The sequence below is a fragment of the Homarus americanus genome, unplaced genomic scaffold (genome assembly GCF_018991925.1).
Source record: "Homarus americanus isolate GMGI-L3 unplaced genomic scaffold, GMGI_Hamer_2.0 scaffold46625, whole genome shotgun sequence".
Taxonomy (NCBI): domain Eukaryota; kingdom Metazoa; phylum Arthropoda; class Malacostraca; order Decapoda; family Nephropidae; genus Homarus; species Homarus americanus.
In genome coordinates this window covers 7,234-151,412 of record NW_024751849.1, presented here as the reverse complement: position 1 = coordinate 151,412, position 144,179 = coordinate 7,234, and the positions used below count along the sequence as shown (strand labels likewise).

The 144,179-nt window shown below is 45.5% G+C and overlaps 1 protein-coding gene and 1 long non-coding RNA gene across 2 annotated transcripts; both read left to right on the top strand.

Moving 5' to 3' along the window:
- Positions 1 to 35,586: 35,586 nt before the first annotated feature.
- On the top strand, positions 35,587 to 135,565 carry LOC121854859 (histone deacetylase 4-like; the record flags this gene model as incomplete). The annotated part of the gene is made up of 7 exons (XM_042349663.1): positions 35,587 to 36,005; positions 42,698 to 42,700; positions 99,840 to 99,898; positions 101,588 to 101,751; positions 103,325 to 103,432; positions 115,815 to 115,904; positions 135,371 to 135,565. Coding segments are annotated over exons 1-7 (639 nt in total), but the record flags the coding sequence as incomplete, so codon positions are not given.
- LOC121854856 lies at positions 122,630 to 123,481 on the top strand. Its single transcript, XR_006086653.1, has 3 exons — positions 122,630 to 122,652; positions 122,737 to 122,786; positions 123,388 to 123,481. It is a non-coding gene; the product is annotated as an uncharacterized LOC121854856 (long non-coding RNA).
- Positions 135,566 to 144,179: the final 8,614 nt, after the last annotated feature.

Here is a 144,179-nt window from a genome sequence, read left to right as displayed (position 1 = left end):
TGAGAGGCAGCTGCCTGACCCAACTACCGGGTGTGTGACTAAACACGGTGTTTATTACGTCTTCAAGGGAAACTAGAAGTGTGTGTGTCCCATCTATACCCACTCCCTATATCACCCATGTCCAGTGCCCTTATACCTTGTGTTTAGTGTCCTTGTTCTTTCTGTCAATTGCCCATGTCCTTCTGTCCATTGCCCGTGTCCCATATGTCCAGTGCCCGTGTTCCCTTCAGCCTTCATAGTAAAGGGGTTGAAGTCCCTCTTGACTCCGATACGCCGTCTAGCGCGACTAAATTGTCGTTTTATATGTTAGGACCTCGCCCCACCGCACCCCGCCCCACCCCACCCCGCCCCGCCCCACCCCACCCCACCCCACCCCACCCAGCCCCTCTTCCTGTCCATGTCGTTCTTGTCGTCGTCTGCTGGTAAATGAAGGTGTGAGGGATATACTTAACTATATGATGGTATAAGTATTTTTTTTACATATAAGTGTGAGTTAACATGTAAGGCAAAGTTAATTACAACAGGTAACGATAAATCTTGTAGTTACTAATATTTATAAGCGTTGGCGGCGGGAACAGTAGGCCGTGGGTGCTCAGCACTTATGGCGATTCCTGGGATGAATGTTAACTTTTAAGTGTTTACTTTTGTATAGAAGAACTCTGTGGTGAATGTTCATTGTGGTAAAGTGTTTGTCAGTAACTTAGGCACACGTGTTAGGTTCAGTCGTAATGTTTACACTGACACATGGCCACCAGCCTTCGTCCCGCACCACAAATAATAATGTACAAAATCCAGGATGGAATTTGTTGTTGTTGGTATTAATGTCGTGTTGCTGACACCAGTGAGTTGTGGGAACACTTGTATGGTTTGGTGTTTATCTTTTACGCCGCCGCTAAAAATATGAACTGTGTTGGTTATTTTATGACGGTGTTCCCCCCCCCAGGACAGACGGCCGACCTGTTAACGTTCTTATTGATACAAGATAATACTAAGTCTTGGGTATACGTGCAAGGTTATACTGTAGTCAGCTCCTACACTGTAATGTTGGATACACCTTTACAGAGGGCCGGAAACCCTAGGAGAGGAGGCGAGCTGAGTGTAACTTAAGACTTCTCAGACCCGCTGTTGACGCTGCTATAATGTCCCTGGGTAATAAAGGTTGTGCCACATTCATACGTCATTCAAGATGGCCGCCCTTACTAAAAATATAAAACTCCTCAAACATTTCCCTGTGTGAATCTATTTGACGGATTTAGCTGTTATTTGTTGGAAACTTTCTTTACATTACATTCTTTGATGCCGCGCGACACACAACAATGAACCGTGATGGTCGCTGTACACTGTTGACAACCTCACTGACGTAAGAACAGTTCAAGATACAACATTAACTTAGGGAATATTTCCTGACTTACGAGAAATAATGTGAATAGAGGAAAACACCAACAGATAGTGATGTTGTGTTGACTCCCAGGCTGGCCGTTACCCGCTCGTTATCTGTAATCTTATCGTATATTTCTCTCATAAACAAGTGTTGAGTTAACTTGATATACTAATGACAAGACCTTGTTCTCAGAGATGAGTTGTTGAAGTAATGCAGGATGTCCCACCATGTCCACAGTGTGTTCTTACCCCTGCCAGGACATAGTGGACACCCTGTATAAGACATAGTGGTAACAGGACATAGTGGACACCCCGTATAAGACATAGTGGTAACAGGACATAGTGGACACCCCGTATAAGACATAGTGGTAACAGGACATAGTGGACACCTCGTATAAGACATAGTGGACACCCTGTATAAGACATAGTGGTAACAGGACATAGTGGACACCCTGTATAAGACATAGTGGTAACAGGACATAGTGGACACCCTGTATAAGACATAGTGGACACCCATATAAGTGTGGTAACAGGACAGTGGACACCCTGTATAAAGACATAGTGGTAACAGGACGTAGTGGACACCCTGTATAAGACATAGTGGTAACAGGACATAGTGGACACCCTGTATAAGACATAGTGGACACCCCCGTATGAACATAGTGGTAACAGGACATAGTGGACACCCCGTATAAGACATAGTGGACACCCTGTATAAGACATAGTGGTAACAGGACATAGTGGACACCCTGTATAAGACATAGTGGTAACAGGACATAGTGGACACCCTGTATAAGACATAGTGGTAACAGGACGTAGTGGACACCCTGTATAAGACATAGTGGTAACAGGGCACAGTGGACACCCTGTATAAGACATAGTGGTAACAGGACGTAGTGGACACCCTGTATAAGACATAGTGGTAACAGGACGTAGTGGACACCCTGTATAAGACATAGTGGACATACTGTACGTACAAAATGTTCAGAAACTATTATATATTTTTTGGAATATAGATGAAGTTAAATGTAATATTTTCCTAAACTAAAGTAATGCAGTAGTGGTTTAAGGAGATCACCTGAAGATTAATCACCCTACCTGGTGGAGTTAGGTTAGGTAAGCCTCACGGTGATTAATCTTCAGGTGAAATAAGCTGGGGTGTGTAGTCTTCAGGTGAAATAAGCTGGGGTGTCTAATCTTCAGGTGAAATAAGCAGGGGCGTCTAATCTTCAGGTGAAATAAGCTGGGGCGTCTAATCTTCAGGTGAAATAAGCTGGGGTGTGTAGTCTTCAGGTGAAATAAGCTGGGGTGTCTAATCTTCAGGTGAAATAAGCAGGGGCGTCTAATCTTCAGGTGAAATAAGCTGGGGCGTCTAATCTTCAGGTGAAATAAGCTGGGGGTGTCTAATCTTCAGGTGATCCATTAATACTAGGAAATTAAAATACGGATGTGTGACGTCATCGCTCTACAAACGTTCACAACACTATGAAACAGAATAGAAAGGGAAAAAAAAAACCTTTATATCTATTTCTTTTTATTTTATTTTTTCTCCCATGTAGGTGCTGGGGGATGTAGAGCACTGTACGTATTTATAAAGCAGAATATTCATTTCCTCCCCAGGCAAAATATAAATAGAAAGACAGGAATGATTGATAATAAAATAGTGTCGATGTTGAAGCGTGATTAGTCCTGACATCTAGAGGGTGGCGGCTGAACCTTTACTCAGGTGATTCTTTTATGACGAGTCCGGTGTGTGTGATGAAGCTTTAATAATTACTGGTAAGAAATTATATGATAATATTTACATATATAAGAGAATTATAATTAAGAAGGTACAGATAAATTAACCCGTTTAATGTTGGCAACAGACAACAGGGAATAACTTGTAATCGATCTTCAAACTCTAACCCAACCTAACCTAACATAAACCAACCTTTCTTAACCTTACCTTACCTTACCTTACTCTACCTTACCTTACTCTACCTTACCTTACTCTACCTTGCCTTACCTTACTCTACCTTACCTTACCTTACCTTACTCTACCTTGCCTTACCTTACCTTACTCTACCTTGCCTTACCTTACCTAGGATCCAACTTTTAATAATTTTTTTTTAACAACTCGACGTCACGCGAAGATTGGCAGCTGTGTGATGTCTGTTGGGGTGTGAGGAGGTGCAGGGAGGTGGCAGTGTTGAGAGACTTAGAGGCATAAAGGGGAACAGTGGTGTCAGGGGCAGCTGGGGAGGGCAGCAGTGTTGGAAATGGGGCATTACAGTGGTGAAATGGTGGTAGGGAAGGCAGCATCAGTGCCAGTGGAATAGAGAATGGTGGCAGGGAGGGTGTCAATGGTGGCAGGCAGGGAGGGTGACACTGGTGTCAATGGTGGCAGGGAGGGTACACAGGTCGAGCAGTTTGGATTATTTAAGCGTTGACATTTTGCTGTGCTTGGCTGACCTGACTAACATTTCCAACCACTTCCTCCTTCACCACGCTGTTGGGCCTGGCCTGGCCTGGCCGGGCCGGGCGGTGATGGCATCAAACATTTCATATCATCCCCCCCCGTTTCTACCTCCAGTACAGTACATGTTCTCGAAGTGTTATGAAAAAGGGTGAGGCATCTCTCTCTCTCTCTCTCTCTCTCTCTCGAGGCAGGAAACATTTTCTCAGTTTCCAGTTAATATTAAACATTATTTTTAGGCCTGAATTTTAATACAGTAAGAAACGTTTCAATCGTTCACAACACCAGGCTTAGCTTCGTCAGGCGTAACTTTCCATGTGCCAGCGCTACTGTTGGCACCTGGCTGGCGAACGTCCGTGTGGTGTTCGCCTCCGCAAGCGTGCCATTGATGAAGTTTGAAGGAAGTTTGCCAGGCGCTTATACCGTTATACTCCTAATTATTAGTTATACTCAACATTCTGTAAGTTTTAATCATCATAATTAGTACACACATATACAGTACAGTATATAGTTATACCTCATAATTATTATATAGTTATACTCATCCAGTATATTACCGTATATAGTCATACTCGCGTTGTTATAAAGGTCTACCTACTGTAAAAAAACTCTTGAAGTATATTAGAATAAAATATTAATGTTAAAATTATTACAAGTGCTGAATGTTGTAAATTGTTAACAATATTGATATGTTGTATGTAAGGTCGTGCCGATGTGTTGTACAATAATCTACTGTTGTAAGAATTGTTAAAAAAGTTCTCAGGTGTTGTAAAAGTAACTTACAAAAAAGGTTTAGTCGCAAAAAATAAATCAAGTTTTAACGAGGTGTATTATGATATAGTGCAGAAAATATGTTGAAAAAACTATAAAAATAATTGGTTCTTAAAATTCTTAGAAATTTTGTTGAAGTTTTGTAAATAATTATGTAGTTGTCTTAAAAAATGGTAAAACAATGATGTAAACAAATTAATCTGATCAGTTAGAGGCTGTAAAAAATATTAAAAACAACTGCTGAAGTGTTGCAATAATATAATTGTAAAAAAATAACAGTTGAAGTGATACAAAAATCTTCGGTGTAAATATTAAAAAAAATGATGTAAAATTGGTTAAGTGAATCTTCTTAAATATGTGTAATAAAACTGACAAATTGTTGAAAATTTTATAAAAAATGAATGTTGTAAAAGTGTTGAAAAATGGTTATTGTATATATATATATTTTTATAAACTACTGAAATATAAAAATTGTAAAAAAAATCGTGTTTAAAAACCATCGTAAAATGATTGTGAAAGAAGTTGTTGTTCTCGTAAATATGGTGACAATTATTGTTGTTATATAAATTATTAAATTGACAAATGTTTAAAAATAATAATATTAAAACTTGTAAAATTAGTAAAAAAAAGAAGTTAAATCTTGTTGAAATATTCTCCAATTATTATGACGAGTTTTATGTAATGTTGGGGAAAAGGTCTCTCTCTCTCTCTCTCTCTCTCTCTCTCTCTCTCTCTCTCTCTCTCTCTCTCTCTCTCTCTCTCTCTCTCTCTCTCTCTCTCTCTCTGTATGGCAGCGTTTACACGCAATAAGAGAAAACGCATTTAGTTCCCGTTTTCTGTGTGTACCAAAATAGTTCCTGCATACACACGCACACAGTATCCCTCATACGTACACCCTCCTACGAACGCGCGGACACACACACACGCACACTTTATCCATCATTAGCATCTCACACATCACATCCAAGTCCACCCTCAAATATCAAATCCCACTCCCACCCCACACCCCACCTTCTCCCCTCAACCACTCCCCACCCACAGCATGGAGATGGGATGGCGACCCAGCAGGTGGTCCCTCCCCCAACCTCCGTGTGTTAATTTTAAACCCTTCCCTCCACCCTGCCCCCCACCCTCCATCTTTCCCTCCCTCCTCCCTCATTCCCCCCTTCCCTCCCTCCTCCTCCCCCAGGGCAGTGAACACGAGCTACCATTTTACACGTCAGGCCCCACACCGTCTCCCCAGCCTCCTCCTCCCACACTGTAGTCTGCATGGCGGGGGGGAAAGAGGGAGGAAGGAGAGGGGTGAAGGTGGGGAGGGGAAGGGAAGAAGGGGTGTGGGAAGGAAAGGAAGGAAGAAGGGAAGGGGTGTGAGAGGGGGAAGAAAAGGAGGGAAGAAGGAAGGGTACAAGGGAGAGGGGAGAAAGGAGGAAGAAGGAAGGGGTGTGGGGGAGAAGGGAGAAAGGAGGGAAAGAAGAAGGGGTGTGGGGGGAGAGGGAGAAAGGAGAGGGGAAGAAGGGAAGAATTAGAGGGAGGAAAGGAGGGAAGAAGGGAAGAGGGGGTGTGGGGGAGAAGGAGGAAGAAGGGGAAGGAGTACGAGGAGAGGGGGAGGGGAAAGGAGGGGAAGAAGGAAGGGGTGTGGGGGAAAGGAGGAAAGGGAGGGAAGAGGAAGAGGGTGTGGGGAGAAAGGAGGGGAGGGGGAAGAAGAGGAAGGTACGAGGAGAGGGGAGAAAGGAGGGAAGAAGGGAAGGGGTGTACGAGGAGAGGGAGGAAAGGAGGGGGGAAGGGGGGGAAGGGGTGTGGGGGGGAGGAAAAGGAAGGAAGAGGGGGAGGGAAGGAGGGGAGAAGAAGGAGGGGTGTGGGAAGAGGGGGAGGAAAGGAGGGAAGGGGGGAAGAATTTTTGTGAGGAGGGGGGGGGAGAAGGGAAGGTGTGAGGGAGAGGGAGAAAGGAGGGAAAGAAGAGGAAGAAGGGAGAGGAGAAAGGGTGAAGGGAGTGAGGGAGAGGGAGGAAGGAGGGAAGGGTGCGAAGAAGGGAAGGGGTGTGTGAGGAGAGGGGAGGAAGGAGGGGGGGAAGAAAAGGGGAAGGGGGTGTGAGGGGGAGGGGGAGGAAAGGAGGAAGAGGGAGGGGTGGAAGAAGGGAAGGGGGGTGTGAGGGGAGAGGGAGGGGGAAAGGAGGGGAAGAGGGAAGGGGGTTGCAGGGAGGGGAGGAAAGGGAGGGGGAGAAGGGGAAGGGTGTGAGGGAGGGGGAAAGGAAGGGGGGAAGGGGTGTGAGGAGGGGGAGGGGGGTAGAGAGGGGGGAGGAAAGGAGGGGGTGTTGCTGAAGAGAGGGAAGGGGAAGGGGGTGTGGGGAGGGAGGGAGGGGAAGGGTAGAAGGGTGTGGGGAAGGAGGAAGGAGGGTGTGAGAGGGGGGGGAAAGGAGGGGGAAGGTGTGAGGGAGAGGGGAGGAGGGGGAAGAAAGGAGGGGAGGGAAGAAGGGGAGAAGAAGGGAAGGGGTGTGAGGGGAGAGGGGGGAAAGAAGGGAAAGGAGGGGGAAGAAGGGAAGGGGTGTGAGGAGAGGGGAGGAAAAGGAGGGAAGAAGGGAAGGGGTACGAGGGAGAGAGAGAGGGAAAGAGGAGGGGAGAAGAAAGAGGGAAAGGGTGGGGAGGGGTGTGGGGGAGGGGAGGGGAGAAGAAAGGGGTGTGAGGGAGGAGGGAGGAAAGGAGGGAAAGAAGGGGAAGGGTGTGAGGGAGAGGGAGGAATTACGGGGAGAGAAAGGAGGGAAGGGTGTGAGGGAGAGGGGAGGAGGAAAGGAGGGGAAGGGGTGTTACGAGGGAGAGGGGGGAAAGGAGGGGAAGAAGGGAAGGGTGTGGGGAGAGGGAAAGGAGGGGGAAGGGGTGTGAGAGGGGGAGGGGGGGGGGAAGGGAAGGGGTGTGGGGAGAGGGAGGAAAGGAGGGAAGAAGGGAAGGGTGGTGGGGGAGAGGGAGGGAGGGGGAAGAAGGGAAGGGGTGTGAGGAGAGGGGGAGGAAAGGAGGGGGGAAGGGAGGGGAGGGGGAGAGGGGGGGAAAGGGAAGGGGAGGGTTACGAGGAGGGGAGGAAAGGAGGGGAAGAGGGGAAGGGGTGTGAGGGAGAGGGGGGAAGGAGGAAGGGAGGAAAGGGAGAGAGATTCTCAGAATTTATTCCCTAAGTTGTGACGAAGAATAAGTGATGGAGGAGGGAAGGTGGAGAGGGGGAAGGACAAATCAGGTTAAAGATAGGAGAGATATATATAGTGTAATAGAAAAGAAAGAAGAATAGAAGTGATGAAGGGAGGGAAGGTGGAGGGAGAGGAGGAAGAACTCAAATAAAAGTTAGAATATATATATAATGTGTGTGTTTACTTACGTACAGATGTTTAGTTATTTCCTCAACCTTCAGACAGAATCTCATCATAGCACCCTTACATAACAATTACCTTTATACACCTCCTCACCCCACCACCACACATCATTACGGCACGTTTTTTTTTTGGTCTCCCACCATGTTTTTGGGGTTTGGGGGGCCACTTTGTACACATTTAGCCATATATATACATCCCCGCCCACCCACCCATTCCACCACTGCCCTTCCACCACCATGCCCCCGCCCACCACTTACATAACATATTATACATACACATATGCCCCCGTTAATCTATTCATACCACTGCCCCATTTACACCTGGTGACAAGATAGACCAGTTGCATTGATATGGGAGACTATGTTTGTTTTGATTATCACCCTCCCTTCTTTGATCCACATTCCCTCCTCTTTCTCCTTCTTTTCTCATACCCTTATTCCTAAAATTCCTTCCTTCCCTCAATTTCTCTCCCTTCCCTTAAACCCTCTGTCATCTCTCCATCTCCTCATCGTCTCTTCCTCGTTATCTGGTGAACATCTTTAGACCAAATTATATGCAAATAATTGTATGCAAATAAGTCTAGTAGATCTTTTGTTAGAAAATTACCAGCATTAGGTGTTGTGAGAGAAAATTCATTCTAATCTTTTCTTGGTAAATATGTTTTTTTTTTGTGTATTAGTTATTTTGAGATTATTTTATGTCTTTGCGGTTAATTGTTTTGTTTATTTGTTTTAGTCTTGATTTTTATTGTTTATTTCATTGTTTTCTCTTTAAGGTTGATTTTTTTTTATTGTTTTATTTTAGTTTTTGTTAATTTATTTTTTAGTTAATTTTGAATCTCGTGTTTTTTTTTAAGTTACTGTATTTATGGTTTAATTTCAATCTAATATTTGTATTAAATCTGTGGGTGACTTCTGTATTTTTTTATTATTATTTAACTTGAGGTTGAGTCGTTCTAATTGTGTCAATAGTTATTCGGTCTGTCAGTTAGTCGGTCTGTCAGTTCGTTCGTCCGTCCGTTCATCAGTTCGTCCGTCTGTCTGTCAGTTCGTTCGGTCACTATCACATGTTTGTAATAATTCTTATTATATTAATTATTTGTTCACAATATTTTAATAATTTCTGTATCATTTAATTGTGTATTTTTTTTTATCATTTCCTCGTTTGTTTTTTTGTTTCTTAATATTTTTTTTGTTTCTGTTGTTATAATATGGTGTCATGTACCGGGTGTTGGGAAGGTTACGTAACGCAGATTAATTCAGTGGCGTCTATAGTCGTAAATAGAATAACAAAAAGGTTGTTATGGACTGCTGCTGATGACGCGTGCTGGGCCGTCTCCATGACAACCAGAGTTTCTTCCCCGTGTTACCAGATGGCTCTAGCTACCATCTGTTTACCTCACTTTCCCGCCAAAACTTAATTTGTTTGTACATTTTATTTTCTGACGCAAGTTAATAAGTACGGGATCTTACTATAAGGCGGATTATCCATTTTATTGTTTTATGGTAACACGACTATTGGGATTTTATATAATATCAAATACTGTTTATTAGGATTTTCTTAACGGTTCAACATCCGATCAGAATTTACCCCAGTACTCTGTTGTTTGTTGCGCCTCACTGCCGCCAGGATGAGTTGCACGGCTCAGCTGTGCCATACATCCGTAAGTGGGTGTTTACATAGCCCGCCTCACTAAGGTTGTTAGCGGGATTATGTGAGAAATATCCAGCTTACAACATAGCTATTTATTAGGCTTCTCTTTTAAACCTTCTGTTACCGGACTATTTTTAAAGAGTTTTTACTTTGTTTTCATTATTCCAGGACCAGTGAAGCTATACAGTAAATGTTTATTAACACAACTGTAGTTTATATTGTTATTTTATTTAGTACATATTGTTGACAACTGCTCATTAGAATTATTTTACTGAATATTGGTAATGAATGATGTGTTAATTGTAGTTCTTTAAGTTTGATTATGAAGTTAGTGCAGCTCAGTCGATGGCATGGTGTTGACGGTCATCTGGTGATGTGGGGCGAGCATTGACAGGTTAGGTTAGGTTGGTGACACCTATAGTTTTAGCTCCACACACACACACCGTCCACCGACCCTAGCATTATTTTCACTAACAATAAACAAAGATAAAAAATAACTATAGATGAAAATAATAAAGGTAAGTGAGTCGTTTACGTAATAAACAATGTTATCCCCTGTAACATCTTACTGTATTCTGCCTAAACTGTAACACAAAATATATTAATTAATGTTATACCTGAAAATAACTAAAGTTGAAAGATGGTAAATGAAAAAGGTAATACAGTATACATTAAGTTAATTTAGTGTACAAGCAGGTAGAAAAGACGGCGGGCGGGCCAGGGAGTTGTGTGGTGGAGTAGCGGTAACTTTTTAAAGGTCTCTGCCGTCTTGTAGGTAACCTTGACCCGCTGCCCGAGTTGGGAGCTTTTATTTATAGATGAGGTTCCTGTCTTCCTAAACTCACGTATATGTATACAACTCTGAGGTACTCCTGCCCTTTGTCCCTCCCTCCTGCTCTCTGTTCCTCCCTCCCTCCCTCCCTCCTGCTCTCTGTTCCTCCCTCCCTCCCTCCCTCCTGCCCTCTGTTCCTCCCTCCCCCCCACCGCCCCCCTCCCCACCCCTACAGCAGGGTGAGGCTATGGTTAGGTTGCCTTTAGTTAAGAATCATCTCACGGTCATCACAGAGTCATGCTGTAGTTTTAAGGTCAGCGGCAGTTTGTATGGTCACGCAATTCGACCATGAGGTAATTTTAAGGCCATTAACTTTAATAAGGAAAAGGGCAGCGATGGCCGAGAGGATATAGTGCACGTCTCTAATCCTCAGGGTCGTTGGTTCGCGCCCAAGGTAACCCTCATTTCTCCCAACTGAGTCATTGCGTAATATTAAGAACATAAAAAAATAAGGAGGCTGCAATAGGCAGGTTGGCCTGTGCATGGCAGCTCCTGTCGAGAGTTACTACCACTCTCTATCATCCATGAATCTATCTAGCCTCCTTTTAAAACTTCCCAGCGTTTCAGCACTTACTACAAAGTTGCTATGCTTGTTCCACTTGTCCACCACCCTGTGTGCCGAGAGGCTGAGAGTACTATACAGTGTGCTATATCCGCGCTGCCCCTCACACCTACAGCACCAACCTTCACTTTTATCTTTCAGTGAATTAATTACGTGACCAATGACGTGTATTAAACCTTCGTCCAACATGAGCCATCACTCCGTCACCAGCCTTAACCTGTTTATTTATTTCATTTCCTTTTATTAAACTTTGATCTTATCTAAAGTTCACGTTGACTTTTTTTTTAACTTTGATCGATTAATAGATAACTCGTGTGTGTGTGTGTGTGTGTGTGTGTGTGTGTGTGTGTGTGTAAGAGGGGAGTTAAAGGGGGCAGGTATGTAGGGGGTGTGAGAGTGTGTCAGGAGGGAATATTTCAGCTGTGGTATATTGCTGACAGTACTGCCCACACCCTTCCCCCTCCACCCTCACGCCACGTACCCGACCCCCTCTCCTCCTCCCTTAGCCCCCCACGACACCTACCCGAAGCAAGAAGAGAGCTGAGAATACTATACCGCTTTAAAGCGCTTCCTCACAAAATAAAACTCCGCCTGGTGACATCATTTATCACACCGATATTAACTTACCCAGCAGTACCTCTTCATACTATGAGCACCAATCAAATATTAAAATTACAGGTGGTCCAAAATGAGGCCCTAAGATTCGTCACAGGTGAAAGATACCCCTTCACCAGAACCACAGCCGAGATACATAGAGACCTGAGAATAAAACCCATCAACCAGCAGCTGCACACCCTGGCCAGCAGAGTCTGGCAAAAGATAGAACGATCAGAGCAAGAACTCCTTCAAAGACTCCCACCAGCTAACGACAACAACCATACATGGTTCCCAAAAAGTTACCAAATTTCAAAAGTCCGTTACCACCCCCGATCTACACGGCCAGGCAATAGACAACCTCCCTAGACCAGCATCCGCCAGTAGGGTCGGCAGCATATGAAATAAGGCCCTTAAAACACCCATATATGGGATAGTGTAGGCTGTCTAGTGCCTGTACCGACAGACAATAACTAACCCATGACACAACCCTAACACACTATTAGCTTAGCTAGGCGGTCAGCCCGCCCTCTCTTATCTCCTAAGTTTCTTCAATTTCCCAACTATAACTTCCTTCCCCCACCTCTAATCTTCCTTCATTCCTCCTTTCTCTACAAAAAAAACCCCCCCGACGCTCCTCCCCCTCCCTAAGCCCCCCACCATACGTACCCTCCCCCCACTATAGCCCCCCACTATACGTACCCTCCCCCCCACTACACATACTCCCGCCTTATATAAGATGTTACTAATATAGTTATTTTTTGTCCCTTAGGTATGTTGTGCCCGGTATACTGAGAGCCTTGTGAGTACCTCGTGTGAGTACTTCCTGTTCTTGTGAGTACTTCCTGTTCTGTGAGTACCTCGTGTGAGTACTTCCTGTTCTGTGAGTACATATTGTTATGTGAGCACCTCATGCCTTGTGAGTATTTCGCGTGAGTACCTTAGTAGACATAACTTATAGACCAATATTAATGAGACCGGAGATACAGGTGTGTCTCAGGTGAGTAGTGATCTCTCTCTCTCTCTCTCTCTCTCTCTCTCTCTCTCTCTCTCTCTCTCTCTCTCTCTCTCTCCCTTTTTTGGTGCTTTATTGTGTCTGTCTGTTAGTCTTTTTTCCTTTGTGTCCTTCCGTCTGTCTGTCTCTTTGTGACTTATTCTGTCTGTCTTTTAGCCTACCTGTCTGTCTGTGTCTGTTAACCTGTCTGTCGCTGTCTCTCTGTTTGTCTGTCTTTTCATTTAATTAGTGATGAGAGGATGCATCCCATTAAGGTAGGAGCTTCGGTGTAACTGTAGCGCCATCACAGGTCAGGTCAGGTCAGGTAGTTATTTGCATCGTCACGTCCTCAGAATCTGTCTCTGTGAAGTAGAGAAATTAAATTCCTTCACATCTATACATTTAAGGGAAAAAAATACCTTTGAGAATTCATATTATTTTTAACGTAAGTGAATCATTTTAACTTAAGGTTTTTATTTGATCACCTGTGAGAGAAATTGAACTTAGGAACTTTTGAGAATCCATCATTATATCTTGTTAGTTGTGTCGTCACGTCTCGTTGACAACAAAATAAAATAAAACAAAAGTGTACGAACTTGTGATCCTGGGAGTGTGGTGCTGAGATATTGGTTTGTGTTTATTTTGGGTGTTGGCCTTGTTAAGTGAGGTGGTTAATTTACGTGTTGCCCCACCTATAGCACTCTAGAGAAGTCGACTTGTGAAAGAGACTTAGGGGGTACTTGTAAACCCGGACCTACGGCCTAGAAAACAGTGCGTTAATGTTCGAAGTAAGGCAAACAGAGTATTGGGTTTTATATCTAGAAGTGTAAGTAACAAGAGTGCAGAGGTCTTATTGCAACTATATCTTGCGTTAGTCAGGCCGCACCTCGATTATGCGGTTCAGTTCTGGTGCCCTTATTATAGAATGGATATCAATTCACTAGAGTCGGTGGAGCGAAGAATGACGAAAATGATTCCGGGACTTAGAAACCTTCCATATCAAGATAGATTAAAGAAACTAAACTTGCATTCCCTAGAAAGACGAAGAGTGCGGGGAGATATGATCGAAGTATTTAAGTGGGTGAAAGGAATCAATAAAGGAGATATAGATAAAGTTCTTATAATATCCGAGCAGGATAGGACTCGTACCAACGGATTTAAGTTGGATGAGTTTAGGTTTAGGAGGGAGATAGGAAGAAACTGGTTCACAAATAGGGTGGTGGACGAGTGGAACAAGCTTAGCAACTTTGTAGTAAGTGCTGGAACGCTAGAAAGTTTTGAAAGGAGGCTGGATAGATTCATGGATGATAGAGAGTGGTAGTATCTCTCGACAGGAGCTGCCATGCACAGACCAACCGGCCTATTGCAGACTCCTTATGTTCTTATGTTCTTATGTGTGGTGTTTAGTGCCCAGGGCAGTTGTATGTGGGTACATTTAGGGGATTTCATGTATTTTATTATTTATCTAATTACTTTTTATTCTACAATTCAATTTATTTCTTTATTCCACAATGATATATAGTTATTAATTCTGTAATAAGACAGTTTTTAAATTCAGAATTATTGTTGACTTCTTTGAATTTTACAGTGTAGAAATTTATTAAGTTTACAGTGAGTTAGTGAGAGACATGAGTGCCTCACCACGCAGCTGAGACACACTACCTCACATAACACTTCTCTCACCTTAACCTTCTTGATACAACGTTTAAACTGAGTTATTTCTCAACCACCATCACTCACCACCATTACCATCACCACCGCTACCATCACTACTATCACCATCACCACCACCATCATCATCATCATCTCCATCACCACTATCACTACCACCATCACTATTGGGACTCACTACCACCAGGTGTTGACCATGAGGGCTCCTGATGCAGGTGTTGGCCGCCAAGTATTACACGACTCTTATGTCTTTCTCGTACTGAAGGTCATCACCTGTGACCTCTAACATATGGGGTCAATTGTTCTATTAGTCAACACAACATAAAGTTTGACCTTCTTGTCTCATAAATAAATGTATATGTGTGAATAATTTATATATTGTTCATTAAAGTTTATATATTTGATGATTTATATTACAATAAGTTTTAACCTCGTTCATTGGTCGGTTTCTTTATCTGACATCTGCCATCCGACCTGTGATTGGTGGAGGCGGAGGTGGTCACGCGTCCGAACACCTGCAATTGGCAAGGATCTGGCCGGGTGTTTAAGATAACATATTCTATTTAAAACATTTGCCGTGATACACCGGCCGTTTGTTGCGACACACACGGGGCCAGACAGCCTCCGACAGTAAACTACTTTAGACATAAATGTTAAATAAACTTCACTTGCAACTTTCGTCCCTAAGTTAACTGTCATTAGATTGGAACCGTTGAATAAAGTCGTGTTTACAGTCTCCCGCTTCTATTGACATCGCTGATTGGCTGCTGGTGTTTTGTTTACAGTATAAGATGACATGATTGGCTGTTGTTGTTTACAGTATAAGACGACATGGTTGGCTGTTGTTTTGTTTACAGTATAAGACGACATGATTGGCTGTTGTTTACAAGACATGATTGGCTGTTGTTGTTTACAGTATAAGACATGAAAGACGTCATTTAATGTTATACAGTTCTCGACCAGCGGGAAGTATAGTGTGTCTCTTGATAACTGGCCACTGTGGTCACGCTGTTACTTGTATAAGACTCGAATCAAACATTGTCACAGTTATTATCATCACCAATAGTTCACCTTAACGACAGGTATCAGCGTGAGGGGTATTCTTATTACCTGTCCTCTCGCCCCGACAACCTGCCGCCTTTACCTCAACTTATTACCCATAATGGTGAGGTGTGTTGCGTCACCTAATAAGTTGAGACATAATTATGATGTTTGTGTTACAGTGCGATGTTTGTGTTACAGTGTGTGTGTGTTACAGTGTGATGTTTGTGTTACAGTGTGTGTGTGTGTTACAGTGTGATGTTTGTGTTACAGTGCGTGTGTTACAGTGTGATGTTTGTGTTACAGTGTGTGTGTTACAGTGTGATGTTTGTGTTACAGTGTGTGTGTTACAGTGTGATGTTTGTGTTACAGTGTGATGTTTGTGTTACAGTGTGTGTGTTACAGTGTGATGTTTGTGTTACAGTGTGAACAACATAAACAATGGCGGACATGAGTGATTTATGTCACCATTGTATTTGTTTTATTTTAATGTTATTCCAGTTTACATTATGATTAAATATGGTGTTATAGTGTAGTGTTGATGGTGTACTGTAGAGTGACACGACACCACAAGAAGGTTTGGGATCACCTGGAGATTATAGCCCGTCCAGCTTATTTTACCTGGTGATTAAACACCGTAACGTGTGCTGGGGGGTTAGCGTTAGGTTAGGTTAGGTTAGGTTGACTTAGGTTCCGTTAGGTTAGGTTGACTTAGGTTCCGTTAGGTTAGGTTGACTTAGGCTAGGTTAGGTTAGGATGAGTTAGGTTAGCGTTAGCACCAATGAGGTTAAATTAGTCGCAAGGTAAAATAAGCTGAGCGGCTAATCTTTATATGACCCAAAATTCCCATCACATAGATCAACACAAGACAGGTGTAGCCCCTCATGACCCGTGGGCCGTGGGCGTGTTGAGCTCAAGTAAACCCACGTTGACAGATGAGAGCCCTCGTTGGCACCACTACTGTGCAGCCTGATGATCAACAGACGGCGGTGTTATATCCTCTTGGTGTGGCGGCTGGGTGGCACCATCAGTCATCTGGGTGTGTCAGAGACCCTGTGTTCACCCTTGTAGCTTGTAATGAAATTTTTAGATTTGTTATAAAATTCTTGAATATTACTTTATTTATTTATTTTTTTTTTTTGGTGTAGTGTCCACCATCGCACTATATCATGAAAAAAAAGTCTCTACCGTCGACATTTGGGGTTAGGTTAGGTTAACTTTCGTCAGTTTACACTGTACTGGGTCAGGTGAGGTAGGGTAGTGCAGGTCAGCTACAGGGACGATTTTTTCAACGCTAAGCTAGCCTCCTCCCGGGCACTCTAAAAAAAAACTTTCCTTTGGCAACTATTCGTGTTACTATCTTAACTTTTATAATTATTATCCTACCAATCCTTGTTAACTACCAACCTGTCTATCCCTGGTAACGAGTTATTTAACGACCAGTTAATGACCATCACGTGACGGTACGCCCGCCTCCCCATCAACCATCTTAATGACTATCCTCCCCATCCCCGGTAATGATTATCTTAACTATCCCCGTTGATTAATATCAAGAGGCGGGACAATTTGGCAGTGTGTTTATTTTAGCGTGTACGGGGGTGCGTGCGCTAAAAAACGAATTCCTGGCGCTGCTGGCGTAGGAGTGACGTCACGGGGCGGTGGAGGGTTGCCAAATGTCTCCCGTTAAGAGGAACCTTCGTCTGATCTATTTTCTCCTGGTGTATGGTCCTTAACCTTACCCCCCCCCTGTTAGATGGTATATGATCCTTCAACTCGGACTTCCCACCAACATTGAAAAGTTGCATTGCAACTTTCTTGGCGGCAGAAATGCCAGACTGAGGGTAGGACAACACACAGGAGAAACCTTCCCACTCATGAGCGGAGTCCCTCAGGGGAGCGTCCTCTCCCCCACCTTATATATTATCTGCACAAGTGACACCCCGCCTCCCACTAGAATAGGTAACGAAGATATTATGTATGCAGATGACATCACTCAAATAACAACACATCAAGGAAAATCGCGAGCGTTACAGGTCGACAACACCAGGCGGGAATTAGAAAGGGTAAATAATTACGAAAAACTATGGAAAATCCAAACCAGTCTCCCGAAATTCACAGTGATACCCTTATGCAGAAAGAAAACCCATCCATTAGTAACCAATAATGTCCAGATAGAATACAAAAGCAGAGGCACCCTCCTGGGCCTGCATATATCCACGACAGGTTACTCCCATCATGTCCACAGCAGGAAGGAAAAGGCAAGAAGAGAGCTGAGAAAACTATACCGCTTTAAAGCGCTTCCTGAGAAATTAAAACTCCGCCTGGTGATCATTTATCAAATATCAAATATCATTTATCACACCGATATTAACTTACCCAGCAATACCTCTTCATACCATGAGCACTACTCAAATACCCCTTCACTAAAACCACAGCCGAGATACATAGAGACCTGACAACAAAACCCATCAACCGGCAGCTGCACACCCTGCCCAGCAGAATCTGGCAAAAGATAGAACGATCAGAGCAAGAACTCCTTCAAAGACTCCCACCAGATAACAACAACCATACATGGTTCCCAAAAAGTTATCAAATCTCAAAAGGTCCGTTACCACCCCCGATCTACACGGCCAGGCAATAGACAACCTCCCTAGACCAGCATCCGCCAGTAGGGTCGGCTGAATATGAAGTAAGGCCCTTAAAACACCCATATATGGGATAGTGTAGGCTGTCTAGTGCCTGTACCGACAGACAATAACTAACCCATGACACAACCCTAACACACCATTAGCTTAGCTAGGCGGTCAGCCTGCCCTCTCTTACCTCCTCCTAAATTTCTTCAATTTCCCAACTATAACTTCCTTCCCCACCTCTAATCTTCTTTCACCCTCCTTTCTCAAAAAAAAAAAAAAAGCTTATTTGACCTGTTATCGTGGGACAGCTTAGGAGGACCAATGGACTCTTGTGTGTCCCGGGGTCGTCTGTTGTGGCCAATCACGAGTGTCAGTGCGTGACGTCATGTAGCCTGGACGTGAATTTCCCGCCATACTCATATATTTAGACACGTTATAAAAAAAAATTATTACTCAAATTCAGAATCGTTGCTCACTAAAATAATAATAATAATAATATTTCAGAATCACACGTTAATAATAAACAAAGTCAGTAATATAAAATAATTTAATAAAAAGTATATATAGAAATTGCGAGAAAAAATATGATGGTCGAGATGTAAATAGACGAAAAGGCGTGACTGACATTCTTTCAAGGTACTGTTACGTAACGTGTGTGGGAGGACGTGGAGGCGACTCGGGGGTTACCTGAAGATTAGACACCCTAGCTACTTCACCCTGTAATAATGTGAGGGATGGTAAATGATTCTTGTACGATAATTTGTCTATAGGTACAATAATTTATCTTGATGGATAGAATAATTTTTCCTTGTATGCTACGATAATTGATTGTTGTAGGTATGACAATTTATCTTTGTGGGTGCGGTAACTTGTCCTTGTGGGTACGGAAGACAGGGTGAGCGCTTTGACTGAACTAACAAGACTATAATTACCTTGTGTAGTGAATGATAACTTGTGAGCACCATATGATGTCTTTGTTGTATGGCAGCTTCTTTTGGTGAGTGCGGTACTTTATAATACTGTATGATAACTTGTTCCTATAGATACGATAATATGTACTTGTACGTACGATAGTGTGTATACGATTATGATACTGTGGATAATAATAATAATGAATACATAAGCGGATAAATAACTTGTGTATTTTTTTTTTAATAACAAAATTAACAATACCGTAACAAATGAGTATTAAGTAGTTGAGCCTTAAGATCAGTTGAGAAAGATTTGTTCATTATTTTGACTCATTAAAAGAAGCGTCGTGTGAGGCACCTAGATACATTCTGTCTCACGTCAGTACTTGGAGGGAGAATCTTGACGCAGTTAAGACACTAACTTAAATGACCTTCAGTGAGTGTGTGTTAGGTTATCCCCCGAGGGAGTTAATTACCTGCTGCTGTGACCTCAAGGTAGTGGTGTACCAAGATGATGTGTTATGGTAGTTAATGTGGTGATAGTTACGTGGTTATTACGTCACGCCTGCCACACCCTACCACGCCACACCCTATATCACACACTGCAACACATCCATAACCACACCTTACCACGCCACACCCTATACCACACACTGCAACACATCCATAACCACACCCTATCACGCCACACCCTATATCACACACTGCATCCATAACCACATATACCATAACACATCACCTTACCACACACACACAACCACACACTATACCACACCAACACATCCATAACCACACCCTATCACGCCACTATATCACACACTGCAACACATCCATAACCACCTTACCACGCCACCCTATACCACACACTGCAACACATCCACCTTACCACCCACCCTATCACACACTGCAACACATCCATAACCACACCACACACACCCTATACACACACATCCATAACCACACCCTATCACGCGCCACACCCTATACCACACACTGCAACACATCCATAACCACACCCTATCACGCCACGCCACACCCTATACCACACATTGCAAGGCACCCACCACCACACGCCATTACTTCATTACTTATCTTACCACACACCACACCATACATCTCACCACACACCACACCATACTCCACCACAACCCCCATTTGAGTCACAGTAGTCTCTCTCTCTCTCTCCCTCTCTCTCTCTCTCGCTCTCGCTCTCAGCAGGGTGAGGTCAGAGGGTCACCACGCCTGCCACTCTCTGCTCCCAAACAGTGGCTATAGTCGTACAAACGTTTACAGGTGGTTGTTACATGGTTAGGTAGTTACTGGTGAGAAATAGTGATGTACTTGTCATATATGGCCAACCCTTTAATGGCCAGATATTATATTATTGTGGCGTGGCCAATGGCCATGAGCAAGTGGCTGTCAGTAGATGCGTCCGTGTTGAGGAAGGAGGAGGGGGGAGGGGAGGAGGAGAGGGGGGGTCATGGGGAGGGGAGGAGGAGAGGAGGTCATGGGGGAGGAGGAGGGGGGGGGGTCATGGGGAGGGGAGGAGGAGAGGAGGGGGTCATGGGGAGAGTATTACTTGGGTATCATGGTCACTACGTCTCACACTTGTACTTATAATAAGTATTTAAGTGGGTGAAAGGAATCAATAAAGGGGATATAGATAAAGTTCTTATAATATCCGAGCAGGATAGGACTCGTACCAACGGATTTAAGTTGGATAAGTTTAGGTTTAGGAGGGAGATAGGAAGGAACTGGTTCACAAATAGGGTGGTGGACGAGTGGAACAAGCTTAGCAACTTTGTAGTAAGTGCTGGAACGCTGGAAAGTTTTAAAAGGAGGCTAGATAGATTCATGGATGATAGAGAGTGGTAGTAACTCGACAGGAGATGCCATGCACAGGCCAACCGGCCTATTGCAGACTCCTTATTTTCTTATGTTCTTATGTGCTTATGTGTTGTGTGGTGTACTCAGTGAACTACAGTAGTGTCTGCGCCTCTCCTCTGCCACCAGTGATGAGGCGGCTGTGTAATACATCCAGGGCGAGTCACTGTGTGGATGGTGATGGTGTGGATAATGATGGTGTTGGTGTTGATGATGTGGATGGTGATGGTGTGGATAATGATGGTGTTGGTGTTGATGATGTGGATGGTGATGATGGCGTGGTTGGTGATGGTGTGGATAATGATGGTGTTGATGTTAATGGTGTTGATGATGTGAATGGTGATGATGGTGTGCATGATGATGGTGGTGTGGATGATGTTGATGTGGATGATGCTGGTGTGGATGGTGATAATGTTGATGTGGATGATGATGCTGGTGTGGATGGTGATAATGTTGATGTGGATGGTGATAAGGTGTGTGTGTGTGTGATGGATAAGGTGTGTGTGTGGTGGATAAGGTGTGTGTGTGATGGATAAGGTGTGTGTGTATGGTGGATAAAGGTGTGTGTGTGTGTGTGTGTGTGTGTGTGGATAGGGTGTGTGTGTGTGTGATGGATAAGGTGTGTGTGTGTGTATGGATAAGGTGTGTGTGTGTGGTGGATAAGGTGTGTGTGTGTGGTGGATAGGGTGTGTGATGGATAAGGTGTGTGTGTGTGTGGTGGATAAGGTGTGTGTGTGTGTGTGTGTGTGTGGATGGATAGGGTGTGTGGTGTGGTGGATAAGGTGTGTGGTGTGGTGGATAGGTGTGTGTGTGGTGGATAAGGTGTGTGTGTGGTGGATAGTTTGTGTGTATGGTGGATAAAGTGTGTGTGGTGGACAAAGGTATTTGTGTGTGTGTGATGGAGTGGATCTATGATAGTGAGGAAGTGAGTCACTATAGGGTGGGAGAGGTGGAGGTGAGGTGGAAGTGGGTGAGGGTGGTGGGAAGGTGGTGGGTGGGTGAGGTGGAGGCGGGTGAGGTGGTGGGAAGGTGGGGTGGTGGGTGGGTGAGGTGGTGGGAAGGTGAGGTGGAGTGGGTGAGGTGGTGGAGGTGAGGTGGAAGTGGGTGGTGGTGGGTGGGTGAGGAGTGGGTGAGGTGAAGGTGAGGTGGTGGGAAGGTGAGGTGAAGTGGGTGAGAGTGGGAAGGTAGAGGTGGTGGGAAGGTGAGGGTGGAAGTGGGTGAGGGTGGTGGGAAGGTGAGGTGGTGGGTGGGTGAGGGAGGTGAGTGGGTGAGGGTGGTGGGTGGGTGAGGGAGGAGAGTGGTGGGTGTGGTTTATTTTGGTGGCTTAACCATTTAATGAACTACCTCAGAACCTAAACCACATGTCTCTACTGGCTGTAATAATAATAATAACAATTATTAACGGTTTATTGAAACAGCATGGCAGCCGGAAGGCTGAAAATATACAGTTACATAATTGGGGAATGGGTCTCTTGATTGACAAATAAAATACAAGTAACATAAGTGATATAAATATGATATATAAGAACTAGGTGGGGAGAAACTCAAACTACAGGGCATTTCAACAGTGACAGTGCAAAAAGTAAGATTAACTGGGAGTGAATACACTGGTTGATTACAAGTTATTGATAATTTTTACAATGATTGGGACTGGACTGTTCTTATAGCGACCAGTTCGTGCTTGTATGGGCTGGATGCTGTTGTGGTGTCGAATAGCAATTCTCAGGCGAGGGATCTCAGGTGGTAGTAGGAGCCGGTGTCGAGGATGGTGCAGAAGCTTCTCACCAAATTTGCAGATTAGGTCGTGGTGATGGTCAGTGAGAGCCGAGAGGGTCAGTGTGTTGAGCGCTTCTTAATATGTGGAGTAGGAAGGGGAGAGAATAATCTTGCATGCCTTCTTTTGCACTTTTTCTAGGTGTGTGTGTGTGTGTGTGTGCGTGCGCGCGCGCGCGCTCTTTTGAGTTATCCCTCCACATGTGCAACATCTGTAGATGACCCTACCGGTCCCGTATCGGTCTCTCTAGTCACCTCAGAGCTCACCAGCGAAGGTGACATCCTTAATAACTCATATCATTGTATCATAGCTGGATGATCGTCATACTCGATTCCGAGTGACAGCAAAGTAGTAGTAGTAGTAGTGTGTGTGTGTGTGTTTTAGGTACACAGAGTAAGTATAAAGTAGGTTGTAGGTAGACAGCATATAGTGGGTTGTAGGTAGACACTTAGTGTAGAGTAGGTTGTAGGTAGACAGCATATAGTGGGTTGTAGGTAGACACTTAGTGTAGAGTAGGTTGTAGGTAGACAGTATATAGTGGGTTGTAGGTAGACACTTAGTGTAGAGTAGGTTGTAGGTAGACAGTATATAGTGGGTTGTAGGTAGACACTTAGTGTAGAGTAGGTTGTAGGTAGACAGTATATAGTGGGTTGTAGGTAGACACTTAGTGTAGAGTAGGTTGTAGGTAGACAGTATATAGTGGGTTGTAGGTAGACACTTAGTGTAGAGTAGGTATGGAGACAGTGTAGAGTAGGTTGTAGTAGACAGTATATAGTGGGTTGTGGTAGACACTTAAGTAGAGTAGGTTGTGGGTAGACAGTATATAGTGGGTTGTAGGTAGACACTTAGTGTAGAGTAGGTTGTAGGTAGACAGTATATAGTGGGTTGTAGGTAGACACTTAGTGTAGAGTAGGTTGTAGGTAGACAGTATATAGTGGGTTGTAGGTAGACACTTAGTGTAGAGTAGGTTGTAGGTAGACAGTATATAGTGGGTTGTAGGTAGACACTTAGTGTAGAGTAGGTTGGAGGTAGACAGGTTGTAGTTAGACAGTAAGGGCGTCTACTTAGAGAAGCTGTGTCCCTCACTTGGTATATATATATTTATAATATCCATAACGTCATCGTTGCTATAGCGACATGCCCACCGCCTCCCGCTTTGTAATAATAATAATAATAATAATAATAATAATAATAATAATAAACGGTTTATTAATAGAGTTGCAGCCGGTGGCTGAAAATAAACAAACTTACATTTGATTTAGACATAATGATATGCGTTGAATATATTTACAGGGCTATACAGTACATAAATCAGGAGTTGTTTATTATTTTAACAATAGATGGGCTGGTGCTATCCTTATATCTGTCAGTGCGGGCTCTTATGGGCTGAATTTTGTTGTAGTGGAGGACTGCGCGAGGTGGGCGGGGGACTGCCGGTGTGTGTGTGTGTTTCATGACGCAGCAGAATACATCACTTTCTCACTATCACTGTAACGTAACAGACAACACCTCACTATCACTGTAACGTAACAAACAACACCTCACTATCACTACAATACAGCAGACACCACCACTACCTCACTATCATTCACTATCTGCTCATCAGCGTCTCACACAGGCATGTTATCGTTGCTCAGCGGTAGAGAGAGAGAGAATAGTGGAATGGTGAAGAGAGATGAGAGAGAGAGAGATGTTACGGCAAACAAATCAGTCGTTATTGCATGTATTTTGTATATATTTATTATATTTATTATATGTTTATGTTTTTCAAGTATTTGTGGTTTATCTTTACCTCTGTTTAATCTTTAATTATTGAAGTGATTATTTTGTGTCGTGATCAAAATATTGGAACAGTTTGAATCACACGACCATAATGTTCTTAGCTACGTTATAATATTTCTTACCTACAGCTGCCACTAACTGTAATAGACCAAACCACAAGATCTATTGATGTATTTTGTAGTCCTTGGAAACCCAACCAATACAGTATACTATATGTTGTATTTTTTGTTCGTGTTTTTTTTCTCTGGTTGAGTTGTGGATGTACTGACGTCACATGTTTGTTTTTTTTTAACCTTGCGGCTTTTAAATTGATATGTGTAATTCTGTAGGTGCACACACACATGATCACACACACACACACAAACACACGCACATGATCATGCACAGACACATCCACACATGAGGACACATACACACATGATCATGCACAGACACATCCACGCATGAGCACACACACACACACACACACACACACACACATCAGCACCATGACAAAATATAAACAAGAACAATTGGACCAATCATCACTCAGCCACATCCGGGTAACACGACACCCGCTAACTTGTCATTAACAACTTGCTGGAATTTCTTTAACGCTCGACTGTTCATTTTATAGATAGAAATATTTATACTAATCTATCTTATAAGTAAAATCTCTACCTTCAATTTATGGTTTTAGAAGTTACTACGAGATACAAATGTCAACAGTGTTGTGTGTATGAGTGTATAAAAAATCGTTCTGTTGACCTTTTGTTGGTGTATAGTTTATAGTGAAGTTTTACAAGAGAGGAATCGTCTGTCAAGCTTAAATTTATTCTTAATGGACTTCCGGTTGGCCGTGAATCAGAGTAGAGCGCGGGTCAGCAACACGCAAGGGTCGTATAGTTAACACGCCAGCCAAGAACAAACAAAGCATCTGTCCTCATCCAATTCCTTATTTATTATCTTAATATTAATCCTTTATATAACCATCAATTAATATTTTGCTTATATTCATTCATCAAAGGTTATTTTAAAAAACATCTTAGTAATATATTATAAAAACATCAATGTTGTTTAAATAGTCCCGTCAATATTGATGAACTCAAGTCGCAGCCGGTGTCCGAACACTCAAGGAATCCACGTGTTTTGAGCAACATTGATAAAATTCTCTGGCGCACAAAATAACAAAATCATTCAAGGGAAGAATTTGGTTGTAATGGAGCATCTGAGTCAGTATTTCTCAGAAGAAATTGTCATTTAATTCACCAGACTTGGCGACATTGGACTTCGCCTGAAGATAATTTACCTTTGGTCTAATCTGTTGACTGTTGGGCTGGACTGGACTGGTCATTAGTGGTCCTAGCGGGGTGTGGGCGACGATATTGTGTTCTGGTGTTATACTTTCATTCATGCCAACACATTGTTATTCAGGTACTTCATTGTGCTTCTATTATGAATGGACATGTTTGAATCACGTTGTAGTAGTAAGTTATTGATGTGAATGAGACTGCTCTACGTTGCAGGGGTTGTCAATGACATTTGGATCGCTTATAACTTTTTTACATTGTTTGGTGTTATAAATGGAATGATTCAGTTCATTTTGTATTTTATATTTTCCCATTTGAAATTATTCTTACACTTAAAATCGAATAACAAATTAAACTATATAGGCCTCCCAACTACACTGTACCGTTTTAGAATTATTAAATCTATTAAATAATTACCTATAGTTAATATTATTCATGATAAAATCGAGTCTGAGAAAAAAATATTTGGTGAATAAACGCTCAAGCAATGACGTCATTAGGTAAACCCGTGCATAACACACTGAGGTTTACCATTGATTTTTATAGGTAAAATTACTATGACTGAGGATACTGCCGCCAGCCACGCTCTCAGACACCCAGTCAATATATTATTAAAATTGCATTCATACATATGAGAAAAAAGAGGAGGATAGACCTTTAAACATTAACGTGTTCCAAATATCCGAGTGTTAATACAATTAACTGTTTTGTTTGTTTCGGGTCTGTGGATATCAACCAAAATAGTTGTGTATCTTGAGAAATTTACCTTCATTACCTTCACTTATGACCTGAAGAATATACTGATAGTATTTGGCTTGTCATAACAGAGTGTTGGCGGGAAAGAGATAAAGAAACATTGGGTGGAGTGTAAGTTTAAAGAGCGGGGTATAGTAGTGGCGGGCCGGGCGGCCTCTGCAGATGTGTTTACTGCGCATGCGCCGCCCCAAGTGTAAACAAAAACATTGCTTGTGTCAGCAAGCAGTTAATTTCGCTTCCTCAAACATACGCTGCAGCTGATGCTTACACGCGAGCACACTGGGTTGAGGACAACAGTTTACTGTATTCCTGTTAACTGTTTTAGTTGTGTACTGTACCTTCTGGTTCTCTACAAAATGCGAATTTAATAGAAAGAAACAGTGTACGTTTATATATATATATATATATATAAGAAGGGCTGATTTATTGTGTCGACTTGTAGTAAGTCAAAATTATAATGCGCACGACTTAGTGGCGTGCAGTAGAGTACAGTGCAGGGCAGTACAGTGCAGTACAATCGGTTTATGCGTAGTTTTTTAAGACTTGTGAGCCTCAGTAGTTGACAGCTGTACAAGTAAGAGTTCTGTCTGACTCCTAATATTAATTTCATTCAGTAGTACGGGTAAGAGAGCGCTCTGTGTACACCAACAGTCTTGCCTTGTCGGATACCTCTCACTGGCGTTCTTGTGACGTCACCACCGTCAAGGTAAATACTGTACGTGCGGGATAAAAGGTGAATAAATAAGTGAGAAAAAATTAACTAAAATAATAATAGCTTAACGGACTGACGTTAGAGTATACTCTTTGATATTTTAATATTAGTGTTTATATTATGAATTGTTTTGCGGGCGTGCTCACACACACACACACACTCAGACTTTAAACAGAGTGGCTCCCAGGTTATGATTTTGTCGATATAAGAAGTGAGGAGTTGCGTGAGGCAGAGGTATAAAGAGGGGTGAGTGACGTGAGACGCACCAGTATCGGGTCAGTATTCACTGGGTGAAGGCTGTCCCGGCCATTAATCATAAACTAAAACAAAATGGTATTACCCACAAGAACGATTTGACCTTGACCTTTGACCCTCGACCACGTTTAGTAGCCCCCGCGTCGCGTGAGGGGCAACTGAACCTTCTTTTGGTTCTGACCTTTGACCTACAACACCGTCTTGACCCCCCAGTCGTGACCTTGATGTTGATACAGTGATAATCGACTTAAGATGTAAGGGTAAGTCACCTTCCTCTGTGACCCGTGTATACTGCTCCCGGTCCCTTTGTCCCAGACTGCCACCCCGTGATGGTAGAAGCCGCTCTCCAAACACCCCCTGACTGTGGTGCATACTGTACACCTGGTGATGACGGCTCGGTATGGCACGAATTCTAAAAGGCTCAGACGTCAAATTTCCCATAACGGATGTAAAAATGGTGGTAGCTGACTGACGTGACGCACAGCACAGCAGGAACAAGGTCGTGTTGACAATATCCTTCAGTGTTTCCCGGACACTGACTGTCAGTTGTCCTCCACTCTACTCTACTCTACTCTACTTTACTCTGCTCTACTTTACTCTACTCTACTTTACTCTACTCTATACGCCTTATTACGTGTTCATTAAAGTTTAAGTGGACTCAAAGTCTAAGAATCTGATGAAAAATAGATGTGGTATCTACTGGAAGGTGTATTGATGTAAAGCAAATGGCATTTTATTAAGTAATGGGTACTAATGGCGCGCGTACTACACCTCAGTGTCGCCAACATTCGTAATGTACCAAACTGCTGCTGTAATATTAAATACTTGTCAGGTAAACACAAGAACATCCAGATGGTTTTAACGTTAATGTCAGCTACATGTTGTTGATGTCAGCTACATGTTGTTGATGTCAGCTACATGTTGTTGATGTCAGCTACATGTTGTTGTTGTCAGCTACATGTTGTTGTCAGCTACATGTTGTTGATGTCAGCTACATGTTGTTGATATCAGCTACATGTTGTTAATGTCAGCTACATATTGTTGTCAGCTACATGTTGTTGATGTCAGCTACATGTTGTTGATGTCAGCTACATGTTGTTGATGTCAGCTACATGTTGTTGATGTCAGCTACATGTTGTTGATGTCAGCTACATGTTGTTGATGTCAGCTACATGTTGTTGTTGTCAGCTACATGTTGTTGTCAGCTACATGTTGTTGATGTCAGCTACATGTTGTTGTCAGCTACATGTTGTTGTTGTCAGCTACATGTTGTTGATGTCAGCTACATGTTGTTGTTGTCAGCTACATGTTGTTGATGTCAGCTACATGTTGTTGTTGTCAGCTACATGTTGTTGTTGTCAGCTACATGTTGTTGATGTCAGCTACATGTTGTTGTTGTCAGCTACATGTTGTTGTCAGCTACATGTTGTTGTTGTCAGCTACATGTTGTTGTCAGCTACATGTTGTTGTTGTCAGCTACATGTTTGTTGTTGTCCTTCCATGTTGTTGATGTCAGCTACATATTGTTGATGTCAGCTACATGTTGTTGTTGTCAAACTACATGTTGTTGTTGTCAGCTACATGTTCTTTGATCTCAGCTACATGTTGTTGTCAGCTACATGTTGTTGTTGTCAGCTACATGTTGTTGTTGTCAGCTGCATGTTGTTGTCAGCTGCATGTTGTTGTCAACTTCATGTTGTTGTTGTCAGCTACATGTTGTTATCAGCTACATGTTGTTGTTATAATGCATGTTGTTGTCAGCTACATGTTGTTGTTCAGCCATGTTGTTGATGTCAACTACATGTTGTTATCAGCTACATGTTATTTGTTATCGCTACATGTTGTTGATATCAGCTACATGTTGTTGATGTCAGCTACATGTTGTTGATGTCAGCTACATGTTGTTGTTGTCAGCTACATGTTGTTGTCAGCTACATGTTGTTGATGTCAGCTACATGTTGTTGATATCAGCTACATGTTGTTAATGTCAGCTACATATTGTTGTCAGCTACATGTTGTTGATGTCAGCTACATGTTGTTACATGTTTACACAATCACCGTAAGACACAACACTAAGTGAAGGTTGTTTACCTCCCGGGCTGAGACGTCACACCACTACCATCCCTTACTGCAGCACAGGAAGAAAATCAACTTTTATCAGTGTTAAAAACATGACGACAAGTTCGTAATACTAGACTAGACAATAAATAAATTGCATCTCTTGTGTGTAGTACATTCCGCAGCTTTACTTTTTCATGTGATTAAAAAAACATTCGCGTTTGGGAGACTGATGTATTGTGGTGTTTCCGGGTTATACAAGTGTTAGTTAGCTGTTGGTCCTGTCCACAGCTCACGTCAATAGTCTCACTGTACGTCAGGGAGTTTGTTGTCCTCCGGCATACACAACACGTTCATGGCCCAAATTTCCCGCCCAAATTGGTAAAAAATATTGAAGTTGTGTTGCTGAGTGTTGTGACGTGTTATTGAGTATTGTGACGTGTTATTGAGTGTTGTGACGTGTTATTGAGTGCTGTGACGTGTTATTGAGTGTTGTGACGTGTTATTGAGTGTTGTGACGTGTTATTGAGTGTTGTGACGTGTTATTGAGTGTTGTGACGTGTTATTGAGTGTTGTGACGTGTTATTGAGTGTTGTGACGTGTTATTGAGTATTGTGACGTGTTATTGAGTGTTGTGACGTGTTATTGAGTGTTGTGACGTAGTGTTGTGACGTGTTATTGAGTGTTGTGACGTGTTATTGAGTATTGTGACGTGTTATTGAATATTGTGACGTGTTATTGAGTGTTGTGACGTGTTATTGAGTGTTGTGACGTGTTATTGAATATTGTGACGTGTTATTGAGTGTTGTGACGTGTTATTGAGTGTTGTGACGTGTTGGTGAATATTGTGACGTGTTATTGAGTGTTGTGACGTGTTATTGAGTATTGTGACGTGTTATTGAATATTGTGACGTGTTATTGAGTGTTGTGACGTGTTATTGAGTATTGTGACGTGTTATTGAATATTGTGACGTGTTATTGAGTGTTGTGACGTGTTATTGAGTGTTGTGACGTGTTATTGAGTGTTGTGACGTGTTATTGAATATTGTGACGTGTTATTGAGTGTTGTGACGTGTTATTGAGTGTTGTGACGTGTTATTGAGTGTTGTGACGTGTTATTGAGTACAAAATGTGCGGGACCACTTGTTAACACCGAGTCTTTCCTGGTCACTTTCCTCGCCAACACCTCCTCCATTACAACCTCCTCCTATTCCTGCCCTCCCTCCCTCCCTCCCTCCTCCCTCCTCCTCCCTCCCTCCTCCTCCTCCTCCCTCCCTCCCTCCCTCCACCTCGCCGTTACCTGGAAATGTTTACCTGAGTATCTATTAATAGTCTCCGCGTCTCTCTCCAGGTGCGCCGATGACTACGTGGGGTGATGGTGAGGATGGTGATAGTGGTGCTGGAGGGGTTAATGATGGTGAGGATGGTGATAGTGGTGCTGGAGGGGTTAATGATGGTGATAGTAGTGGTGCTGGAGGGGTTAATGATGGTGATAGTAGTGGTGCTAGAGGGGTTAATGATGGTGAGGATGGTGATGCTGGAGGGGTTAATGATGGTGATAGTAGTGGTGCTGGAGGGGTTAATGATGGTGAGGATGGAGGGTTAATGATGGTGATAGTAGTGGTGCTGGAGGGGTTAATGATGGTGATAGTGGTGCTGGAGGGGTTAATGATGGTGATAGTAGTGGTGCTGGAGGGTTAATGATGGTGGTGATAGTGATGATGGTGACGATGTTGAGTAATATTGATTGATAAAAGTGTTTATGGTATAATAATGACAATGGTAATGTGATGATGATGATAATGACCTTCCAACAGCAGGCCACCGGCCCTGCCTCCCTCACCTCTACCCCACCACCCCTCTACCACCACCACCCCCACCTCTACCCACCCCACCTCCACCACCACCCTCACCTACCACCACTACCCCCACACCCACCTCTACCCACCCCACCTCTACCACCACCACCACTCTACCACCACTACCCCCACCTCTACCCACCACCACCCCACCTCTACCACCATCACACCACCATCACACTCCCACCACCCACCTCCTTCCTCCCACCTCCTACCATCACCCCACCATCACCCCTCCCACCCACCACCACCACCCCCACCTCTACCACCATCACCACCACCATCACCCCATCACCCCCACCTCTACCACCATCACCACCACCACCACCCCATCACCACCACCTATTTTAAGAAACACCCTGATGAAACCAGTCTTTTTCGCGTCATAATAACGGGAGAGACGCAATTAACTTAACCAGGATGTTGTTCACTAAATATCTTTTACCGGTGATCTGCCAGGAAGTAAAAGAGCCTGTGATTGTAAAATACCTGAGTTATTAATTACAGGTACACTTACAAGTACAGGTACACTAACAAGTACAGGTACACTTACAAGTATAGGTACACTTATAAGTACAGGTACACTTACAAGTACAGGTACACTAACAAGTACAGGTACACTTACAAGTACAGGTACACTTACCAGTACAGCTACACTTACCAGTACAGGTACACTAACAAGTACAGGTACATTTACAAGTACAGGTACACTTACAAGTATAGGTACACTTACAAGTACAGGTACACTTACAAGTACAGGTACACTTACCAGTACAGGTACACTTACCAGTACAGGTACACTTACCAGTACAGGTATATATAAATTTTTAATTAAATCACAACACTTTCAGGTGCAGATAATTTTAAATGACAAGTTACAGAGAAATACAGAAACAAATACTTATGCAAGGTTGGGTTGGGTTGGGTTAGGTTAGGTTAGGTTGGGTTAGGTTAGGTTAACATCCATCAAGAGAGACAGATCTTTGAATCTGTCTACAGTGACGTAACAAAAGACGATGTTCGTGACGTAGCGGTACGTGTCTGACAGTAAGTAATGTATGACGTCACTTCATTGTTTGGTTCACTGCCAATATAAACAAGAAAGGATAAACTGCCTCAGGCGTAGATGGTGTTAAATCTGAGTGGGGCCGTGTAACCAGTGGGGTTCCCCAGGGGTCAGTACTAGGCCCACTCTTGTTCATAATATATATAAACGATCTAGATACTGGGATCAGCAGTGACATAAGCAAGTTTGCGGATGACACCAAAATAGGGCGGCAGATTAATTCAGGGCAGGATGCAAATGCACTTCAGAAGGATTTAAATAAACTGCAGGAATGGTCAGAAAAATGGCAAATGAAATTCAACACCAGTAAGTGCAGCGTACTTAATATTGGAAGAACAAATAATGTCAATGTATACAGCCTTAACATCAACCTAGAGAAGTCGACTTGTGAAAGAGACTTAGGGGGTACTTGTAAGCCCGGACCTACGGCCTAGAAAACAGTGCGTTAATGTTCGAAATAAAGCAAACAGAGTATTAGGTTTTATATCTAGAAGTGTAAGTAATACGAGTGCAGAGGTCTTATTGCAACTATATCTTGCGTTAGTCAGGCCGCACCTCGATTAAGCGGTTCAGTTCTGGTGACCTTATTATAGAATGGATATCAATTCACTAGAGTCGGTGCAGCGAAGAATGACGAAAATGATTCCGGGACTTAGAAACCTTCCATATCAGGATAGATTAAAGAAACTAAACTTGCATTCCCTAAAAAGACGAAGAGTGCGGGGAGATATGATAGGTAGTTACTGGTGAGAAATAGTGATGTACTTGTCATATATGGCCAACCCTTTAATGGCCAGATATTATATTATTGTGGCGTGGCCAATGGCCATGAGCAAGTGGCTGTCAGTAGATGCGTCCGTGTTGAGGAAGGAGGAGGTCATGGGGAGGGGAGGAGGAGAGGAGGGGGTCATGGGGAGAGTATTACTTGGGTATCATGGTCACTACGTCTCACACTTGTACTTATAATAAGTATTTAAGTTGGTGAAAGGAATCAATAAAGGGGATATAGATAAAGTTCTTATAATATCTGAGCAGGATAGGACTCGTACCAACGGATATAAGTTGGATAAGTTTAGGTTTAGGATGGAGATAGGAAGGAACTGGTTCACAAATAGGGTGGTGGACGAGTGGAACAAGCTTAGCAACTTTGTAGTAAGTGCTGGAACGCTGGAAAGTTTTAAAAGGAGGCTAGATAGATTCATGGATGATAGAGTGGTAGTAACTCGACAGGAGCTGCTATGCACAGGCCAACCGGCCTATTGCAGACTCCTTATTTTCTTATGTAATCAAATGCTGAATTAATACCGATCATTAATAACCTAACCTAACATTTACCTCGTCTGGGTGTGTGTGTGTGTGTGTTTGTGTGTGTGAATGTATGTGTCCATCGCCTAACATCCACACAGCTTCACAAAATCCCATCATAGACATTAAAAAATATTCAAGTCTATTATAGTAACGTACACCCCAGTGAGAGGTCATGTTGGTGACGTATTTAACCTACATATGGTAAGAATGAACCACGCTTCCTCGCCCCATCCCAGTAAAGAACAGGTCGTGGCGTGTTTTACTCCGTCGCGGTGCAGGAGTGAGTCGGATTTTTTGATATTATGATTTTGAAGTATTATTTTTATTATTATTATTATTATTATTATTATTACTGGTTATTATTATTATTATTATTCGTTATATTTCTGTTCTATGTGTATGATATTTCACCATATTATGTAAATCACTGCGTCTATTTTATATTGAAACTCGTATTTGTGTCAATGTTTCTAAATATATATATTTTTTGCACTACTGTGAATCCAAATAGACGAGGATAAATATGTCTTTAATTGGCTTCAGGGTTAGGCTTGTTGAGAGGTGGGGGCGGGGGAAGTCCGTCAATAGGTGAGGGTAGGGGAGGGAATGGAGGGGTGAGGGAGGTATATTCATCTTATAGCAGGATCCGAGGATCATGTGGGGGCGTCTCCTCATAGCTTTACTAACAACACTTTTTGCCTCCTGGACCGGGACCATTGCCATCACCAAGATGCCCGATAACTTATTACAGCTAAGTGTTGTTTTCCTGGCGGCCACGACAAGATTTCTCTGGGTGGAATTATATCTAACAGACTCCCATAATACACACTTGAGAACATCCCCACTCTATATTAATAAAGCGAATATCCCACGTTACAGCCTATTCTGTACCCTACTGGATTCAGATAGGTTGGGTACTGTACTATGTTCCTTGGTGCAGTCCGTCTGTGGTGTGAATATCTTCTCGTCTAGAGTAACGCGTTAAGTCGGTGGATTACCCTCAAGTTGGGGTAATCCTGCCTTTACGTAATCCAAGACCTTTTACCACACTATAACCTTTACATTAGACCACATACTAATACGTGGTCTTACGTAATTTTCTGTATAATTTATAGCAGAATTTTTTTATTTTATTGGTGGACTCTACTGATATATGTAACTCATCTTAATTTGTATTTATAAGGAGTAAGTCAAATTCATTTATTACATAACTCGTATCAAGGGATCACTCACAACGGCCCAAATGAAAAATGCATTTCTTTCACAACAGATATCTGATTGTTTTCCGATATCTGATAAGAGTACACCTTCCTGTTTGGCAGATGTTGTTGATCTGACGTGTTTGTATTTGTGTAAATAACCTGCTTCATCTCTTATCTATTGGGTGTAAGAGTTATGAATAAGTATATTAGTTTAGGTTTGTTTACATTGGGGCTGGGTTCCCATAATAGCAACTCTGTGGAGGTAGACGGTGGTGCCACATCGCTGCTCTTATCCTGATTCTCCTCACCATTTAAGATACTCATCAGTGTACACTTGCGTTCTCACAGCTGTATTAGATTTTTAATAATTTACCACAGTTTCTCGAAAAAAATTATATATTATATTATTAAAATGGTGAGTAATGACATTGTCGTATTGTATGACTTATAATTGAGTTTGTAAAAAAAAAAAGCGCGTGGCTGTGGGTTGGGGGAGACATGGCATCACTGGAACCTTGGTGTTCCTCGGCTCGGGATTGGCCCTGGCTGGTCACGTGGTACACAGCACACTGGCCCGGCCTTATCGATAACTTGAATCATTTTCCTTGAATTATAGGTGCAAATTTAATTGTATTTACACATTGTTATCACCTTAGAAGATGATCCTAGTCATGTAGTAATTTACACCAGGTTATGTCGTGTAATAACAAGGAGACAAGCGGGAGCGAGAAAGACGGGGCAGAAAGAGGGATGTGGCACCTATCCTCGCGAGTGGATTCACATGCGTAAGCGATGATAAGTTAACGGTGGACCGTATAACTAGGATGTGCGGTCTTCTCTCAGCCGTTCTGCACTGTTTTCTGTCTATTTCAAAAGTCCCTTAAATATTTATAACAGCCAGATCCGTGAATGGGATAAAAACGAGTGGTTGACGAAAGCCAATACCGTCTTTGTGTGCATTTTCTGGCGAGTGTTGGGTCGTGTTGTTATAACCAAGTGATCTTGAAAACAACTTGGAAGTGGAGGGTATTTATATATGTGTGCCTGTACAACGGTGTAAAACCAGTAGTGTGAGTGTCATAACCTTTAGTGATACTTAGACCACCAGCATCCTGTTTTCTGAAGTGGATGTGAAGGGAGGATGGTGATGTGTTGTAGAGAGTTGGTGGATTTACTTGTGCCCCCAAGATGCCCCAGAATCTAGGTAAGTTGATGTATTTTGTCTAGTTTGATGTTTCAAGATGCACAGTTATGGATGTCCTTTATTTAAACATGCCAACATTATGGTAATAAGTGTGAGTGAGTGCCTAGGTACCCAGAGAACGTCTTGCCATAGCGAAATAACAGTTGTGATCAGAAGTAGTTGTCAATAGCATGGCTGCTAGCAAATAGTTTAATCGGACAGGAAATGGGTTATAAATGTCACAGAATGGCTGCCCAAGGTTGGAAAGGGGTTTAGCGATGCCCTTGGTACATAAAACTAAAAAAATGAATCAACCGGATGGTAAAAATGTCGTAACGTTAGGAGATGGGTGTGTGGATGGTGTTGGCTGTGTGAACGGATGCAGCGTGAGTGTCATCATCATAGTGGCACTAAGAAGAAATGTCATCAAAATTAAAGTGGTGTAATTCATTCACGCTTAGATAACTTAACCTAACTTTTACTGGATGTAGACCAATTCACATAGGTTCATCCTGCACATGAACATTGCAGGTATACAACCAGTGATAAGCAATTAAATACAGTCAATCAAGAACAGACCAAGAAAGCCATTAACAGCTTTCCTCTTAAGCCATTATGTGGGGCTGGTCCTTAATCAGACCCAGGTTAACCAAATTAAACTTTTCCTAGTTAAACTAATTCATCCTAACTAAAGCTATCAATTTTAACCCAGCAAAATGAACTTAAACCAAAGTAACTTAACCTTAACCCAGCCAAAGCAAATCTAACCAACCCTTACCTAACATAAACTACGAATATTCTAACCAAACCAACTATAGCTAAACCTAACAGCGTAACGTAACCAAATAACTTACCAGTGTGGTTATAATGACGGGAATCTGTATACGCTCAGGTTATTTGGATTTTGTTCTGTGAGATTCTGTATATAACGGTTGGGTTAAGTTGAAGTTATCTGATGGTGAAGAGGGAGAATACGTCTTGATGGTGAAGAAGAGTAGCGTTGTGGATGGGAGGGTGTAGTGTAGTGTAGTGTGCTTACAGGATGTGATGAAACGAGTCTTTGTGAATGGATGGAGGGATCTAAAAGGGTAGGTTTTGGGGAGCTGTGTTTGTGAATGTCTGTCCTGTTGTGCAGTGTAGGAGGTAGGCATTACAGCTTTAATTAGTGCGTGTGTTATGACCAAATTACAAAATGTTAGGTAAATACCTCAGTCATTGTTGTCGTAAGTGCACGATTCCTTTGATGGTTTAGGACTTATATTCTTAACGGTTATGAATGATTATTGTGACGTCACGGTAGTCTCAACATATTCATTGGGTTTTAACAAATTCAATAATAGTTTATTTTATTGTATTTTTGTTGTAACTTTTTATATTTATTTATTCGGGTGTAGTGTATTTTCTGTTTATATATATACAGTATTTTTCTACAGGATTTCTACGACCAAATAAAACTTTAAAGCTGAATTAAAAAAAAACAATCTGAAATGTAACAATGTGTTGGGTGATCTAGTTTATGACTCCTTCTAGAGATTAATATATGTCTGGGGGGGATATACAAATATATATATATATATATATATATACTGTATATGACACGAGAGATTAGTGTAAATCTGGAGAATATATATGACTCACACCAGTATATATAATATTATATATGTGATTGTTGTGGCGTCATTTAGAGTTCTGCTGTGACTCACTGATACATAACACATGACGTCATCTGCTTGACATCTTGATACGTGCCCAGGGCGTCATGCACCTCCTGACTCACTCACTGTGTTTACTGATGGATGGAACTTGAATTCGATTGATGAAGTGAAACGGAATGTATAGGGAATGAGACTGGAATGAAAGAAGAGGAGACAGACTGGACTGAGAGAGAAGAGACGGGAGTGAGACAGAGAAGAGACAAAGTAAGAGAAGTGACGGGAGTGAGACAGAGAAGAGATAGAGGTTTTGATAGTCACAAGAAACACACACACACACACACGTGGGCAATCTATAAATCTCGCACACACACACACACATGGCTTTATTTATTTAAGTCGTACATGTCATGGGCCGTGTGTTATTAGGCTCAAGGCTCTGTAGGATTGCTACTGTATCATGTCATGCCCTGTTGTGTTGTGGGGTCATGGGTTGGTGGTTATTACGTGTTGTGGGTTGTTAACTTGTCATGGGTGTTATGGTATGACATGTCACATTGTCATGATAATGTAATGATAGTGTGTGTGTGTGTGTGTGTGCGAATAATTGGATTTGAAGATGTAGCTGCTTATGTATGTTTGTGTGCGTCTTTGGTGCTGGCTGGCTTACGTGTGTATTGACTTGCGCAGTGGCGTACGTGTGTGTGTGTGTGTGTGGGGCGCATGTAACCTGTGACGCGCCCTTGTAGTCCAGGCATTGTGAAGAGAAATGGTCAGTAATTGTCTGAAGGAGTCCCTCCCTCCCTCCCTCCTCCTCCTCCTTTTTGTTTTTTTTTTTTTTTTTTTTTTCATCTCATCCATCCATCCATCCATCCGTCAATTTATCCTCCCTCCCTCCCTCCCTCCCATCCATCCATCCATCCGTCAATTTATCCCTCCCTCCCTCCTCCCTCATCCCTCCCTCCTACACCGAGAACAGTGGACCAGACGGACAATCGGGACCTGATTCTCCACCACTCAATATCCCGACACGTTCTGATTGGCTCTGTTCATTATATATTTTTAGTAAACAAAATCTTAGGCTGGTGTAGAAGTGTATGGTGTTAGGTTAGGTTAAATCGTCTTTGGAGGGTTATGGTGTTAGGTTAGGTTAGGTTAAATCGTCTTTGGTGGGTTATGGTGTTAGGTTAGGTTAAATCGTCTTTGGGGCGGGGGGTATGGTGTTAGGTTGCCAGTAATGGTGCAGGTGGCCCCCAGACTCTATAGCTACTCGGGATGGTCCATTGTGCGACACACTGTGATAAGCTCTGTCCTACCAGCTCTCCTGACGATTGTGGTGAGGACGTGACGTTGAGGTGGTGGCAGGCTGGGAGATAACGATGGGTGAGATTATCAGTGATAAGGCTGATAAGATTGTGTCATGTGCGTTACCATGTATGGTGCTGTATTGACCACCGCATAACACCGTTGAGTCTGATTCTACCTGCTAATTAATTTTTGAGTCTTATTACACCTCAAAATATTTAGGGAAATGTTTTTGTTTTAATATCATTGACCTTAAATCTTTCCTTCGAGATTATTGGCTACAGGTAGGTGTGTGTGTGTGTGTGTGTGTGTGTGTGTCTCGTGTACTACTTAAGGTCACTTGAGGATTTACCTCCAGCTTATTTCGCCTTAAGGTCAACCAACCAAACCGTCCATTACGCTAACCTAACCAAACCACCCTTAACGCTAACCTAACCTAACCAAACCACCTAACGCTAACCTAACCTAACCACATAACGCTAACCTAACACCCCTTAACGCTAACAAACCACCCTTAACGCTAACCTAACCAACCACATAACGCTAACCTAACCAAACCACCCTTAACGCTAACCTAACCTAACCACCCTTAACGCTAACCTAACCTAACCACACCAACGCTAACCTAACAAACCACCTAACGCTAACCTAACAACCACCCCCAACGCCTAACAAACCACCTTAACGCTAACCTAACAACCATACTTGCTAACACAACACAACCATACGCTCCTAACTAACCACCCTTAACGCTACCTAACCAAACCACTTAACGCTAACCCCTGCAACCGCTTACCTAACCTAACCACCCTTAACGCTAACCTAACAAACCACCCTTCAACGCTAACCTAACCTAACCACCCTTAACGCTTCTAACCCACCCTTAGCTAACCTAACCTAACACCCTTAACGCTACTTCTTAAGCCACCCTTTAACCTAACCTACCCCTTAGCATCCTAACAAACCACTTAACGCTAACCCTAACCAAACTACCACTTAACCTAACCCTACCTTTACCGCCAACATTAACCCTAACCAAACCACTCTAGCAACTAACCTAACTAACCACCTTAACGCTAACCTATAAACCACCCTTAGCTAACCTAACTTGCCCTTAGCGTTCCTTAACTTAACCACTTCCTTAGCTAACCTAACCAAACCACCCTTAGCTAACCTAACCTAACCACCCTTAACGCTAACCTAACCAAACCACCCTTAACGCTAACCTAACCTAACCTAATTTCAACCTTATCTAATCTACTCCCCAGATAAGGGTAGTATTTTGAGGTGATCCAGTTCGTTTACAGTACATACCTCTATTACACCTGGCAGGTAATGGTTAGGTTAGGTTAGGTTAGGTTAGGTTAGGTTAGGTTAGGTTAGGTTAGGTTAGGTAAGGTAAGGTAAGGTTAGGTAAGGTAAGGTAAGGTAAGGTAAGGTAAGGTAAGGTAAGGTAAGGTAAGGTAAGGTTAGGTTAGGCTAGGTTAGGTTAGGTTAGGTTAGGTTGTTAGGTAAGGCAAGGCAAGGTAAGGTAAGGCAAGGTAAGGTAAGGTTAGGGTTAGGTTAGGTTAGGTTAGGGCTAGGTTGAAGAAGTATAGGGTTAGGTTGGGTTAGGGTAAGGTAAGGCAAGGTAAGGTAAGGTTAGGTAAGGTAAGGTAAGGTAAGGTTAGGTTAGGTTAGGTTAGGTTAGGTTAGGTTAGGTAAGGTAAGGTAAGGTAAGGTAAGGTAAGGTAAGGTTAGGTTAGGTTAGGTTAGGTTAGGTTAGGTTAGGTAAGGTAAGGTAAGTACTGTTGATAGTGACTTACATTTTGGTAGTATTATCATCGACGTAATTTTCAGTGAGTCGTAGTTTTATCCGAGGCTGCTGTAGTAAGTGTTCCAACAGTGAGTGACGCAACTAGAGGAAATGTCACGAGGCTCTGGCGGTCTGCACTTGTTCCTGTTAATGTGAAAGAATCCTGCTGTTTAAGGGGGGGGGGGGCTTGTTAATATTAGCATTGACTCGCGTTTTGTGTGATTTAACTTTAGGTGTCTGTAATATAACATTGTTTCTCGTTAACCTTCTGTTTTAACATTGGGTCTCTTATATAGTATTAACTTATTGCTTTGTTAACATTAACTTTGTTGTTAATATTGTAGTTGATTAATTATAACTCATCTATTCTAGTTGACTTAGACCATGTTAATACATTATACGTTGTTTGTTAATATTATATAAATAAGTTTAATGTCGAATATTATGTTTATTATATTATTTTGTTACTTTACGCTTGATAACTTGTCATGAGTAATTTTAATTAGTGTAATTACCTTAATGTTATGAGGTAAGGCAGCAGGTGTGACGGGCTTATGGGGTAACAACTGTGTTACTTAAGCTGTCACGCCTGTACTTACCTGGTATATATTCAACACACTTATAAACTGACTCAAATGTCTTCTTGATAATTACTAACTATATGAGTTATTTTATTATATATATATTAACTGTCTGACCCTGATTTAGTGCTTGTAAAAATAAATACTAATTGCTTATATAAATAGTGCTCGCTCGTGACTAAAAATGACGTTACTTAAAATACAACTTGGTTAAAATAGCTGGCGGCTGTTTGTAAGGAGGCTACTGTAGTCTCCTTACAAGAAGTCTTCATACAGGGTGAGTGGCCACCTGCTGGGAAATGAGTGAATCACCTATGCCGAGAACTTTGGTCAGGTGAGGCTGGCGACAGTTGGGAAATACTGTAGTTAAAACCTGGGAAATAATAGATATATAATACGGGGATGAGAGATATTACTTGGAAATGGGAAATAATAGCAGCAGAGGTAAGCAAGCACCAGGTATAAAGTTCTGGGATGGTGAGGTATTGTTCAGCCGGTGACGTGGGTGGTGACGTGGGTGGTGACGTATTATTTTTTTTCTTCAGATTTTCGCGCCAATATTTACGGTTTGTTTACTCCGATTTTCGCGCTTTTTTTTTGTCTCATTTTTTTCGGACTTGTTTGCTTTCATTCTCTTTATATTCAGATTTTCGCGATATTTGATTGATTTACACGTGTGTTGATTAATGTGTAGATGTATGTATGTAGAACTATTTATGTATATGTATGTATGTATGTGTAGATTTATGTATATATATGTGTGTGTGTGTAGAGGTATGTATGTAGATGTGTGTGTGTGTGTGTGTGTGTTTTAACCTCCGGCCACTCGTCAATAAACAACTTGCCTTTACAGTTTTAAGTTGAATCAATTACAAACCCCAGTACAGTAAGGTGATCACCCGTGTTACTCTCACCTGTCTGTCTGTCTGTCACCAGTGTCCACCCCCACCCCCTCCCCACTCCCCCCACCCACTCCCCCCACCCAATCCCCAATCGTCTCCCCACAAGTCTCGGCCAATTGTAGAGTGAGCGAGACGTTAGTTGGTTGTTTTGGGCGTGTGTGTTGTTTAGTGGAGACCGCAAGTGCTTGTTCTCATCGGGGTGGGTGAGGCGTAATAGTGTATCTCTACTAACCACTGGTGTGTGTGTGTGTGTGTGTGTGTGTTCTGGGTATATGCGTTTATGTGAACATGTACGTATACGAAATAATTCATGTGTGTATATTGAGTACGTTACGTAAAGAGTGTGAGTTTGGGTACATGGCTCTGTTTGAGTGTGTATAAATTTATGTGTTGTGAGGGTGTATGAGTATATGTATCGTGTATATTTAGGGTTAAGTATATATGATATCGGTATGTATGAAGGACTATCGGTATGTATGAAGACTATCGGTATGTATGAAGGACTATCGGTATGTATGAAGGACTATCGGTATGTATGTAATGTAGGGTGAGGATAGCAGGTGTACACAGTCGTCATGACACGTGTCGATATACAGATGTGTGGAACCTAACCCTGAACACCTGTGTCCCGCCTCACCTAGTGGCTCACCCGTCACCTAGTGCCTCACCCCCTCACCTAGTGCTTCACCCCTCACCTAGTGCCACACCTAGTGCCGCATCCTTCACCTAGTGTCTCACCGCCTCCCTAGAGTTAATTTATGTAGTTGATTTAACAGGTGGAAGCTGAGAGGAATGGCCAGCTATATTAATAAAAAATCATAAATTTATAAATGATAATAATTATAACTTGTATTCTGTCAAGTTAACCATATATGTGTGTGTGTGTGTGTGTGTCTGTTTATGTCGTGTTTAACATATATCAATGTAACACTTATTAAACTTTACCTGGGATAAATATTAAGTGTTTATTAAGTTATGATTGATGTGTAAGAACTGCACGGTGGACGGGGTGAGGGTAGTAGGCCCCCCCGTGTTGTGAGAGGGGTGGACGAGTGGTTGATGCCGGGGGTGGGGGTAGTAGCCCCCCTGTTGTGAGAGGGTGGACGAGTGGTTGATGCCGGGGTGGGAGTAGTAGTCCCCCGTGTTGTGAGAGAGGGGTGGACGAGTGGTTGATGCCGGGGTGGGGAGTAGTAGGCCCCCCGTTGTGAGAGGGTGGACGAGTGGTTGATGCCGGGGTGGGAGTAGTAGCCCCCGTGTTGTGAGAGGGTGGACGAGTGGTTGATGTAGCCCCGTGTTGTGAGAGGGGTGGACGAGTGTTGATGTAGCCCCCGTGTTGTGAGGGGTGGACGAGTGGTTGATGTAGGCCCCGTGTTGTGAGAGGGGTGGACGGTTGATGTAGGCCCCCGTGTTGTGAGAGAGGGGTGGACGAGTGGTTGATGTAGGCCCCGTGTTGTGAGAGGGTGGACGAGTGGTTGATGTGGCCCCCCATGTTGTGAGAGGGTGGACGAGTGGTTGATGTAGGCCCCCGTGTTGTGAGAGGGTGGTTGATGTAGGCCCCCGTGTTGTGAGAGGGGTGGACGAGTGGTTGATGTAGGCCCCGTGTTGTGAGAGGGGTGGACGAGTGGTTGGATGTAGGCCCCCCGTGTTGTGAGAGGGTGGTTGATGTAGGCCCCGTGTTGTGGGAGAGGGGTGGACGAGTGGTTGATGTAGGCCCCCGTGGTTGAGAGGGGTGGACGAGTGGTGGATGTAGGCCCGTGTTGTGAGAGGTGGACGAGTGGTTGATGTAGGCCCCCCTGTGTTGTGAGAGGGGTGGGACGAGTGGTTGATGCCGGGTGGGAGGTAGTAGCCCCCTGCAGGTGTGAGAGAGGGTGGACGAGTGGTTGATGCCGGGTGGAGTAGTAGCCCCCGTGTTGTGAGAGGGGTGGACGAGTGGTTGATGCCGGGTGGGAGGTAGGCCCCGTGTTGTGAGAGGGGTGGACGAGTGGTTGATGCCGGGGTGGGGAGTAGTAGGCCCCCGTGTTGTGAGAGGGGTGGACGAGGAGCTGATGTAGCCCCCGTGTTGTGAGAGGGTGGACGAGTGGTTGATGAAGCCCCCGTGTTGTGAGAGGGGTGGACGAGTGGTTGATGGAATTCCCCCGTTGTGAGAGGGGTGGACGAGTGGTTGATGCCCGGGGCTACCTGGCCACACGGTCCCTTAACTATTATTATTATTATTATTGTTGTTATTATTGTTTTTATTGTTACTATTACATTTATTATATTTATCATTACTTTCATTATTAATGTTATTGTTATAATTATTATTATTAGTAGTAGTAATAGTAGTATTGGTATTATTATTAATGTTCTTATTTATTGTTAACATTTATAATTAGTTGCAGTATTTGTTTTTATTATTAATTATTACTATTACCAATATCCAGTTGGGCAGCGTGGGTGTGGTGGGCCCAGCAGGTAAACTTTACCACGTGGTGAAGTGGGTGGTGGTGGGCCCAGCAGGTAAACTTTACCACGTGGTGAAGTGGGTGGTGGTGGGCCCAGCAGGTAAACTTTACCACGTGGTGAAGTGGGTGGTGGTGGTGCCCAGCAGGTAAACTTTACCACGGTGAAGTGGGGTGCGGTGGGCCCAACAGGTAACCATTACCACGTGGTGAAGTGGGGTGGTGGTGTGGGCCCAGCAGGTAAACTACCACGTGGTGTAGTGGGTGGTGGTGTGTAGCCCAGCAGGTAAACTTTTTACCACGTGGTGTAGTGGGTGGTGGTAAATTCAGCAGGTAAACCTCTACCACGTGGTGTAGTGGTGGTGGTGTAGCCCAGCAGGTGGTAAACTTTTTACCACGTGGTAGTGGTGGAACCCAGCAGGTAAACTTTATCACGTGGTGTAGTGGGTGGTGGTGGGCCCAGCAGGTAATTTTACCAGTGGTGAAGTGGGTGGTGGTGCAGCCCAGCAGGTGCAAACTCGTCAATGGTGTAGTGGGTGTGGCAGCCCAGCAGGTAAACTTTACCACGTGTGGTGTAGTGGGTGGTGTGGGCCCAGCAGGTAAACTTTACCACGTGGTGTAGTGGGTAGGAAAATCTGTAGCAGGTAAACTTACGAGGTGGTGTAGTGGGTGGTGGTGGGCCCAGCAGGTAAACTTTACCACGTGGTGTAGTGGGTGGTGGTGGGCCCAGCAGGTAAACTTTACCACGTGGTGTAGTGGGTGGTGGTGGGCCCAACTTTACCACGTGGTGTAGTGGGTGGTGGTGGGCCCAACTTTACCACGTGGTGTAGTGGGTGGTGGTGGGCCCAACTTTACCACGTGGTGTAGTGGGTGGTGGTGGGCCCAGCAGGTAAACTTTACGAGGTGGTGGTGTATATATATAGACTGGTTGTGGTCAGGTATGACTTAATCTTTCTGCTGCGTTAATTACAAATGGCTATATTTAGTATGGCGGCCACACGACGCACCTGGTCACGGCACTACTTTCTGCTCCATTGAGTAAGGTGAGGCTCCACTACAGTACAGTCATCTTAGCTGATTATGTCACGGCTATTTGTACACTCTTGAGACATCTCCCTTGTGGAAGAAATGGCTCCTGGGTAGATAATATCAAGTTGTTGCTTTGTTTACGTGTGTGTGTGTGGACCTGAGAAAGATGGAAGCTTGGAGTGACAACAAATATGGTAGTGCTTGTACCATGTGGTGTTGAGAGAGAGAGAGAGAGAGACATTCTTACACATTTCCGGGAAAGAATCAGTCTTCCTTTGGACGTCGGCGGCACCTTGTAAGTTGCCTGTTCAACACACTCCCAGCCCCCGGTACCCACACTCCCAGCCCCCGGTACCCACACTCCCAGCCCCGGTACCATTCACACCCAGCCCCCGGCACTTCTTCTAGTCCCCTGCACACACCCAGCCCCTGCACTCCACACTCCCAGCCCCTGGTACCCACACTCCCAGCCCCTGGTACCCCTCTTCTAGTCCCTGTACCCACACACCCAGCCCCGGTACCCACACCCCAGCCCCGGCACCACACTCCCAGCCCCCGGTACCCCCTCTTCTAGTCCCCGGTACCCCTCACTCTCCCAGTCTCCAGTAATGCTCAACTAACTGCGACTGGAAAATTTTAGATCTCGATACTGGGATCCTGTAGCACGCACGCACACACACACACAGAGAGACAGACAGACAGACAGACACACACACACACACACACACACACACACACACACACACACACACACACACACACACACAGAGCATACAGACAGACACACACACACACACACACACACACACACACACACACACACACACACACACACACACACACACACACGAGGTTGTTGGTCTCTTGTCATTCATCAGGACGGTGGCTAACGTGACGTGAGTCCATTCTTGAGTTTAGTGTTGGTGGTAGCCGTCCATTGGTGCTGAGAGACAGTTACTTATATATTGGTGTGTCGTAAAAATATTCTGATAATCTTTATAATAACTTTTTAGGATCTTATAAATTCTTTTAACCTGTAATGTGTGTGTGTGACCTGATCAGTTCAGTGGTGTGACTTATGACTTTCGGTATCGTCTGAACTGTTACTAATTATATGTGTTTATGAGTCAGTCTAGTGCTGAGTTGATGTGTTCCTTAGTGATCAGTGTTGTGTAGGAGTGAGTGTAGCGTGACGGTAAAGCTGATGAACCAACCAGGGGTGAGTGTAGCGTCACGGTAAAGCTGATGAACCAACCAGGAGTGAGTGTAGCGTCACGGTAAAGCTGATGAACCAACCAGGAGTGAGTGTAGCGTCACGGTAAAGCTGATGAACCAACCAGGAGTGAGTGTAGCGTCACGGTAAAGCTGATGAACCAACCAGGAGTGAGTGTAGCGTCACGGTAAAGCTGATGAACCAACCAGGAGTGAGTGTAGCGTCACGGTAAAGCTGATGAACCAACCAGGAGTGAGTGTAGCGTCACGGTAAAGCTGATGAACCAACCAGGAGTGAGTGTAGCGTCACGGTAAAGCTGATGAACCAACCAGGGTGAGTGTAGCGTCACGGTAAAGCTGATGAACCAACCGGGGGGTAGCGTGTAAAAAGCTGATGAATTTGAGTGTGGCGTGACGGTAAAGCTGATGAACCAACCAGGGTGAGAGTGTAGCGTCACGGTAAAGCTGATGAACCAACCAGGGGTGAGTGTAGCGTCACGGTAAAGCTGATGAACCAACCAGGAGTGAGTGTAGCGTCACGGTAAAGCTGATGAACCAACCAGGTGAGTGTAGGCGTCACGGTAAAGCTGATGAACCAACCAGGGTGAGTGTAGCGTCACGGTAAAGCTGATGAACCAACCAGGAGTGAGTGTAGCGTGACGGTAAAGCTGATGAACCAACCAGGGGTGAGTGTGGGTCACGGTAAAGCTGATGAACCAACCAGGGTGAGTGTAGCGTCACAAAGCTGATGAACCAACCAGGAGTGAGTGTAGCGTCACGGTAAAGCTGATGAACCAACCAGGAGTGAGTGTAGCGTCACGGTAAAGCTGATGCGCCAACCAGGAGTGAGTGTAGCGTCACGGTAAAGCTGATGAACCAACCGAGAGTGAGTGTAGCGTCACGGTTAAGCTGATGAACCAACCAGGAGTGAGTGTAGCGTCACGGTAATGCTGATGAACCAACCAGGAGTGAGTGTAGCGTCACGGTAAAGCTGATGAATCAACCAGGGGTGAGTGTAGCGTGACGGTAAAGCTGATGAACCAACCAGGAGTGAGTGTAGCGTCACGGTAAAGCTGATATACCAACCAGGAGTGAGTGTAGCGTCACGGTAAAGCTGATGAACCAACCAGGGTGAGTGTAGCGTCACGGTAAAGCTGATGAACCAACCAGGGGTGAGTGTAGCGTGACGGTAAAGCTGATGCGCCAACCAGGGTGAGTGTAGCGTCACGGTAAAGCTGATGAACCAACTAGGGAGTGAGTGTAGCGTCATGGTAAAGATGATGAACCAACCAGGAGTGATTGTAGCGTCACGGTAAAGCTGATGAACCAACCAGGGTGAGTGTAGCGTGACGGTAAAGCTGATGAACCAACCAGGGGTGAGTGTAGCGTCACGGTAAAGCTGATGAACCAACCAGGGGTGAGTGTAGCGTCACGGTAAAGCTGATGAACCAACCAGGGGTGAGTGTAGCGTCACGGTAAAGCTGATGAACCAACCAGGAGTGAGGTGTAGCGTCACGGTAAAGCTGATGAACCAACCAGGTGAGTGTAGCGTGACGGTAAAGCGTGCCAACCGGGTGAGTAGCGTAAATGATGAACCAACCAGGGGTGAGTGTAGCGTCACGGTAAGCTGATGAACCAACCAGGGATGAGCGGGGTGGATGATGTTTGCATTTGACATCACAGTTTTGTAAAACCCATATATCGAGTAACACACACACTCTCTCTCTATCCCTTCTGCGTCAATCCCCTCTGTTTTTTATTTCCCTCTCTCCCTCCCTCCTTGTTTTCCTCACGCCCTCAGCTAGCCACCGTAGATGCCATCAGTGTCTCTCAGGAGGTTGAGTCGTCTCGGGCTATAAGCGGAGAAAGGAGGGTGAATGAAGATTAGAGGTGGGGAAGGAAGTTATAGTTCAGAAATTGAAGAAATTTAGGAGGTAAGAGAGGGCGGGCTGACTAAGCTAATAGTGTGTTAGGGTTGTGTCATGGGTTAGTTATTGTCTGTCGGTACGGGCACTGGAGCCTACCCTGCCCCATATATGGGTGTTTAAGGGCCCTATTTCATATTCCGCCGACCCTACTGGCGGATGCTGGTCTGGGAGGTTGTCTATTGCCTGGCCGTGTAGATCGGGGGTGGTAATGGACCTTTTGAGATTTGGTAACTTTGGGAACCATGTATGGTTGTTGTCGTTAGCTGGTGGGAGTCTTTAAGGAGTTCTTGCTCTGATCGTTCTATCTTTTGCCAGATTCTGCTGGCCAGGGTGTGCAGCTGCTGTTTGATGGGTTTTATTCTCAGGTCTCTATGTATCTCGGCTGTGGTTCTGGGAAGGGTATTTTCACCTGTGACGAATCTTAGGGCCTCATTTTGGACCACCTGTAATTTTAATATTTGATTGGTGCTCATAGTATGAAGAGGTACTGCTGGGTAAGTTAATATCGGTGTGATAAATGATGTCACCAGGAGTTTTATTTTTCAGGAAGCGCTTTAAAGCGGTATAGTTTCTCAGCTCTCTTCTTGCCTTTTTCCTTCCTGGTGTGGACATGATGGGAGTAACCTGTCGTGATATATGCAGGCCAGGAGGGTGCCTCTGCTTTTGTATTCTATCTGGGCATTATTGGTTACAAATGGATGGGTTTTCCTTCTGCATAAGGGTATCACTGAATTTCGGGAGACTGGTTTGGAGTTTCCACTGTTTTAAGTAATTATTTACCTTTTCTAATTCCCGACTGGTGTTGTCGACCTGTAACGCTCGCGATTTTCCTTGTTTCCACTTAACCCTCCCGCAATCTTATGTCGGTTTACGATGATTTACCTGTCTCTGTCAGGTGTTGAGTGGACTGACTGGTTGATTGTTTCTCCTCTTCCTTCCTGCCTCCTCTTTTCCTCCTCCTTCCTGCCTCCTCTTCCTCCTCCTTTCTGCCTCCTCTTCCTCCTCCCTCCTGCTCCTCCTCCTCCTGCTCCCCTCCTCCTCCTGCTCCTTCCTCCTTCCTGCCTCCCTCCCTCCCTCCTGCCTCCCCCTCCTCCCTCCTGCCTCCTCTCCTCCCTCCCTCCTCCTTCCTGCCGCCTCTTCCTCCTCCCCCTCCTCCCTCCCTCCCTTCCTGCCTCCTCTTCCTCCTCCTTCCTGCTCCTCCTCTCCTCCTCCTTCCTCGCCTCTCCTCCTTCCTGCCTCCTCTTCCTCCCTCCTTCCTGCCCTCCTCTCCCTCCTCTTCCTGCCTCCTCCTCCTCCGTCCCTCCCTCCTCCTTTCTCTCCTCCTCCTCCTCCCTCCCCCTTCCCTCCCCTCGGTAACACTAATATTTATATTATAACGTAACAGATAAGATGTAACGAGGAAGGTATAACATGTATTCTGGAAACAAGGAGAGAGAGAAGGGAGGGTAAGTAATGAGAGTGTGGAGTCATGGTGAAGGTAGTGGTGGTGGGGGTAATAAGGAAGTAGGGTAGGAGTGGTGAGTGGTGGTGGTAGTAGGGGGGTGGTGGTGGTGGTGGTAGTAGTAGGGGTGGTGGTGGTGGTAGTAGTAGTAGGGGTGGTGGTGGTGGTGGTGGTGAGTAGTAGGGGTGAGGTGGTAGTAGTAGGGTGGTGGTGGTAGGTAGTAGTAGTAGTAGGGTGGTGGTGGTAGTAGTAGTAGGGGTGGTGGTGGTAGTAGGGGTGGTGGTGGTGGTGGTAGTAGTAGTAGGGTGGTGGTGGTAGTAGGGGTGGTGGTGGTGGGGTATAAGGAAGGGTAGGGAGTGGTGGTGGTGGTGGTAGTAGGGTGTGGGTGGGTAGTAGTAGGGGTGGTGGTGGTGGTTGTAGTAGTAGGGTGTGGTGGTGGAGGGGTGTGGTGGTGGTGGTGGTGGGTAGGTAGTAAAGTGGTGGTGGTGGTGGTAGTAGGGTGGTAGTGGTGGTGGTGGTAGTAGTAAAGTGGTGGTGGTGGTGGTAGTAGGGTGTGGTGGTGGTGGTGGTGGTAGTAGTAGTAAAGTGGTGGTGGTGGTGGTAGTAGGGTGGTGGTGGTGGTGGTAGTAGTAGTAGTAAAGTGGTGGTGGTGGTAGTAGTAGGGTTAGTGGTAATAGTAGGGGTGGTGGTGGTTGTGGTGGTGACCTTGAAGCAGTGCCAGCGGAGGGGCCAGGCCGGCTACCGTGTGTGGAATGTATTGACGACACTACCTACCTACACCTACCTACCTACGGTAGTATGGTACGCCTTCGGCATTTGTTCCTACAGTGTTGTGTTTACTACTAATAATAGCTACTACTAGTACTGGACACCATAACCGCTACCGGTGTTACACACACACACACACACACACACACACACACACACACACACACAGAGGCTTTAGGTAAGTCAACCGTGTCAACGCCCATATAAAAATGATGGAGATTTGGAGTAGAATTGGACAACAAAAATTCAGTCTCACAAAACAAATATTGTATGTAGGTATTATATATATATATATATATATATATTTATATATATATTGCCATTCGTGACCTGACATTGTGGATTTTGAAAGCACCAAATGTTTTGAAGGATCACCTGAGGTTTAGACACCCCAGCTTCTTTCATCTTAATCACTTGAAGATTTACCGCCGTAGCCTAGTTGTGCCCCCCCCCCAGGTACCGTTAGGGTGGCGAGTGTTCAGTTTAAGGTTGAGGATGTCTGGTGCTGAGGAGACCCTTGTTCACTATGATGCCGGTGTGATGTAGAGCTCTCTCTCTCTGTGACTTGTCTCAGAGGCGGACAGACAGACGTGTTGACCTTCTAGCACCCGTAAGAGGTCACCAGGTAATTTATTGACCTTTATCATGAAGGTTGTGGCTGAATGGATGGTTAATTGAGATGTACCGGGAAGAGTGTGTGTGTGTCATAAAGGAGTACGGTATTTTGCAGTATATATAATAGAAGGAAGCATTGTTGTCGTGTTGGTATTTGTGTCCCGGGTGGGGTGTATGTGTAGTGACTGACCTGACCTGACCTGACCTGACCCTTCCCGTCACCAGCTTCATACTCCTTGTTATTCCACCTCATGGATTCTCTATGTCTGTTTTTGTTCTATCTATGTGTGTGTGTTACTAAATTTGTTAATTTTTTTATTTCCGAAGGCCAGTGTGGTGTGTGGGATTGGTGGTGGTGGTGTGAAGGGGTGGTGGTGGTGTGTGGGATTGGTGGTGGTGGTGTGTGGGAGGGGTGATGGTGGTGTGTGGAAGGGGTGATGGTGGTGTGAAGGGGTGATGGTGGTGTGAAGGGGTGGTGGTGGTGTGTGGGAGGGGTGATGGTGGTGTGTGGGATTGGTGGTGGTGGTGTGTGGGGAGGGGGTGATGGTGGTGTGAAGGGGTGATGGTGTGGGGAGGGTGATGGTGGTGTGAAGGGGTGGTGGTGGTGTGTGGGAGGGTGATGGTGGTGGTGTAGAAGGGGTGATGGTGGTGTGAAGGGGTGGTGGTGGTGTGGGAGGTGATGGTAATTGGTGTGTAGAGGGGTGATGGTGGTGTGAAGGGGGTGGTGGTGGTGTGTGGGGAGGGGGGGGTGATGGTGTAGAAGGGGTGATGGTGGTGTGAGGGGTGGTGGTGGTGGTGTGTGGGGAGATTGGTGGTGGTTGCTTGTGGAGGGGTGGTGGTGGTGTGTGGAGGGGTGGTGGTGGTGTGGTAGTGGTGTGTGGAAGGGGTGATGGTGGTGTGTGTGTGTGTGTGTGGGGAAGAGGGGTGATGGCGGTGGTGTGTGGGAGGGTGGTGGTGGTGGGGAGTGGTGGTGTGTGGGAGAATTGGTGGTGGTGTGTGTGTGTGTGTGTGTGTGCAGAAGGGTGATGGCAGTGGTGTGTGGGAGGGTGGTGGTGGTGTGTGGGAGGGTGGTGGTGGTGTGTGGAGGGTGGTGGTGGTGTGTGGAGTGGTGGTGGTGTGTGGAAGGGTGGTGGTGGTTGTGGTATGATGGAAGGTGGAGGGGGGAGATCCAAGCTTATGTATTAAAAATTTTATTGTCACGTTTACTTCTAAGCTGTGTGTGTCGCTGGCGGGTGTGGTGGGTGGAGGGGGAAGAAGATGAGGGAGGGGAGGTGGGTGATGGTGGGGGGGAGCCATGCCTGAAGGAAGAACTTGCACATCATGACACTGTTGGGCGCCGGTGCAAGGTTACCCGCTATTGATTCCTAGTGCCTGCCTCTGTGTGTGTGTGTGTGTGTGTGTGTGTGCCAGCCATACTTACCATGTGTTTTTGTTTGACTCATTACCTAGGCTACCTAATGTCTGTCTGTCTGTCTCAATAACTTTCTTCTTACCTGTCTCTGTCTGTCAGTCTGTCAGTCAGTCTTTCAATGCTTGCCTCTGTCTGTTTTCACTCCCTTGCCTGTGTCTGCCTTTAGCTGTCATTCTTACCCACTGTCTGTCTGTCTGTTTGAGTGTTCCTGTTTACCTCGCTGTTTGCATGTCTAATTCTATGACTTTTCGTCTATCTGTCTTCCCATTTGTTTTATTGTGATAAAGAATTATGTTATAACTCTTTATTATTATCAGTATTTTCATTCTTTTTAATATAGTTATTTTTTAATATTTTTCCACACCACACAACACTACACCACACCACGCTACACCACACCACACAACACTACACCACGCTACACTACACAACACTATACTACACACTGCACCACACTACACTACACAACACTATACTACACACTGCACTACACTACACCACACCACACACTGCACCACACACTACACTACACACCACACTACAATCTGCACCACACACTACACACCACACTACACCACACACTTCGCACCACACCACACACACTGCACCACTCTACACACCACACTACACCAAACACTATACACTACACTACACCAAACACTATACACTACACTGCACCACACACCACTACACTACACCACACACTACGCTACACCACACACTACGTTAACACTACACTACACCACACACCACACCACACACTACACACCACACCACACACTACGTTAACACTACACTACACCACACACTACGCTACACACCACACCACACACTACACTACACACTTACACTACATGGTTTACACCACACTACACCACACTACACCACACTACACTACACCACACTACACTACACTGTGTTATAGTCTGCCGTGGCCACGTTAAAGCCAAGGTGAGGATGCGTCAGGACACGTTCTCACCTCACCGAGAGTTAACGTGAGGACCTCTGGTAAGTCGAGGCATCAACAGGAGAGGGAAGGAAAGGTCAAGATGGATGGAAGGGGTGACATGGTTGGAAGGGGTGACAGGTGGATGGAAGGGGTGACAGGTGGATGGAAGGGGTGGCAGGTGGATGGAAGGGGTGACAGGTGGATGCAAGGGGTGACAAATGGACGGAAGGGGTGACACATGGACGGAAGGGGTGACACATGGACGGAAGGGGTGGCAGGTGGATGGAAAGGGTGACATACACTGGCAGGTGGATGGAAAGGGGGACATACACTGGCAGATGGATGGAAGGTGTGACAGGTAGATGGAAGGGGTGACACATGGACGGAAGGGGTGACAGGTACACTGGCAGATGGATGGAAGGGGTGACATACACTCTAGCAGACTAGTGTATTACTCTGTCTTAGCGAGTTGTTGTTAGTGCTGAGTCACGGCCTGATCCAGTGAGTAATACTCTTGAACACGTCCCGGGAGAGTACAGAGGCGGAGGTTCTTCTTCTCCTTCTCCTCTTTCATCATCATCTTCTCCACAGTATATACCATGTTTGTCTTATGGGTGTCCAGTACACAGCCGCCTCAGTGTTCTTACCTCCCGCTGACCTGACATTAGCTACATCTCTTCTTGCTACCCGTTCTTTCTCCTCCTCTTCTATCTCATCTTTCCCTTTCCTTCTTCCTCTTCTGGCCCTCCCCTTTGTGATAAACCTTTAAAGCATACACTTGAACACTATATTATTGAATGTGACACTGTCAAAGACTTCAGGCCATGTGGATTATTGTATCATGAACTTTGTAATTACTACATTGAATCGGGGGTGCTTGAGGACATTCTTGCTGTTTATCCCAAATTAGCTAGCCCACACTGATTAGTCTTCAATTAGAATATGACGTCCAATGTATATGAACCAATGTCTTGCATGGCAGCGTACAGTGACATCACCTACATGACTCTGACCTATATACACTGCTAATGAATATGTATTTCTTTGTGTATGAACCTCTGTCCTGCGTGGCAGTGAGAAGTGATACCACCCTCAGTGTCAAGACCTGACTGAATTACTCACAATAGGCAAACTGTACTCCAAGTTTTGTCAATAAATTTGTTAAACTAAAAACTAAACTTCCTCCCCCCCTCCCCCCCCCTCTTACCCTCATCCCCCTACTCGTGTTCGCTCCTTCCCTCCCTTCTTCCATTTCCTGGAGGAACAGAGCCACCATTGATGGCTCCCTCTCCCCCCTCCTCCTCTCCCCTGGTTGAACAGTGATGCTCTCTCTGGCTTCTAGTTATTATGATCTCACTTATGTACTGTCTTATTAATTATGGTCAGCTCTGTGTGTCAGGAAGTGTCGGTGTTAACTCGAACTGCTCTGCTAAACCTAAGCCATTCCTTCCTTCCTTCCTTCCTAGTGTAGACGTTATTAATATTAACCATTGTACAGGTGTCTGTGATCTGAATAAAACCATCTGCCGTTAGCCAAATAAAATATTAAAGTATCGTCCCGGTAGTGAAGGGTTAAGGTCTTCCTGCTAACCTAATCCAGCCTCACCTAACCTAACCTAACCCAGCCTAACCTAACCTAACCCAGCCTCACCTAACCTAACCCCACCCAACCTATATTATAACTTCCTGGAACTAGTATTCTTATTTTTGTGTATTTATTGTTGTGTTCTGCGTCAGGTATCTGTGTTAACTCCGGGTACTATACTGGAGCTCTGTGGAACCCCAGTTGTGACCTAATATACCACACGGTTATATACTGTACGTAGTTGAACTTATACCACACGGCTATATACGTGGTTGAATTTCGATACCCCAACTATTAACTATGCCAGGTAATGAATGTTGGTGTAGTTGACGTGTGGTCGTGGCCAGAGATGAGTGAACTATGTGATGAGCTGTTAGTTACACAGCCTTGGGTCACCTCACCTCACCTCGCTTGCTGGCCAGAGGAACACAGCGTCACGTTTTGAAGGTTTTAGGATCATGTTCACTCATCTGGCTTCCTCTCCAAGTTTAACGCGCAGCTTTTATGAATATTTATGGTAAAGTTAACAGCAGCAGTGGTGACGTGTGTGTGTGTGTGTGTGTGTGTGTGTGTGCGTGCGAGAGTGAATGAGCTAGAGTGAATGAGCCAGTGAGGGAGGACCACCTGGGGTCTCAGAGGCAGATGTAAACACCAGCTGAGTTGTGAGAGCTGGTTCACGGTGCACCAGATGGCCTCAGCTGGTTCACGGTGCACCAGATGGCCTCAGCTGGTTCACGGTGCACCAGATGGCCTCAGCTGGTTTACGGTGCACCAGATGGCCTCAGCTGGTTCACGGTTCCTTCCTTTCTCTAATTGTTTCTGTCGGCTTGATTAGTTGGGAGGGTTGAGTGATTAAGTGGCCGTCTAGTTAACTAATAAATTAACCTGTGTGTTTGTTTGGGTAGCTGCCTTGCGTGTGTGTGTGTGTGTGTGTGTGTGTGTGTGTGTGTGTGTGTGTGCGCCTACTTGTTTGGTTAGCTGCCCGGCTCATGAAAGAACGACCTGTCCTCTCCTCCATCCTCACACACCATCACACCTAAACAGCAGGTGGTTATACAAGACAGAAAAGATTGAAGAAGAAGAAGAAGTAAGAGAGAGAGAGAGAGAGAGATGGATAATATAAAGTGAATGATGGATAAAAACGATAGTACCCATAGTTTGTCCTAGAGAATGTGTGTGTGTGTGTGTGTGTTTGAGATAGTGTAGAGGGAGAAAGTTTTTAGGGGGGTGTCTGTGTGTGTGTGTGTGGGGGGAGTTGTATTGGTTAGCAGAGATGATATATTTTTTCTAGTGTGATGTCATGCCGTTGACTCTCTCTCGACAAACTGCAGTGAGAACAATAAATTAAAAAAAGTTATTTGTCAGTCAGTGTTTACAGGTGTGTGCATGTTATGTTATTGTTGCTGTTAATTAGCTACGTCGGCCTTATTACTGTTACTCCCATTGTTTGCTGATCTGTTATGGTTGTTAATGAGGTTGTTTACTTGTTTTGTTTATAGTGTTTGCTTTTGTGTGTTTTGTTATATTCTTGTTTGGGTTTATTGTTCATTGGTAGGTGTTTTTTGTCTTGTTTATGTTGACACACACATACACACACACACATACACACACACACACACAGACACACACACACACACACACACATAGACACACACACACACACACACACACACACACACACACACACACACATCCCAACTATTGTAAAGTTATCAACATCTGGTAGTTAACTTGTGTGTTCAATTCTTGCTAATCACACGTTTGTACTTTTTATTGTGCCGAAATTTCTTGTTAAATGACTCCCCGTCACTATCCTACTACCCGCCGTGGCTCGGGTTGGATCTACTCCGTATAACCATGACTGAGTGTGTTCTCCCTGACAGCTCCCACAGTCGTCGTGTTGATATATTTCAGTCGGGGAAGATTTTTGGGTCTTGCTCTGACCACCCGGGGGTCCCTGGTCAACCTGGGTCTCCCATGTAATATATATTTGTAAACTTTCAGGTCTTCAGTCGCTTCTGTTGACTGGAACAGATATACATGTCCCTTTGTTATTATTGAGAGCTATGTACCACTTATATCATCTGTATAGTGTCATGTTATGGCTGCTGTAATTGTTAATAAACCTTTAATATTATTGTTGTTGTTACACGCGCCGCCGTCAAACAATAACAAAGACACAAGAAGGCTCCGAGGATCTTCGCCAAATTCCAGCTAGGTTACCGAAAGCATAAGCAGCGCTGGTGTGGGTCCAGATGGTCGTCAGACCCGTTGTGGCCTTACTGGAGCTTCGACCTTACGAAGCCTCTATATCGACGCTCTATTGATCGCTTCACTACCCAGGCTCCAGTGCGCCATTTTCCCGCCGCTTTCAGAAGTTTTTATTCCCGTTTCGTTGTTTTGGGCGGGAAATTTTCGCGCGCTTTTTCTGTTTGGGGTAGATTCTCGCAGTTTTTTGTATTATTATTGGAAAGGAAGTCTTTTAAGGATTAGTTTTACTTGATGATGTGTTCACAAAGGTAGTTATAGAGAGGTGAGGAGAAGTAGGTGGAGGGGTTTGGTTGATGAGAAGGAGGGGGAACGATGAATAAGACCCTGGTTGGTTCCTGATACTCCTTCCTTCCCGCCACTCCCAAGGTTACGACGCCGCTTGGGATAAAAATACCCAGCCCCGATCTACCGCTGCCCCGCACAGGTGTTCTGCGGTTGACAAGACACCGCCCGCTGCCCCGCACAGATGTTGCTGTGGTTGACACCGCCCGCTACCCTGCACAGGTGTCACTGCGGTTAACAAGACACCGCCCGCTGCCCCGCACAGATGTTGCTGTGGTTGACACCGCCCTTTACCCCGCACAGGTGTCACTGCGGTTAACAAGACTCCGCCTGCGGTCGCACTGGTGGTGTTGCTATGGTTGACAGCCGCAGGTACTCGTGTGGTTAATAAACGCTTCCCTGCGGTAACAGACGCTTGATCATGGTTCATAACTGCCGCCGTGGTTATCACACGTACTGTAGCGGTTAACATACTGGATTGTAGCGGTTCACAGACAAGGATCTATAGTGGTTTAACAGACACCAACAGTAACGACAGTATGTTGGTGTGATAATGTAGTTAACAGACATTCTCGGGGTTGACAGAGAGACAAGCATTTATCAGAAGCAGACACTGGTTTGTACAGACATGGAGAATATTAACAATGGCTGAATACTGAATTTAAGAAAAACAGTTGTATTTCTACCAGACACGGGGTGTATCAACCGTACTACCAGCACGGGGTGTATCAACGGTACTACCAGACACGGGGTGTATCAGCGGTACTAACAGGTGTAGCTCGTCACAGTCACGGGGTGTATCAGCGGGTGTATGCGGCATTAGTTAAGAGAGAAGGTGTGGCATGACCTACAGTATACACAGGTACAAAGTGAAGCCAGTGTAGTGTGGTGTAACGTGCAGGGTAGTGTGTGGTGTATAGTGTGCAATGTAGTGTGTGGTGTAGTATAGTGTGGTGTGTAGAGCCCTAGTATACAGGTGGTTAAGAACTGACCTATACCTGTGGTGGCATAACACGACTAATGCGATTATTATAAAGAACCCCACTACTACATTACTCTACCCTGCTCTACTACGACTACTAACATTACTACTCCTCGTACCAGTACTTTTACTACTGCCACTGAATACTACTACTACTACTACTAATAATAATAATAATGATAATAATAATAATAATACACTCAAGGTAACATGAATATAATACAAGGAATCACACACGAGGTCAGACAACAGCAGAGACACACAGGTATAGGGATTAATTAATTAACTGGAAGAACATGATTGGTCTTATGTAAATTAGGTTTAATAACATAATTAGAGCGTGATTATCCCATGAAGGAACGAGGCGGTATTTGTGTATTATGCTAATTAGTCTTGTAGTGTTTTATATATGTGTGTGGTGATTAATCTTGGGTTTAATATTATAATGTATGGGACTGGTTTATGTTTCGGCTGCCTCACACATTTGGTCCTCTGGTTTATTGGTTTATTTTGTGGATAAGTTTTATTAGTGGTGGCAGCGTCTCTGGTGTTACCTCATAATTATTATTACCTTTGATCCATGATAACTGCCCACCACCGACCTTGACCCGTCTCTTGTGACCTTGACCCGTCCCCTGTGACCTTTGACTCCAGGGCCAAGAGGTCAAGTATGATACATGTATTCAGTGTTTGTGTAGTGAACGAGTAGGATTCAAAATACAATCAACGTTTTGTGTATTTAAATAACTTTTTGTTTTTAATTTACTGGAAACTCTCTCATATATGGTAAAAAAAAATGGCTGTTTCATTTACTATTATAAACAAACAAACACACACACACACACACACACACACACACACACACACACACACACACGCACACACGCACACACACGCACACACACACGCACACGGTGAGTAAAGGCGAGTCAGGGGGGACTGTGCCTGATGTCAAGGTTGTTTGTGGCACGTTGGAGCCGCACAAACAATGGCACTGGGATTACACTGGGTCTATTTATATAACAGGAAGCTGAGTGGGGGATGGAGAGGAGAGAGAGAAAGTGGGGGGATGAGGAGAGAGAAAGTGGGGATGAGGGAGAGAGTAGCGGGGGATGAGAGGGGGAGAGAGAAAGTGGGGGGATGAGAGGAGAGAGAGGGGGGATGAGAGGGAGAGAGAAAGGGGGGATGAGAGGGGAGAGAGAAAGTGGGGGGATGAGAGGAGAGAGAAAGTGGGGGATGAGAGGGAGAGAGAAAGGGGGGGATGAGAGGGAGAAAGTGGGGGGATGGGAGGAGAGTGTGGGGGAGGAGAGAGAGAAAGTGGGGGGATGAGAGGGGAGAGGAGTGGGGGAGAATTGGATTGGGGGAGGGTGTGAAGTTAGGGAGGAAGAGGAAAATAAGGTTAGTGGAGAGTGTGGAAGAAGAGGAGGAAGGAGGGAAGAAGAGGAGGAGGAGGGGAAGAAGAGGAGGAGGGAGGGAGAGGAGGCGGGAGGAAGGGAAAGAGAGGAGGAGGGAGAGAAGAGGAGCAGGGAGGGAAGGAAGAAGAAAGAGGGAGGGAAGAAGAAGAAGAGAGAGGGGAGGAAATGGAGGAGGGAGGGGAAGGAGTGTTGGGTAACGGTCTCTTATTTTAGTTGTGACACAGGAAGTAGACAGATAATATGAGATATATTTAGCTGCTGGGCGTATCCTGTCCATCTGTTGGGGGGTGGGGGGGGGTTATAACCTTTGACCCACGCTTCCTCTGTGCTACTGTATATTTTTAGCCCGAGTTATACTGTTCTATAAACTTGGTTATACTCCGTTATGTTGTGTTTGTTTGTGGTGTTTGTGATGTGTGGATCTTATGCTCACCAACCTCCCCTACCACCACCGATAACCCTATTCAAATCCTTCCCCTTCCCCCACACCCCTTCCCCTACCCCTTCACTCTTCCCCCAGCCACACCCTCTCTTACCCCTCCCTCGTGTTAAGATAGAGTGAAGGTAGAGAATTGGTGGTGTCACTCACTGGTCGCTGTGATCCAAGGTGTGGGTCTCCCGTCACTGGATACTGTATTGACCCTTGTGGTGTGTGTGGTGTTAGATAATGTGTGTATGTGTGGTGTTAGTGGTTGTATGTGTGTATAAATCTGTTTGTGTATGTATTTTTGTGTTCCCGTGATTTCCTTGCCGTAAACCGTAATCTTACCGCCATTATGACAAGCTCAGGTGTACAGAGTCTCAGATGGTGGTACAGGTATTAGTTGAACGGCGGAGTGTTGCCTTCACCTGACCCCAGCCACGAGCAGATTGACTTACGAATATTTGAGATTGTAACCCAGACGAGGCTCCATGATTCATACCTTGTTATATTTTTTTATACTCGTAACTAATATAAATCGACGTTATTTTAAAGTTTTTATAACGTAATATCGAGCCAATCACACACCTCCACGAGTCAGTCTTCCACGAGTCAGTCTTCCACGAGTCAGTCCTCCACTAGTCAGTCCTCCACTAGTCAGTCTTCCACGAGTCAATCCTCCACTAGTCAGTCTTCCACGAGTCAGTCCTCCACTAGTCAGTCTTCCACGAGTCAATCCTCCTCAGTGTTGTAGCTGTGAGAGTCAAAGATGTGTTCACTCAGGTTAGGTGAACTAGTGAGCGTTTTGAGAATCACTCTTTTGTCGTAGCTTCACTTGGGGGCATTCTATGTGACGTAGTGAGTGAGTGTGAGGAGGGAGGAAACAGCCCTTACTTGTGTCGTGGTGGAGAAGTTAACGTTTTGGGTATCGGGTAGAGAGAGGGAGGGAGTTTTCAAGTGGGTTGGTCCCTTTCCAGCAGTTTAGAACATTAGGCGATGCGGGTGGTGGTGGTAGTGGTAGTAGTGGCAGTGGTGGTAGTGGTGATGGTGGTAGTGGTGATGGTAGTGGTGGTGGTGGTGGTAGTGGTGGTGATGGTGGTAGCAGTAGTGGTGATGGTGGTAGTGGTGGTGAGTGGGTGGTGGTATGGTGGTGGTGAGTGGTGGTGGTGGTGGTGGTATGGTGGTGGTGGTGATATGGTGGTGGTTGTGTGGTGATGGTGATGGTGGTAGTGGTGTAGTGGTGGTGTGGGTGATGGTTGTGGTGGTGGTGATGGTGGTGGTGTGATGGTGGTGGTAGTGGTGATGGTGGTAGTGGTGGTGATGAAGTGGTGGTTGGTGGTGAGTTGTATGGTGATGGTGAGGTAGTGGTGTGGTGGTGGTGATGGTGGTAGTGGTGGTGATGGTGGTGGTTGTAGTGGTGGTGTGGTGTTGGTGGTGGTAGTAGTGGTGGTGGTGATGGTGGTAGTGGTTGTAGTGGTGATGGTGGTAGTGGTTGGTGGTGGTGATAGTATGGTGGTAGTGGTGATGGTGGTAGTGGTGGTGATGGTTGTAGTGGTTGTAGTGGTGGTGATGTTGGTGGTGGTAGTAGTGGTGGTGGTGATGGTGGTAGTGGTTGTAGTGGTGATGGTGTACTCCGTGTGAAGGGGGTCGTCGTCTTCTGAGCTCCTCCACTTAAATAAAATATTTTATAAGGGGTTTAGTTAAGGCTGGTTGAGGTGAGGGAGGGGGGGTTGAGGTGAGTGAGGTGAGAGGTGAGGAGGGTTGAGGTGAGGGGGTTGTGTGTGTGTGTTAGCTAGACATCAGGCAGGAAATGATTGGCTGTGTTTGTTGGTGAAGAATTAGATACAATTGTGTCAAGTGTTTGTTGATGAGAAAATTAAAAGAATGTTGAAATTTGTGAATGTGTGTTTGTGAGGACTTAAAGACGTAGCGTGTGAGTGTGTGAGGAGGACCAAAACGTCTGAGTGTTTGTTTAGTTATATGAGTGTGACTCTTAGGGCCACCTGCCTCTTACAAGTGGCCGAGAGAGAGAGAGACCTCCATATGCTTTTGTTTGTGTGTGTGTGTGTTGTGTGTGTGTGTGTGTGTGTGTGTGTGTGTGTTCGTCAGTGTCAAGGTCAGTCTCTCCTCACCCCCCTCCCATCACCCCCCCTCCTTAACCTTGCCTTGGCTGCTAGTTAAAGATCAATTAACCTTCTTGAGTACACCTGTCTTGTCTCCCCCCCTCTCCGTCCCTCCTTCCACTGTCCCTCCCATTCCTCCTCTCCTCCTTCCTACCCCCTCTTCTCTTATCTTCCTCACTAACCCCTCCGTCTCTCACCTCCCCCACCCTCACCTCTTCCTCCCCTTCCCACACCCTCCTTCCTCCTACCCCCCACCTCCCCCCCTCCCTCCCTCCCTCACCCTCGTGTTCAAGGACTTTGTTGACCGCTGTGGTACTTCTAAACTCACTTTATTTATTTTATACACATCCTCTCTGGCCTACTTATAATGACTGCTACTACAGTACTTATAATCTGTTACTTGTGACTGTACACTTATATCAGAGTTACGACGCACACACACACCGTATACATGAACGCTAACACGTACACAAGACAGGTTTTAACGCCTCACCACGCACACTAAGTTTGACGTGTAAGCTGAATAAGTTGCGTAGTTACTTGAGGTCCTTTTATAAACCACGTCCCTAACACCCAACATAATACTCGGCTAAACCACGTACCATTAAACCCAGCCGATCCCCGTAGGTTAAAACTCAACAACTAAACCACACATGTTAAAACACAACTAAACCACATATGTTAAAACACAACCAAACCACACATGTTAAAACTCCACAACTAAACCACACATGTTAAAACACAACTAAACCACACATGTTAAAACACAACCAAACCACACATGTTAAAACGCAACTAAACCACACATGTTAAAACACAACTAAACCACATATGTTAAAACACAACCAAACCACACATTTTAAAACTCCACAACCAAACCACACATGTTAAAACTCCACAACCAAACCACACATGTTAAAACTCCACAACTAAACCACACATGTTAAAACGCAGCTAAACCACACATGTTAAAACGCAGCTAAACCACACATGTTAAAACGCAGCTAAACCACACATGTTAAAACGCAACTAAACACATGTTAAAAACACAACCAACCACACATGTTAAACAGAACTAAACCACACATGTTAAACACAACTAACACACATGTTAACACAACCCCCACACACACACACACACACACACAAACACACACTTGTTACCCATAATCCCCAAACACCAAGTTTGGCCTTGACTAATTGGTAGAAATCTGTCTGTGTTTAATACTGCAGATGTGTGTGATGATGGTGTGATGGAGTGTGTGTGTGTGTGTGTGTGTGTGTGTGTGTGTGTGTGTGTGTGTGTGTGTGTGTGTGTGTGTGTGTGTGACAAATGGATGGACCAAATTTGTAATGTTGTGGAGGCTGGCTGTATTAAAGTGGTGTTTTATTTTGGTGGAGGTAGGTGTGTGTGTGTGTGTGTGTGTGTGTGTGTGTGTGTGTGTGTGTGTGTTGTAATAATTGTGGTAGATGTTGTTAATAGTAAAAATAATGATAGTAAGAATAATAATGATGATAATAATAATGATGATGATGATAATAATAATAATAATAATAATAATAATAATAATAATAATAATACACAAAAAGTCTCATTTGTTAACTTAAATAATAAATAACTGTTACTGTGCTATATTATATTCAGGTGTACCACTAATGTTGTTAACCTTGGCTTTAGAAACAGGACCCCGGTCAGTGTGTTGGAACGAGTACACTAAGTGGGTTTCAACACACGAGTACATATAGTGAACATTGATATAACACAGAGTACATATAGTGAGCATTTATATAACAGAATACATATAGTGAGCATTGATATAACCCGTTAATATAGAATAATAGTTCGTGTTAATGTTACTACTTACATATGAGGGAATTTCCTAGGTTATATTTTAATTCAGGTAAAGTATATAATAATATAGCCAAGAGTCGCTATATCTTACTGACTATAGGCAAATGGACCCCCTCTCTTCCCCCAGTCCTATTAGGCTCAAATTAACCCTTAAGAGATTAGGGTCATTGATGGTTGGTGGTGAAGTCAGTTAGGTGGGAAACATGGGTTTGGTACTTGGTGGTATGTGTGGTACTTGGGTACTTGAGTAGATGGTACCGTACGTGATTTTGGTACTTTGTTGTAATTATTTTTGTCATTATTATCAATCATCATTATTATCATTATTAGCGTATTGTAATTATTGTTACCAGTCATCGTCATTATTATAATCGTCACCAGCCATCGTGTGTGTGTGTGTGACCCTGACCGTGTGTGTGTGTGTGTGTGTGTGTGTGTGTGTGTGTGTGTGTGTGACCCTGACCCGTGTGTGTGTGTGTGTGCGTGTGTGACCCTGACGTGTGTGTGTGTGTGTGACCCTGACCGTGTGTGTGTGTGACCCTGACCGTGTGTGTGTGTGTGTGACCCTGACTGTGTGTGTGTGTGTGACCATGACCGTGTGTGTGTGTGTGACCCTGACCGTGTGTGTGTGTGTGGGCCCTGACCGTGTGTGTGTGTGTGTGTGACCCTGACCGTGCGTGTGTGCGTGAGTGTGTGACTCACTGTTAATATTATCGTGTTTGATACAGTTACTCCCGAAAGGTGAGTCATCCCTTGACCCTCCTCCCTCCCTCCCTCACCTCTCTCACCCTCCCTCTCTCCCTCCCTATCGTGTCACCCGTGACACTGCCTGGTGGTAGCGTGTGGCCTTGTGACCTTTGTGGCACTCTTCCTCCCTAGTTCACTTGATGTGCTACAAGCATTACTTCCTCTTATTAGCACTGCACCTCAACCTATAATCGTCGCTGCTAATGTGTGTAGTTATCACACGACAAATACAGTAGTTGGTGGCACTGCTGCTGTCTTCATTACTGAGCAGCGTAGTTAACTCTAGTGGCCGTTACTATTATTGTTGGTGTTATGGATAGTAGTGACGGTGATGGGCTGTGTGTTGTACTTACTGAACACACACACACACACACGGCTCGTCACGGCTGTGGTTCTGGCAGGCGACCGCGGGTCAAATCACACATCGCAGTAGGAATTCCAGGAAAGTGTGTGTGTGTGTGTGTGTGACAGTGAATCCTAGAGCCGCGGAAAGTTCCCAAGACGACGCTCCTCCCCACCACTTCCTGTCCCCGCCTGGACAGAGTGTGGAGACCTGTACGAAGATATGAATTGAAAGAACCCAACCTGACCTAACCTAACCCAACCCAACCCAATCTAACCTAACCCAACCCAATTTAACCTAACCCAACCTAACCTGACTTAACTTAACCTAACTTAACTTAACCAATCCAAACAACTTAACGAAACAAAACTTAACCCAACCGACCGTAACCTAACCTAACCAAACGTAACCTAACCAAGTATAAAAGTGGCATCTATTATCAGTAGTGACTTATATGGTATATGTTGTAGAATAAAGAGCCTCGATTCTATAGGTGTTTCGATACATGAATTGAAATATTTCCTCCAGACACAGCGTATAACTTACACCCCCCAACAAGTATCTTCACGGAGGGGGGTCGATGGTTGCCACAATGAACACTACGACTCCTGTTGTCTCGGTAGTGTTGTCAAAATCCTTCTTCCGTTGTGTCATATTGAAAGAGTTGGGAATTAAGTTTATTTTCGAATATTGTTTGATGTGCTACTACTCTGTGTGTGTGTGTGTGTGTGTGTGTTTCTGTGTTTTTGTGTGTGTCAGGAGTTATTTGTTACAGAGGAACAGTGAGACTAGTTGACCGCTGCTCTGTAACAATGTCATTACACAGTAGCGGGGGACCGGTGGTAGAAGCGGTACCGTTCTTGCCTCGCAAGCGAGATGTCACGGGTTCGGTTCCCGGGCCGGTGGAAGTTGTTTGGACATAATTCCTAGCCCCCATTAGTCCCTGTTCACCTAGCAGTAAAGTAGGTACCTGCTGTAAGTCGAAAGTTGCGAATTCGTATTCAGGGACAAGTTGTTGGAGCTTCCAATAACTTGATGACATAAACCATTGACTCTTCAGGCTTCTACGCCCTTAACTCATGAGACATAAAGGTTAGCATGAACTTAGCATGCTTCCCTGTTGGGCCATTGCTAATGAGTTGCTGCTATTCTGTAGTATAATGATCTGGGCAACAGTAGTAGTGTGTTAGTGGATACAACTACTGCTGAAGATGTTGTACGTCGTGTAGCACCAGGTATTATAGTTGTAGAAACAGTAACGTGTGTTGAAGGAGCAGCAGTAACAGAAGCAGTAGTAACAACAGCAGTAGTAACAGCAGTAGGAACAGCAACAGTAACAACAGCAGTAACAGCAGCAGTAACAGCACAGGCAGCTGAGAGCCATCAGGGCGAGGAAGGTAAAGGTCAGAGGTTTTAGCTACCAGTGGGTCCGCCTGCACGAGGGGGAGGCTGTGGCCCCCCCCCCTGTTTTGTTACCTCTCCCCTATTCCCCATTTACCTGCCCCCCCCCCCTCTTCGGTCTCTAAGCTATCAGCCTCTATCACCTCCTAGTTTTTCTCATTGCCTCTACCCTCCCCCCCCTCCTAGATACTAACCCCTTTCACCTTCCTCCCTCAACGCCCCCTCCAAACCCCCTTCACTCCTGCCTCCCAACCCCTTCACTCCTGCCCTCCTCAACGCCCCCTCCCCAACCCCTCACTCCTGCCCTCCCAACCCCTTCACTCCTACTCCCCCTCAACGCCCTCCCAACCCCTTCACTCGCCCTCCTTCCCTCCCTACCCTCCCACCCCCAACCTCACCACCTATCGGAAAACTTGGAATCGTCACGTAGGAATTCCAGGAAACGTAGGCCAATTCCCGGAGCCCAGGTGTTGACAGGAACGAATCCCGGTGTTGTTCCAGAGGGAGAGTTGAACACACACACACACACCTGGAAGTAGCAATTGGGCAGTATCGGGTTCTAAAGGACACGAGTCAACGGGTTCGAATTTTTGAGGCTAAGAGTTTATCGGGTATAGGATCCAGGGTACGGGGGGGGGGTCTCTGGCAGTTTCAATTGCTTACTGTCTCGCATAAGGTTTTGACACCATTTCGTTTAGCAGTGTGGTGGTGACATTTCTAACGTTACCAATTATTATGAATCTTAGTCGTACGAATCTTTCTGAATCACTTTTTTTTTGTCGTCACCAAATTGAAGTATTAGACAGGTTCTCACATCACCTGTTGGTCCAGATATTGAACTTGGGTGCTTTTCAGAATCTCTTAAACGGATCACATCTCAAGGTTGAAGAAATATTAGACTTACGAACCTAACCTAACCTAACTCTAACCTAACTCTAACTTAACTCTAACCTAACTCTAACCTAATCTAACCTAACTCTAACCTAATCTAACCTAACTAACCTAACTCTAACCTAACCTAACCTAACCTAACTCTAACCTAACTCCAACCTAATCTAACTAACCTAACCTAATATAACCTAACGTAACCTAACCTAACTCTAACCTTACCAAATCTAATCTAACCTAACCTAACTCTAACCTAACCAAATCTAATCTAACCTCACCTAACCTAACCTAACTTAATATAACCTAACGTAACCTAACCAAACTCTAACCTAACCAAATCTAATCTAACCTAACTCTAACCTAATCTAACTCTAACCTATTTCTTCTGTTGTCTGACCAAGTGGGAGACTGTTGATACAGGGAGAAGTAGTGAGTTAACTTAAGGTGTTAGACTTAAGTGGTCCGTTGAGGCAGATTTTGGGGGTTTGTGAAATATGTGGATATTACCTTTCAAGTGGAGTCGTGTGTTAAGGAGATTTATGTCAGATTTTGTGAGGTAAAAAACATGAGGGCAGATTTTTCTTAATGGTGTATCGTAAGAAACCGATTTTATAAGCGCAAGGAATTGAAGAAATTGAATTTATGGGTAAAAAAAAAATTGGAAGATGTGTATTTCAGGGGTCAGGTAACAGCGAACTGGGATTCTGTGAGTTCTGGAATCAGCGTGTATGGATTTCAGGGTTAAAAATCGGCTGACGAGGATTTCGTGGCTCAGAGATCGGCCGCCATGAAATCAGTGCATGATATCATAGGATTACAGATTTTTACTCCAGTGAGTTTCACCATCGGATGCCTAACACTGTATTCTTGTATGGTGTTAGGGAGTTACAGTGTTACAGTTACAGTGATACAGTTACAGTGTTAGGGAGTTACAGTGAGGGAGTTTATAGTGTTACAGTTACTGTGATACAGTTACAATGTTAGGGAGTTACAGTGAGGGAATTTACAGTGTTAGGGAGTTACAGTGAGGGAGTTACAGTGTTACAGTGAGGGAGTTTACAGTGTTACATTTATTCATTGGTACAGTTATCCTATACATACAGTTTTGCCGTTAAATGGTGCAGCTCTCTCTCTCTCTCTCTCTCTCTCTCTCTCTCTCTCTCTCTCTCTCTCTCTCTCTCTCTCTCTCTCTCTCTCTCTCTCTCTCTCTCTCTCTCTCGTAGTAATAGTAGAGAAAGTGAGAGGTGGAGGAAGGAAGGGGAGGTAATACTTAGGAAATTGAAGAAGTTTAGGGAGAGATAGTAATTGGAGGGCTACTCCCTCTTCTCCCTCCGTTCCCCCTTCTTCCCCATCCCCCTCTCTCCTCCCTCCCTTTCTCCCTCTTCTCCCTCCCTTCTCCTTTCCTTCCCCTCTCTCCCTCCCCTACCACCGATTTCTTTTTGTGTGTAGAGAAAGGAGGGTGAAAAGAAGATTAGAGGTGGGGGAAGGAAGTTATAGTTCGGAAATTGAAGAAATTTAGGAGGAGGTAAGAGAGGGCGGGCTGACTAAGGTAATGGTGTGTTAGGGTTGTGTCATGGGTTAGTTATTGTCTGTCGGTACAGGCGCTAGACATCCTACCCTGCCCCATATATGGGTGTTTTAAGGGCCTTACTTCATATTCCGCCGACCATACTGGCGGATGCTGGTCTAGGGAGGTTGTCTGTCGCCTGGCTCCCTGCCGCCCTCAGGTGTCAGGTGATCACCGCCACTGACCTCCCCCTTAGTCTGGAGGTACAGTGAAGGAGGGATGTGGTGAGATGGAGGAGAGGGAGGGAGGGAGGCAGGAGTGAGACGATAGAGGAGGAGAGGGGAGGCAGGAGTGAGACGATAGAGGAGGAGAGGGAGGGAGGGAGGCAGGAGGAGACGATAGAGGCGGAGAGGGAGGGAGGGGAGGCAGGAGGAGACGACAGAGGAGGAGAGGGAGGGAGGGGAGGCAGAGGAGACGATAGAGGAGGAGAGGGAGGGAGGGAGGCAGGAGGAGACGATAGAGAGTAGAGAGGGGAGGGAGGAGGAGACGACAGAGGAGGAGAGGGGAGGAGGAGGCAGGGAGGAGACGATAGAGGAGGAGAGGGGAGGGAGGAGTGAGACGATAGAGGAGGAGAGGGAGGGAGGGGAGGCAGGGAGGAGACGATAGAGGAGGAGAGGGAGGAGGTGTAATAGAGAAAGAAGGTTAAACATCGCTTATTTGGAGATGGTTATACCGGGAGAGAGAGAGAGAGAGAGATAGAGAGTGAGTTGAGAGAGAGAGAGAGATGAGTGGGGAGGCCAGAGTGGGACGGGGGAAAGGTTACGTATTTTGCACTCCAGTGTTTATTTACCTCCTCGTCTCCTCCCTCACTCCCTCCCTCCCTCCTTCACTCACTGAGCTTCAAAATCTCTCATCTTCCCTCCTTCGCCACACTGTTTCTTCCTTCGTTCCTTCCTTCTTGAACTTATCATCTACCCTTCCCTTCCTCTTCCTTCTCCCTTTCCCTTCTTTCTCTCTCCCTCTTCCCTTCCCCTTTCTCCTCTCTCCCTCCCTCTTCCTTCTCTCTCCCTTGAGTGTGTCACAGTTCAGAGCTCTTGGCCTACTGTATCGTGTTATGTAACCGCCTCATTGACTCGTGTGTGTGTGTGTGTGTGTGTGTGTGTGTGTCTCTCTCTCTCCTTGAACACACACACACACATCCCGGCAACTTAACCTAACCTATCCACATTGATTTTTTTCAGAGAGGTGTGTGTGTGTGTGTGTGTGTGTGCAGTAACAGCTGCCAACACCTGACTGAACAACACACATGATAGAATTGTTTTCCGATCTGCTTTGTTGTCTTGTCACTGTAGATCACCTGAAGATTAACCCCCCCGTAAGATGCTAGTTTCAAGGTATCTGTTTATTAATGTTGTGTCGATCAAGAGATAAAATAATTCCCAAGACTTAATCCCAAGGCCCAGGTGAGAGCAGGTCAACAGGTGCTGGCTGAGGTGAACACTGGAGTCGTCTCTTGTTTATCAATGCCCTTTATAGTTAAGAGACTCGATCGTCTTTTGTTTCATACTGTGGAGGTCGTCCGCTTATACACCACACTGGGGGATTTCCGGAGTTTATTGTTCTAGGAATATTTTTTTTTTTTTTTTTAAAGGTTTACCGTTTTAGTGTTAATTATTCAAGAGGTTTGTTTTGTGGTTTAATCTTGGTGAGAGAATGTCTTCATAATGTATTAGAGAGACAGGTTTATGTTGGTGTGTGTGTGTGTGTGTGTGTGTGTGTGTGTGTGTGTGTGTGTGTGTGTAGATTTACACTTACTACACCTGCTAACAAAGTACGAGTATCACACACACACACACACACACACACTCACACACACTCACACACTCACACACTCTCACACACACACTTGAGGCAGTAAGGGTGTGTGATCATTGAGAGAAGAACAGCACCTCAGTCCCACAGGAGAAATAGACCATATTTTAACTGGCCAAGTGGACCCTGAAGGTTGACCTCGAGGGGTGGGGGGGTGTTGGTGATGAGGGTGTGAAGGAGAGGTGTTGGTGATGAGCGTGTGAGGGAGAGGTGTTGGTGATGAGGGTGTGAGGGAGAGGGGGGGGAGTGAATTTACCTTCTTACTATTTCCTTCATTCCTTCATTTTTCTTATTGTCATTCTTTTTTTTCTATCTTCTTCCCCCCTCCTCAACCTCTCTCCTCCCCAGCCTCTCCCTCCCCCAGCCTCTCTCTCTCCCTCCCCCAGCCTCTCTCCCTCCCCCAGCCTCTCCTCCCCCCCAGCCTCCCTCCTCCCCCAGCCTCTCTCCTCCCCCAGCCTCTCCCTCCCCAGCCTCCATCCCCCAGCCTCTCTCCATCCCCCAGCCTCTCCATCCCCCCAGCTTCCTCTCCTCCCCCAGCCTCTCTCCTCCCTGCTCTCTCCTCCCAGCCTCTCTCCTCCCCCAGCCTTCCTTTCCCAGCCTCGAAGCATCGGTCTATGAGGTGAATCCGTGCACGAAGAGTCTGTAGTGGAAATAAAAGCAGCGATTGAAAAAGAAAACGCTTGGGTGAAGAACAAGGTGGACTATGTCAAAAATTCACCAGTAAAAAAGGCAAATGCATAATCAAAATTCAGTTCAAAAGCACCGAGGTTGCTGAAAAAGCAACCAAATCAGGTCTCCTCGTATTCACCTATAGTATACCGTACCACCAAATACAACAGGAACAGTACCACCACACACGTACCTGCCTAAGGTGCTATGCCATTGAGGATCATGATAGTGTGAACTGCCCCAAACCCAGGGAATACAATATCTGTTCCAAATGTACCTCTAGGGAACATACCTGGACCCAATGTAATGCACCACTAAAATGCCTTAACTGTGAGGGGCCTCACCGCACTATGTCCATGAACTGTCTCAAAAGAAAGGAAAAAATCAAGGAAGCGCAACAAAAAGCCACAAAAACATCAGTATCACCACACAAGGCTGTGCTGCCGATAGGGACCCCGACTTCTGCCGTCATTGCACGGTCATACAGAGGTGCAGTGATGGTAGGGACCCCGACTTCTGCCGTCACTATGGTCCCTGCAGCCACTACAGACTCCACAGTCTTGTTGAATACCAGAGACAGATACCTCCATGACCGTGACATACTAGCCAACATGATTGTCAAACACGCCCATGAGGAGGATGTTCGGCACCCAGGCTGCTTTAAAACAATACTCGAAAAATGCTTACGCCACCACAATCTACCCATCCCAAAACTGTTCATGGCAACATCCTCAGCCTCGGAGGAGACAACAGTAGCCTTTGGTGGGGGTGCACAAGTACCCGCACCAGAGATTATACATGTCTCTCAGACTCCAACTAGCACAGAGGAGACAACAATAGTCTCTGGTGTGGATGCACAAGTACCCACACCGGAGATGATACCTGTCTCAGATTCCAAGCGATCTATCAGGTAAAGACCTGAAGCTATGCATCTACATACCAGACCACATCAACGAGGACTGTACACGTGATGAAGTCGCTAAAGGAGTAATTGATTACAAGATGAAATGGAAGTACTGCCACCCCATTTCCGAGGCGGACATCCACGAGGCCATTAAACAAAAACAGGTCGATTTAACAAACTGCATCCAAAAGTCATCCGTTGGGATGATAAAAAAATTGAGGAATGGACGCACAGTGAAGAAACCACGAATCCGAGGGATCCCCCCCAAAACCAATAACAAGATCCAATGTACCCGCTACGTAAGGCAGTGAAAATAATGCAACATAACGTCCTCCACTGGAGAACTAATAAATTCAGTTTGTCCAGCCAATACAACCAAGTTGACGCAGATATTATACTCATAAACTCACATGGCCAAAAGGCGGCTGAGGAACTAAAAATATTTGTTTACAGGATCCATAAATCTAATCAATGAGAGGAGTCAAATGACGGGGTGGCCATCGCCATAAAAAGAGATGTCCACCACAGAATCATAGACGACTTCACCTCTGAAACTCTCGCTGTCCAAATCAACTTGACCACAGGACCAATCATACCTCCCACCACGCAGGGACTAACTGCCTTACGGGGACTTCCACAGACTCCTATCATACCACCACCCAACCTACATCATTAGAGACATGAACGCCAGACATCCTCTACTAGATGGTAAGAGGACAACTAACAATGTTGGAAGAGGCCTCGCTGGCTTCATAACAAACAAAAAAGCCCAACTAATAGGCCCAGACTTCCCCACGTTCTACAGTAGGAACTCAGCCACTACTCCAGATATAGCGATAACAAACGGCAGATGCTTCCACAACTATCTCTTTAAACAAGGCCCTGTAACCTCCAGTGACCTCCTGCCCATAATCATGACCATCTCAGCAACACCAATTACTATACCAGCTCCACCACGGAGGATCGCCAAGCAGACCGACTGAGAATTATTCAACGAAAAAGCTACAGCCGAACTTGAGGCCAAGGACATGACAGCCTACAGACCATAGACAGTCAGCCGGTGAACATAATAGACGAAGAAATCAACACATGGTGTGAAGCCATAGGAACAGCCTACCAGGAGGCCACACCTCTGAAATGCAACAGAACTCTCCCCCACCCACAACAGACTCCAGAACTCATAGCCCTCACAAACCAGTTCCAACTGCTACAACAGAGAGCCGAGACCCATGGTTGGGACATCGTAAACTACAATACATACAGAAGAATACGGGAGGAAATAAAAACAAGGTCTCTGGAACAAAGCAACCTTAAATGGGCCGAAATAGTTGAACAACTCTCACATACAACGATCCAGGAGAGTTCTGGCGTCGAGTTAAGAGACTGAAAGGTTGCAGCCGTAACGAGTCCTCATATATAACTGACCACGCAGGAAGTAAAATATATGACGACCAAGACAAAGACCCATATTCAGGGACATATGGAGGAACATCTTCCGAATCACAAATGAAGAGAACAGGGGACTTTATGGTACCCACGAAGAGCTCGTCCTTGGTGAACTCCGGGGCCAGACACACCGCACTCAGCCTTCCCCTGAAATCATATGGGAGGATCTGAGAATGGACAGCCCACTGTCCAAACCAATCACCTCAGAAGAACTCAACACAGCCATCTCCAATACCAAAAATAAAGCCCCTGGCTATTCAGGCATCACCAAGGAGATCCTCACCCACATAAACAACCCGGCCATGGAGAGATTGAGAACCACGATGAACGCTTGCCTGGCCTCGGGTTACTCCCCAACTAAATTCAAAGAGGCCATTATTACCCTATCACCAAAACAAGGACAGAACCCCGCCGTCCCACTAAACTACAGACCGATCTCCCTCCTCGAAATACCTGGAAAAATCCTAGAAAAAATCATCAATAACCGTCTGAGAAATCACCTGGAAATAAACAAAGTCAACTGCAGACAATTCGGGTTCAGGAAAGAAGTCCACCACAACAGCGATAGCCCTGGCATGTGAAAACATAGCCAGAGCCGCGGCGAGTAGTAGACAATGTAATCTAACTCTCCGGGACGTAGCGAAGGCATTTGACAAAGTCTGGCACGACGGTTTAAAATATATGATCCTCCAACTCTGACTTCCCACCAACATTGAAAAGTTGCTTTGCAACTTTCTTGACGGCAGAAATGCTAGACTGAGGGTAGGACAACACACAGGAGAGACCTTCCCACTCATGAGCGGAGTCCCTCAGGGGAGCGTCCTCTCCCCCACCCTATATATTATCTGCACAAGTGACACCCCGCCTCCCACTAGAATAGGTAACGAAGATATTATGTATGCAGATGACATCACTCAAATAACAACACATCAAGGAAAATCGCGAGCGTTACAGGTCGACAACACCAGGCGGGAATTAGAAAGGGTAAATAATTATTTAAAACAATGGAAAATCCAAACCAGTCTCCCGAAATTCACAGTGATACCCTTATGCAGAAAGAAAACCCATCCATTAGTAACCAATAATGTCCAGATAGAATACAAAAGCAGAGGCACCCTCCTGGGCCTACATATATCCACGACAGGTTACTCCCATCATGTCCACAGCAGGAAGGAAAAGGCAAGAAGAGAGCTGAGAAAACTATACCGCTTTAAAGCGCTTCCTGAGAAATTAAAACTCCGCCTGGTGACATCATTTATCACACCGATATTAACTTACCCAGCAGTACCTCTTCATACTATGAGCACCAATCAAATATTAAAATTACAGGTGGTCCAAAATGAGGCCCTAAGATTCGTCACAGGTGAAAGATACCCCTTCACCAGAACCACAGCCGAGATATATAGAGACCTGAGAATAAAACCCATCAACCGGCAGCTGCACACCCTGGCCAGCAGAGTCTGGCAAAAGATAGAACGATCAGAGCAAGAACTCCTTCAATGACTCCCAGATAACGACAACAACCATACATGGTTCCCAAAAAGTTACCAAATTTCAAAAGTCCGTTACCACCCCCGATCTACACGGCCAGGCAATAGACAACCTCCCTAGACCAGCATCCGCCAGTAGGGTCGGCGGAATATGAAGTAAGGCCCTCAAAACACCCATATATGGGGCAGGGTAGGATGTCTAGTGCCTGTACCGACAGACAATAACTAACCCATGACACAACCCTAACACACCATTAGCTTAGCTAGGCGGTCTCTCTTACCTCCTCCTAAATTTCTTCAATTTCCGAACTATAACTTCCTTCCCTCACCTCTAATCTTCTTTCACCCTCCTTTCTCTGCCAAAAAATAAATCATAGAGGCAGGTCGCGCGTCTTAGTATTACCATGACGACGGTGGACGATGTTCATGGTGAAGCATCTTTGTTGTTACCACGACGACCATCGCTTGTGTTACCATGACGACCATCTCTTGTTACCATGACGACCATCGCTTGTGTTACCACGACGATCATCTCTTGTGTTACCATGACGACCATCTCTTGTTACCATGACGACCATCTCTGTTGTGTTACCATGACGACGCGTGTAGTCCAGCAACTGGCGGGTTTTTGTCACTGACTGGCGGTGATTCCTGTGACTGTTGGCGTGACAGACCGGCTCCTGGAACACTGCCGCCACCCTCTACACTGTCTCCTGCTGACTACACTACACTACACTGCACACTACACATCCTTATTACGAAGGTAAACACCTCTCAGATAACGTCCCCTCTCTCCCCCACTCATCCCTCCCTCCCACTCACCTCTCCCTCCCACCTTTCCCTCCCCCTCCACCTTCCCTCCCAGCTCTCCCTCCCACTCACCTCTCCCTACATCCCTCCCACTGCCTCCTCCCACTCGCCTCTCCCTCCCACTCACCTCTCCCTCCCACTGCCTCCCTACCACCACCTCTCCCACTCACCTTCCCTCCCAGCCTCCTCCCACTCCACCTCTCCCCCACCATCCCTCCCACTCCTCTCCCTACCACTCACCTCTCCCACTCACCTCTCCCTACCACTCACCTCTCCCACTCACCTCTCCCTACCACCTCTCCCTCCCACTCATCCCTTCCTCCCACCACCTCCCACATACCGTACCACTTATACCTGACCTGAGGAACAAACTACCACTTTAGTAACAAACTATCACTTGAAGGACAAACTACCACTTGAAGGACGAACTACCACTTGAAGGACAAACTACCACTTGAAGGACGAACTAACACTTAAGTAACAAACTACCACTTGAAGGACGAACTACCACTTGAAGGACAAACTACCACTTAAGTAACAAACTACCACTTGAAGGACGAACTAACACTTAAGTAACAAACTACCACTTGAAGAACAAACTACCACTTGAAGGACGAACTAACACTTAAGTAACAAACTACCACTTGAAGGACGAACTACCACTTGAAGGACGAACTAACACTTAAGTAACAAACTACCACTTGAAGAACAAACTACCACTTAAGTAACAAACTACCACTTGAGGGCGATTGTGGTCACATATCTGGCCACCTGCACGGGAAGAACTACCACTTGAGGGTGATACTACCACTTAAGGCCCGGAGGTGTTAATTAAAACAAGCTGGAGGGAGGGGAGTGTTAGTGTGTGTGTATGTATGTATGTATGTATGTATGTATGTATGTATGTATGTATGTATGTATGTATGTTTTTATGTCTGTGTTTATATATGTGTGTGTGTGTGGGTGTTAATCTTGGCTAACTTAGGTCACATTGCTTTACTGTTTACCATTATATAACCGCTCTGTCCAGGTAACGTACATAATAAATTGTGTACGTGTGAGAGGTGTGTACACTGTATACCTGAGTTGTTCATGTGTATACTGAACCAATTGGAAACTTGTATGGCAATTTTTTTAATATATCTATCTGTCTATATGTATGTATCTATAGTTATTTGTCTATCAATGAATTAATCTCTATCTATGTATCTGTCTGTCTGTCTGTCTGTCTGAGCATCAACACATTACATTCCCACGATTAATTTGTCTTTGTTCTATTCCAGGTAGGTTGAGGTTCCCGCCGTATACCTGTTACCTGTAAGTTAATTAGCAACACCTGTAGTATAAGACGAGTGTGTTTAAACCACTTCTCTGTACCGGGAAGGTGGAGTCAGTCCTCCTGTACCGGGAAGGTGGAGTCAGTCCTGTACCGGGAAGGTACAGGACTCCCACGTTACCGGAAATCCACACTTTAAAGGAAAATGAGATCTAAAGATTAACCAACCTAAGCTAACCCAACCCAACCTAACCCAACCCAACCCAACTCTCCTTAACTAACCCAACCAACCTAACCCAACCCAACTCCAACCAACCCAACCCAACCCAACCTAACCTTAACTCCAACCCAACCCAACCCAACCCAACCTAACCTAACCCAACCCAACCCATCCTAACCTAACCTTATCATCCCTAGATAGCGTTAGGGGACGATTAATCATTAGGTGGAATAAACTGGAGTGTCTAATCTTCAGGTGACTAGATATTGTACTTGTTGTTATAGACTGAAAGTGTATTAATTAAGTTTATTAAGATGGTGTGGTGGTGGTATAGTGGTGTAGTGGTGGTGTGGTGTGGTGATGGTGTGGTGGTGGTGGTGGTGTGGTGGTAGTGTAGTGGTGTGGTGGTAGTAGTGTGGTGGTGGTGGTGTTACGGTAAAGTTTTAGTACAGTTCCGACGCCACTTTCTCCTGAGGTCTTATGTGTTGTAGCAAAAGTGAGTCAGATACGTTTCTGGATGCTCAGTGACGGGGAAATTTAACGTGTGTGTGTGTGTGTTGGGGGGGCCTTATCTAGACATTGTGTCGTATTTTAAGACGGGGAAGTTTACTAACTGTTCAGGTGTTTGTTTATACTTGAGCCTTATTTAAGAATTTCCCCCACATACTGATGGAGCGGAATTGTTGTTGTCAGTTACAGGACTTAGCTGTAGTTTCGGCTGGACATGATTTTCTGAGTGTTAGTGAGATTTTAATGTTTTGTTTTGTCTTTGTGGTTTAACTTGTCGTGTAGGATAAAAATAGTCAAATGAGAATCTTTGGAGAATTCATCTTGAGACTGGAGCTCCGTATTCCTGCCTAGTCGCTCCGTCCCTCCGAGTATCATATATTTGTTTTAATTTTTTGTTTGTTTATTATTTTGTATATTTATCAGCATATTATTTCACTTGATTGTATACTTGTCGGTCTACTTCGTGAAGGAGGTAAGTTGTGGCAGGTCCCGTCACCACAATGTCTGACTCCCGCGCCTCGTTGGACTCTGTTCCCGACCGTGGTGATGGCGCGGCGCCCCAACCATGACTAAAAAAAAAAAAAAAGCACTTGGGAGACGGTGGTGGGAAAATAATGTTTGTCGTTCCCGGTGGCTATAAATAACCTTCCCCTCCCCTCCTTCCCCCCCCCTCCGCCATCTCCCCCCACGGGTGCATTCTGGCGCGAACCTCTCCTCCTCTTCCCTCGGCTTCTCCCTCCACGTTACCAAGGCGACGGGCTGTGGACGGCGACCTCTGGCAACTCCCTATACACGGGGCTGGTGAACATTTTCTTAGTTTTCGTCGACTATTATTATTTTTCCTTTTAAATGGGATTATAATTATTCTCATCTTGGTATTTTTATTATTGTTCTTCGTCTTTCATTTCTTAATTTAATTTTTTGTTTCCCATTTTCTAAGACTTATTGGTGAAGTGAAAGTTATGACGTGTTTGTATAATATAAACATTACAGTGTGACGTAATATAGGGATCACCTGAAGATTACCCCCCCCCTCCTCCCCGTTATTTCACCTTAAAATTAATCACTTTAACGTTAACCTAATCCACCATAACTTAACCTAATACCAACATACAGACACGTTTGAACCAAGAGTACAGTGAACAAAGAGTATTACTGAAGTCATTATAATGTGTGTGTGTGTGTGTACTTTCATTTTTATTATTTTGTATTACGTCTTGGTTCCTCCTATTTTCTTCCTCCCTCCTTTTCCTCCTCCTCCTCTTCCTCCTCCAACACCTCCTCTTCCTCCTCCTCCTCTTGTTACGATGGCTGGTGTCCTTGTCTCTAGGGCGTTTTTTAAAGTATTTACAACAATAGTGAAGATGTTCATAATGATAACAATGTTCTCATTATAACAATGATAACTTTACTAATAACTTGTATTGATAATGATACCTTTATTATTATTATTATTCAAGGTTATAATAATTTTAGAGTTTGGTGATATCTGACAACTAATACATTCTTAAGTAGATTCGAAGGTTATTGTACTGCCAGGAAGGTTGTTAAACACGACTCTCACTCTAATACTGTTATCAACATACAGACACACGGTACAGTTTAAGACGTCTTACTGACATATATTGACCACTTCTCTGTATTTGTCCTTGATGTGGTCACGTGGACTGCCAAGGTTTCTCACGCCAGCCGCCGCCACTCTGGAGAACAAAAGTCTCAAGTATTTCCTGTTTTGTGAGACGATTGACAGATATCCAATCAAGCTAGTTTGTGTGTGGGTGCGTGTGTGGGTGTGTGTGTGTGTACAGATGAATTATTGTACTGTAGGGATTCATAAGTGTTAATATATTTTATATAATTTAAGGCGTATTTATTTATTTTTTTTATTTTTTTATTTATTTTTTTACGGGGATTAGCCGACCCAGGCACTGGTCACTGACCCACATCACGGCCTGGGGGGCGAAAATGTAATAATAACTAATTATAATAATAATAATGGTAAAAAAATAATATAAATGAATTAAAAATATAATGAAAATAAAATAACGTTATTAACCACAAATAAAAAATAAATAAACCAAGAGTGGGGAACGATATACAGTATGTATGTTGTGTTGTCAATATGGTGTTATAAATATTTAATGTGTAATAATAATCCTGAAATATCATTAATGGTTATAAATATTTACTCATTAAAGTAAGATGAGTATTGGGTTTTATATCTAGAAGTGTAAGTAATAAGAGTGCAGAGGTCTTATTGCAACTATATCTTGCGTTAGTCAGGCCGCACCTCGATTATGCGGTTCAGTTCTGGTGCCCTTATTATAGAATGGATATAAATTCACTGGAGTCGGTGCAGCGAAGAATGACGAAAATGATTCCGGGACTTAGAAACCTTCCATATCAGGATAGGTTAAAGAAACTAAACTTGCATTCCCTAGAAAGACGAAGAGTGCGGGCAGATATGATAGAAGTATTTAAGTGGGTGAAAGGAATCAATAAAGGTGATATAGATAAAGTTCTTATAATATCCGAGCAGGATAGGACTCGGAACAACGGATTCAAGTTGGATAAGTGTAGGTTTAGGAGGGAGATAGGAAGGAACTGGTTCACAAATAGGGTGGTGGACGAGTGGAACAAACTTAGCAACTTTGTAGTAAGTGCGGGAACGCTGGGAAGTTTTAAAAGGAGGCTGGATAGATTCATGGATGATAGAGAGTGGTAGTAACTCTCTACAGGAGCTGCCATGCACAGGCCAACCGGCCTATTGCAGACTCCTTATTTTCTTATGTTCTTATGATTCATACTGTCGTCACTAACTACCGACTTACACAAAGTAGTTACCATGTGCACAATTTCCTGTTTTCAGTGGTCGTTTTGTGCTTAAGTTGTTCACTATTAAACAAACATCCGGGTTAACATTGCTATATAAACCATATTACTTAACGTAACCCGTAATAATAATAATAAGTACTAAAACACTATTTTTCATTAATTACTCAACATTGATGACGGTGGTTGCTGAGGCGGGGAGTTCCCTGGAGCGCGGGAAAAAAAGTTTGTTTACGTACCCTTCGTGACGTCATGGCTACATCCCGTTTCCTCAGTTCTGTGTAATTATCGTTTCCTGTTTAATAATTTATGATGCTTTTATTTTTCTTTTAGTTGTAGAATAGGAAGTAACTTTATTTTCTCTACTGCATTATAATGACCAAATAATTAGAGCGGTCCTGTGGCGGTTTGTAATTATCGTGTCAAACTATGTGGAGCGCTGCAAGTGTTTGCATAAATAATTGTAACTCAGGAATGATATGTCCGGAATGTTTTTATATATAATGGAAGGTTTATTGTGGGTTACTTAACGTATAGCTTTATATTATATAATTATGACTGATATATATACTGTAATAGTTAGCGTGTAGAGTAGTTTTGTCTTCTTGCTGAGAGAGAGAGAGAGAGAGTGAGAGAGAGAGAGAGAGAGAGAGAGAGAGAGAGAGAGAGAGCTCACCAACTGGAATAGATTTTGTCAATTGCTAATATAGGAAGAATTAATAATAAATCAGTTTTAATTACATAGTTTGAAATAAAGTTGAATCATCCGCCCTCACCTCCTCCTCGTGTGAATCTCTAGTGTTGACTAATAAAGATGACGAGGAAGTGAGAGGGGGGTTCAGTCATCTGGGGTGATTTCTAACTGATATTTGAAGGAGAGAGAGAGAGAGAGAGAGAGAGAGAGAGAGAGAGAGAGAGAGAGGTAGGGATAAGGGGCAAAGTATGGGGAGCAAGGAGAGAGAGAGAGAGGTGACGGGGGGGGTGAGGGGGTAGAGGAGGAGGGGGGGTAGATTTATTTTGGGTAAGCCAGATGTAGGTCTTAAGAAGCCAGGCCACTCTACACTTTGTGTGTGTGTGTGAGAGGGGCTGAATGTGCACACTGCGTAATCATTAGTGAGTGTGTGTGTGTGTTTGTGAGTAGTAGGAATTAGCCAGCCACACACACACACACACACACACACACACACACGCACACACACACACTTATTAATGTCTTGGTTGATAATGGCACAGGATAGATAGACAGATAGACATAACGTGATGGCTTGGTAGACAGCTGAAATAGATTAATAGATGGATTGATAGACAGACAGATGTAGATTGACAGATTGAGGGAGAGAGGCATAGACAGGTGGGTGATTTAAGACAGGTAGACAGACTGATTGATAGACAGATCCATAAGTACAGACACAGGCAGGTAGACATAGGCGGAGAGAGAAACAGACGGACAGACAGATAAACAGGGACAGCCAGACAGAGAGAGACAGACAGACAGACAGACAGACAGTACATAATAAGCGGATGAACAGTAGCAGCGAGTCTAGGTTGCCAGCTATTGTTTATTATTTTCTCTGCTACAGGTGATTGGTATTTATAATTAAGTTAGGTGTACATGGTTCATTAAACTGTTGCTACCTGTGTTGAGGCTCACCTGTCCCCCAGTACAGTTCGGTAGGGGGAGGAGAGGGAGGGGGAGGTAGGGTAGGAGAAAGTAGAGGTTGGTGGTGTAGGGCGGACAGTGGCCAAACACCCCTCACACCTAAGGCCTAGTTTCACCTGTGTGTGTGGTAGGGGGACGGGCTGTGAGTCAGTAAGTCGTGAATGAATTATGACTGGCTGTGAGGTCGTGCTGTATGCACATCAGCCAGTCAATAAAAAGAAGTCAGGTATTGAAAAGATACTTTTGATTGGCTGTCATCCATGCTCGCTGGTCAGAGCCAATACCAGTGCGGGAAGTAATAGAGATGAGCTGTGATTGCTCTCCCCGGATATATTCCAGCCAATAAAATTGTCATACAAATGACAAATACATTATGATTGGCTATACGGGATATGCGTCGATGATTGGCCCTGCGGGGTATGATTAGATGATTCAGCCAATAAAAATGTGATACAGAGAATAAATGAATATTGATTGGCTCCCTGACAAGTGGGTATACAAATATTTCTATCAGCCAATGGGAGTGAAGGACGGAATATTTATAAACGGTATGTAGGTCAGGTAGCCAGTGGCATTGCATCACTGGGTATTAAGACAAGATGATTGGCTCCCTGTGGTGCTTGCGAGTGAGTCAGCCAGCCAATGAGGTGACCTGCTCAGCCCCATTGAAGTAATTGTTGTGTGGGTGTGTACATCAGATGGCTGGAAATATATTGTCAAGGTTTATTTATAACAGGAGAGAATCGTGTGCCGTAGACCTTCACACACAGCTACCATGTAAGGGGGGAGGGAGGTTCCTGGTGCCGCCCCTACAGGTTGGTGACCTTCCTGGGGGAGTGATGACCTCAGTGAACGGTTACTGGGTTGGTTATTTCTTGTGGTTGAGTGGTGGTTGGTTGCTAAGCTGGTGGATGGTTGGTTGCTAGACAGGTGGATGGTTGGTTGCTAGACAGGTGGATGGTTGGTTGCTAGGCTGGTGGATGGTTGGTTGCTAGGCAGGTGGATCGTTGGTTGCGAGACAGGTGGATGATTGGTTGCTAGACAGGTAGATGGTTGGTTGCTAGGCTGGTGGATGGTTGGTTGCTAAGTTGATGAAATGATGGTTGCTAGGCCTGTGTCTGGTTGGTTGCTAGGCTGGTAGCTAGATGGTTGGTTGCTAGGTTAATGAACAGATGGTTGGTTGCCAGTCAGGTGGATGGTTGGCTGCTGTGGGGATGGCTGGGTTAGCCCTCTGATGGCTGGTTGGTTGCTACGCGGGATGGCTATTAAGCAGTCTGTGGATGGTTGGCTGCTAGGCCTGTGGATGGTTGGTTGCTAGGCGTGGGGATGGTTGGTTAGGTTTGGGGATGACATACAGGGCCTGTGGAGATGATTGGTTGCCAGGCCTGTGATGGTTGGGTTGCTAGGCGGGGGATGGTTGGTCATAGGGCCTGTGTATGGTTGGTTGCTAGGCCTGTGTATGGTTGGTTGTTAAGCCCGAGGATGGTTGGTTACAGGCAGGTGATGGTTGGCTTGCTAGGGCAGGTGGATGGTTGTTGCTAGGCAGGTGTATGGTTATTGCTAGGCAGGTGGATGGTTGGTTGTTAGGGAGGTGGATGGTTGGTTTTAAGGCAGGTGGATGGTTGGTTGCTAGGCAGGTGGGTGGTTTAATAGTGATGGTGAATGGGTCAGTTGTCTCTGGGGGTAAAATTTAGCTTTATGGGTTAACTCTGGTGGTGGAGGGAAAGTTAATGTTTATGCTAACGTAACCTAACCTAACTTAACCCAACCCAACCCAACCCAACCTAACCTAACCTAACCTAACCCAACCCAACCCAACCTAACCTAACCTAACCCAACCTAACCTAACATAACCTAATAAACTGTGGGTTAGTTTTCACGCGATATGAATACTTATGTAAATGTGTTAATTTAAGATATATTTAAAGGCCACTGTGTGAGGTGTAGAGAAGAGTGAGTTTTATTTCCTAGTTATAAAAACAAGAAACTACAACTATGTGTTTCCTGGAATAAATCAAAAAGGAAATTTAAAGGGAAGTATTTTTGGCGTGGCTGGGTACGGGGGGGTGTAGGAGGGGGTATAAACACAAGGTTGGGGGGGGGGGTAACGGTAAAACAATTGGGGTTATGGTGGTGTAGGAAGTGACCGTAGTAGATGGTGTGGGGCTCGGGAGAGAGAATGGTGTCAACACTGCACACCCCACCATACACTGCTCTCTCTCTCTCTCTCTGTCTGTAATATATTAAGTGGTCTAACAGCATTAGCTTCACATTATTAAGTCGGTAATAGAGCGAGAAGCTTTGATAAGGTTAGGTGGAGGTAACGTGGTCACCGCTTGACTCTGAAGGGAACTTATCTTTTATCTACCTTCAGAAACCCTAAACGTTTCTCTCCTGTAACGATTGAGTTCAAGAATAGTGAAGTGAACAAGAGCAACAGTAATTATGAGGCAGCGACATAGAGGCGCCGCTTGAGTGCGTAGTGACCGATTATGTTGGGAAGGGAAGAGGAGGAGGCTCCAACAGTCGCCTTGAGGAACGACGCCCCGCTGTTATTATTATGACCACATCTTGCTGTTGTTTGGTGTTACACAATGGTATCAGGGCCAGACAGTCCCTCCTCTTCTGCCTTGGAAGTAGGTCGATGCCGTGGGTGATATGAGGCTCAAGGCAAGATAGGTCCTGATGGCGTGGAAAGGTCAAGCAGTCCGACCATTGTTTATGGTATTTAAATATGGCGGCCACACCGCTGTGACGCAACACTGCAGATGATGTTAACAGAATGTTAGGTAGTTACTGAACAACTTTTAAGTTGAAAAATTAGGCGTCAGGTGTGTGTATGGTATCGTGACCATTTGTATGGCAACATCACCGACGGCCGCCCACCATTTCTCCCGCTTTCTCTTCCCAGCAACACCCGCAAGCTGTCTCCCATTGGCTACCAAGGACGCGTGACGTCACTTCCTAGTAACAACGGGTTGAGTGCTGATTGGCTGGCGAGCACTTCTCCGTTGGTCTGCACCTGATACGTAACTAGTCTTCCCGCTCGGATACCTGTCTAGGTCTCCAGGTAACATTGTAATTTTCACGATTATTGATTACCATAGAAAAGCGGCCATAAAAACCCTAGAGATTACATTGACTGGAGAGCGTAAGTCGTCCGCGGCCAGAGAACCACTTTACTAATGGCTGTAATGTTTGTAATTATGAGGAGAGAAAACGTAAGGTACGCGCCCTTGGTCTCCGCCGCCGGCCACATTTGTAGTCATCCCTAAATGGAAATACTGTATAACTCTTAACTTGCGACAACTGTTATAAACAAATGCAGTTGTAATACACACAAACTGCATGACAAACAAAAAACACAACCTTTGAATTAGTAAACAATAAATCTGAAAGTGGAGAGACTAATATCTGAGAGAGACACCTGACCTTGACATTCAAATATAATCTTAAATCATTGACTACCACTACACCCTACACTGCTACCACACCCCACTACTGCTACACCCTACTGTTGCTACTACACTCTACTACTGCTACCACACCCCTACTACTGCTACTACCCTACTATTGCTACTACACCCTACTACTGCTACTACACCCCTACTGCTACTACACCCTACTATTATACCACACCCCTACTACTGCTACTACCCCTACTACTACCACACCCCTACTACTGCTACCACACCCCTACTACTGCTACTACACCCTACTACTGCTACTACACCCCTACTATTGCTACTACACCCCTACTACTGCTACCACCCCTACTACTGCTACTACACCCCTACTATTGCTACACCCTACTACTGCTACACCCCTACTACTGCTACCACACCCCTCTACTGCTACCACACCCTCTACTACCACACCCCTCTACTACTACCACATCCCTCTACTCCCACACCCCTCTACCACCCCTCTACTACACACCCCTCTACCACACCCCTTCATTGCCCACCACTGTACTATAATTACTACTACTTTTTCACATTTGCCCCTATCACCACTACCCCCATTCTAACCTTAACGCTCTAGATCAATTAACAACCATTTTCCTTACCACTATCCCTCCATATTACCACAACTACCCCCCATGCTACAACCATTATCAATCCTACAACTATCGCCTCAACCTTTCCTCATCTACCACCACCCCTCACACACACACACCCCTCACACACACACACACACACCCCCTCACACACACACACACACACACACACACACACACACACACACACACACACACACACACACACACACACATGACCATCACCGACCTCATCTGCAAATTTGGTGAAGTTTCTACACCATCCTCGACACCCCTACTACCACCGATCCCTAGTCCGAAATTGCTGTTCGACACCAAACCGCATCCAGCCCATACGTGCACGAACTGATCGCTATAAGAACAGCCCAGTCCCAACCATTGTAAAATTATCAATAACTTTAATAAACCAGTGTATTCACTCCCAGTAAACACTACTCCTTGCACTGTCTATGTTGAAATGAACTGTAGTTTGAGCTTTTCCCCATCTAGTTATTATATGTCTTATTTGTGTCTTATGTACTTGTATATTTTTGTAATTGAAACCATTCCCCAAATATGTAACTGTATTTTTCAGCCTCCAGCTCTTCAATAAACCGTTAATTATTATTATTATTATTATTATTTATTATTATTATTATTATTATTATTACACACAGCGTCATTGGTGTGGTGGTGATGGAAAGACGAATGGTAGGGGGGGTAGGTGAAGAACAAAGCCTGGCAACAAGACTAACATACAAACAAACACAGTCTCACCTCGCAACAAAAACAGACGAGTACTCCTCCTCGACAATCAAATTTTGCATAGTCACCTCCCCCTTCCCTCCTCTCCCTCCCCTATACCCTCGTTCTCTTTCTCCTTCCCTACCTCTCCTCTCCTCCTTTCTTCAATTCACCTAAAGTTTCCCAAGTCACTCCTACAAGCCCTACCTCCTGTTGCTGAACTGATCGTGTGTGTGTGAGAGGGGGTGTGTGTGTGTGTGTGAGGCGGTATAGTATGAAGGGTTCTCTGAGGCACAGCGGCAGAGAGTCAACCCTGGTAAGTGGCGGCAAAAGTGATGGTTCGGTCTGGTCTGGTCAGCTGTTAATAGTAAACACAGTTCAGCTGATACCCTGGGGGGCCGGACCCGTACTTTCGTCACCAACGTTGCCAAGTAATGTGTATGGTGTAGGTAGTTGGGTTTATGTTAAGATGAGGTAATTGGGTTAAGAACAAGTAGTTAATGTCCAGGTAATGTGTTGTTGTTGTTAAGGTCGGCAATAACTGGGGAATCTCTCTTCTCTCTCTCTCTCTCTCTCTCTCTCTAACCATTTTTATCATAGACTAATTTTCACCCCCTTTTTATTTTTGTCATCTTCTCTTCCCCACACCCCACCCCTCTCCTCTCCCATCCTCTCCCTCCTCCTTTTCTCTCCCTCCTCCTTTTCTCTCCCTCGACTCCCACCACCATTATCACAGATGTGGTCATGTAATGGTCAGGTACTAGTCGTGGGTGTGGGAGGGAAGAGAAGGATGTGGTAAAAGGGAGAGAGAATTGTAGGGAAAGGGTGTGGTGAAGGCCAGGTGTGGTGAGGAGAGTGTGGTAGAAGCAGTTGTAGAGGCAAGGTGTTGTGATTGTGGTGCTTGGTTGTAGGTGATAAGAGTGGTTGTTATTGTGGTGCTGGTTGTTATTTTTTTGTGGTTGTAGTTGTGGTTACGGCGACCTGTGGTGTATTGGTCAGCCTCGCCTCGCAAGCGAGTGGACCCGGGTTCGATCCCCGGGCAGGGTGAAACTATGGGCAAGTTTCTTTACGCCATTTGCCTCTGTCTACTCAGCAGTAATCGGGAACCTGGATGTTAATCGATTTGTAGATCGTGTTCCGGGGTAATGGTTCGCCAGTGCAGTTGGCGAGTTGTCCGGTCTTCTCAGACTATTCCTTGACACTGGGTCATGCAGCTCGTTAACTTAGGGTGTGGTTGTTGTGTTGGCGACAGCTTCTACACCTTAAACAAATTCACGCCAAGGTGGCCCTTGGGCCGGCCATCCTCGTTAATGCGAAGGTTGTGTATGTATGTATGTATGTACAGTATATATGTATGTATGTATCAGTCAATAGTACTGACCTTGGCCTGTCTGTCTTCAGTTGATTGTCGTCACCCAGAGTATGGCAGTGACCCAGCAGCAGCCTGACACACACACGTGGCGTATTGAACCTTGTGAAAGTGGAAAATTGGCCGCCAGACCCGTCAGAGCTGGGAAACGTTCAAGTCTCAATTGTTATTAAATGTACTCTGGGCCTGTCACACCTTCACCCTATAGTGTACTGGTGTGTACGTGTTGTGTAAAGGTGTACTGGTGTGTACATGTGTGTGTGTAACCAGGAAGATCAGTTAGGAAATATATGGTAACAAAACACAAGAACATAATTATTTGAAATTTAAAAAAAATATAGAACTTGAATGAAAAATATGGAATGAAAAGAGAAACTTGGACTACAGTACAGAATTACAAAGACAAAATGGATATTGTATATTACTTTGATCGTTTAAACTTTACATTATATCGAATTATTTGGACTATACTATATGTAGAGAGAGAGAGAGAGAGACTGTAAACTCACTTATAACAACATTGTGGGTCACTGACGAGCAGGTAATACCTGAGAGCGTTTACCAGTGAGGGTTGTGGTGACGGTGTTTGATTCTGGCCAAACCTGACACGTGTGGTGAGCGGTCAGTCAGGTAGCTCTTGTGGTGAGGAGCACATCATCCTTACTGATTGTCTGGTCAAGAAAAACATGTTATAAGCAGTGTGAGGACGTTTTGTGGTGTTTCTACCACCGTCAACAATGTTTTTTTCCTAAGCCGTAAGAGCCGTTTTCTTTCATGTTTCACGGGAACAATGTGTCACCCTCAGGAGGACGCGCCACTATCGCCCGCGTCTCTTGTACCAACACCTCAGCTCCATGTCTGATGAAGTCTGCAGCTCCCTCCACCTTCAGCGCCCCCCTACGTCTCCTCTACAGAACTCTCTCCACCACACTACGTTCCCCTCACCCAGGTCCCTCCCCTTTCACCTCACCCAGGTCCCTCCCGTTCTCACCCAGGTCCCTCCTCGTTCCCCTCCCCAGGTCCCTCCTCGTTCCCTCACCCAGGTCCCTCTCGTTCCCCTCACCCAGGTCCTCCCCGTTCCCCTACCCAGGTCCCTCCTCGTTCCCCTCACCCAGGTCCCTCCCCGTTCACCTCACCCAGGTCCCTCCTCGTTCCCCTCACCCAGGTCGGTCGTACAAGGTCCCTCCTACACCGTGACCTCAGCTGCAGGCCCCAGTAGACTCCCCACCACCAAGACACGTAGCGCCTCGCCGTCAAGTGATGCTTCGTCATAATCTCACCAGGATGTGTGGCATCTATCAAGCTGTTACCTGGCCTCTACCAGCCTACCTACATCACGCGTCTGGGGATATTTAGATGTTATGAGATTGTGTAGGTCAGTGAAGGCGGAGGAAGCTGGTGACCTTTACCCTAGATTGTGTTTCTTGAGTTTATTTAGATGAAACTGAAAGATTGTGTGTGTAGGTGTCAGGTCATGTTGGAGGGATAAAAGTGAGTTTTATTTCTCTTTCTTGACACATGTTGTTAGTCTTTTATTCCACACTCCTCGGTCACTGTCCTTCATCAAGTCTTCACACAACACGTCAAGATACTTTGGTTTCTCCTCTACCAGTTCCTCTCTGATTCTAGTTCACGGATTGGCCACAAGGGGGAACCAAACGTAAACAAAGACGAATTAAATCTTCATATCTGGCGCAGTGTTCGTCGTATCACGTTCTAATTGGTTGGTTATATTTCTCTCTGCTTACCGGTGTGATTCATACTTCCTCCGCCAGGTGGCAGTCTATGTAGGGTTTGTTTATATCTCTTATTAATATGTGTGTGTGTTAATGTTAATGTCATATTGTACCACATGGCGAGGGTCCTAAAGGCAAATGTTGGTGTTGTTATGATCCAGTACAGTGTTTGGCCGCCTCAAGTGTTGGCGGACCCCTTAACTGGTCAACGAGATATACTGACACCCGTGACAGACAGACAGACAGACAGACATTATAGTTTACATTATCTTGATCTTTTCCTATGATTTACAATCTTCCAGCTAGAGGGCCAGGGTGTAGGTGTGGTGTAGTGGTCAGGGTGTAGGTGTGGTGTAGTGGTCAGGGTGTACGTGTGGTGTAGTGGTCAGGGGTGTGTGGTGTAGTGGTCGGTGTGGTGTAGTGGTCAGGGTGTAGGTGTGGTGTAGTGGTCAGGGTGTACGTGTGGTGTAGTGGTCAGGGTGTAGGTGTAGTGGTCAGGGTGTACGTGCTGTCCCTTGCTGTAGTGGAGCCTCTCACCTCCCACCTACAGGGTCACGTCTCACCACCTTATTGTGTGACGGAGAGTTCTGATGACTGCTGAGTAAACCTTTGTTTTCGGGGTTAACTTGACGGTTGTTAAACATTTAAAAGGCGACGCTAAATCACCAAATAAAGATTAATATTATTTTAATTTTTTAGACATTTTATTACTCAAAATTGAAAACAAACTTGATATTGCAAACTGTGAAGGTGATCGTCTACAGCGACCACTAACCCTTATCTTGGGGACTTACTGGTGGATGTTTCTTGCACGTGAGGGATGTTTCCAACTACTAACTACCAATTAACAGTCACCCTTCTCTCTTAAATAATATTAATATGAACAACACAGCTCAGAATAAAGTATTTTTTATTGCTTCTAGAACTGTCCAACTGTGGGTAACGTGTGTGTGTGTGTGTGTGTGTTGGTCGCTACTCCGAGGACTTTATTGATACTGTAATTGTTTGGATGAATTGTATTGTTTGTGAATTATATTTGACGTTATGTTTGTTTGTTTGAGGGTGAATTATGTTAACACACCAATCTCCCCATCTCCCTTCACCTCCTCCCCCTTAACCTCCCCATATCAGCCATTATTTGTATAGTTACGTAAGAATGGGGCTGTGTGGCTGAAGGGTTGGCAATACTGGGCCTTGTGGTGAGGTGCGGTAGTGGTGCTGGATCCAGGCTGTTTGTATAATGGTTTTAGCGGGTTTTGCTTGTAAAGTGTGGGGGTTTCTTATCTCTCTCTCTCTCCTCTTTGTTTTATATTTCGTCTCTTTCACCATTTCCTTATTTTTCGATTTCGTTTCCCTCCTTCCGTCTCCCCCTTCCCTCGCTCCCCCTTCCTCCCTCCCCTTCTCTCCCTCCCCACCACCACACACAGTAGCGGTATTATATTAATGATGGTGGTTGTGATAAGCGTAATCTTGAACGATAACATAAGATCACCACAACGATAACACCTCCCCCTGCGCCTCCGCCAGTGCTTCCTCCTCGACTCACCATCCTTCCTGTACCTCACCCGTCACTACGGTCAGTAACTCACCTAATTGGTTATTCTTTACATTTAGGGGCGTGGCCTCTGTGACGTTAAAGTTAATAATTCGCCTTATTGGTAACTGTTAGATTTACGGACGTATCAGGAGCACTTTAGTCACCTGAAATAAATTACTTTTCTCGGAATTACTTGTCTTCTTAACTGTCTTTGGTCCTAACCTACCAGTTAAGGTAGATGATATTTGAGGAGTTTATCTTTGTGTTGTAGTCCAAGTTGACGAGCTCAGTGTAGTGTTTACCTCTGTAGTGAAGATTTATCGTAGTAATCCGTGTGAGTGTTGGTCGTCACACAAGACTTTTTGAACCTCTGGTATAATTATGAGCTTTAGTGTGTGTGTGTGTGTGTGTGTTCTCGTCATGTTCATCTTCCTTTGTAACAACCGTGATCCGTCAAAGCAAATTGAACAAATATATAAATAAATAAATATGGATACCTAAAGCCATGACGTCATCAAAATCCCCACCCTCAGTGAAGTTGTTATAGAGAAGTTGTTATAGTGAAGTGTGTTATAGTAAAGTGCGTTATAGTGAAGTGTGTTATAGTGAAGTGTGTTATAGAAGTGTGGTATAGTAAAGTGCGTTATAGTAAAGTGTTAGTGAAGTGTGTTATAGTGTAGTTGTTATAGTGAAGTTGTTATAGTGAAGTTTGTTATAGTGAAGTTGTTATAGTGAAGTGTGTTATAGTGAAGTTGTTTTAGAAATATGGTATAGTAAGTGCGTTATAGTGAAGTGTGTTATAGTGTAGTGTGTTATAGTGAAGTGTGTTATAGTGAAGTGTGTTATAGTGAAGTTGTTATAGTGAGTGTGTTATAGTGAAGTGTGTTATAGTGAAGTGTTATAATGAAGTGTGTTATAATGAAGTTGTTATAGTGGGGACGCATTAGTAAGAGTGGGAATAAAGATATGTGTGTGTGTGTGTGTGGGTGTGTAGAAGTAAGGTGTAGTGTGTGTGTATATAGGGGAGTGTGTAAGGGGTGCAGTGTACATATATGTGGGTGTAGGTGTGTGTAGTGTGTAGGTGGTGCAGTGTGTAGGTGGGTGTAGCGTGAAGGTGGCGTAGCGTGGAGGTGGGTGTAGTGGTGTGGGAGGAGGGGTGACACGCACGCTGTAGTAAACCTTTGTGCTATCATGGTGGCGGACAGAGGGAATGCTACACTACTGGTGACGCTGGCTGGTAGAGAGAGTAACCAAAACTTATCGTTCACATACATGCAGTAGTGAGAGAACGGTGAGGAGAGGTAGGAGGGAGGAAGTGGGGGGGGGCAGGAGGACCAGTGTTGTTTGGGGAGGCAGAGCGGTGTAGACTGTAGTTATGTAATACCTGAGACCCAGAGTTCGATACCCTCAGCCAGGTAATAATGGAGTTTGGCGGGGGTGGTGATGTTACGTGTGTGTGTGGACTACCACCATACCTGACACATGTTTGTTTTATGAGCTGTTTTAGTAAGCTTGAACTACCAGGGTCATTAAGCTTGAACTACCAGTCATGGATATCAACGGTTTTAACGGAGACCAACTATTGTAATATGTGTCATCCTAAGACTATATCTTGCGCTTGTGAGCACTCACTTGGATTACGCAGTTCAGTTCTGGTCACCGTACTACAGAATGGATATAGAATCCCTAGAAAGAATTCAAAGGAGAATGACAAGACTAATCCGGGCATTAGGAACATTGAGTACAGAGACAGGTTAAAGCATCTTAATTTGCACTCCCTCGAGAGACGTAGAGTGAGGGGGGCCTGATAGAGGTGTATAAATGGAAGTCAGGGCTAAACAAAGGGACATTACAAAGGTACTCAAACTATCCAACCAAAAGCGAACTCGTAACAATGGTTTTAAATTAGACAAATTTAGATTGGCGCGAAATAGGTAAACATTGGTTTGGTAACAGAGTAGTGGATATGAGAACAAGTTATCAAATATCATCATTAACTGAATACGCTGGATAGCTTCAAACATAGGTTGGGTGGATATGAGCTATTGGGGTTGGGTGTAAATGGGACTGCCCAGTTTGGGCCAATAGGCCCGCTGCTTTTTCCTCCATTCTTATGTTCTTATATCAGCTGTTTTATCGGATATTAACGTTTCAATGAGCTGTGAAATGTGTGGTTTTATATAATATTTGAAGAACTGTCAACGATTAGAATATCCGAAGGTTATATATTATATATATATGTGTGTGTGTGTTAATGGTTGTCATTTACTGTATATATATATATAAACGTCAACTTATCCGCACTTGTCAACGCTGTCATTATGCTGTGACGTAAACTTGTTATTATAGGCAATTACGGTGTGTTTGTGTAATAACGGGGTGCTGCCTTACCTGGCAACTGTGGGAGTGAGGGATTTCTCGTTATGGTGGTAACAGTGAGCGGAAATGGTCGCGTGTGTGTGTGTGTGTGTGTAATAGTTCTGAGGTCGGTAAAGTACAGTGGGGGAGAGTTTACCGTACTCGCTCTAGTGTAATGCATTGATGTGGTAACACTGCAAGAGAACGGCTTTTAATTGGTAACACTACAAGTAAACATCATGTAATTGGTAACACTGCAAGAAAACATCATATAATTGGTAACACTGCAAGAAAACATCATATAATTGGTAACACTGCAAGAAAACATCATATAATTGGTAACATTGCAAGAAAACATCTAATTGGTAACACTGTCAGCCTCATATTGACCTTTTGAGCAGTATAACTTTACGCATTAACCGATAATATAACTCGGGATCAGTTAAGATATTATTAAACTGTAAAGATGTTTGTGTAAATTACGGTACAGGTGTATTGGTTGACTAATTAGTTGATCCCGAATTGAAGGAATTAATAACTTGTAAGAAGATAAAGTGTATGTGTGAGCCTAGCAACAAATGCGAGAGAGGAGGATGTCACTACTCGGTCTGTGGCTCACGATAATGATGTATACAGAGAGAGGGGAGGCGGGGAAACATACCGCCACTAACCCATGACATTCCAATATAACCCATTGATGTTGTGAACTATATGACAAACTGCGGCTCTTTTTGATGGTTGTTGTGGTGGTAATAGTGGTAGGTGGAGGTAGTAGTGGTAGGTGATGGTGATAGCGGTAGTTGGTGGTGATAGTGGTAGTTGGTGGTAGTAGTGGTAGGTTATAGGTGGTGGTAGTAGTGGTAGGTGTAGTGGTGGTAGGTGATAGTGGTAAGTGGTGGTAGTAGTGGTAGGTTATAGGTGGTGGTAGTAGTGGTGGTGGTAGGTGGTAGTGGTGGTGGTAGGTGGTAATAGTGGTAGTGGTAGGTGTAGATGGTAGTGGTGGTGAGTTTCATTCTCCATCTGTTTCTTTGTGGTTCTTGTGGTGATTGTAAGGAGGGAGGAGGAGGGGGTGTGGTAGCTGTTGTAACGGTGGTGGTGGTGGAGAGACGAAAGGAGGAGGGAAAGCAGTGATGGAGGAGGGAAGGAGGGAGGGAGGGAGGGAGGGGGTACAACACCTGTGACACTGTAACCTCAATCACCCCTTGCTGCTGTGTGTGCGTGTGCGTGCGTGCATCTGTGTGTGTGTGCGTCTCTGTGTGTGTGAGTGTGTGTGTGTCCCCATAAATACCCTGCCAGTTCTAATTATAAAATAAAATAGTTGGGCCAGTAATGTTACCTGCCGTACACGACATGGTAATTGCATAAATTGTCAGGTAATTCTGTAAATTGGTCAAGGTATAACCTCCCCCGGCTCCCTTTAGCGTCAATAGTGTTTATTGTAAGTTATGTTTGTCTTTACAATTTAGATAATTTAAGTCTTAGTCCTGTTTGATAATTTAAGTCTTAGTCCTGTTTGATAATTTAAGTCTTAGTCCTGTTTGATAATTTAAGTCTTAGTCCTGTTTGATAATTTAAGTCTTAGTCCTGTTTGATAATTTAAGTCTTAGTCCTGTTTGATAATTTAAGTCTTAGTCCTGTTTGATAATTTAAGTCTTAGTCCTGTTAGATAATTTAAGTCTTAGTCCTGTTAGATAATTTAAGTCTTAGTCCAGTTTGTCTATAAATTTCATATCTTCGTCTGTCCGTCATCCGGGTCCCCACACGTGCACTGGACTCCTGTTAAAGCTCTGCAGTTGTCCACCAAATTATCTGTAACTCCACGCAAACACTCGGTAGTTATTTACACTATAATGTGGTATCGAGTCGCTTATTAAACAATGTGTATAAGGTAGAGGTTACGTTGTACTTAGGTTACAGTGTGTGGGGGGCATGTACAGTTATGGTGAGTTACAGTGTATGGAGGGGGGGGAAGGCAGTCGTTGATGATGATGGTATAAATAGGTCAGGAGACAGGTAGTAAATTGTCGTGTCACCCTTCCATCTTGAGGGCCTTCCCACACCCTATAACACCACCCCCACACACACCCCCCCAACCCCTCTCCTTTCCTTCAACCCTCCCCTCCACCCCTCCTCCCTTCCACCCCCTCTCCCCCCTCACACCCCCTTACCCCTTCCACTCTCCCCTTTACCCCTGTCCACCCTCTTCCACCCTCCCAGCTCCTCCACCCCCAGGCTCTTCACTATCACCCCATATATCAAGACGTGTTATTCCCCCCCCTTACACGTGGTACTGACCCGGCCATACAAGTAGTACCTTCCTACTGTCTGTTTGTGTCTGTCTTTCAGCTTTTTATACATGCAAACGGTAGTATAATTATAAATCTCTGTCTGTCTGTCTGTCTGCTCTGTCTGTCTGTCTGCCTCTGTCTGTCTGCCTGCCTCCGTGTCTGTCTGTCTGTCTGCCTCTGTGTCTGTCTGTCTGCCCTGTGTCTGTCTGTCTGTCTGCCCTGTGTCTGTCTGTCTGTCTGCCTCTGTGTCTGTCTGTCTGCCTCTGTGTCTGTCTGTCCTCTGTCTGTCTGCTGTCTGTCTGTCTGCCTCTGTGTCTGTCTGTCTGTCTGCCTCTGTGTCTGTCTGTCTGTCTGCCTCTGTGTCTGTCTGTCTGTCTGTCTGCCTCTGTGTCTGCCTCTGTGTCTCTCTCTGTCTGTCTGTCTGCCTCTGCCTGCCTGCCTGCCTCTGTGTCTGTCTGTCTGTCTGTCTGAACATTATGGTCTGCTAGTCCAATCTAGTCTCCTACCTGGTCTCCTACTTAGTCTCTTACCTGGTCTATCTAGTTTCCTACCTGTCCCTACCTGGTCTCTTATCTGGTCTCCTACCTAGTTTCCCTACCTGGTCTCTTATCTGGTTCCCTACCTGGTCTCCACCTAGTCTCCTCATCTGGTCTCTTATTCAGTTTCCCACCTGGTCTCCTACCTAGTCTCTTATCTAGTTTCCACCTGGTCTCCTACCAGTCTCTCATCTAGTTTCCTATCTGGTCTCCTATCTAGTCTCCTACCTGGTCTCCTACCTAGTTTCCCTACCTAGGTCTCCATCTAGTCTCCTACCTGGTCTCCTACTAGTTTCCTTCCTGGTCTCCTACTCTAGTCTCCTACCTGGTCTCCTACCTGGTCTCTTATCTGGTCCTCTCTCTGCCCACTTGACCCCCCTCGTGTATCGAGCTTGTCGACAGTGAAGATCATTCTGCATCTCTCCCCTTTCTTTCTCCTCCTCCTCCTCTTTCTCTCTGTCTTCCTCACATATTCCCTCTCCCTATCGTCCTCTTCCCTCACCCCCCACCCCCTTCCCCCACCTCCTCCTCCTTCTCACCCCCTTCTTCTCACACCAAGAGCCTCTCCCCATACGCCCTTCCTCCTTCCTTCCTTCCCTTCCATCCTTCCTTCTCCCCTCCCTGTTATGGTCGTTAATGTTATTCCTGTAAGGGAGGGGGTAGTTAGAGGATCTGTATATTTATGTTGTTCGTCTGATGTTGTTAGCAGACCGTACGTACATTAGTTGGAGGAGGATCTACACCAGGGAAGACGAAGGGGGGGAAGAGGCCGGGGAGAGGGGTCGAGGAGGAGGGATTTACCGCTTAATTGTTTATTTTAAAAGAAGACAAAGGGGGTGATGTAAGATCTCTCTCTGGTGATGGCACTGGTATTATTATTATTATTATTATTTTTATTATTATTATATTATTGTTGTTTTTGTTACTTAGATTATTATTATTATTGTTGTAGTTTAATTGTAATTAGAATCTTGAGTTAATCTACTGGTTTCACTACATGCTCATTAACTTGTTACCTGTGTCTCACCTACACCCACCTATTAACTTGTTACCTGTGTCTCACCTGTACACTCACCATTAACTTGTTACCTGTGTCTCACCTGTACACTCGCTCATTAACTTGTTACCTGTGTCTCACCTGTACACTCACTCATTAACTTGTTACCTGTGTCTCACCTGTACACTCACTCATTAACTTGTTACCTGTGTTTCACCTGTACACTCGCTCATTAACTTGTTACCTGTGTCTCACCTGTACACTCACTCATTAACTTGTTACCTGTGTCTCACCTGTACACCCACTCATTAACGTTACCTGTGTCTCACCTGTACACCCACTCATTAACTTTTCCTGTGTCTCTATTAACTTGTTACCTGTGTCTCATACACCCACTCATTAACTTGTTACCTGTGTCTCACCTGTACACCCACTCATTAACTTGTTACTCTGTCTCACCTGTACACTCACTCATTAACTTGTTACCTGTGTCTCACCTGTACACCCACTCATTAACTTGTTACCTGTTCACCTGTACACTCACTCATTAACTTGTTACCTGTGTCTCACCTGTACACCCACTCATTAACTTGTTACCTGTGTCTCACCTGTACACCACTCATTAACTTGTTACTGTTGTTTCCTGTACACCCACCATTAACTTGTTACCTGTGTCTCACCTGTACACCCACACTAATTGTTGTTCTTTCTTTTTTAAACCTCGTCCTCACACGTGATGGAAATCAACGTAGGCTATGGTGCCACCCTGGTCAAGAAAGGAGAGGGAGAGAGGAGAGGGAGAGATTGAGGAGAGAGGGAGGGAGAGGGAGAGAGAGAGGAGGGAGAGGAGAGGGGAGAGAGGGAGGGAGAGGAGGAGAGAGGGAGAGGAGGAGGGGAGAGGGAGAGAGAGAGAGATTGAGGGAGAGGGTGAGAGATTGAGTGAGAGGGAGGAGAGGGAGGAGAGGAGGGGGGGAGGAGAGAGAGGAGGAGAGAGAGAGAGAGAGAGAGAGAGAGAGAGAGAGAGAGAGAGAGAGAGACTCACTATAGTTGAAGTTTTCCCAGAACACTTGTGGTTTACAGAGAACAAGTTTATTATTAGTGTTTATATATTATTATTATGTTTATTATAATTAATATTATTGTTGTTGTTACTTTATCATTGTCATAATCATCATCATCATTATTACTATTGTTGGTTTATTATCATCATCCATATTGCTATAAGTATATGTGTGTGTGTGTGTTGCAAGTGTGTTTATAGTTTACAAGTGTGTGTACATTTCACAATCCTGTGTACGTATTAGAGTCCGTATACATGCTTCAAGTTTGTGTGCACATTATATATATACTATACAGTTGGGTGTAGTGTGTGTGTGTGTGGTTATTTTCTTTGTAGTCACACACAAGACCTGCGTCACCAACACCCTCGTGACACCAAGGGTCTGGGAATATGAATCTATATTTAACTCATCCACGAGATCTTATTAATCACCCTCTATATCTCCCTCTCCCTTGGTTTCTTCCTCCCTCCAGCCATTCTCCCTTCCTCCCTCCTCCCTTCCTCTCTTCGTCTCTCTTCCTCCTTCTCTCTCTCTTGCTTTCTCCTTAATTCTTACTCACGTTAATGTGCATCAGATGTATTTTAGTGACGCCACGAGGTGTACAGTACAGTCACTCCCGGTGTGATAATGCAGGGTTACAGATCTTAAGGACACGTGTAACATCCTTACTGTAGACATCTAGGACACGTGTTACATTCTTACTGTAGACATCTAGGACACGTGTAACATTCTTACTGTAGACATCTTAGGACACGTGTAACATTCTTACTGTAGACATCTAGGACACGTGTAACATCCTTACTGTCTTCATCTTAGGACACGTGTTACATTCTTACTGTAGACATCTAGGACACGTGTAACATTCTTACTGTAGACATCTTAGGACACGTGTAACATTCTTACTGTAGACATCTTAGGACACGTGTTACATTCTTACTGTAGACATCTTAGGACACGTGTAACATTCTTACTGTAGACATCTAGGACACGTGTAACATCCTTACTGTCTTCATCTTAGGACACGTGTTACATTCTTCCTGTGGACATCTTAGGACAAGTGTTACATTCTTACTGTAGACATTTTAGGACACGTGTAACATTCTTACTGTAGACATCTTAGGACACGTGTAACATTCTTATTGTAGACATCTTAGGACAAGTGTTACATTCATCCTGTAGACATCTTAGGACACGTGTAACATTCTTACTGTCTTCATTTTAGGACACGTGTAACATTCTTACTGTAGACATTTTAGGACACGTGTAACATTCTTCCTGTGGACATCTTAGGACAAGTGTTACATTCTTCTTTGGACAGATGTTTGAAAGTGTTTTAGATGTTTGGACAGGTGTAACATTCCCCTACTTGGTGATGACTAACAGGTGTGTCTGTGGTGACCATTACAGAGGTGAGCAGCCCGCCGTTGGGGTCACCACACATAGGGTCACCTCACATAGGGTCACCGCACCTGACCTCTGCCAACGACCTCTCCTCCACCGATATGGCTAATGAGGCCGTCATCCCAGACCCATCCTTCCAGCAACGCCTCCTTCAGGTAGGCCTCTTTCAGGTAGGTCCTTCATCATTTGCTAGGTCCTCCTTTGTGTAGGTCCTCCTCCTTCAGGTAGGTCCTCCTTCAGGTAGGTCCCCATTTCAGGTAAGTCCTCTTTTAGGTAGCTCTTCCATCAGGTAGGTCCTGCTCCTTCAGGTAGATTTTCCTCCTCCAGGTAGATCTTCCTCCTCCAGGTAGATCTTCCTCCTTCGGGTAGATCCTTCTCCTTCGGGAAGGTCCTCCTTCAGGCAGATCTTCCTCCTTCACGCAGGTCTTCCTCCTCCAGGTAGATCCTCCAGGTAGGTCCTTCTCCTTCAGGTAGGTCCTCCCCCTTCAGGTAGGTCCTCCCCCTTCAGGTAGATCTTCCTTCTGGAAGGTTCTTCTCCTTCAGGTAATTCTTCCTCCTTCAGGTAGATCTTCCTCCTTCAGGTAGGTACTCCCCCTTCAGGTAGATCCTCCTCCTTCAGGTAGATCTTCCTTCTGGAAGATTCTTCAGGTAATTTCCTCCTTCAGGTAGATCCTCCTTCGTAGGTACTCCTCCTTCAGGTAGATCTTCCTCCTTCAGGTAGGTACTCCTCCTTCAGGTAGATCTTCGTCCTTCAGGTAGATCTTCCTCCTTCAGGTAGATCTTCCTCCTTTAGGTAGATCTTCCTCCTTCAGGTAGGTCCTTCTCCTTCAGGTAGCTCCTGCTCCTTCAGGTAGGTCCTCCTCCAGGTAGATCTTCCTCCTTCAGGTAGGTCCTTCTCCTTCAGGTAGGTCCTCCTTCAGGTAGATCATCCTCCTTCAGGTAGCTGCTGCTCCTTCAGGTAGGTCCTCCTCCAGGTAGATGATCCTCCTTGAGATAGATCCTCTTCCTTCAGGTAGATCCTCCTTCTTCAGGTACATCCTCCTCGAGGTCGGTCCTACTTGAGATAAATCCTCCTTCAGGTAGGTCCTCCTTCATGTCTGTCCTCCTCCGGGTACAGTAGATGCTCCTCCTTGAGATTAATCCTCCTCCTTTAGGTAGCTCCTGCTCCTTCAGACTAAAAGTTAAAATTGTATTTAAATTATTTACATTTTACATTATAATTTGCAGTTGCTACAGTAGTGTTGTTATCAGCATAGTGTAGGCTACTGCTGTGCCTTATTTGTTTGTCACGATACTTACTGTATAGTTGGTTTAGTAGAGCTTCAGATTATCTTCCAAACGATAGGTTAAGCCCATTAAAAATTCCCTGTGTACAAACACTTGATAATTCAATTGTCCCTTTTTGTATGTTAACTGCATCTTGAGCTGTCTGTCAACTTAATATTGGGGGGTGTACTTGGAGCTAAATCTGACCCTGTTCTGATATTTCTATTATTTTCTCCAACTCAATATGAATCAGTAAACTTGTACTTGCACAGATAGTTAAGATGGTGTTAACGTATTATATATTGGAGTAAATGTTAGTCGCTTATTGTAATCTATTGCCTTGGCGGTACATAGGAGTTAGCTCACTGCTGAGTGTAAACACATAGTGTATTACCGCTTATGTCATTGTATGAAGGAAGGTTGTAACAGTTTTCAATATTCAATGACTTGATGCTGTGTTCTTGGTCTTCTGAACAGCTCAAACAGGAGCAGCAGATCCAGCAACAGCTGCTCCTGCACCAGTACCAGCAACAACAGCAGCAGCTGGCGGAACAGCACGAGAAACAGCTGCAACAGCACATCAAGGTAGGCACCCAAGTGTTGGAAGTTGTTGCTCCCAGGTGAGATGACCCTGGGCCTCCAACACTGACCCTCGGGGCCACCACCACAGACTGTGTCATCTGTGTTTACTTAACCCTGCACCTAATATTGTTATGCTGTTAGAGGCTTGCTGCCCGCCCGCCTTACTCACATGTTTGACCGTGTTGTATAACCTCCCTTGTTCACCACTATACTCTACGCACACACAGGAGTGATAAAGTGTATCTGGACATCCAACACCTTAGAGAATGACGTTAAAGATTATATAGCTATTTGTTCCTATTTGATGAAAGTTTAGCCAACTGTATTAAAAACACTTATTGCGACCATACATACGTCCGTCCGTGCGACCAAACATACCTCCGTCCATGCGACCAAACATACGTCCGTCCGTGCGACCATACATACATACGTCCGTCTGTGCGACCAAACATACCTCCGTCCATGCGACCATACATACGTCCGTCCGTGCGACCATACATACGTCCGTCTGTGCGACCAAACATACCTCCGTCCATGAGACCAAACATACCTCCGTCCATGCGACCATACATACGTCCGTCCGTGCGACCATACATCACGTCTGTGCGCATCGAAAACATACCCGTCCATGAGACCAAACATACCTCCGTCCATGCGACCATACATACGTCCGTCCGTGCGACCCATACATACGTCCGTCTGTGCGACCAAACATACGTCCGTCCATGCGACCATACATACATACGTCCGTCCGTGCGACCAAACATACGTCCGTCCATGCGACCAAACATACGTCCGTCCATGCGACCATACACATACATACGTCCGTCCGTGCGACCAAACATACGTCCGTCCATGCGACCATACATACATACGTCCGTCATGCGACCATACATACGTCCGTCCATGCGACCATACATACATACATACATCCGTCCGTGCGACCATACATACGTCCGTCCATGCGACCATACATACGTCCGTCCGTGCGACCATACATACGTCCGTCCGTGCGACCATACATACGTCCGTCCGTGCGACCATACATACGTCCGTCCGTGCGACCATACATACATACGTCCGTCCATGCGACCATACATACGTTCGTCCGTGCGACCATACATACGTTCGTCCGTGCTCCAGGTTGTTAACTCTGTAAATGGAACAAATAGCAATATAGTTTATCTGAAGTTACTACATAAATACAGTACATGACAACAGCATATGGGAGGAGGCTGTGTACTGTAGTGGTGCAATGGGTAGACTTGTGGTGCTGGCCAGGTTAGGTTAGGTTAGGTAATGTGCTTAACCGACATCCCACCACAATGAAACTCATATTGCCAGAACCTTTATCCTCTTGTGGCTTGATGACCCCCCCACACACACACACCTTCCATAATGTGTGTGTGATTGAAGGTGTGGACCAGCGAAATATTATCCTGCAACTAATATATTATAACCAGACTGTGACGCTCGAGGAGTAGGACGGTCAGGTGATGGTTGTTCTGGAGACGAGAAACCATCCCTCTTTACCTGTAAAAATGTCTCTCTTGTTGACGTTATACTCGCTACCAGAGTTTGTGTTGTGTGTGTTGTTACTCCTGGCCACGCCTCTCCTATCTCGTGAGTGGCTAGCTTGTCTCACTGCTGCTCCTGGCCACGCCTCTCCTATCTCGTGAGTGGCTAGCTTGTCTCACTGCTGCTCCTGGCCACGCCTCTCCTATCTCGTGAGTGGCTAGCTTGTCTCACCGCTGCCCCTGGCCACGCCCTTCGTCTTTTGTGAGTGGCTAGCTTGTCTCATGGCCCCACCCAACGCTGCTCCTGATTGGTTGACCAGCAAAATAGTTACCGTAGCCCTGCCTTCTTGTTTCAAGCTGTTTAATAGTCATGGTTGAAGCTCATTGTGATAATTGTAGGCGAGTGTGTTGTAGTTAGTGAGAAGCTAAGATTATTTATTGTTGTTGAACGATTACTCTCAGTATTGTTCACACACACACACAATAAACCTTTATTGTCTTTTCATTTATAGTAAAAAGTTAATGCATTGTTTATTAATTCATTACTGAGGAAAGTTCACTGAAGGTCGCATGTGACAGTAAGGTGTAGTACAGTGTTTCTCTCTCTCTCTCTCTCTCTCTCTCTCTCTCTAAGGTAGTTCTCCTGATTGGATTATACTTAACTCAATCTCTAATGAGTTCTAACTAGCTTTATCTACGGCTATGCGAATGGTCGTTAGGTTAGGTTGCGTCAAGTTAGTATCGGTTATTTTAGGTTGTGTTAAATGTGGTAATTTTTTCATTTAAGTTCCATCAACGTATCTTAGGTTAGGTTACGTTACGCCAAGTTAATTACGTAAAGTTGTGTTAAGTTAGGTGATGTTATACTGTATATAAGTCTGGTTCGGTTAAGTTACGTTACGCCAAGTTATGTAAACTTACGTAAAGTGATAAATATATTGGTTATATTATCTTAGTTAGGTTATGGTATGTTAGTTAAGAGCAACACGTCAGGTTGTGTTCTGTTATATCTGAACTTACTGTGATATAACTCACCTGTCTTATTCAACTAATTAACCTGCCAGTGGTCTTGGGCGGGAACCTCTGCAGGTGATTAGTAACCTTAAAGTGACCTACCGCGTGTGTGTGTGTGTGTGTATGTATGTATGTATGTATGTGTTACCATCTCGACTTTCGTGGACATGAACCTTTCACCTCAAGTGTTTTTTCTTCAACGACATCGTGTAATCAACCTATTAGGTCGTTCTCGCCAATGACGTCACATGAATTGGCCAATGAGAGCTTTTCTGGTTATTACGTCACATGATTTTTAGCCTGTCAGGAATCATCTTGACAATGACTTACCGTAAAGCAGCCAATCAGAGCTTTTCTTACTAGTTACGTCATTTGATATAGCCAATCAACACGTGTCTTCTCAGTGATGTTACATGAAGCGGTCTATCAGTGCGGTTCTTTAGGGTGATGCCATGTTACCAGTCAAGGTAGACAGCCATGACAAAGGGCGAGTAAATAAAGGGAGAATCATGTGTGGTGGGGCTGAGGGCCGGACCACACACGGGACAGTAAGCTTTTAAATGTTGCTTTTATCGCAGTTTGTGCTCAACAGACCCAGTTGTTGTTGTTTGTCGTCAGTGCGTTTGTTTTTGTGTGATTTTGTAGAATTTTCTTGTAGACTAATTTTTTTTATATTTTTTGTGCTAGAATATATACCAGTATTATTTTGTGCTATAATACACATTAATGATTTTCTTTTATATTTTAAGTTAGATATAAAATACTGATAATATTGTGTTATAAAATGTTTACTATGTTAGTCTTCATGTTCATTGTGTTTTTCCCTTTATAACATTTAAACTTTATTGAATCATTTTTTATAATTTATTTTTGTTCATGGGACGATAATTGAGTAAATGTTTAAATAATAATAATAAATTTGAGGAAAAACAAAAAAAAATTATAAAATAAAACTAAATAAAAGAAATAATTAAAAAAAGCTCCATCGGCGTAAAAGCTAACAAAAATAGCAGTTGTGTTTGTCACGTGTCATTGTTTTTGTATTTTTCTTTAAAGTTTCATTATCGTTTTTACTGTTTTTGTTATTTTTTTCAGGGGTCGTAATTCTTTGTTTGTTGTTTTACTCAATTTCTTCAGTGTTTTTGTTAATAATTAGTCATTTTATTTATTGACGATGACTGATTTATTTATTGTAGTAATTATTAGTATTTATTTATTGAATAGATTTTTATTTTTTTTATTTCTATGACAATTTTATTCATTAATTTAGTTTTTGTTTTTATTTTATTATAATTTATTTGTTATTGTTAATCGGGCGAGCAAACGTTAGCCTGGCGTAGTGTTCATGGGTGTGAGATGACCGCCAGGCGATGTGATGGTGGTAGGTAGTGGTGGTGGTGGTAGTAGGTAGTGGTGGTGGTGGTAGTAGGTAGTGGTGGTGGTGGTAGTAGGTAGTGGTGGTGGTAGGTGGTGGTGGTGGTGGTGGTGAGGTGGTGAGTGGTAGTGAGTAGTGGTGGTGGTGGTGGTGGTGGTGGTGGTGGTGAGGTAGGTAGTGGTGGTGGTGGTGGTGGGGTGGTGGAGTGGTGGTGGTGGTGGGTGGTGGTGGGTGGTGGGTGGTGGTTGTGTGGTGAGTGAGTGGTGGTGGAGTGGGTAGGTAGTGGTGGTGGTGGTGGGTGGTGGTGGTGGTGGTTGGTGAGTGAGTGGTGGATTGTGGTGGTAGTGGTGGTGGTGGGCGTGGTGGTGGTGGTAGGTGAGTGGTGGTTGTGGTGAGTAGTGGTGGTGGTGGTAGGTAGTGGTGGTGGTGGTGGATTTGTGGTAGGTAGTGGTGGTTGTGGTGAGTAGTAGTGGTGGTGGTGGTAGGTAGTGGTGGTGGTGGTTGTGGTGAGTGGTGGTGGTTGTGGTAATCAGTGGTGGTGTTGGTGGTGGTAGGTAGTGGTGGTGGTGGTTGTGGTAGGTAGTGGTGGTTGTGGTAGGTAGTGGTGGTTGTGGTGTTGTTGCTAGTAGTAGTGGTAGTAGAGATGATGTTGGTAGTGATGGTGGTTGTGGTATTGTTGCTTGTTGTGATGATGATTGCTAGTAGTGCCGTTGTTAGTGGCTGTGGTGTTGTTGCTAGTAGTGATGATGGTTGTTATTGAGGGCGTGTTGTTGATAAATGACATATATAAGTTCAGCTCCTTCATGTTTGTATTGTACCACGACCACTATAATAATAATAATAATTAACGGTTTATTGAAAAAGTTCTGCAGCCCGAAGGCTGAAAATATACATTGGACATAAATGTCTTATTACATACATTGGTGGTTTAACAAAAGCCTTCATTAGAGAAAGGTGAAGGAACATACAGTGAGCATACAGATTAATGTTTACACACGTAGATCATGTAAGCTGAGGTGTTGAACAGCAGACATGTAGTGTAGTAACTCCCTCTCAGATGGTGTTATGAGGGACCTCACGTGATGTAGTGGTTCCCTCAGATGGTGTTATGAGGGACCTGACGTGGTTTAGTAATTCCCTCGCAGATGGTGTTATGAGGGACCACGTGGTGTAGTAATTCCCTCACAGATGGTGTTATGGGGACCTCACGTGGTGTAATTACCTCACAGATGGTGTTATGAGGGTCATCATGTGCTGTAGTAATTCCCTCACAGATGGTGTTATTAGGGACCTGACGTGGTGTAGTAATTCCCTCACAGATGGTGTTATGAGGGACCTGACGTGGTGTAGTAATTCCCTCACAGATGGTGTTATGAGGGGGCCTCACGTGGTGTAGTAATTCCTTCACAGATGGTGTTAAATGAGTGAGGTTTGGTCCCAGGCCTTCCTATCGTAGACGGATTAACACATCGCTGGTTGTTGTTGGGTCTCACGGGCCGTTATCATTGGGTACCTGGGACCTCACTGTGTGAAGGTTAACTTGGGTACAACTGTTACTGTTGAGTTGTTCTCACTGACTTAAGCACTGTTCACCTCTGTTTAACACTGGTTCCGTTCCTTTCCTAAATGAAATTGTAACTTCTGGCGAGGACATGTTGATATAAGAAAATAAGGAGTCTGCAATAGGCCGGTTGGCCTGTGCATGGCAGCTCCTGTCGAGAGTTACTACCACTCTCTATCATCCATGAATCTATCTAGCCTCCTTTTGAAACTTTCCAGAGTTCCCGCACTTACTACAAAGTTGCTAAGCTTGTTCCACTCGTCCACCACCCTATTTGTGAACCAGTTTCTTCCTATCTCCCTCCTAAACCTAAACTTATCCAACTTGAATCCGTTGCTCCGAGTCCTATCCTGCTCGGATATTATAAGAACTTTATCTATATCCCCTTTATTGATTCCTTTCACCCACTTAAATACTTCTATCATATCTCCCCGCACTCTTCGTCTTTCTAGGGAATGCAAGTTAAGTTTCTTTAACCTATCCTGATATGGAAGGTTTCTAAGTCCCGGAATCATTTTTGTCATTCTTCGCTGCACCGACTCTAGTGAATTTATATCCATTCTATAATAGGGGCACCAGAACTGAACCGCATAATCGAGGTGCGGCCTAACTAGCGCAAGATATAGTTGCAATAAGACCTCTGCACTCTTGTTACTTACACTTCTAGATATAAAACCCAATACTCTGTTTGCCTTATTTCGAACATTAACGCACTGTTTTCTAGGCCGTAGGTCCGGGCTTACAAGTACCCCTAGGTCTCTTTCACAAGTCGACTTCTCTAGGTTGATGTTGTTCAGGCTGTATACATTATAAGTATTTGTTCTTCCAATATTAAGTACGCTGCACTTGCTGGTGTTGAATTTCATTTGCCATTTTTCAGACCACCCCTGCAGTTTATTTAGATCCTCCTGTAATGCATTTGCATCCTGCCCTGAATTAATTTGCCGCCCTATTTTGGTGTCATCCGCAAACTTGCTTATGTCACTGCTGATCCCAGTATCTAAATCGTTTATGTAGATTATGAACAAGAGTGGGCCTAGTACTGACCCCTGGGGAACCCCACTGGTTACACGGCCCCACTCAGATTTAACACCATCTTCGCTGACCCTCTGCGTTCTATCGGTGAGCCATGATTTTATCCAATTTAAAACTTTTCCCTTGATACCATGAGCCTTAATTTTTCTTAGAAGCCTCTGATGCGTTGCTCTGTCAAATGCTTTGCTAAAGTCTAAGTAAATAACATCGTAATTTCGTCATTATCTACTACCTCGAAGACTTTCCTAAAAAACGTTAGCAGATTTGTTAGACAAGATTTTCCCTTTGTAAACCCATGTTGAGAGTCGTAGATTAATTTGCTTTTCTCTAGATGCGATCGGATGCTATCTGCTATAATTGATTCAAGAAATTTCCCCACTACTGACGTCAAACTGATCGGCCGGTAATTTGACGCTGATGCTCTGTCTCCCTTTTTAAATATGGGTACTACATTCGCCTGTTTCCTTCCGGTGGGGAGGAGGGTTCAGGGGAAGGGGTTGGTATGGGCCAACTTAACAGTTGACCTGGCTGCTCCGAGAGGAGCGCCAGGTATGTCTTGACCCTTCGGTGGTCAAGGATATCAACGCCGCTATGTTTGTATTGTACCACGATCACTCTGTCAACGCCGTCATGTTTGTACAATGCCACGACCACAATGTCAGTGTTACAATGTTTTACTGTACCACAATGTCAATGTTGCAATGTTTGTACTGTACCACGACCCACAATGTCAATGTTGCAATGTTTGTACTGTACCACGACCCACAATGTCAATGTTGCAATGTTTGTACAATGCCACGACCACAATGTCAGTGTTACAATGTTTGTACAGCACCGCGACCACAATGTCAGTGTTACAATGTTTGTACTGTGCCACGACCACAATGTCAGTGTTGCAATGTTTGTACTGTACCACGACCACAATGTCAATGTTGCAATGTTTGTACAGCACCACGACCACAATGTCAATGTTGCAATGTTTGTACTGTACCACGACCACAATGTCAATGTTGCAATGTTTGTACTGTACCACGACCACAATGTCAATGTTGCAATGTTTGTACTGTACCACGACCACAATGTCAATGTTGCAATGTTTGTACTGCACCACGACCACAATGTCAGTGTTACAATGTTTGTACTGCACCACGACCACAATGTCAATGTTGCAATGTTTGTACAATGCCACGACCACAATGTCAGTGTTACAATGTTTTAATGTACCACGACCACAATGTCAGTGTTGCAATGTTTGTAATGTACCACGACCACAAAGTCAATGTTGCAATGTTAGTAATGTACCACGACCACAATGTCAATGTTAGTACTGTGCCACGACCACTACTATGTCAGTGTAGCGTGTTGGTGTAAATACTAACTAGCCCCAAGGAGCTTCTTCACTCACAAGACCACACAGTACACACACCACACCGGGAGGACTACACAGTACACACACACACACACACACACCAGGGGACACACACCACACTACACAAGTACACACACACACACACCGGGACGGACTACACACACACACATACACCGGGAGGGACTACACAGCACACACACACACACACCGGGGGACTACACGGTACACACACACCAGGGAGGGACTTCACAGCACACACACAACCAGGGAGGGGACTCACACACACACACCAGGAGGGACTACACAGCACACACACACACACACCGAGGGACTCACAGTACACACACACACACACCGGGACGGACTACACACACACACACACACACCGGGAGGACTACACACACACACACACACACACACGGGAGGACACAGTACACACACACACACCGGGAGGGTACACACACACACACACACACACACCGGGAGGGGACTACACAGTACACACACACACACCGGGAGGATTTCACACACACACACACACACCGGGGACTACAGACTAACACACGGAGGACTTCAAGCCACACACACAACCGGGAGGACTACACACACACACACACCAGGAGGACTCACACACACACACGGAGGGACACACAGCACACACACACACACACCGGGAGACTACAGTACACACACACAGGGGGAACTACACAGTACACACACACACACAACGGAGGGACTACACGGTACACACACACCGGGAGGGACTACACAGTACACACACACACACAACCGGGAGGACTACACGTACACACACACACCAGGAGAGACTACACAGTACACACCACCACACACACACACACACACACACACACAGGACACACAGGGACTACACACACACACACACACCGGGAGGGGATACACACTGTACACACACACCGGGAGGGCACACAGCAACACCAGGGAGGGACTACACACACACACACACCGGGAGGGACTACAGTACACACACACACCGGGAGGGACTACACAGTACACACACACACACACCGGGAGGACTACGCAGTATACACACACAGGGACTACACAGTACACACACACACACACACACCGAGAGAGACACACACACACACACACACCGGGAGGACACACAGCACACACACACACACACCGGGAGGACTCTACACACACACACCACCGGGAGGGACAGTACACACACACACCGGAGGGACCACAGCACACACACACACCGGGAGGTTACACACACACACACACACCGGGAGGACTACACAGTACACACACCGGGAGGACTACCACACCAGGAGGACTACACACACACACACCGACTACACAGTACACACACACACCGGGAGGGACTACACAGTACACACACACACCGGAGGGACTACACCAGTACACACACACACACACCGGGAGGTTACTACACACAGTTACACAGTAACACACACCGGGAGGACTACACAGCACACACACACCGGGAGGACCACACAGCACACACTAACACACCGGAGGGACCCACACACACACACACGCACCGAGGACTACACAGCACACACACACACACACAGGAGGACTACAGTACACACACACACACACACCAGGAGGGACTACACAGTACACACACACACGGGGAGGACTACACAGTACACACACACACACGGGGGGACTACACACACACACACACACCGGGAGGGACTGCACTACACACTACACACACACACGGGAGGACTACACAGCACACACCACACACACGGGGACTACACGTACACACACCGGGAGAGGACTACACAGTACACACACACATCGGGAGGACTACACAACACACACACACACACCGGGAGGACTACACGGTACACACACACCGGGAGGGACTACACAGTACACACACACATCGGGAGGACTACAAACGTGTTCACTACCACACTAGAAACACTACGTCCAGTCCTGTCACACACACACACACACACACACACACAGGGTGTAGGTCAGGCTGGTGGGCTGCTGCACAGCGTCACGTCAACTGTGTGGGTCAGGCGTCACGTCCTGGGCATCGTCAATCAGGCGTCACGTCAACCGTGGGTCAGGGCGTCACGTCACTGTGGTGGGTCAGGTCGTCACGTCAACAGTGGTGGGTCAGGCGTCACGTCAACAGTGGTGGGTCAGGGCGTCGTCAACAGTGGTGGGTCAGGGCGTCACGTCAACTGTGGTGGGTCAGGTCGTCACGTCAACAGTGGTGGGCCAGGTCGTCACGTCAACAGTGGTGGGTTAGGTCGTCACTTCAACAGTTGTGGGTCAGGTCAGTGTGTGTGTCCTTCCGGCCGCACTGTTTGTAAACTTTGTGGTCAACCCGACTCTCACATCATCACTTGCCCTATGACCTCCTCCTACAGGTCTCCAGCCGTCCCTCCCTGACCAGATATCCCTCCTCCTAGAGAGGGGCCTGGCACTAGGGACCTGCCACTCTTTACCATAAACAGATGAATTGTACCGGGAACTCCCCCCTGCACACTCAACATTTTGTCACTTTATGTTACTTGCTGATAAAAACCGACGACCCTTTAGGCATTTACGCTCGTAGCATGCGTCATGAAGGCAAGCATGAATTCCAACACACAGGAGAGACCTTCCCACTTATGAGCGGAGTCCCTCAGGGCAGCGTCCTCTCCCCCACAAGTGACACTCCGCCTCCCACTAGAATAGGAAACGAAGATATTATGCATGCAGATGACATCACTCAAATAACAACACATCAAGGAAAATCACCAGCGTTACAGTGATCCCCTTATGTAGAAGGAAAGCCCATCCATTAGTAACCAATAATGCCCAGATAGAATACAAAAGCAGAGGCACCCTCCTGGGCCTGCATATATCCACGACAGGTTACTCCCATCATGTCCACAGCAGGAAGGAAAAGGCAAGAAGAGAGCTGAGAAAAGTATACCGCTTTAAAGCGCTTCCTCAGAACATAAAACTGCGCCTGGTGACATCGTTTATCATACCGATATTAACTTACCCAGCAGTTCCTCTTCATACTATGAGCACCACTCGATTATTAAAATTACAGGTGGTCCAAAATGAAGCCCTAAGATTCGTCTCAGGTGAAAGATACCCCTTCACCAGAACCACAGCCGAGATACATAGAGACCTGAGAATGAATTCCATCAACCGGCAGCTGCACACCCTGGCCAGCAGAGTCTGGCAAAAGATAGAACGATCAGAGCAAGAACTCCTTCAAAGACTCCCACCAGACAACAACAACCATAAATGGTTCCCAAAAAGTTACCAAATCTCAAAAGGTCCATTACCACCCCAGATCTACACGGCCAGGCAATAGACAACCTCCCTAGACCAGCATCCGCCAGTAGGGTCGGCAGCATATGAAATAAGGCCCTTAAAACACCCATATATGGGACAGGGTAGGATGTCTAGTGCCTGTACCGACAGACAATAACTAACCCATGACACAACCCTTACACACTATTAGCTTAGCTAGGCGGTCAGCCCGCCCTCTCTTACCTCCTCCTAAATTTCTTTCGTTCCCTCCTTTCTCTGAAAAAAAAGAACTCCGCATGCTTCCCAGATGAGCGCTGTAAACGCTTTTGCGCTTCACCATGCACAGGATGCGATGGGGTGCCCAATAAACTAGCTCCATCGTGGGACAAACCTGAATCTGACTCTTCAGTGTGTTTGTCCGTCCTCCAGCGGGATGTGTGTCCTAGGATTAGTCACATTGATCGTCAGGTCCAGGCAGGGTTGATGTTAAGGATGTAACTTAAGATTGTTGAACCATCCTAGACAATTCCTTACAAGGGGACGTGTTGTAACAACTGCTGTGTTCAGTGTTTTATTTTGTGTACTGCTCGGCGGTAATTGTACCTCACTCTTATAACTGGTTAACGTTACAGTATTTATATTGTACCTCGAAGAGACGGTAGGACGAGTTAATAATGTTGAATACATAATAAAGTTATCCAATCACTGGCCTTGGATCTGTGACGTCATTGGAAAATATACAGTCCTCCCACCTAGGTCTGTGCAGTCATAGAAAAGTTAACCAATCCAGGGCCTTGACTGTTACGTCATTTGAATAATAGCCAATCGTGTATTTCTGTTTTGTGACGTATGACTATGACGTGTGGGGACGGGTTTGTGTGGTGGGTGAAGGTGTACAGTACGTGACAAATAAGACATTTTATTTTTCCATGTATAGTTTATTGTTTTATCTGATTTACTATATTTTATTTCCGTTAGCCCACGGAGACTATGACGTGTCAGATAAAAGTTTGTTTTGTTATTGAGTTTTGAATATTTTGGGACAATGTGTTGTGTGTGGGTGGTGTTATACAACGACCACCACGACTACTGGCGTTGTTGTCGCAGGTGCGCGGTGTAGCAACACTTGCCCTGGCGTTGTTGTTATAGGTGCGTGCTGGTGCCGCTCTCGCTTTGGTCTATCCTTTTCTCTATCTGTGTCTCTTCTCTCCTCTCGTCCACAGCTCCAACAGAGTCTACTCTACCACCAGTTCCAACAGGAGCACCAGCGCCTCCTGGAACAACACCAAAATGAACTACACAGCCACCTCAAGGTTAGTTGTGACCCACACACCGCACAGGACGGACTCCGCGACTCCCCCTCCCTCCCAGTACTAACCCCCTATTTCCGTGTCACCTCATGTTGTATTACCCCCCCCCCTCTATTTCTGCGCCACCCTTTACTATAGCAAATTGCCCTCTGTCTCCCTCGCTCCACATCCCACTATTTCTGCGTCACCCTGTGCATAATAACTACTTCCTTCCCTCACCCTATCACTACATCCACGTTCACGTGTTATAAACTTTACCTCCCCGTCCCCCACCGTCACCTACCCGTCCCCCACCCGTCACCTCCTGTCCCCACCCGTCCCCAAGATTTACGCGTCACCCCAACTTCTCCCCGCCCCACCTTCCCAATTTTATTAATAGAGGAGGTATCCCGACACCTGTACGAAGTTAACTTAACCCCTCTTATATGTGTTTATAATGGCTGATGGGGAGCACGACATGATTAATTAAACTAAGTCAACCAATCAGAGTGCCGTCCACATATCTGAGGGTTGGCGACCACAGTCCTCCACTCTAAAAGTTCCCAGACTGTTTGTACCAATTCTCTTGAGAGTTTCCATTTATTTCCCTTATATTATACCAGGGAAAATTGACCTCACGATACAGTCATCCCAACTTTCTCTATGTTATTATATGGGGATTAATTTTACAGCAGAACCAATGTTATCTCTTCCTTTACCTGAAAGACAACAGATGCACTCGAAGAAAGTGGACTGTGAGACACTTCCTATCAGCGTTCATGATAGAGGCTCGTGTTGCTGTAAACCCCCTCTCTCCCTCCCCCCCTCCCCCCCACTCCTCCGACCCCACCTTACATTTCCAAAGTAATAAAGGTACACTAAGCCGTCCTTAACATAGTAATATACTGTATCTCTCTTTAATAGAAAACCCACATCACTATTACCCCCAACTAAACTAAAATTTCTACCGTATTTTGTGTTGTGGTTGTAGCTGTTTATTGTTGGTGTGTGTGTGTGTGTGTGTGTAATAATAATAATAATAATAATAATAATAATAATTAACGGTTTATTGAAAGAGCTTGGCAGCCAGAAGGTTGAAAATATACAGTTACATATTTGGGGAATGGGTTTCGAATTACAAATAATATACAAGTAACATAAGTGATACAAATAAGATATATAATAACTAGATGGGGAAAAGCTCAAACTACAGTGCATTTCAACATAGTGACAGTGCAAGAAGTAGTATTTACTGGGAGTGAATACACTGTTTTATTACAAGTTATTGATAATTTTTACAATGGTTGGGACTGGGCTGTTCTTATAGCGATCAGTTCGTGCACGTATGGGCTGGATGCGGTTGTGGTGTCGAACAGCAATTCTCAGGCTAGGGATCTCAGGTGGTAGTAAGAGCCGGTGTCGAGGATGGTGTAGTAGCTTCTCACCAAATTTGCAGATGAGGTCGTGGTGATGGTCAGTGAGAGTCGAAAGGGTCAGTGTGTTGAGCACTTCTTGATATGTGGAGTAGGAAGGGAGAGAATAATCTTGTATGCTCTCTTTTGCACTTTTTCTAGGTGTTTACGTTGTGTGGCATTTAGGGAGGAAGACCAGGTAGGGGAGGCATAGGTGAGCTTGGGAAGTATGAATGTTGAGAAAACACTGAGGAGCTCGGGTGCAGGAACTCCGAGGGACTTGAGTCGGCGTAGGAGGAGACGCGGAAACTGGAGGATTTGGACAACTTCACTGACGTGTTTCCACCGAAGCTTGTTGTCTGGTGACGCTGGAGGAGCTTTGAATCTACAACCTGGAGCGTTCGGACCTAAAGTAATGGAATAGAGGTGGACAATGTCGGAGGAGAGGTTGATGCATAAACTGGCGAGTCTGGTGGCGAAGTTGATGGTGACGCGTTGTTGGTGGCCCAGTTTGAGAGACTGTTCAATAAATCCTGATGGGCGTATAGTCGAGTGAATTGTTGACGCTGATCCCAATGGTGGAGTCGTCGACATATTTCCAGCGAGCAGGGGTTTCTCTTAGGGCATTATTGATAAGCATAAGGAAGCAGAGTGGTCCCATCTTAGTGCCTTGGGGGACGCCACAGGTGAGTGACTGAAAGGTGGAGACAGCCCCTCGGAAGCGTACAGCTTGGCGTCGGTGTGTGTGTGTGTTTTCCTCACAACCCGTAAATAATGGTTAACGTGGGCTGGTCTAAGCAGGTTATATTACTGACGTCCCTGCTGGCTGGGACGAACACCCATTGTTGTTGTTTTCTTCCACTAACCTCAGCCAAGCAGATATTGTTTGTTTGTATTTGTTATGGTCATCGGTGTGTTGGACGATATTAGCGGAGGGAATTTGTGCTATGACCTGAAGATTAGACCCCCAGCTTGTTTCACTGTGAGATTAACCACTGTAACCTAACCTAACGCTAACCTAACCTAACCACTGTAACCTAACCTAACTCTCCCAGGTAACTTAAGAGTGTTTAATCATCAGGTGAAATAAATTAAAGGTGATAATCTTCAGGTGAGTCAATAATTTAATTAAGAAATACACAGAAAAAAATATTAAATACTCGTTTTTATCCACTTGGCATATTTATAGGTAATGGATTATATGAATGTCTTAGTATTAACGACAGTAATAAGTTGAGTTAAAGGAACCGACATACTAACGTTTTTACTGTCGGCAGGATCACAACATTACCTGGCCGTAGTTGGCGCAGTGTAGGTAGCCAAGGTACTGTGCTTGTGAGGTAGTAGAAAGGCGGTGGGAAACTTGTTATAAGTGTATCTGGTAATATTTCTCAAATTGACTGTTATCATCATCGTCATAATCATCATCGTCATCATCATCATTATCGTCACCATCGTCATTTTCATCGTCATTTTCATCAAAGGTAAAACCACGCCTAGATGCTGAGACTTGAATCTACAATACACACTAGAATCTGCAATGTGTCTATAGTGTGGTTCCAGGCCAGAGCAACACGCCCTCTACTGGTGGTTCTCGGGGAAGTTATTGTGTTACTGTAGTGAAGGTTCCTTGGTATTGTTATTATTCTTGTTATGGTTGTTATTATTATTGTTATGGGACTATTATTATTTGAAGACTCTAACAGGTGGCCGTAGGTGTGGTAATTGCCGCAGTTATCTAGTATAGTAGTGCGGGTGTTGTAGATAACAGCAACACTATACTGGGGACAGGTATAGTGGTGCCAGGTGAAGGACAGCTGTTAGATATTGAAGTACTGGCTGATGAAGTACTGCCCTCGTGGTGTGGCGGGTGAAGTACTGCCCTCGTGATGTGGCTGGTGAAGTACTGGAGGTAAGAGGAAGGCCGGCCCAAGGGCCACCTAAGCGTGAATTTGTTTAAGGTGTAGAAGCTGTCGCCAACACAACAACCACACCCTGAGTTAACGAGTTGTATTAAGGAATAGTCCGCAAATCGATTAACATCCAGGTCCCCAATTACTGCTGGGTAGACAGGCAAATGGCGTAAAGAAACTTGTCCATGGTTTCACACTGCCTGAGGATCGAACTCCGGTCGGTCCGCTCTCTTGCGAGGCGATGATGCTGACTATTACACCACAGTCCATAGGTCACCACATACATACATACATACATGCATACATACATACATACATACATACATACATACATGCATACATACATACATACATACACATGTACACTCGCACCAAAAAGTATCGGTGCAGGGTGAGATCGACGAGTTTCGAAACGATACGTATACACTGTGATATATCGGGAAGGTTGGTAAGTATATCCTCATGACCACTAGGTGTTGCCATATGGCTGACAATCAGGGCTGCCAACATACGGCTGGAACCACTCGCCTTTCCCAATACCTATCGTCACTGGTCTCAAATTGTTCACACTACAGTATGCACCGATACTTTTTGTTGCAAGTGTACATACATGCATACATACATACATATAATCAACTACCTCACCAGCCAGGACTCGAACCCTCGACCTACTGCATGGGACTAGGGAACGTTACCGACCATACCCCAAGTGCTCTTGTGGTATGGTCGGTAACGTTCCCTACTCCCATGCAGTAGGTCGCCAATCAGTCATTACCTTTAGTAATAATAAGATAGGATCACAGATACGGGCAGATAATTGCACTTACATTTTTTTGTCAAGTTTCCATACAATGATTTACAATTTGCATGGATATATGATTCACTCGCATTCACGCTGTAATAAAATTAATCTTCTAAAAGAGGGAGTTTTCAACTTGGGGACACATGTGATTACTCTACTATGGGTATGACTTAACAGAGCCTTAATTCTTCAAGTGATACATTTACTGCCAGCCTGGATTGCTCTTGTTGCAACAAGCTTCCACACAAGAAATTCTTTCCACAGGCAATAGCAACAAAAAGGTACTCTTGGGTTACCACACATAGTCTCGCGTCACTGACAGTCACTGTAGATGGTTGTCGCAGCCAGGAGAACTGGTAAGCGTGACTTGAATTAACCACTTAGGTGCAATAGACCAGCTTGGATTGCTTTTGTCGCAACCAGGCTTCCATACGTGATATTTCCACAGGGATAACAAACCTAGGTTAACACACTTAGTCTCGTGTCGATCACGGTCACTGTAGACGGGTGTCGTGCAGGAGAACTCTGTAAGCGTGAATTTATTAACCATTTACTGTAGGTTTGATAGGCCAGCCCTGATTGCTCTTGTTGCAACCAGGCATCCACACGTGATATTTCCACGGGGATAACAACCTAGGTTAACACGCTTAATCCCGTGTCGACGACGGTCCACAGGACAGGGTGGTGGTTGAGGACTCTGTGTGGTGTCCCGCTCCCTTCAGGAGGGAGAGGACGGAGACGTCTTGGCTAACCCATGGCCAAGGGGATACTACTTAAAATGAGGTTTTTGGGTGTCAGGTGACGAACAGTACAACACTGTCTCACTGCCCCCCCCCCCACCCTAAAGGCTGGCTAACATACCACTAATGGAAAATACATGTCCCAGTTATGCCTCGCCTGGTGCCTTATCTCTAGTAAAACAAACTTTGGAATTGGTTGCGTGGGTAAGCCAAACGCAACCCATGACATTATTATTATTATTATTATTATTATTATTATTATTATTATTATTATTATTATTATTATTATTGTTATTATTGGTAGTAGTAGTATTATGTGGATATACAAGTATTGGACAAGTTGTACAAAAGGTTGGTTGACTTTGTCGTTGTGTTTCAGTTGATGTAGAGACTAACACACACACACACACACACACACACACACACACACAAAAACACACACACACACACACACGTACAAGCTATATAACTGGAGGAGTGTAAGTATATGGTGGTAATGTAATGCAGATAACCTGTGTGTGTGTGTGTGTGTGGTGTGTCCAGGATTAGGCAAGATAAAGGAGCCAGACTCTCCCCGCCCCCCGTGACCACTGTATCTTGAGGGCTAACTGCTAGCTTTGAGGGTCAGCTGTACCTTGAGGTGTAGTGATGGTCAGTGTACCTGAGGTGCAGCTGAGGGTCAGCTGTACCTTGACGTGTAGCTTTGAGGGCAGCTGTACCTTGAGGTGTAGCTTTGAGGATCAGCTGTACCTTGACGTGTAGCTTTGATGGTCAGCTGTACCTTGACGTAGCTTTGAGGATCAGCTGTACCTGACATGTAGCTTTGATAGTCAGCTGTACCTGACGTGAGTTTGATGGTCAGTGTACCTTGAATGTACCTTTGATGGTCAGCTGTACCTGACGTGTTGCTTGAGGGTCAGCTGCCTTGAGGTGTAGCTTGAGGTCAGCTGTACCTTGAGGTGTAGCTTGAGGTCAGCTGTACCTTGAGGTGTAGCTTTGAGGTCAGCTGTACCTTGAGTGTAGCTGAGGGTTGGGCTGTACCTTGAGTAGCTTTAGGACGGCTTCCACTTGGGGGCTCAGTGCACTGTGTTCGCTGCACCGTGAGGGTTACTGGTTTAATGTACAGTAGAGGCAGTGTACTGTAGAGGCAGTGTACAGTAGAGGCAGTGTACTGTAGAGGCAGTGTACAGGAGCTAGTGTACAGTAGAGGCAGGTCCAGTAAAGGCAGTGTACTGTAGGAGGCAGGCTGGTAGGAGGGCAGGTACTGTAGAGGCAGTGTACAGAGCAGTAGAGGCAGTGTACAGTAGAGGCACTGTAGAGGCAGGTACAGAGGCAGGTACTGTAGGAGGCAGTACAGAGCTATTAGTGTACAGCAGAGGCAGTGTACAGAGGCAGGTACTGTAGAGGCAGCAGAGCAAGTAGAGGCAGTGTGGCACAGAGCTTTGGGTAGTAGAGGTAGTGTACAGAGCTAGTAGTGTACAGTAGAGGCAGTGTACAGAGCTGGTGAGTGCAGTAGAGGTAGAGATAGTAGTGTACGTAGAGGCAGGTACAGAGCTAGTAGTGTACTGTATGTGCAGATGTACAGTAGAGGCAGTGTACAGAGCTAGTAGTGTACTGTAGTAGACGTACAGTAGAGGCAGTGTGCAGAGTTGGTATCTGTACAGTAGAGGTACAGTAAAGGCAGTGAACAGAGCTAGGTGTGTACAGTAGAGGGGTAGTGTACAGAGCTAGTAGGCAGAGCAGTGTATAGTGGAGTGAGAGCTACAGCAGGTGTAATGTACAATACTGCAGGTGTAACAGTGAAGGGTGTACAGTATGGAGGTACAACAGTAGGGGTGTATGTACTGGAGGTGTACAATATGAAGTACTGAGGTGTAAATAAGTGTAGGGTGTACAGTACTGCAGGTGTACAAATGTAGGGTGTACAGTACTGAGGTACAGGATAACAGTGTAGGGGTGTACATGGGAGGTGTATAATACAGTACTGAGGTGTACAACAGTGTAGGGTGTACAGTACTGCAGGTGTACAACAGTGTAGGGTGTACTGTACAGTACTGGAGGTGTACAACAGTGTAGGGGTGTACAGTACTGGAGGTGTACAGTGTACAGTACTGGTGGTGTACGACAGTGTAGGGTGTACAGTACTGCAGGTGTACAACAGTGTAGGGTGTACAGTACTGGAGGTGTACAACAGTGTAGGTGTACAGTACTGGTGGTGTACGACAGTGTAGGGTGTACAGTACTGGTGGTGTACGACAGTGTAGGGTGTACAGTACTGGTGGTGTACGACAGTGTAGGGTGTACAGTACTGGAGGTGTACAACAGTGTAGGGTGTACAGTACTGGTGGTGTACGACAGTGTAGTGTACAGTACTGGTGGTGTACGACAGTGTAGGGCAGTACTGGAGGTGTACAACAGTGTAGGGTGTACAGTACTGCAGGTGTACAACAGTGTAGGGTGTACAGTACTGGAGGTGTACAAATAGGTGTACAGTACTGCAGGTGTACAACAGTGAAGAGGTACAGTACTGCAGGCAACAGTGAAGGGTGTAAACTGCAGTGTACAACAGTGAAGAGTGCAGAATTGGGAGGTGTACAACAGTGTAGGGTGTACAGTACTGCAGGTTGTACAACAGTGAAGGTGTACAGTACTGCAGGTGTACAACAGTGAAGAGTGTACAGTACTGCAGGTTGTACAACAGTGAAGGGGTGTACAGTACTGCAGGTGTACAACAGTGAAGAGTGTGTACAGTACTGAGGTGTCAGGTGCAGTACTGCAGGTACAACAGTGTAGGGTGTACAGTACTGTAAACAGTGTAGGGTGTACAGTACTGCAGGTTGTACAACAGTAGTACTGCAGGTTGTACAACAGTGAAGAGTGTACAGTACTGAGGTGTACAGTGTAGGGTGTACAGTACTGGCAGTGTACAACAGTGTAGGGTGTACAGTACTGCAGGTGTACAGTAAGGGGTATGTACTGCAGGTTGGTACAACAGTGAAGGGTGTACAGTACTGCAGGTTGTACAACAGTGATAGAGCAGTACTGGAGGTGTACAACAGTGAAGGGTGTACAGTACTGAGGTAACAGTGGGGTATGCACTGCAGGTGTGCAACAGTGAAGAGTGTACAGTACTGCAGGTGTACAACAGTGTAGGGTGCAGTACTGCAGGTGTAAACAGTGAAGGGTGTACAGTACTGCAGGTGTACACAGTGAAGGGTACAGTACTGCAGGTACAACAGTGAAGGGTGTACAGTACTGCAGGTGTACAACAGGGTGTACGGTACTGCAGTAACAGTGAAGGGTGTACAGTACTGGAGGTGTAATAACAGTGTGGTGTACAGTACTGCAGGTGTACAACAGTGAAGAGGTACAGTACTGCAGGTGTACAACAGTGTAGGGTGTACGGTACTGCAGGTGTACAACAGTGAAGGGTGTACAGTACTGCAGGTGTACAACAGTGTACGGTACTGCAGGTGTACAACAGTGAAGGGTGTACAGTACTGAGGTGTACAACAGTGTAGGGTGTGTACTGCAGGTGTAGCAACAGTGAAGAGGTGTACAGTACTGCAGGTGTACAACAGTGTAGGGTGTACGGTACTGCAGGTGTACAACAGTGAAGGGTGTACAGTAAGGTACAACAGGGTACTGCAGGAGTACAACAGTGAAGGTGTACTGTCTTCCGCCAGACACTCTATGGCAAACACGATGGTGGTCCGTCCGGTCCGTCCGTCTGTCTGTCTGTCTGTCTGTCTGTCTGTCTGTTGTCTGTCTGGTCTTTTTCCTGTCCAGGACTCTGTGAAGAGAGATGGAAACCATTGTTGGTCTCTCTCTCTCTCTCTCTCTCGCCATTTGACCTTTCGAGGATATTTTTGCCCGCTGAGTTAATTCGCCTCACGACCTTTCACCTTTCACCACCTGACCTGACCTGTTAGTGGCCGCCGTAGCCTCCCAGTCCCTCGACCTTTAACAGCGTCATCTTGTGGCCATTAATGCCCTTTGACCTTTTAAAACAAACCTGGGAACTTTTGGACATTTTTAATCGTTGGCCTTTTGGCATTTTGAGTGTGTGTGTGTGGCCTTTGAGTGTGTGTGTGTGTGTGGCCTTGAGTGTGTGTGTGGCCTTTTGGACCTTTTGAGGTGTGTGTGGCCTTGGACCTTTGAGTGTGTGTGTGTGTGTGTGTGTGTGCCTTTTGGCCTTGGATTGTGTGTGTGACCTTTTAGTGTGTGTGTGTGGCCTTTTGGACCTTTTTGAGGTGTGTGTGTGGCCTTTGACCTTGAGTGTGTGTGTCTTTTGAACCTTTTGAGGTGTGTGTGTGGCCTTTGACCTTTTGAGTGTGTGTTTTTTTGGACCTTGAGTGTGTGTGTGGCCTTGAACCTTTTGAGTGTGTGTGTGTGTGTGGCCTTTTTGACCTTGAGTGTGTGTGTGTGGCCTTGGACCTTTTGAGGTGTGTGTGTGTGGCCTTTGAACCTTTTGAGTGTGTGTGTGTGTGTGGCCTTTGGACCTTTGTGTGTGTGTGTGTGGCCTTTGGACCTTTTGAGGTGTGTGTGGCCTTTGAACCTTTTTGAGTGTGTGTGTGTGTGTGTGGCCTTTTGTGTGTGTGTGTGGCCTTGGGTGTGTGTGTGTGCCTTGGACCTTTGAGGTGTGTGTGGCCTTGAACCTTTGAGTGTGTGTGTGTGGCCTTGAACCTTTTGAGTGTGTGTGGTTTTTGGACCTTGGTGTGGTGGCCTTTTGCTTGAGTGTGTGTGTGGTTTGTGAGTGTGTGTGGCCTTTGGACCTTTTGGCAGTGTGTGTGTGGCCTTTTATGGACCTTTTGAGTGTGTGTGTGGCCTTTTGGACCTTTTGAGTGTGTGTGTGTGGCCTTTTGGACCTTTTGAGTGTGTGTGTGGTCTTTTGAACCTTTTGAGTGTGTGTGTGTGTGACCTTTCAGACCTTTTTGAGTGTGTGTGTGTGACCTTTTGGACCTTTTGAGTGTGTGTGTGTGGCCTTTTTGAACCTTTTGAGTGTGTGTGTGTGTGTGTGGCCTTTGGACCTTTTTAGTGTGTGTGTGTGGCCTTTTGAACCTTTGAGTGTGTGTGTGTGTGGCCTTTTTGAACCTTTTGAGTGTGTGTGTGGCCTTTTTGGACCTTTTGAATGTGTGTGTGTGTGGCCTTTTGAACCTTTTGAGTGTGTGTGTGACCTTTTGAACCTTTTGAGTGTGTGTGTGACCTTTTTAGACTTGTGGTTGTATGACCTTTTGGGACTTTTTGACGTCTAAATCGTGACCTTTGGCAGCGACCTTTTGACCTTATGGCATGTATATTTAAGGTTCCTTTCTTCTTTATTACGAGGCTTATGACCTTTTGACCTTTCAGTCCCCCTGTTGTGGTCCCTTCACCCATATGACCTTTCACCTATGGAACCTTTCCCCATGTGTGTGACTCACTCGTCCACGCAATGACTTCCGTAAGCTTGATGGTGGTTGACTTGTGGTTGGTTCATTAAGTGCTTCATTTGGGTAGGGGTAATAAGTGTGCTTCATTTAGGTGTTATTAAGTCTGTGTTGTTGACTTTGTGATGCTCTGTTGGTGCTTCATATCTGTTTATTGTTACTGTTGGTGCTTCATATCTGTTTATTGTTACTGTTGGTGCTTCATATGTGTTTATTGTCACTGTTGGTGCTTCATATCTGTTTATTGTTACTGTTGGTGCTTCATATCTGTTTATTGTTACTGTTGGTGCTTCATATGTGTTTATTGTCACTGTTGGTGCTTCATATGTTACTGTTGGTGCTTCATATCTGTTTATTGTTACTGTTGGTGCTTCATATCTGTTTATTGTTACTGTTGGTGCTTCATATCTGGTTATTGTTACTGTTGGTGCTTCATATCTGTTTATTGTTACTGTTGGTGCTTCATATGTGTTTATTGTTACTGTTGGTGCTTCATATGTGTTTATTGTTACTGTTGGTGCTTCATATGTGTTTATTCACTGTTGGTGCTTCATATGTGTTTATTGTTACTGTTGGTGCTTCATATCTGTTTATTGTTACTGTTGGTGCTTCATATGTGTTTATTGTTACTGTTGGTGCTTCATATCTGTTTATTGTTACTGTTGGTGCTTCATATGTGTTTATTGTTACTGTTGGTGCTTCATATGTGTTTATTGTCATGTTGGTGCCATATGTGTTTATTGTTACTGTTGGTGCTTCATATGTGTTTATTGTTACTGTTGGTGCTTCATATGTGTTTATTGTTACTGTTGGTGCTTCATATGTGTTTATTGTTACTGTTGGTGCTTCATATGTGTTTATTGTTACTGTTGGTGCTTCATATGTGTTTATTAGTTACTGTTGGTGCTCATATGTGTTTATTGTTACTGTTGGGCTTCATATGTGTTTATTGTTACTGTTGGTGCTTCATATCTGTTTATTGTTACTGTTGGTGCTTCATATGTGTTTATTGTTACTGGGTGCTCATATGTGTTTATTGTTACTGTTGGTGCTTCATATGTGTTTATTGTTACTGTTGGTGCTTCATATGTGTTTATTGTTACTGTTGGTGCTTCAATGTGTTTATTGTTACTGTTGGTGCTTCATATCTGTTTAATTGTTACTGTTGGTGCTTCATATCTGTTTATTGTTACTGTTGGTGCTTCATATGTGTTTATTGTCACTGTTGGTGCTTCATATCTGGTTATTGTTACTGTTGGTGCTTCATATGTGTTTATTGTTACTGTTGGTGCTTCATACTGTTTATTGTTACTGTTGGTGCCTATGTGTTTATTGTTACTGTTGGTGCTTCATATGTGTTTATTGTTACTGTTGGTGCTCATATGCTTATTGTTACTGTTGGGCTCCTATGTGTTTATTGTTACTGTTGGTGCTTCATATGTGTTTATTGTTACTGTTGGTGCTTCATATCTGTTTATTGTTACTGTTGGTGCTTCATATGTGTTTATTGTTACTGGTGCTATGTGTTTATTGTTACTGTTGGTGCTTCATATGTGGTTATTGTTACTGTTGGTGCTTCATATGTGTTTATTGTTACTGTTGGTGCTTCATATATGTGTTTATTGTTACTGTTGGTGCTTCATATGTGTTTATTTGTTACTGTTGGTGCTTCCATGTGTGTTTATTGTTACTGTTGGTGCTTCATGTGTTTATTGTTACTGTTGGTGCTTCATATGTGTTTATTGTTACTGTTGGTGCTTCCATATGTTTATTGTTACTGTTGGTGCTTCTTGTGTTTATTGTTACTGTTGGTGTTCAATGTGTTTATTGTTACTGTTGGTGCTTCATATGTGTTTATTGTTACTGTTGGTGCTTCATATGTGTTTATTGTCACTGTTGGTGCTTCATATCTGTTTATTGTTACTGTTGGTGCTTCATATGTGTTTATTGTTACTGTTGGTGCTTCATATCTCTTTATTATTTACTGTTGGTGCTTCATATGTGTTTATTGTTACTGTTGGTGCTTCATATGTGTTTATTGTTACTGTTGGTGCTTCATATCTGTTTATTGTTACTGTTGGTGCTTCATATCTGTTTATTGTTACTGTTGGTGCTTCATATCTGTTTATTGTTACTGTTGGTGCTTCTTATCTGGTTATTGTTACTGTTGGTGCTTCATATGTGTTTATTGTTACTGTTGGTGCTTCATATCTGTTTATTGTTACTGTTGGTGCTTCATATCTGTTTATTACTGTTGGTGCTTCATATCTGGTTATTGTTACTGTTGGTGCTTCATATGTGTTTATTTACTGTTGGTGCTTCATATCTGTTTATTGTTACTGTTGGTGCTTCATATCTGTTTATTGTTACTGTTGGTGCTTCATATCTGGTTATTGTTACTGTTGGTGCTTCATATCTGTTTATTGTTACTGTTGGTGCTTCATATCTGGTTATTGTTACTGTTGGTGCTTCAATCTGCGGTGATGGGAGGTAAGATCCGTTCGCCCCCCACTGAACCCCGAGAGATTCAAACTCATGAACCCGAACCATTTATGGACAGAATAATGTATCAATCCTGCTTTTCAGAGTCAATCTCTCGGGGTTCGTGGTTCATGAGAGAGGCGAACGGACTTTAGTAGTTGGCTGTACTATACGAGCGTCTGAACTCTCTGCAGTTGCATCTTGGGGTGATCAACTGTATTGGAATTTGGAAGTTGTTAACGCGGAGAAATGTATTGTTGCTTACGTCACATGATATAAACTTAGGAAGGCGACAACGACACCTGTTCGAGACTGTTTCAAGCGTGATGAAGTTTATTTATGTCCAGGAGGTTAAACTTGGTTCAATCGACCAGTGTTCATTCTACCTGACTTAGCTAAAACACCAAAATAACAACGACATTACACAGAGACTCTACCATAACATGATCTTCTTTAACCGCTCATAGTAGCGATTTTGGTTTTGTGCAGGAGAATAAGACCCTTGTCGTTGACGTGATGAGTATAATTCGGTCAAAACCTGTTAAAGAACAATTCACATATAACAAATGCTGGTATATCAGGAATCACCTCACGTTTTGGGGTCTAAGGGTTTGACCAACGAGAACAAATATAATATCCTCTTGGTAGATGTTGGTTGAACGAAAGATCAAGATGTTGTCTCTACGGTAGAAGGCGATAGACGATCCTCAGGCAGTCATACAGCTGCTGCCACCTCCATGTTCGAAATAAGGCAAACAGAGTATTGGTTTATATATCTAGAAGTGTAAGTAACAGAGTGCAGAGGTCTTATTGCAACTATATCTTGCGCTAGTCAGGCGCACCTCGATTATGCGGTTCAGTTCTGTGTTATTATAGAATGGATATCAATTCACTAGAGTCGGTGCAGCGAAGAATGACGAAAATGATTCCGGGACTTAAAACCTTCCATGGATAGGTTAAAGAAACTTAACTTGCACCTAGAAAGACGAAGAGTGCGGGAGATATGATAGAAGTATTTAAGTGGGTGAAAGGAATCAATAAAGGGATATAGATAAAGTTCTTATAATATCCGAGCAGGATAGGACTCAGCAACGGATTCAAGTTGGATAAGTTTAGGTTTAGGAGGAGATAGGAAGAAACTGGTTCTAAAATAGGGTGGTGAACAGGTGGAACAAGCTTAGCAGCTGTAGTAAGTGGAACTGGAAAGGATTTCAAGGGACTAGGATAGATTCATGGATGATGGATGGTAGTAACTCTCGACAGGGCTGCCATGCAGAGCCAGCAATGTGACTCTTCTTATGTTCTTATCTCGCTTAGTAAGCTATCCTGAGTTGTCAACAGTTTCTTCAATCAACATGTGGCCGGCACGTGGCGATAACACCTTCATAACACTAATTAAGTGGAGATGTTTGTCCACTAGGTTGTACTCTACTGGGTGTGTTGGCCGCTGTACCACCTTGCTTACTGTTGTTTGTGCTGCTCATTTACTTGGGTACGAAAAGGGCGGGGCCAAATGACGCTATATTTGTTTATTGTCGATGTAAACGATGGAGGCGGCGCCTGATGATGCCTGATAACTTAAGTGTGGTTTTTATTTTTGTGGTAGATTTACTCCGACCATGTCTCCAGAAAGTCTCAGCCAAAAGTGCCTCCAAAAAGTGGCTTTCAACGATTTGGTGTGAGACAATATGACACCCGACGAAGGATTTTTGACAACACTACCGAGACAACAGGAGTCACAGTGTTCATTCTGACAACTATATACCTCCTTCGTGAAGATACTGTACAGTGACCTCTTAATAGCTACAATTTGTGTTTTAATATAATCTAATTTTTTAAACCTTCATTACGAATACACCCTGTAAAGTCCGATCGTTTGTATTTTTTCTTTTAATTCTAGGTTGTATTTATTGTTTCTCCTCTTATTCTCTGGTTCACTGCGTCACTTATGAACTCAAGCGGTCCCAGACACTTTCATTTCCTCGTCTGTATCATTTGTTTTAAGTCTGGGCTGTTTCACTTTCCTCATTTGTTGTCGATGTTGAGGTCTCCATATTCTTTTTTTTTTTTTACTCTTTCACCACCGAATGTTCCATCACTGTTCTACATCTACCAAGTTACAGACAGACACTGTGCGGGTTCCTCCTTGTTGTACACTTTCTTCATTATGAGTACAGCAACATATTAACCTCCACACAGTGTTAGGTATTTATGTTTTATGTGTGTTGCCGTTAATACAAGCGGGGGGTTGCAAGCCCGCCTCACCCCACAACTTCTGATCTGCTCCCTCTTCCAGCAAAACAACATCACAGGATAACAACACTTGTACTGATATATGGGAGGTGTAGCCTGGCGGAGGTGAGGTGTGTGGTGAGGGGGGTGGGTGTGTGGTGAGGGAGGTGTGGTGTGTGGTGGGGAGGTGTGGTGTGTGGTGGTGGTGTGGTGAGACAGGTGAGGTGTGTGTGGGGAGGTGAGGTGTGTGTTGGTGGGGAGCTGAGGTGTGTAGTTGATGTTTTCATTTTGATTTTGCCGCTTACAGCCTTCTTTATGTGCACCCCACACTCATCCTGTGAGCGGTAGCATAAGGATTACAGAGTAGAGTTTACAGAGGGTCATAATAATTAACCCTCGTTGTCAGATATTATGGCACTGAATGTTACACAGTATTTCAATACATTATTTGTTTAGTTCTATACATAAAGGTAACTTATTCACAACTGCGTGGTACAGGCGTGTGAGGCAGTATGTCTTTACTTTGTTATTCACATTTACGTGACAGGTATTCAAGCACATTGTGTATTTGGTTCTGTACATGAGAACTGATATAGTTTAGTGCAAAAAATTGGATACAATCTTAATATATCGGCTATCTTGCCATTAGAGATGAAGTGTTGTGCCATTTCACACACAGTGGCTTGGACCTGTCCTAAGGTTCTATCTTCACACAGTCAGGGGATTTGGTGTGTGGCCATATGTCTGGCCACACACTTTACATTAGTTTTGTTTACATCTACTTGGTACTTATATCCTAACCTTAATCTAGTAGTTACAACATCTTGTAATCTGTGATACTTGCTCCATATACATTTCATGATACATCTCATCATAGTAAACTATGGATCGACTAGTGCCTGTTTGCACTAGTCTCTCTGTGTCAAACTCATCAATAATTCTTTCTAACAGTTTTAAGGGTTCTTTTGACAGACCCAAATTGTATTCAACGGTGTCTTTAGGTGAGGCATCAACCATGTTTTATGAGGCCTATGTGAGAGGATCCACAACAGTTTGACCCTGACACCCGGTCAACAAGGCAATATTTGTGTCTGGCTTCAGAGACAAGATCGTGACAACCTGAGTCGAGGGTACCAAGGGCAAGTAGTGAGGATAGAGAGTCAGTGATGATGAGACTGTCAGTAACAGTGGTTTCAATTAATTTAGTGCTGTGAGTATGGCAACTAATTCAGTTTGTAGAGTGGATGCCCAGTTAATTCTAACTCCTTTCTCAATTATATTACCGTCAGGTTGAGTCACAACAATAGCACTTCCAGCCCTCCACAGGCGGTGTTAAGAGAGCCATCAGTGTAGATGGTCTGTGTGATATTATCATCAGTCTGTAGAGTGTGTATTTTCAAGAGCTCTCAATTTGGCAGTGTGTTGGAGATAAATGCTTTGTATAATTAATTTTTTGGCGGATACGTCGGTATTGTGATATGCAAGGAACTGTCCGCTAGGGTGGCAGGAAGCGCTGTTGTGTCTCAACTTTGTACAGGTGGTCTAGTCAAACATTTTCATATGTGTAGCTGTAGTTTGGATCATTTAGACTCACCAGTCCCATGGTTCATACATTCTAGCAATTTAAAACAATGTTGTGAGGAGGTGAGGGTGTGTGGTGAGGCTGACCATGACCCCACCACACATAAGAACATAAGAATGGAGGAACTGCAGCCGGCCTATTGGCCCTACTGGACAGTCTGTTTTCACCCAACCCTATCGTTCATATATCCACCCCCTATGTTTGAAGCTATCCAGCGTATTCAATGGTGTTGATTTTGGTAACTTTGTTCACTCGTCCACTACTCTATTACCAAACCAATGTTTACCTTTTCACGCCTAAATCTAAATTTGTCTAACTTAAACATGTTACGAGTTCGCTCTTGGTTGATTGTTTAGTCCTTTGTTATATCACCTTTGTTTAGCCCTGACTTCCATTTATACACTTATCATATCGCCCTCACTCTACATCTCTCGAAGAGTGCAAATTAAGATGCTTTAACCACTCACTACCCACCACCATCACACTGTAACTAGAGATATAACAATGTACAATATCTCAATAAAGTATCTGCCAAGATGGGTCCAATGACTTCTGAAACACTACATGCAACTCTTGATGCCCGGGAGGGTTGGTATGCGTGGCTCTGTGTCCCAGGAGGGTTGTGTCGTGGCTGTGTCAGGAGGTTGGTATGTGGCTCTGTGTCCCAGGAGGGTGGGCGTACTTGTGGTCGTGTTCCGGAGGTTGGTATGAGTGGCTCTGTCTGGGGGTTGGTATGTATGGCTGTGTCCCAGGAGGGTTGGTATGCATGGCAAGTTACATGCATTTGGTAACCGGACATCATATTAATTACGTCCAAATAAATACACATTACATTCTTATGTTAAACTATATACTGAAGGTAAATGGATGAGCCAATATCTATCATCTGTGGTCTCATAATCACACAGAGTGGACAGATACTTGTTTGAGATGGTGGACATAACTGGTTTTTAACATAAGTAACATAGGATACAAATAACACTAAAGAAATAAATTAACTTAACGCTGTGATATTTATTAGGTAAAAGATTCCGCAACAGGTGGCAGGTGAGGCCAGGTAGCTTAGGTAGAATGGTTTATAATATTCAGACTTTGTTAACCAGTTCTAATATATTTCATATTTTACTTCTGTGAAATGATCATACGGACGTTTGTACAGTCACTCACAAAATTATCTATACAAAGTTGCGTTGAAAAAATATGACACAACAGGCGAAGGATTTTGCAACCTACCGAGACAACAGGAGTCGCTGTGTTCATGTGAAAATCATCGATCCTCGAGTTACAGATTAGTTTTTTGAGGACTTCATCTAGAGACAGAATATAGAAGTCCGCTGTGTTCATTGCTCACCTCAACACCCGGCACCTTGACCGCCTATTGATATCATTGTAGGTGTAATGTTTTTTTATTAGCTCTTGTAAAGTAAATCAGCGGGTAGTCGTGTGTTGGCCGTGCAGTAATCATCTTATACCATCTGTCAAGTTATGACACCTGAGCACCTTGTTAGAATAATCACCAGGTGTTCCTCACTCGGTGTCTCGGTTGGTGATTGCATCTCTCACTTCCCATACTATTAATAACTGGTTGGTTTGATGCTACAACGATCGACCTTGACCACGTTAGAGTGTGGAAGTGATAGTTGTAAGTGTGTGGGGGGAAGATCATCCACAGGTGTTGCTCGTTTGTGTTGCAGTGTTTAAGGGTTTTGGGGTAAAGGTGTTCTCACCATCAACATTTCTTAGTGTGTGTAACATGTTGACCAAAAGATGTGATACTTATTACCTGGTCCAGTACCTATTGATTTCTCACTGGTCCGGCACCTATTGATTTCTCACCTGGTCCAGTACTATTGATGCCTCTGTTTCAGTACTGTGATGCCTCACCTGGTCCAGTACCTATGATGCCTCACCTGGTCAGTACATATTGATGCCCTCACCTGGTCCAGTACCAGTGATTCTCACCTGGTCAAGTACCTTTTCACCTGGTCCAGTACATATTGATGCCGCCTGGTCCAGTACCTATTGATTCCTCACCTGGTCAGTACCTATTGATTTCTCACCTGGTCCAGTACCTATTGATTTCTGACTGGTCAAGTACCTATTGATGCTGACCTGGTCAGTACCTATGATGCCTCACTGGTCCAGTACCTATTGATGCCTCACCTGGTCCAGTACCTATTGATGCTGACTGGTCCAGTACCTATTGATGCCTGACCTGGTCCAGTACCTATTGATGCCTCACCTGGTCCAGTACCTATTGATGCTTGACCTGCTCCAACATTGTACCAGAACACGGTGTCCTGTAAATAATATTTGTTGTGTTTTAAGAACGTGTTGGTTGTGACGGTGACTTGGAAGTAATTGTTGTTGTGGTGACTCAGTGGAGCCACACAGCAGGATGTAAAGCCTTGTGTGTGTGTGTGTATGTATGTTTTTTGTATGCAATATATATATATATATATATATATATATATATATATATATATATATATATATATATATATATATATATAAAATTATGTAATTAATAATAATAATAATAATAATAATAATAATAATAAACGGTTTATTGAAAAGTTTGCAGCCTGAAGGCTGAAAATATACATGGACATAAATGACTTATTACATACATTGGTGGTTTAACAAAAGCCTTCATTGGAAAGATGAAGGAACATTTGTGAACATACAGATTAATGTTTACACGTAGATCATGTGAGCTGAGGTGTTGAACAGCAAACATGTAGTGTAGTAACTCCCTCTCGGTGTGTGTGTGTGTGTGTGTGTATGTATATATGTGTATGTATGTGTATATGTATATGTATATGTGTGTATATGTATGTATGTGTCGTGTGTGTATAGACCAGACAGCGGCCATCAATTCTGCCATCTATCTCTCAAGCAGCAGTACCTGGAGCAGCAGAGTCAGCGGGCGGAGGAACGTGTGGAGAAACAGAGGAAGGAGATTGAGCGGCTGGAGGCCCTCAGAAGAAGGACAAGAACGAGCACTCCGCCGTCGCCTCCTCCGAGGTTAAACAGAGACTTCAGGTCAGTGGTCCTTAGGCCAGGGGTGGCCCTCAGGTCTGTTGTGGGTCAGGTGGGTCCTTAGGTCAGTGTTGTGGGTCAGGGTGGTCTCCAGGTCTGGTTGGGTCAGGGTGGTCCTCAGGTCAGTGTTGTGGGGTCAGGGTGGTCCTCCTCAGGTCTGTTTGGGTCAGGGTGGTCCTCAGGTCAGTGTTGTTGGGGGTCAGGGTGGTCCTCCTCAGGTCTGTTTAGGTCAGGGTGGTCCTTAGGTCAGTGTTGTGGGTCAGGGTGGTCCTTAGGTAAGTGTTGTGGGTCAGGGGTGGTCATTGGTAAGTGTTGTGGTCAGGGGTGGTCCTTAGGGCAGTGTTGGGTTGGTCAGGGTGATCCTTAGGTCAGTGTTGTGGAGTCATGGGTGGTCCTGAGGTCTGTTGGGTTCAGGGTGGTCCTTAGGTCAGTGTTGTGGGTCATGGGTGGTCCTGAGGTCTGTTGGGTTCAGGGTGGTCCTTAGGTCAGTGTTGTGGGTCAGGGGTGGTCCTTGGGTCTGTTGGGTTCAGGGTTGGTCCTAGGTCAGTGTTGTGGAGTCATGGGTGGTCCTGAGGTCTGTTGGGTTCAGGGTGGTCCTTAGGTCAGTGTTGTGGGGTCAGGGTGGTCCTGGGGTCTGTGTTGTGGGTCAGGGGTGGTCCTGAGGTCTGTTGGGTTCAGGGTGGTCCTTAGGTCAGTGTTGTGGGTCAGGGGTGGTCCTTAGGTCTGTTGGGTTCAGGGTGGTCCTAGGTCAGTGTTGTGGGTCAGGGGTGGTCCTTAGGTCTGTTGGGTTCAGGGTGGTCCTTAGGTCAGTGTTGTGGGTCATGGGTGGTCCTGAGGTCTGTTGGGTTCAGGTTGGTCCTTAGGTCGGTCAGGGGTGGTCCTTAGGTCTGTTGGGTTCAGGTGGTCCTTAGGTCAGTGTTGTGGGTCATGGGTGGTCCTTAGGTCTGTTGGGTTCAGGGTTGGTCCTTAGGTCAGTGTTGTGGGTCAGGGTGGTCCTGAGGTCTGTTGGGTTCAGGGTGGTCCTTAGGTCAGTGTTGTGGGTCATGGGTGGTCCTAGGTCTGTTGGGTTCAGGGTGGTCCTTAGGTCAGTGTTGTGGGTCATGGGTGGTCCTTAGGTCTGTTGGGTTCAGGGTGGTCCTTGGGTCAGTGTTGTGGGTCATGGGTGGTCCTGAGGTCTGTTGGGTTCAGGGTGGTCTTAGGTCAGTGTTGTGGGTCATGGGTGGTCCTGAGGTCTGTTGGGTTCAGGGTGGTCCTTAGGTCAGTGTTGTGGGTCATGGGTGGTCCTGAGGTCTGTTGGGTTCAGGGTTGGTCCTTAGGTCAGTGTTGTGGGTCATGGGTGGTCCTTAGGTCTGTTGGGTTCAGGGTGGTCCTTAGGTCAGTGTTGTGGGTCATGGGTGGTCCTGAGGTCTGTTGGTTCAGGGTGGTCCTTAGGTCAGTGTTGTGGGTCAGGGGTGGTCCTGGTCTGTTGGGTTCAGGTGGTCCTTAGGTCAGTGTTGTGAGTCATGGGTGGTCCTGAGGTCTGTTGGGTTCAGGGTGGTCCTTAGGTCAGTGTTGTGGGTCATGGGGTGGTCCTGGTCTGTTGGGTTCAGGGTGGTCCTTAGGTCAGTGTTGTGGGTCATGGGTGGTCCTTGGGTCTGTTGGGTTCAGGGTGGTCCTAGGTCAGTGTTGGGGTCATGGGTGTCCTTAGGTCTGTTGGGTTCAGGGTGGTCTCAGGTCAGTGTTGTGTCATGGGTGGTCCAGGCTGGGTTCAGGTGGTCTCAGGTCAGTGTGTGGGTCATGGGTGGTCCTGAGTCTGTTGTCAGGTGGTCTCAGGTCAGTGTTGGGGTCATGGGTCTTAGGTCTGTTGGGTTCAGGGTCTTAGGTCTTGTGGGTCAGGGTGTGGTCCTGAGGTCTGTTGTGTTAGGTGGTCCAGGTCGAGTTGTGAGTCATGGTGGTCCTGAGGTCTGTTGGGTTCAGGGTGGTCTTTAGGTCAGTGTTGTGGGGTCAGGGGTGGTCCTGAGGTCTGTTGGGTTCAGGGGTCCAGGTCAGTGTTGGGGTCAGGGGTGGTCCTAGGTCTGTTGGGTGGTGCTTGAGGTCAGTGTTGTGGGTCAGGTGGTCCTAGGTCTGTTGTTCAGGTGTCCTTAGGTCAGTGTTGTGAGTCATGGGTGGTCCTGAGGTCTGTTGGGTTCAGGGTGGTCCTTAGGTCAGTGTTGTGGTCATGGGTGGTCCTGAGGTCTGTTGGGTTCAGGGTGGTCCTTAGGTCAGTGTTGTGGGTCATGGGTGGTCTTGGAGGCTGCAGGGCAGGGGTGGTTCTTGGGTCATGTTGGGGTCATGGTGGTCCTGAGGTCTGTTGGGTTCAGGGTGGTCTCAGGTCAGGTGTTGTGGGTCAGGGGTGGTCCTGAGGTCTGTTGGGGTTCAGGGTGGTCCTAGGTCAGTGTTGTGGGGTCGGGTGGTCCTGAGGTCTGTTGGGTTCAGGTGGTCCCAGGTCAGTGGCAGGGTGGTCCTGAGGTCTGTTGGGTTCAGGTGGTCCTAGGTCAGTGTGTGGGTCAGGGGTGGTCCAGGGTCTGTTGGGTTCAGGGTGGTCCTTGGGTCAGTGTTGTGGGTCGGGTGGGGTGGTCCTGAGGTCTGTTGGGTTCAGGTGGTCCTTAGGTCAGGTTAGGTCAGGGGTGGTCCTAGGTCTGTTGGGTTCAGGTGGTCCTTAGGTCAGTGTTGTGGGTCAGGGGTGGTCCTTAGGTCTGTTGGGTTAGGTGGTCCTTAGGTCAGTGTTGTGGGGTCAGGGTGGTCCTAGGTCTGTTGGGTTCAGGGTGGTCCTAGTCAGTGTTGTGGGGTCATGGGTGGTCTCAGGTCTGTTGGGTTCAGGGTGGGTTCCAGGTGTGTTGGGGTCATGGGGTGGTCCTGAGGTCTGTTGGGTTCAGGTGGTCCTAGGTCAGTGTTGTGGGTCAGGGTGGTCTCTAGGTCTGTTGGGTTCAGGGGGTCCTTAGGTCAGTGTTGTGGGTCAGGGGTGGCCTCCAGGTCTGTTGGGTTCAGGTGGTCCTTAGGGTCAGTGTTGTGGGGTCAGGGGTCTTCAGTCTTGTTGGGTTCAGGGTGGTCCTTAGGTCAGTGTTGTAGGGTCGGGTGGTCCTGGAGGTCTGTTGGGGTTCAGGGTGGTCCCAGGGTCATGTTGTGGGTCAGGTGGTCCTGAGGTCTGTTGTTCAGGGTGGTCCTTAGGTCAGGTTGTGTGGGGTCAGGTGGTCCTGAGGTCTGTTGGGTTAGGGGGTCCTTAGTCAGTGTTGTGGGGTCATGGGTGGTCTCTGAGGTCTGTTGGGTTCAGGGTGGTCCTTAGTCAGTGTTGTGGGTCAGGGGTGGTCTTGTTCAGGGTGGTCCTTGGTCGTTGTGGGGGTCATGGTGGTCTCTTAGGGTCAGTGTTGTGGGTCAGGGGTGGTCTCAGGTAGGGTTCAGGTTCAGGTGGTCTTAGGTCAGTGTTGTGGGGTCAGGGTGGTCTCAGTCATGTTGTGGTCTGTGTGTCCTGGGCTCTGTGGCCAGGTGGCCTCTTAGGTCAGGTTGGGGGTCAGGGGGTGTCCTGAGGGTGTTGTGGGGTCATGGGGTGGTCCTGAGGTCTGTTGGTTCAGGTGTCCTTAGGTCGTTGGGTCGTTTGTGGGTCCTGGTGGGTCAGTGTTGTGAGTCATGGGTGGTCCTGAGGTCTGTTGGCCTGTGGTCCTAGGTCAGTGTTAGGGCTGGGGTGGTCCTGAGGTCTGTTGGGTTCAGGGTGTCTTAGGTCATGTTGTGGGCAAGGGTCCCTGGGTCTTGGGTTCAGGGTGGTCCTTAGGTCAGTGTTGTGGGGTCAGGGTGGTCCTGAGGTCTGTTGGGTTCAGGTGGTCTTAGGGTCAGTGTTGTGGGTCAGGGGTGGTCCTAGGTCTGTTGGGTCAGTGGTCTCTAGGGCTTGTGGTCAGGGGTGCCCTGAGGTCTGTTGGGTTCAGGGTGGTCTCTAGGCCGTGTTGTGGGGTCAGGGTGTCCTAGTCTGTTGGGTTCAGGTGGTCCCAGGTCAGTGTTGTGGGTCATGGTGGTCCTGAATTCCTGTTGTCTGTGTGGTCCTTAGGTCGGTGTTGTGGGGTCATGGGTGTCCTGGGTCTGTTGGGTTCAGGTGGTCCTGTAGGTGTGTTGTGGGTCAGGGGTGCCCAGGTCTGTTGGGTTCAGTGGTCTTAGGTCAGTAGTGGGGGGCCTGGGTGGTCCTTGGGTCTGTTGGGTTCAGGGTGGTCTTAGGTCATGTTGGTGGGTCAGGGTGGTCCTGAGGTCTGTTGGGTTCAGGTGTCCTTTGGTCAGAGTCAGTGGTGGGAGGTCATGGGTGGTCCTTAGGTCTGTTGGGTTCTGGGGTGTCCTAGGTCAGGTTGGTGGGTTGGGGTTCAGGGTGTCCTAGGTCGTGTGGGTCAGGTGGTCCCAGGGGTCAGTGCTAGGGGCCGGGTGGTCCTGGAGGTCTGTTGGGTTCAGGGTGGTCTCAGGTCAGTGTTGTGGGTCAGGGGTGGTCCTGAGGTCTGTGTTGGGGTCAGTGTCCTTGGGTCTGTTGGGTCCAGGTGTCCTAGGTCTGTGGTCAGGGGTGGTCCTGGTGGGTTCAGGTGGTCCTAGGTCAGGTTGGGGGTGTCGGTCTGGTGGGTCCTGAGGTCTGTTCAGGGTGGTCCTAGGTCAGTGTTGTGGTCAGGGTGGTCCTGAGGTCTGTTGGGTTCAGGTGGTCCTAGGTCAGGGGGTCAGGTGTGTCCTTAGGTCTTGGTTGGGTCCAGGGTGGCCTTAGGTCAGTGGGGAGTCAGGGTGGTCCTAGGTCTGTTGTCTGGTCCTTCAGTCAGTGTTGTGGGAGGGTGGTCCTGAGGTCTGTTGGGTTCAGGTGGTCCTTAGTCAGTGTTGTGGGTCATGGGTCCTGAGGTCTGTTGGGTTCAGGGTGGTCCGGTCAGTGTTGTGGGGGTCAGGGTGGTCCTGAGGTCTGTTGGGTGTCCCAGTCATGTTGGGGTCAGGGGTCTAGGTCTTGGGTTGAGGTGGTCTCAGGGCACAGGGGTCGGGTGGTCCTGAGGTCTGTTGGGTTCAGGTGGTCTTGAGTCAGTGTTGTGGGGTGCTGTTCTTGAGGTCTGTTGGGTTCAGGGTCCTTAGGTCAGTGTTGTGGGTCATGGGTGGTCCAGGTCTGTTGGGTCAGGGGTGGTCCTTAGGTCAGTGTTGTGGTTCAGGGTGGTCCAGTCTGTTTAGGTTCAGGTCATGGAGTCCGGTGTTGTGGGGTCAGGGGTGGTCCTTAGGTCTGTTGGGTTCAGGGTGGTCCTTGGGTCAGTGTTGTGGGTCATGGGTGGTCTGAGGTGTTGGGTTCAGGGTGGTCCTTGGGTCAGTGTTGTGGGTCAGGGGTCCTTGGGTCAGTGTTGTGGAGTCATGGGTGGTCCTGAGGTCTGTTGGGTTCAGGGTGGTCCTTAGGTCAGTGTTGTGGGTCAGGGGTGGTCTGAGGTCTGTTGGGTTCAGGGTGGTCCTTGGGTCAGTGTTGTGGGTCAGGGGTGGTCCTTGGGTCTGTTGGGTTCAGGGTGGTCCTTAGGTCAGTGTTGTGGGTCATGGGTGGTCCAGGTGTTGGGTTCAGGGTGGTCCTGGGTCAGTGTTGTGGGTCATGGGTGGTCCTGGTCTGTTGGGTTCAGGGTGGTCCTTAGGTCAGTGTTGTGGGTCATGGGTGGTCTGAGGTCTGTTGGGTTCAGGGTGGTCCTTAGGTCAGTGTTGGGTCATGGGTGGTCCTTAGGTCTGTTGGGTTCAGGGTGGTCCTTGGGTCAGTGTTGTGGGTCAGGGGTGGTCTGAGGTCTGTTGGGTTCAGGGTGGTCCTTAGGTCAGTGTTGTGGGTCATGGGTGGTCCTTGGGTCTGTTGTGGGGTCATGGGTGGTCCTTGGGTCAGTGTTGTGGGGTCATGGGTGGTCCTGAGGTCTGTTGGGTTCAGGGTGGTCCTTAGGTCAGTGTTGTGGGGTCAGGGTGGTCCTGAGGGTCTGTTGGGTTCAGGGTGGTCCTTGGGTCAGTGTTGTGGGTCAGGGGTGGTCCTTAGGTCTGTTGGGTTCAGGGTGGTCCTTAGGTCAGTGTTGTGGGTCATGGGTGGTCCTTGGGTCTGTTGGGTTCAGGGTGGTCTTAGGTCAGTGTTGTGGGTCATGGGTGGTCCTGAGGTCTGTTGGGTTCAGGGTGGTCCTTGGTCAGTGTTGTGGGTCAGTGGTCCTGAGGTCTGTTGGGTTCAGGGTGGTCCTTAGGTCAGTGTTGTGGGTCAGGGGTGGTCCTTGGGTCTGTTGTGGTTCAGGGTGGTCCTTAGGTCTGTGGGTTCAGGTGGTCCTTGGGTCTGTTGTGGGTCAGGGGTGGTCTTAGGTCAGTGTTGTGGGTCAGGGGTGGTCCTTGGGTCTGTTGGGTTCAGGGTGGTCCTTAGGTCAGTGTTGTGGGTCATGGGTGGTCTTGAGGTCTGTTGGGTTCAGGTTGGTCCTTGGGTCAGTGTTGTGGGTCAGGGGTGGTCCTTGGTTCTTGGGTTCAGGGTGGTCCTTAGGTCAGTGTTGTGGGTCAGGGTGGTCCTTGGGTCTGTTGGGTTCAGGGTGGTCCTTGGGTCAGTGTTGTGGGTCAGGGGTGGTCCTTAGGTCTGTTGGGTTAGGGTGGTCCTTAGGTCAGTGTTGTGGGTCAGGGGTGGTCTCAGGGTCTGTTGGGTTCAGGGTGGTCCTTGGGTCAGTGTTGTGGGTCAGGGTGGTCCTTAGGTCTGTTGGGTTCAGGGTGGTCCTTGGGTCAGTGTTGTGGGTCAGGGGTGGTCTGAGGTCTGTGGGTTCAGGGTGGTCCTTGGGTCAGTGTTGTGGGTCAGGGTGGTCCTTGGGTCTGTTGGGTTCAGGGTGGTCCTTAGGTCAGTGTTGTGGGTCATGGGTGGTCACAGGGTCTGTTGGGTTCAGGGTGGTCCTTAGGTCAGTGTTGTGGGTCATGGGTGGTCCTGAGGTCTGTTGGGTTCAGGGTGGTCCTTAGGTGTGTTGTGGGTCAGGGGGTGGTCTTGGGTCTGTTGGGTTCAGGGTGGTCCTTAGGTCAGTGTTGTGGGTCAGGGGTGGTCCTGAGGTCTGTTGGGTTCAGGGTGGTCCTTAGGTCAGTGTTGTGGGGTCATGGGTGGTCCTTGGGTCTGTTGGGTTCAGGGTGGTCCTTGGGTCAGTGTTGTGGGTCAGGGGTGGTCCTGAGGTCTGTTGGGTTCAGGGTGGTCCTTGGGTCAGTGTTGTAGGTCAGGGTGGTCCTTAGGTCTGTTGGGTTCAGGGTGGTCTTAGGTCAGTGTTGTGGGTCATGGGTGGTCCTTGGGTCTGTTGGGTTCAGGGTGGTCCTTAGGTCAGTGTTGTGGGTCATGGGTGGTCCTGGGTCTGTTGGGTTCAGGTGGTCCTTGGGTCAGTGTTGTGGTAGTGGTCTTAGGTCAGTGTTGTGGGTCAAGGGTGGTCTGAGGGTCTGTTGGGTTCAGGTTGTCCTTAGGTCAGTGTTGTGGGTCAGGGGTGGTCCTGAGGTGTGTTTGGTTTCAGGGTGGTCCTTAGGTCAGTGTTGTGGGTCATGGGTGGTCCTGAGGTCTGTTGGGTTCAGGGTGGTCCTTGGGTCAGTGTTGTGGGTCGGGGTGGTCCGTGTTGGGTTCAGGGGTGGTCCTTGGGTCAGTGTTGTGGGTCATGGGTGGTCCTGGGTCTGTTGGGTTCAGGTGGTCCTTAGGTCAGTGTTGTGGGTCAGGGGTGGTCTGAGGTCTGTGTTGTGGGTCAGGGTGGGTCCTTAGGTCTGTTGGGTTCAGGGGTGGTCCTTGGGTCAGTGTTGTGGAGTCATGGGTGGTCCTGAGGTCTGTTGGGTTCAGGGTGGTCCTTGGGTCAGTGTTGTGGGTCAGGGTGGTCCTGGGGTCTGTTGGGTTCAGGGTGGTCCAGGTCAGTGTTGTGGGTCAGGGGTGGTCCTTGGGTCTGTTGGGTTCAGGGGTGGTCCTTAGGTCAGTGTTGTGGGTCATGGGTGGTCCTGAGGTCTGTTGGGTTCAGGGTGGTCTTAGGTCAGTTTGTTGTGGGTTGGTCCTGAGGTCTGTTGGGTTCAGGGTGGTCCTTGGGTCAGTGTTGTGGGTCAGGGTGGTCCTGGGGTCTGTTGGGTTCAGGGGTCCTTGGGTCGTGTTGGGGTCGGGGTGGTCCTTGGGTCAGTGTTGTGGGTCATGGGTGGTCTGAGGTCTGTTGGGTTCAGGGTGGTCCTTGGGTCAGTGTTGTGGGTCAGGGGTGGTCCTTGGGTCTGTTGTGGGTCATGGGTGGTCCTGGTCTGTTGGGTTCAGGGGTGGTCCTTAGGTCAGTGTTGTGGGTCAAGTGGGTCCTTAGGTCAGTGTTGTGGGTCATGGGTGGTCCTGAGGTCTGTTGGGTTCAGGGTGGTCCTTGGGTCAGTGTTGTGGGTCAGGGTGGTCCTTAGGTCTGTTGGGTTCAGGGTGGTCCTTGGAGTCAGTGTTGTGGGTCATGGGTGGTCCTTGGGTCTGTTGGGTTCAGGGTGGTCCTTAGGTCAGTGTTGTGGGTCATGGGTGGTCTGAGGGTCTGTTGGGTTCAGGGTGGTCCTTAGGTCAGTGTTGTGGGTCATGGGTGGTCTGAGGGTCTGTTGGGTTCAGGGTGGTCCTTGGGTCAGTGTTGTGGGTCAGGGGTGGTCCGGAGGTCTGTTGGGTTCAGGGTGGTCCTTAGGTCAGTGTTGTGGTTCAGTGGTCTGAGGTCTGTTGGGTT